This window comes from Fistularia commersonii, chromosome 2 (assembly GCF_037954325.1).
Source record: "Fistularia commersonii isolate RoL2024-O1a breed Wild chromosome 2, RoL_Fcom_v1.0, whole genome shotgun sequence".
Taxonomy (NCBI): domain Eukaryota; kingdom Metazoa; phylum Chordata; class Actinopteri; order Syngnathiformes; family Fistulariidae; genus Fistularia; species Fistularia commersonii.
Window position 1 is genome coordinate 15,145,443 of NC_141285.1, and position 144,179 is coordinate 15,289,621.

A 144,179-nucleotide genomic window follows, 5' to 3' on the forward strand; every position below is an offset into this window, starting at 1 on the left:
AATGTTTGGAAGAATCATACAACAAAATATCGAATAACAAGCTGTTCTCAGTGAATGTTTTGATGGTTACCTAAAAAAAAAAAAAATCTGTATTGTATCAAAATATTCCGCACAGATTGTATGCTTGGCTTTCGCGCAGAGCAGAGAACTCCATAGTAACCTAAATATTTATGTTTCATTTACCTTGCTTTGGTCAAAATGGTCCAGAATGCCACGGGTTCCAAGTATGGGCCAACATCTAATCTGGTCCATCAGTTTTCTGGGAAACTAACATTCATGGAAATCTTATTTAAGCCGACTCCTGTATATACAGTGTAAACATCATGAACTCATCAGTGTTTGCTAACAGGGCAAGGGGGCCTTGCATGTCTCAAAATGGATCATTGAATATAAACAGTGTTAGGCCAGCCTGCGTAACAGTTCCCTCCACTGTGGAGACACAGTCATGACACAGTGTAGCCCTCCATTTTGTCAGAGGAAGTGACGCTCAGCAGTTTTTATCTCAAGGTATGAACCCAAACAAAGCCTTTTCTCCAGATGGGCTTGATAAGGTCCTTCTGCATATGGAGTGACACCCACAATGCCCCATTAGTGGTTGCTTTGCTGTTATCAATTATTGGTATAACTCCTTACCTGCAGGTCAGTGTATCTCATTTTTGTATATAAATGGTTAACAATAAAAATTGTATAGATGATGTTTTGCCTGCACATATGTTTATGCACATTATGTACCAAACATTTCAAGGAGAAACCTTTTCAACTTCCTTTGATGCCTGATTTCAATATTTTGAATGTGCAGTCACTTTAGGTTTCTTTAGTTTTTGGACATCAGCATGTCTGTTCTCAGCAGCCTACTGTGTTTTCCCCATGTCTGCAAGTGCGTTTCAAAACAAAGCATACTAACTCATGGTGGTCTGTGTTTTGATATATGTGAAGTCTTTATAGCATAATGAATAATATTTTTTCTGCCTAAATGGACCAAGAATGAACAAGCCGTGTTTGATTCTTATAAGTCAACAACACCGACCTGTATGAAATGAACCCCAAAGTAAAAGATCATGTCAGCCTTCAATAATTTCTGCTCTCTACATAAAAACATTTCCCAGGATTGTAACTTCATAGAAATATAAATTGTGTTATCGAAAAGTAATTGCCATTTATCAATGTCGAAAATGGCCAGCAGTTATTTTTACTCAGTCATGATACTTCTGTAGTTCAGTTCAAAATAGTGCACTATTCGTCTGCTTTTATGAGAAGGGGAAAGTGGAGTTTGATTTGAATGCGACAACAAAGTGTCATCAATGTGACTCCTAATCTCCCTTTTGCATCATCCTAAGAGGCAGTTGTCATCAAACTCTGAACTGGATCTTACCTAGGTTGTCTGTCTAGGCCGAAGCTAAGGTTTAGGGGATTTCGTTCACCCTGGCTTTATGTTTTCCATCAGCAGCTGCCTCTTGCAAAGACAAGACAGCGCTCTCCCCACTACAAAGCCTTACTTCAGCCTCTCTCACATCTGGCTTGTGCAGATTGTAACAGTTTGTATGTAAGAGTGTATAAGTGAATGGATGGGTGATTGAGTGTGTATATGCACCAACAATAGTAACTTTAATATATTGGTCCTTTCTTTAAAAATGTTCCTCCGATTGGTAGGTTTTAAATTTACAGCTTCATAAGAGGGTATTTTTACCTTCTTTGTGCTCCTGTACACGAATAAATCATCTCAGCTGTTTCTTCTCTTCCACACGACCATGTGCCTGTGCAGATCAACGCCAGAAATCCTGTGGATCTGTTTCAAAGATCATATACGCTTTCCTCAATCATTCATACAGCGTATTAATAGAAACCGTGGTAAGGGAAATTCTCTGAAAGCTTATGTAAATAAATGTAAAAATCCTATAGTTGAGAAATACACAATTCAAAATAAAAGGTATTATTTAAAAAATGCGACTTATCAAAAAATACCAAAGCCTTGTCAGTGGAAAAAATTATCGCTCTAATAATAAATTACTATATCTATACTATACTATAACAAAAAATATATTGATTGTATATGACTGTATGTATATAACATTCATCTGAATATATGTATGTGTGTGTATATGTACATGGAAACATATACTAGTGTATATACATTCATGTTTGTGTTTAATACACTTCACATAAGAAATTAAATGTAGTCAAATTGAAGGAAAATAATTACATTAAATGAATCAGGTACAATTTTTTTTTAACTGAGTCCAAGGACATCACTGGAGTAAATGCACTTACAGTACATCACGGTGCCGGGATCATTCAGCTTGTTTAGAGCTTTCAAAACATGAAAAAAGGCCACTGTAGCTTTAAGAGATTCTTAATCAAAAAAGGATATTAAGAGTAAATGGTATTTAAATTGTTTATTCTTAATGTGTTTTTTTGTTTTTTACAAAAAAATATTATCCATTCATATCACCCATGATTTCACGTAACAAAATAATGCTTTCAAAAAATATGAACACCTCTACATTACACATTCAGGGTACAAGTTTTGACACATTCAGATAATGAAACGGCTTATTTCCATTTATTTTGAGTCATGAGTCAACATTTTTTTTTCCGCAGCACAGCTCAAGCTCCACAGATCTTCAGGCTCTTTTTCAAACCCTGTGTATTGGTGCTGACTTAAAATATAATGGTTAGAATACCCATCATGTTATTACCAATGTAGGACACAGGTTATTTTTAATTACTTCTTCTGTACCAGTGAGGTTTGCTTTTCATTACGGCAACGCTGCTTTGCTATCATTCACAGAGTTAAAATTATTATGTCTTTGTTTTACAATAGAGGCATTGGTACTTCTAAAATGACCAAGCCAGTTAATAATAGAATATTATTCAAAGTATTAATCATATAAATTAAATGCATTCTGTATGTAAGTAAACATATTGAGCTTCCATTACATATTTTCTTCAGTCTCTCTATGTACATACAATTATCTAATACATGACAGTCCGTTTGTACAAAATATGTAAAATATATAAAATACATCTGAAAACAACTAGCAGCATAAGAGTATAAAATGTGAAATTGTAGAGACTATATAATGAAATAGCTTAAAATAAACCTTCAAAATAGAATGGAAACCAAAAATCTAAATTTGAAAGGATGCAAGATAAATATGAAGGTACTCATTGTTGGCTCACAGTTTTCAGCAGCTTTGATTCGCTGCAAAGAGAACCAAAACAGGTGACCGATTCTGCTGTTAAACCTGCAGCAAAAGAGCAAAAACAATACAAAAAGGATTTTCCCTTTAAGCCATTCAATATGGTTGGGAAGGAGACATATCCTGTCAAACAGACTGGGCAAACACATCAGTAGCATCATCAATAAAACACACGCAAAAAACACAAACACATCACACTCAGTTATCCTGTCATGACCTTACAAAACTTTTTTTTTCTCCCTTCTGCGGCATGGATCAAGTAAAACTAAGGGTAAATTGTGTCAGTTTGAAAATGCTGCCTGTTCTGAATTTTAACTCATTCTCTTTTTTTTTCTTTGTTTTTTTTTCAGTCTGTCGGTCAGTCAAAAATTAGAAAAAGGATTGAAAGAAAAGAATTTTCTTGGCAGACAGAAATAGCCTTCGGTTTGATTATCCAAGAAGAAAATATAGCTTAATCAAGTCAAAGAATGTGGACTGCGATGATATTGCATTTCTGTAAATACGAAACACCACCTTGAAAAAAAAAAGGCACGAAATAATAACCGTCTGCTCAAGTCTTGGAGCACTCAAGAAACAGTTGGTGAGAAACTTGTGAGAAGTGTTCAGTGCAGCCCTCATTGTGTGTGTGGGGCGAGTCTGTTGATCCAGAGGGGAGAACAGACGAAGAGCCAGGCTCATCTGGTGGAAGAAGAGGGATTTGGGTGATGTGTATCAGTGGATCAGGGTTTGAATAGTTGTGTAAAAGCCCAGAAACAGCTCAAGTAACAGTTCAAGAAACTGTTGCTAGAAAGGATGGTTTTGCTGTTTCAGAGCCAACTGACAGACCCTTGAGAAAGACACTGAAACCCTGCTGGGACGGGACTGTGGCCTCCCTCTGTTTTGACAGAAAAGTGAAAGAAATAAGATAACCATTCTTTTAAATAAATGACAAACTCGTACTGGAAAATGGGATAATATGTAAATACCAGGGTCAGATGTGTTATCTTCGGCAGGCATACGCATTAATGTTTTTGATGACGTAAAATCCTATTGTCATTGGAGGCATGGCTATTGTCCGTCCAGCTCTCAGTGTCTTAGGTTTCAACTCTGGAAATGTCTCATTGTCCCGCATGAGCAGCTTCTCCCCATTCAGCTGGACATATCTGCAAAAAGAAAAACGTTGAAGAGACTTGCCGCGTTGGCCACTTGAGTTACCGTAACATGGTAACAACTTTTTGTTTGTTTTCCTGAACATGCAATCTTTTCATTAAGACATTCAGTGTATTTATGCTGGTTGACAAACTTCTAACAAAAGTACAGCACAAAAGTTGGTATATAATCATTAACCTGCCGCCTGAACCTTCAAACTTGTGGTCGTGTAATGGAAACTTAAAGAAGCATTTTGAATATTATTAAAGTTGATGACAAAAGAAGAAAATCAGCACGCTTTCACACTTTCAGGCTTCTGAGTCTTTGAGTTGTACACTTGGGGGTGCTGCTGCTACAAAGGTGAAATTCACACATCAACTTTACAGGACTACTTTGTTTATCTATATATCACAAAAAGATTCTATGGTAATTGCAAAAATCCAAAGTAATTTTATCCCAAGTTAACTTTGCTGCAAATCTTTTAGTTTTAACAGCTAATTTTATGCTACTTTATTCCGCTGTGCTTATAAATATCTATTTTATTTACTTATTTGCTCAATATGCATTAATAAAGGTTATTGAAAAGGAATTGTTTATATTTTCCATGTAGGAAGCCCTTGCCTGGTGTACAAGTGATAGCATAAAACCCGGAAACAGTTGAAAATAGTTGAAGTCACACAATACATGTAAACGCAGACCACAGAGCACAGACATGGGGCAGCAAAATACAGCAGAACAAATTGCCATTCTGCACATGAAGCAGTCACAAAGCGTCTTGGATTACGCAAGTGGTTCACAAAAATAGGACATGATCCAAACAAGACATCAGTGAAGCTGTTGAGCAAGACAACAGTAGTGTGCAGCTGTATATTGGCAGATATTTGTCAGAAGACGAGGCATCCAGTGCTGTCACATTTGGTGGCCTCCAACTGCCTAGAGGAGGACTTGCAAATTGGTTAATTCCCTGATGTGAAGTGGTACAGAATTCGACTTTGGCTGCAGTCTCGGGCTGCTTAATTCAATCTCCCGAAACGGCAGTTTTAATTAAGGAACTTGATTTTAAACTGATATGTTTGGAATAACAAATTGAACGAAAGCATCGTGACAAAGCCAACAAATAATAACAACCATGACTGAAAAGTATTTTCTTTACCGTAACCATTAATGTAACAATAGTTTCATTTCCAGAAAGGTAAAGACCGAGATGGGGACTATGATCCAAGCAGACAAATAGATGAGGAAATAATATTGTATCTTCGAATGTGGCCAAACACATATGTTTAAGCTTTGATTCATCTTTTATCGATCATGATACATTTGATAATATTTGATTCTAAACCTTGACATAATATGCAGTTAAGAGTAATTTGATTGCAAAATTGCCCATTAATTAATTACGAAATTCATACTTTTTTTCTTCTTTTTAACTTTAGGTTGGATAGATATTCCTGTTATCATTATTTGATGCTCTGCTTACACTGAAAAGATACTGTTAATGCTATTGACAATCACTTATTTTCATTTAAACATCATGTGAACTTTAGTATACAGGAGTGTATGAATTTTAGAGATAAATGCTGAAGGACACATTTTCATACACATTTATATGAGACTAAATAAATTGAATAAAATTATCAATCAGAAGTTTTAAATCCAGATGAGTTGCAAAAAATTTTGCTACAACAGATATGGATGCAAATGCATGACAATTTTTAAACAGTCCCCCTCCTCAGGCAAATTTACAGACATCTGTTGTTACTGCAGTCTTCATAAAAGTTTGCTGCCTTGCCTGTGGTAAAGCGAACACTTAGGGCTTAAAAAAGGTCTGTTGTTAGATGCTCTGCTATTTATTGCCTTGCAATTCCTGGTCTAACACCTAAAACATCCTCTCTCATTACGCTGTTATTTAGGATCATGGCTGAGCTTATATTAACATCTCATGTAGGTATCGTATAACACAAAAACAAACACACACACACACACATACACAGTTCCGAGTCATTAAACCATTATTTCAGAATTTGAGGCTTAAGTTTGAGTCAGAATAACAGGCTCGGCTTCAAGAGAAAAGGAAGGGACCAAAGTCTTAAACATTAGGAGTGTACAGTATAATGAAGGTATTAACAATTACATCACCTTGCTTCTTTAGTGTAATAGTTCAAATTTGATAAAATTGTCAACAATTTGCAGTGAATGTCACAGTCTTAAAAATTGGAAGAAAAACATATTGTCACACTGTGTACTTTCAAGGGTCCTTACAGGATTATGCTGATATAACTTGAGTAGGTATTCATGTTAAATTAACTGGTGACAAATGTCTGTACCTAAAAGGGAAGATACATATACAGAGAGAGAGAGAACGAGAGAGAGAGTACATGGGCCCTGCAGCTACGATCATGGCAGATATAACCATGACAATCCTGAGACAAAAAGAGTTTTTTAAAAGCACTCAGTGAAATTTGTATAAAAAGCTGGTCAGGTCAAGACTTAATAAAACATGATGACCAAACACACAATGAAGCAGGTGTTTGACGTAGTGTCTGCAGTAGACCCTTGGTTGTTGAAGAAGTTTGAAGCGAAGCAATTACAGCTACCTGTATTTTAACAATCAGGGTCATTCCTCTTCACCTTCAAAAATTGTGCAAGAACTAACTCAATGGTAACTTTCGGTGATTATGATCGACAAAACTGAATTTCGGTATACTGATATCTGGAGTTGGAGGCAAAATCTATATTTTATTTAATTGTTCATACATCTTCATCAGATATCAATCTATCTGTCTGTATGATATAAACACGCACGCACGCACGCACGCACGCACGCACGCACGCACGCACGCACACACACACACACATAGCTATCCATCTATCTATAGATAGATAGAGAGAGTGTCACTTGTAATAATTGTTTTTTTTAGTTTGAATGACATTTATGATGTTTTTTCTAACAATGGTGTTATTCTGCTTTTGGTATAAAAGTGTGGGAAAAACACTAGCAGAATACTTTTCAGTTTTAGTCAAACAGCTGTTGAAAGTTATATTACAGCTGAAAATGGCAATATAATAAAATTGTATCACTTTGATATTAGAAAGTATTGTACTGTGGGCACTCTCATCTGTACTGGGATTTGTTAAAATTGAATTGTCACAGTATAACTTAATAGTTTTTAGTGAAACAAAAGCCACATTTACTGTTGAACCGTTTTATTTTTGTTGCTGTTTCACTGTGATTATGTCTCTAAATCTTGGGCATATCAAGGAAAGGTTAGAGCAGACAGGTTAACATGTCATTTCATGGTGTTTATTTCCAGGAGATGCCAACTCTGTAAAAACATATATAATATACCATAGTTTCGTTCGTTAATGTCCTCTAAAAAACCCGACTGATTGATAAAAAACAAATGCATTCAGAACCTATTAAGTTTGAATGTCAGTGTAAATTATTTTCAAAGTTCCTTTTCATTATATTTATTGCTCATAACAGAACCTTTTGACCTTTTGATCATCTTCATAGAAATCTGTGTATTGTTTCAACTGGCAATGACAGGCCTGGAAGACTTCTGTGGTTAGGTTCTGGTAAATCTGTATCTGCACTTGTCATGTTTGATCAGGATAAACTGAACAGGATACTTTTTCAATGCCAGTGTGTGTATTTGTGCGTACTAACTTGGCTTTAAGTCCTTCAGTGCCATAGGGCTGCAACAGATATTGATGGACAGTCTTGTTCCTTAATGTCCCCGCCAACTTGATTTTCTTCCGTGACCGATGAAGGTTGATGATATAGATTGTTATGGAGCCTCTCATATAGTTTTGGCTGGAACATTAAGAGAATAATGATCATTATTTCAGTTTCTATTTTGTTAAAAATACTTCTCCTCAAATCTGTTAGAATACATTGTATTGTAATTCTTTAAATCATATTGGGAATCATCAGTATATGTCTTGCAATGCAGCATAACACTAAGATAACAGCAACCAAGAGGAGAGACTCATACGTTTATGGCATACAGTAATAGCTTTAAAATGCAATATCTCAGAGAGAAAATGAAGCATGTTCAAGATGGGAATTCCAATGACGGTAGTTTGTCCTTCATCTTGGCCTAAAATCTATTGTCTTTCTATGAAACATGTGTATCTTCTGGAAATTTTAAAGGCCCCCTTATTCCAATTGAGGTTGAAATGCAAATCTGCTCAACATGCACAGCATCCAATATTAAAACCTGTCGCTGTACAGTCAAGGGTCAAATCAAGGGTGTGTACGCAATGGCAACACTTCTTGAGTTACACAGACAACAGTGTTTGAGTCCCTCTCTGGAGAACAAAGCAGTGGGGACACAACTTGATAGGGATACTTGCCAAAGATAAATAACTCGGCAAGACGGATAAGACAAACATGATAAAATCTAATAAGGACCTAAATAGGAGGACAAAGACAACACCGCTCTAGTGAATACCACATGTCGGCCTTGATGTTGAGGGTCAGGACTCTGCTTTGGCTGTATGGTTTGGTAGACCCAGGCAACACCTTTAAAATTTCACACCATTAAAGCCATCCTGACAACTTGATGTTCATTTCTTAATCTTTCGGGTTAAAACAGCCAACTAACAGTCAATACATATTACATGAGAAGTAAAATTGGGTATTGTTGGGATGGGAACGCTGTGTGTCTGGCTCTGCATGAAACTGTTGGAGCCTTGTTTCTTAGAAATGTGGGGCTTGGATCGAAGCGATAAATCAGATGTTAGATGGAAGGAGAGATAATGACCTCTCAGCCTTCTCAAATGATGATGTTCACAGAGATCCAAAGAGATCCAAACCAGGGACATAAGCATCTGTTGATACTGTTTGATGTGATGCATTGCTGGAAAAAAAAAAAAATCTAAGCCACTAAAAAGGCTAAAAGGGAAGCGAAAGTCAAATATTTAATCTGAAAAGACTTCTAAAACCGCTGGCTGCCTGAACACATTTATACTCTCTGCTGCCTTAACACAGTCCAGTCCAACCACTAAGACTACGACGGTTCATCCACTTAAGGGCTGAGTGAAACCACAAAGTGGCAGAAATAATAGCAACTGAACTGTAACCAAGAGGGACTTGTTCAGCGCCTTGAGGTAGACTGGTTTGTTGAGTGCAGTTTAGTGTATGCCAGAGGCATGGGTGTACAAATTTAACCAACAAAGCAGCGGTTTCGAAACTCTCTAGAAATACCACGAAGCGTAACATGGCCGTACACTGTGTATAGAACTCCTGGCCACCTACCATCCATCTACCTGTGTAGCACGCCGACATTTTTCAACTTGTAAGTGAGCCCTACCTTGAGTAAGGCCGTAAGCCTAGCCTGTTGTTGACAGCCCTTGGCCTAGGTTAAATGATAACCTTGAACAGACCAGGGTGGCACTCTTTATGTGCGGCTTGCATAGACTGCCTTATTGTCCGTCCCGACGAATAACCCCCTCCAGCCAATCTGAGACAGGATAAAGGCTTAGCCCACATTTCAGCAGGTCTTTGACGGCAGGGAGACAGAACTCACACACCTGATAAGTGATACCCATTAAGTTTTATAGGCTCTGAGCTGTGAATGTTCGGGTGTCTGAGATCTGCTTATTTATGGGAAGCTGAATGTGCCGGCTGTAGGTTTTGTTCTTCCCTACCAGGGAACCCAGACCCTAACCCAGACTCTGAGCCTCAGGTGTCTGCAGGACGACGCAATGGATAGAAATAAATAAAACTCGCAGAAGTCTGCTTTCAATCCAAATCTTCAAGGACATTCCAAAAGAATTGCTACAAATCCCTAAGAGGCTAAAGGGATGTATGCATTGTCATTTCCTATTTTCAATATATAATGTGCCCCCTCGCTATGTTCAAAATAATATTTTAGTATAATCAGCAGCAGCACTTACTTGTAGAAGCTGGTACAATGAGCATAGATGCGTAGCTTGTCTCGTATGACCCGTCCTGGTTGTGGTTTCCTCTGCAATCCAGCAACTCGCACAGACAATACCCTTGGACCCACCAGACGCTTGAACACCAGCGAGAGCCAGTAATCCTGTGGGTCAAGACAGTACATAAACATGATGACATAGACTTGAACATTACCTTTGGGACTGTATATTACAAGTATTTTCCTTATCCCTCAGAGCAGCATTACACTTCTGCCATATGTAGTCAATATTCTGAATCAGTTAGGTCTGGAAAACGGAGATGATAACTGATAACTGAACTGTAGTTTCACAGGATCGTGTGTCTTAGAAAATTAAGCAACCGAAATTGCAGAGTCTTGATAATGGTGTGATATTTTACTCTTTTTACTGTGAAAATATTACTGTGATTTACATTTCTTATTTATCTAACAATGCAACGGGTCAGTGAATGTAGAAACAGATTAGATTGCGTAAACTATTAGACTTAAAAATGTGCCAACAAAGACATTTGCAGCAACAAAGGAGAGGTGCGCCTGTAACATGTCAAATACAAGTCAGTGATTTGGAACTAGACATTTTGCTTGAGCTCATTGTTCCGGGACGCATTGCATCTAAAACCCATCAAACAATTTAGTATCATCAGTCTTTAAATTTCACACTTTTTACAAACTATTTTGCTATTCATCATGAATGGCTGCTTTCTGTTATAATTGCAGAGGGGTCCACCAAAATGTGTCTCAATCTTTAGACTACACAGACTCAACACCTCTGCAAGAGACCCTGAACAACATGTGTTCCTCAGGAAGTTCCCATGCAATCCTGCATATGGCAACATTTAAGAGCTTCTTTTTTCCATGCAGGCTTTAACTTAATTTGCTGCCAAGGCATCGAAGAAGAAGAGCACAGTATGGAACTGTATTGGCCAAAGGCAGAGGGATGGATGGATGTGCTGAATGGCCAGAACTTTGTTCTATGATTACATAGTGTGTAAAATAAAGAACAGTTATGATTCATAGTTTCCATCTTTCACAGCTTATTTACGCCAAGTTCGTCAGTACGTTACTAAACTTTTCTTTTCTTTTTTTTTAGATGAATCAAAAGATACAAATGTAGAAGTGCGCAAACAAAATATTGACTCAACCCTTGTTCACATCCCTCGTGACTGTAACATCTAGAGGGGCATCACCATGAATAGTTTTTGCAATACGAGGATACAGCTGTTGAGACCCCAAATCCACAGTGGTTTGACAGTGTGCTTGTCTGCCTGCCTGTCTCCATTTGTCTCTTTTAGCCTCAGCTTCCTCTTTAGACAGTCAACTAATAAAATAGTATAGATTGACAGAAGGACAGTCAGACCTAAGTAAACCAGTTACATTTTAACTATGCTGGGAAAGAAGTAATATACACAAGACAGCAATCTTGCTTCCATTTTCAAGCTCAAGGAAGAAAAGGAATATAACAAGAAGAAACAATGAAACGTCTAATTTCTATTTACAGAGCCAAAATGAGTCAGACACCCTTTTTGAGACTGAATTAAATAAGAATATCATTCCCCTCTCATCAAGTCGCAAATTAGTCATTAAAAGTGAAGATATATTGTGGATGAGTGAAAAACACACATATTGTTTGTGCTTATGAATATCAAAGGGCCTGGGTGCTGCAAAAGCAGAAAGGTACAGGGAGGAAATTGGGAAAAAAAATTTGCACAACCACTGTCAAATGGAAGCTGGCCAGAATCTAGCGTCAGAACAAAAAAAAATAAGATAAAAAAATAAAATCATGTAACCATTTATTTTCAAGCTTTAAAATCAAAGGCAGCAAAATTGAAAAATCACAAAGGGACTGTTTCATTATCATATCATCACTGTATAAAAACATCTAGTGATTTTTAAAACGTACATTATATTGAGTGCAGCTAAACTTAAGTTTTATATATATATGTATGTATGTATATTTTTTTTATTTCACTTCCTCGCCCAAATATGTAAGCCATACAGACACTAAACGCTGACTTCTTTGTTCCTTAAATAGCTAATCTCAAGATGATAGATATCACATTTTGCCTTTGGAAGAACAGACAGGTGGGGAGTGTGAAAAAAGAAAAAGAAGACTCTGACCGAGGACAAAAGCCGTTGGAGTAAGAGTTAAAAAGGTGAAGTGGTTGAGTCATTCAGGCTGTTGGGACGGAATATGGCATATACCAATGGGGAGTCTACATATAGGGGAAGAGGCCAAGTCATAAATTTCTCAAGCAGTGGACAGGTTGGCCCTGCAGTGAATTCTCTCAGCAGGTAGGCTGGTGCAACGTTCAGACGTCAAGCCAGGTTAAAAGCATTGTGATCTTAGCGGGAGACTGTCAGTCCAAGAAAAATAATGGAGGTGAAAGGGAAGAAAAATGAAGCCATCGAGATTGTTGAATTTCTTATGGTTGAAGTAAGTCTCAAAAAGGCATATCAGAGGTGCAGAGCAGTAATGAGTATGGCTAGAGAAAAATATCATCATTGAGAATGCTTTCTGAGCCTGATAACTTTAGCCGAAATGAAGTATAGCGCTTCAGTTTGCTAAAGCTGCACTCAGGAGCCTGAGCACTAAAATTGAATGATAAGAAACGTGTGATATCATCATTCGTTTTTAGTGTATAAACAATGATTTATTGGGCACATCTTTAAAATAAACTTTTTCACCCCTGTTTCCCCTCTGCTTTTTTTTTTTTTTTTACATGGCCCTTTAGTATTTTACCACCAACACACTTCACTCGGCTTTACAGCCACACAAAAAAGGTTTCTTTCGAAAATAAGAGTGTTTCAAGAAAAGGCTCTCGAGTTTATTTATATGGTTTATGCATGGAAAGGGTAAAAACACACATTAAGTCACTGCAGTACGCTGACTGGGATCAGCTGTTTTGTTTCATTCCTTATATCTTTATCGGCCCCCTTTACAGTGCCTCGTTAGATTTATTATAAAGACTTCTAAAGAGGTGCGCTGTCATATCTTACATTCAATTTTAGGTATGTAAAAAAAACAGAAGTCAGAAATTATGTTCCAACTGAATAATTATCTGAACCAAATACTAATTAGACCAGAGGAGTGTTTTTCAGTTTGCTTAGACAGATGTGGAGGAAACTTGTCGTTCTCTTCTAGCACATTAGATAACCACAAAGAATCAGGCCCATTTTGCACAGTGTTGGAGGGTCCTTTACCAAGCAAGCTTGTGTATCAGCATCTCATGTTGCATATCTCTCAGCGACAGCCTGTGCTGCACAGAGAGGCACATAGTTGGGATGAGGGTGGAGGGGAGTAGTGACGGTGTCCTGAGCAACTGATAAAGGGCTAAGATTACATGGGATTTCGCCCCCACGTCAAACCACTCATCGCAGCTAAACGCCTTTCATCTCAGCTAATAGCTCCCACGGGAAAGAACTAGAGGTGCTATCCAGTAGGGCAGGCATCACCAGCTCTGCAATATAGATGGTCAAAGGCTTTTCAAGGTTAGAGTTAGGGTCTTGGACTGGATCCAAATAATGGACTTGCCAGACCAAAAGAAGACCGAAGTTTGGCGAGAAATAATGCAGCTCATCTGCTTGATCATGCAAACGGCAGAAAGTAACTTGACAGTATTTGTAAATGAAGTAGCTACAGATTGATCCATCCTGCATTCAATGCATGAACAGCACTAATTTGGTAAATGGTGAGAAACAACATGCCAAATGAATTTCTATGACCAATAAATAACCTGTTAAAATACAAGCGTAGATAACTTACAGGTAAAGGGTTAAAATGCTGGTCCACAAGATGTGTGTATCCATAGTCAAAGAATGAGTGACGTAAGACTACATCAATTCCTTGAACAGCAGCCATTCCCAGGGTGTTCGCCCACCTGGAATATGAAATCATACTAATATGCATGACCAGTTCATGTGAACATAGACAAATATTCCATCTGCAAGGAATTAGTTGTCCTCGGTCTATCAAGTACAGTATTTTATAATCTAGTGTTACTGATTTTTCCATATTGATATTTTGCTTTCTTAAACAGGTTCACGAACATGCTACTTACAAAAATCCAGCACCGTATGTGTCTGAGAGATTACTGATTCCACCAGCCCAGGCTGGGCCCAGTCCACCGAGCCAAATTTTCTTTCCGGGATTATGTGTATTCACTACCTGGGAAAAGTGACAAAACAACATTCAGAACAGCAAATCATCCGAAAATGTACCCTCTCAAGTATCTACTTCAGGGCTTCCTTAACATTTATAACCCCCTGTTGCTTTTTCATTAATATGACTTTCAAAAGGCATCAAATTTTCATTTTATTAAACTTCTCTCTTAAATGTCTCTTCTTTTTATCTGCTACAGCCATTGTGATTTAGAGATTGAACATTGTTTTGACTTGTGGGAAAATGGATTTTAGCTGAATCTATCTATCTATCTATCTATCTATCTATCTATCTATCTATCTATCTATCTATTTGTACGTGTCTGTGTGTGTGTGTGTGTGTGTGTGTGTGTGTGTGTGGTGGAGGGAAATGTATTTCTGGTGCTCATTATTGATTGGGTCAAATGAAAACAAGAGTCATTATAGCAATAAATGGCACACAAGTATAAATGTGAAGTATATACCTGCATATGCCGAAAGTCATGCATTGCAGTTGTACAACTGCATACAGACCAAAAAACACTGATTTTGCCCAAGTAGTGAGGCACAGAAGAATCCCATTCCTGTTATATTTCATTAAATGTTATATATTTTGTTCTTGGAAATGCTTCTGTTTCCCTCAGGTATTTGGCACTGCTGCTCTCTCATAACTCATCAAGTCTGCCACAGCATTTAGTGCTAGTAATATTTCCAAATCTTGAACACAAATCTTTTAGGTGGAAGGCTTGTTCCGGAGGGTTGCACATGTGGCTGTTTCATTGTAAACCAATCTGAGGGCTAAATCAATCCATAGCTTAGCAATCCAAGTAAATGCCAATTAACTTCATTCTCCCTCTCCCTCTCTCTGTCTCATATATGTATATCAATCAAGGATATCAAGGATATTCTCAACTGACTGAAAGGGGAGGGAAATAATTATAAAGCTAAAAATTACTGTAGTTTATTGAATTAAATTATTAACAGCAGACATTTGATTCAAGGATTTAACAGTACCTTTGTGACTTTAGTAAGTTGCTCTGTCAGTGTATCCAACAGACGTGTTTTTAGGAAATCCTCCACTTTGCTCACTCTGCCATCCATGAAATAACTGTAAAAGAAAGATAAATGAATTATGGTGAGATAATCAACTTCTGTTTTCTTTATTATTCCTCCAAATATTCATGGCAAGACCTGAAATTTACGAGCTTCTTTTGATTCTTCACCCTACCATCTATTGTTCCACATGCCGCTTAGTGGGAACATTTGGATCTTAAATTCATATTTGGACAATTTAAAGCTACACTATGAGGTTTTGCTGAGCAATAGAAGTATTTGTTGACAGAGAGATCTGTATTTAAGTGATCTATGAAGAATGAGATCAGCGCCTATATTGCTCTGAATCTCATTGTCACTATTATTTTGTACGCATTTTCCATTTTTTTCTCGGAACAAAACCGTTTCTTGCTTCCCTGTATGAGAATGTTTCTGAAAATGAATGATGTACTGAATATTTCTCTGATGGAGTTTAACTTTTCCTTTTAAGTTTTTATTTCTATATTTGGCTTTGGTGATTCAATTTACCAGAATATTCCAGGGACATTACTGCATGCATGAAAAGATCAAAATGACAGAAAGAAGTCTCACAGATACTTTGCTAGGCCTTGACCCCAAGTGTCTCTGACTTACACATTATCCTCCCTGTTGCTGGAGGTGTTTAATAAACAGCTATTATAAAATTGCTTTCCTCTGCAAGAAGAATATCTGGGTAAGCTGTAAGAGTCTACTCGAGCCAAAAGCACACATGATTCATGTGCAGCTCATGGACAATGCTTTTATATGGTCTTGTATAGCACTTTTTTGACCCGATTAACACAGATTTGGAATAAGGGTAAAAAGTTACCATTTGCTTGCAATCTTTTTTCATTTTTGGTCAATGGACCAGGTTTGTCCACCAACAAGCATCATCTGGTTGTATGCCGACATACACACCCCTAACTGCCCCCCCAGGCGCCACTCAATTGGCTGCAAACTGCTCATGGTTCATCCGTGATGGTTAAAATGTGGAGAATAATTCAAATTCTTATAACATAGGGATTAAGAGATGTCTTTGTTTTTCCTTTCCAAAATAGTGTGTGTGCTTCCCCAGAGAGAATTCCTGGCTGAATTGAAAATCTGTTGTGGAGAGAGCTCTATTAATCCAAAATTATTGTATGAAATGAATCTGATTTTGACAATGTGCGGAAAAATGACAACATGATTGAAATATGATGAAAGCATTTTTGTCCAACTGTTTTATGCAATATAAATATAAATGTGTGTGTGTGTGTATATATATGTATACACACACACACGTGTATATATATATATATATATATATATATACACACACACATGTATATCAGGCTTACAGTTTATATCTTTAATGTAACCATCAACTTGGGCCACTGTCTTTGTTCATGCAGTATTTGGGTGTCTTCATTTGGTCTTTTTTTCCATTCTCCAATACATGTACTTCACTGTTGCATAAATAGAACTGCTGGATAGATTCAAGTATCTCAAAACAGCACTTCATGCAAATAAAATCAGGCCTTTAGCGCTTGGAAGAGGAACAAACCCATCATTGTCCTTCTTGACAAGTCAGTGTACCATCAAAATATTGTTAGTCTAAGCTCAAGATTTGGCTTCGAGTAGTATTAAAGTGATTACATTGAATCAGTTCCTATGTCTTCATGTTGATCAGTGTTGAACCACGAAAAGCTGGGTCTATATTATTTGGTTATTTTTCAGGCACTCCATACTCAGGACAATATTTCCTCCCCTCACATAAAAACTGAAGACTGCAACCATCAAATTGGCAACTGTTTAAAAGTGGCACTTATCGTGATTGCATATTTAAGTATAATCTTTGATGATCACATACGGTGCAATGTTAAATTTCATTAAAACGACTATGATGAACAAGGATTGACAGTCTCAAACAAAGCATTTTGGCAAGCCAATGTTGCGTCAAAAATTTGGATTAAATAAAGGGGAAAATGGAGACAGAGGTTTCAGATTCAAACTGAACAATGCAGACATCCATCAGTGTTGATTTTGTTTTTTGTGTGTAATAAAGACCCACCGGGAAATGGTAATGAAGAATGATGTTAGGAAAGCATGACGAGTGAATATATTGGTACTTAAGAATATCACACCATGTGAAGATTCAAAAAAAAAAAAAAGCATCTCCGAGAATCCAAAAAGGAAAAATGAGAGCAGCACAAACCTGCCCTTCTTACAAAGATAAGGACTCAGCTGGAGACTTGGCTCGTTTCCAGGGCCTCTGTTGATCTAGGCAACATCACACCGTTTTGTTCATGGTTCAGGTGCTATAAATCACATTTATGTCTTATTTTTACTACAGAGGAAAAACGCATTTTTTTTAAGTGAGTCATTAAATCTGTAAATCTGTATCTTGAAACGAATGACAGTCCATCAAACTTTTAGGTCAGTATGAAGCTTGGTTTTTTAGATGAAGTTACTTATGCGTATAAAGATGGGAATTTGTGAATACTGGAACACTACCAGCTACACCGCAACAAAGAAAAACAAAATAACCCAGATATTGTGCCAAAGCCTCATGGCCTTGCGATGATGAATTTCCATGCTTTGAAATCATCAGGAAGGAAATGTGAAAATCTAAGAGCTGTAATAGAAGTTTGTATCCTCGAGCGTTAGCCAAATTTCTTCATGGTCATTTCAGCTCTTAGTGATCTAACTTTTTTGACGATCTGTCATTCAAAATTTTAATCCAAAATGATATCTAACAGTGAAGCTGAAACAGACTAATTCTGTCCAATTTTTCTTATTTTATGAAATGTTACATAGTTGACAACCAGTCCACAGTCTTTGGCACCTTTCAACTTAACAAAAGCACGTAAAAGATTGTTGGCAGTAAAATGATCAGTTTTGGAGAAATATTATACTAAACATTTTAAAAGAAAATAAATGGTGTTCAAAATGAAAATGCCAGCATTTGAATTTATAAACTCCCAACAGCAATACTTTAACAATATCATCACATTGCAAGACAAATGGGCAGCTGCAAAAGCTATCTATTAAAAAAGACTGTCAACGTGCCTTTTCCTTTTTTAGATCCTTTGCAAGAACTACGAATAACAAAATGACCATCTTAAGACTACAGTTGTTGGATACCAAACTATCTATTTTTGTTATTCCCGAGGTTCATACTAAAGATTTAAAAAAATGGCCAAATAAAAAAAATCAGTCATAGAGATTCATAGGTATTGTTTTCTACCTCGCATCTGTCAAAACATCTACCTTTGGTAAAGTCTGTTCACATATATCAGCAAAATTACTTATAGCAGAGCCAAGTTTTGGTCATGTGGGGTGAGGTGGAGTAGTGTTGCATCTGCACACAATACTACTCAAATTTTCCCCACATTATTGGAGAGTCCACAATTCTTGGCCCATAACAGCAAGGCGGAGATTAGGTCATAGATTTACACAAATAGAGATTCTGTATTCTGTCATTTTCAATAATTTTCCATATCACATGCCAAAACCACGACTAAAATGAAATTGTGATTCATATGGGTGAGGGCGGACAGGGTCCACACAACCATTATATTTTGCTATACAGTAGTACAAAAAGCACTACTGGGAATTTTGGTAAAGACCCATGGGGGCATATGGCAATCAAGCAAGGTGAACCTTCTCTATTGTTTTTCAGGTCTGGTGATCAATTTCAGTAGACTTCAAAAATAATTCTAAGCCAATTTAGGCATCATGTCTTTCTCTGGTCCACATTTCTTAAATCAAACCAAAAGTTGTGCCTTAGCTCATCTGTCAGACAGAGTAGGGTTTAATGAAATGCAAAACTGAATGTTTTCTGACCAAAATCCACTTAGTGATCTTGTTTAAAAATATTCTTACAAAGTGCCAGTATCAAATCCAAACGACAATTCGCCAAAAAAAGTATTTTGAACTGTGCCTTAACAGAAATATGAAGCAGACTAAAAAAACAAATGCCACAAACTTTGACAGGGAGTAGTCAAGAGTTGGATAAGTATGAATACTGGAATGGAAAAATACTAGGTCCTGCATGACTTTTCCATAACAAGAATCTAGCGTGTTGGACATGCCTTGTGTTTGGCTGCTTTCCTGCTTCAACAGTTTGCAATCATCCATTGTGGGACTATTTTTTTCATTGGGTTTAAGACACCACTGCAGACCATGTCTTAGCCATGGTTATTAGGGTAAGAACCTGATTAAAATCTAAAACCCGAAAATGTCTCCAAGAGATTGTTTATACATCTTACTTGTAACTGTAGGTAAGTGTCAGTAAACCTTAGCTTCAAACATTCTAAAACCTTAAATAAACTGTTATGCATTAAAGTTAAGCTGTCCTAACATTCACGATTTCTCCACATCGTATGTGTAATATGCTTGACCTATAAAGTCGCACTTTTTCTCTGTTCACAAAATAAAAGAAAAAATACTAAGAATTGGAGTTTACTTACTCACTGAGAGGTTTTTGGCAGACGATAACAAACTGTTTGACTTTAATGACAGCACAATGGTTTTTGTAGAGTCTTGTATACAGTCAGTCCTGCCATTGGCTAAACAGCAGCAGCATTCAGGTAAGGATAAAGATACAGAAGTAATACCATAGCTTGCCTTGCTGGCAGCTGAAACAACAATTTCATAATATTACAAGAGGAACAACTCAAATATTTTATTAAAATTTTGTTATGCAACAAGTGGCTTATAGTGTCTGTGAAAATACATTCAGCACTAAAATAGAGTGGCGTAACATTTTGAGAAGGGACCACAGTAAAAGTGTCACATATTAATATGAGACAATAAATATTTATTTACAAATACTTCTGTGTGAGGGAAATTACTACATACCTATCCACAATCTTTGTTTTTGCAGGATGGTATGTGACTGTAACATTCATTGCTATTGTTTTTCTGTTAGCTTTTTGGGGTTTGCAAAATCTGTTCAGCCTTAATTTGCATATGTCATTATTTTGTAGTTAACCAAACTACTATGATCGCCTCATCAGAGCAGAAAGATACAGATCGATAATTCTTAATTTCTCCATAGGTTTTTATTGCGCACCTTGAACCCAGTGACTCAAAATGAAATCATTATTTGTGCTCGTTGCAGTGAAAACATTTGAAAGAGCTCAGTGAAATGGGATAAGAAAAAATGGGTAGCATGCTATTCAAAAGGTAAATTTTGGACTGATTAAAATAGTATTATTCTAAAATTGTAAAATACGATCACCACAGTGGAATTACTTTGGGCATTACCGCATCCCAGAAGTCTTATTCTGTGCCCAGCTTTAAGATTCAAAACAGGAAATGAATGACTTATTCCTCGTGTCTGTTGTACACAGAGTAGCTGAAGACTATTTGCTGTTGGTAAATTCGTATATGAGGAAAAGTGAAAAGCAAATATTACAAAGTAAAAGGACAATAATGTCAAAGAAAGACTTCCAATAAAAAATATTAATCCAATTTTTTTTCAGGTAAAGTTATTTGGTACATATTTGAACTTAAGATAGAAAATAAAGAGTCAGCTTGCTGTGAGGTTTGGAGTAAACTCGAGGCAGCAGTGTGAAGAGGATTTATGTAGACCAGCAGGTCATTACCAGATCAATCATTTCTGAACAGCTAAAGGTAAGTGAAAAAAAAACTTCCCTTAGGAATGCCATCTGCATATTTACAGTCCCTCTGCGATTTTAAACGAGACAGAAGATCACAAACCATAGATATTCCCTTTTAACTTCCCCAAGCTGTAAATAATCCGCACCTCACGGTCTCTGGCATGCAGTACAACTGCCATTTTGACAATGAACAAGAAAAATAGGCATATTGTGTCACACCTGAACCCTGCTGGTTTACCAAAACTATTGTGTGCCTAATACATAAAAACTTGTCCCTGAGAAAGTCTTTCGAATAAAGTTAGACATGATACTTAATGACTTTGTGTCTGTCAGCCAATTTTGCAGGAGTTGTACAATAAACATTGATTTAATTGCTTGTTTCAAAGATTTGGAGAAACCTTCATATATTTTTCAAGTTTTGATTACAATCAAGCTGCTTCATAAGCAATTTATACTACAGTAATATATACTGATAGCCATTTGGGAGTTTGGGAGTTTTTCAAGAGTATCTTGACAGCAAAATTTTTTATATTTGTGTCATGTATAGAAATTCAGAACTGGCAGCCTTGTGATCACACACATGGTAGTGCATTCTCTCACCAGGCAGCAGCTCCCCGTTGAGAAGGGCTTGACATGTTCGCAAGGTTAGAGGGCGTGTTTGTTAAGGGTGCAGGTATGGGGTCGGGTTCCCAATTTATGTTATACTTTAACAAATTCCACTGATCATAGTCTGTATATTTTCTTCATGTAGCTACAATGTATATGCATTAAATTCTGCATCAAATGACATTTACCGGCAAACGCTGTAACACAGCTAGCTTTACAAAACACATTATTCAGCTGCAATTGCACTGTTTTTTTTTCCACTCCTCATATCATGCTGTCTTTAGTCACAGGGAGCAACATTTTTCAGAGGAAAAAAAATAGACCCATGCGTCTACCTGTGGAGAAATTAGATGGCGTACATCGTGGAGCATTTAACAGGTCGGATGCCAAATATCTCCCTCAGGAGTTGACAGAGTCCAAAACCTGAGCTAAAAGAGGCCTTGTTCTGATTTGGCATAAAGGGTGTTCTCTTGGATGTAATTCCTTTGCTCTGGTCCGAATCATTTGTGAGTCGTAAGCCTGAACAGTTTTCAGCTCATCTGAGACAATGAAAAATTCAAGCGAACAGGAATGTGTCAGAATAAATAATGTTTATTCAACTCTAAATTGCCCGGACGTGTGAATGAGAGAGTGAAAGGTTGTGTCTATGTGGCCCTGTGACAAACTGGCAACCAGTCCAGGGTGGATCCCATCTTTCGCCCAATTACCAACGACAACCAGATTTCACACCGACCCAATACTCTCACCAGGAGGACAGGGCTCCAAGGTAAGTGCAGCCAGGGTCTTGCGAAATCTAATCGCAAGTTACTCTAAGAACCAGCAATTGTGCATGGCGTTCAAAGGTGAAAAATTACTTTTAAAGCAATTTGAAAAAATAAAGCATATTCTTAATATCAACTCAGTTACCTGAGGATAAATTTTACATGTGGCAAAGTCTTGACTATTGTGTTAATATATTGCTAAAGTGGGGAAACTAAAAATGATATCCACTCTTCTTTCTATTGTGGCTGTATGTGTGTGCATGGAGTCTGTCTGTCAATGCATCCATTCATTTAAGACACTAACAATGAAATTCTGGTTTAGGAAATAATATCTTCTTTGAATGATCTGACAGGATAATTAGGTCTTTAGGTCATCCCTTTAGTGAGGGGGATAAATAGGCAAAAAATGAACAAGATTAACTATTCTGACAAGAGCAATTTGGATTTTCAGAGAAAAAGGAAAAAGTTAAAATAGAATATTTTTTGGTCTAATATTCATCTTACTCCCGACCCATTAAGCAACCTGTCATTAACTTACCATCCGGCCAATACGTACTCCAGCCATTACATTACCAACAAAGTGCTAGTGCTCGATTTACCTCAGGGTTAATTCTGACCCTGAATCCATGATTCTACAACTGCCGCCTATGCATTAACGTAACATAGCCGAAATGAATACGTTTGATAGTACACTTCAAGTTTACCCTTTCTCTAATGCTCTTTTCAGCATGATTAGACTTCAGTGTATGCTTGTCCATTATCTAAAAAAAACTTTTTGACAACTGTCATTTAACCACATATTACTATGACAAAAGAGAAGGTTTTAAGTTGTATTTTACCAGATGTACAAGATTTTGCCTACATCAGACCCTTAGGTAGGAATTTCTGAAGCTATGTAGCTCTGACAGAAAACACACAGCGATCCTTAGTGTTGAGCTGGTGCATGTAAGTGTTGTAGGTTAGAGCTATGTGATGGACAACCTTTTAAAGTTATCTGTAGATAAATATTCAAGCATTGAATATGTCGTATTTTGGCCAACTGCTAATTTAAATGCGGGTGATAAACATGGTTTGAAAGAAGAGACAGAAAAAGTTGAGGTGCTGCTCTGTCGTTTTGATTTTCAGTGATTGATTTGACACATGAAGACATACGATCCCACACTATTATGGTCTCACCTGAAAGGTCAGCTATCATTCAGTGAACATCTGCAATCTCACTCTAAAATTACATGCATAGGGAAATAAGTAGCGGTTGTAGGCCCTAAAATGTAATCAGATTTTCTGTCAATACAGCAGGAAAGGATGTTTGTCTTGATTGAAACAATCAGACTAATATTTGAGATATCAGATGCGGGCTACATTTACTAAGCATAATAGCATGAGATTATATGGGGCAAGAAATTCTATTTTGTTGAATTGTCATTTGGTCAAATTTTTGCTGACAGTACCTGGTGTCAAGCATCAGTATACAGGTCGTACGTTTACTGGACAGATTATTTATGTGGGAAAACCTCTCTCCATCAATCAATGTCAAAGTGATGTTGTGCAACAGTTTCATTTTGCTTGCTTGTTTTTGGTGTTAATAATTACACTGAATTAATTTAATGCAAAGAGATCCCATTATCAAGAGGGGGATCCATGACCACTTAATTGGTGAACCCAATTCATCAAGAATTATATTTTTATATCTTTATCACTCTGCCTTACAATATATTTCAATAATAACTGGTCACGTTGAAGCCCTTTTTCTTCCCTGTGCTTAAACCTGGCTCCTTCACAGCGACAAGCACTTCGTGTTGGTTTGCTTTCTCAGTCCCCTATTATGTCAACATTTACACCTGAAGGATTTATTTTAAGGTTTTTGTGTGATTCTAATTGAGAAGTACAGCATTTCCCTCGTCAGTGTCTTTGTAACATTGTAAGTTTAAAACTTTGTTTATAATGGCTGAAAATGCAGATCGTTTTAACAGTTTCACCTCAATTACGGAACTGATTTGGCCTTGAAGGCATTTATTCCGAGCACAGAGAAAAGAAAAAAAACATCAAAAGCTCCAGAAAAAAAACAAAATTATGGTTACATATTGTGCTATTTCATTTAAAAAAACAAATAACAAATAAATAACGTCTTTCTGATCATGCCAACTGTTAATTGCAATATTTTATGATGTAAGAAGAGTGGACCCTCAAGGAAACTCGAAAAATAAACATGATGTCTTAGACATCTGAAAAGTTGAAAAGGTTATTGAGAAATTTGTATCTGGTTTGTTTTATTAACAAAGGAAACCCTTGTCGTGATAATTATGCTTAGATCTATGTCATCCTTGAAAATGGCACTTTCCATAAAGAGGCTGAATAAACCTGATATCAGGGACTCAATGAGCCAAAGTGAAAGAGAAAGAATGACATTCTGATTACATTTTGATGGTGTATCCAAAAATGGATAAACAGTAACTGAGACAAGATGCTCTGAATGTTAAACCACATAGTCAAAACATAATATAAACCATATATCAGTTTCGTGACCTGCTACACACATATTTCAATTCATAATCATCATGTTTCATCACCACATGCTCCAAGACAACGTTTCTGACCACAAGCCACAGACTGAGAACCTCTGTTACGAATGCATATAATTCACAGAACCCAATCGTAATGAATGCTGGGTCTCAAACTCAGCCTGTCTCAAAACAATCAGAGCCAGCTGCAGTCAAGTAAAACTTGTCGGAGACGTGTTGATGAGTGGTCTTCACATTTATTAGTTTGGCTTCTTTTGTAGAGGTCAGAATTTCTGTCACGCAGGCTGGTTAGACTGGAATCTGGACCTCTAGCGTAAAACAGGCTAATTGACAGAGAAAATGAGCCAGAGCATATGGTTTGATTTTAACAGTGTGGGTGGTGTTTTTCTAAGCTTTACTGACAGCCCTTTCTCCTTCCGTTTTGTCTAATTAGACCTAACCTTCACCTTAATGACCTCTCACTTATACAGGTTTTGTCATGACTTTACAACGGTTGTGTCTTTGTACATACACATATTTGTGTGTGTAAAAACATGAAAATAAAAAGGGTGCGGGGGCGATCGATAGGTCTGCATGCATTCCTACAGTACGTGCAAAAGACAAATGGCAGGTGTTACTAATTTAACACACACTTTCTCTCTGGCTCTTTTTCCTGATGTTCCATTTGCAGAATAAACAATTCTATTCATCAGTCTCTCCCAGTGAGAGTGATATTAATGGTTACTTTTGGCTACTGCCAAAAGCATGTACACAGTGTGGTGCAAAAATCAATCGTTGCCAATGCTGTTGGATTTATTCAAGCCGCATTGAAATACTATAGGTATATCCGGCTATTTCCAAGGTGAAAATAATGAGAGAAAAAAAAAGGGTAAAATACCTACTGTTGCCACGTAACTGCATCTACAACTGAGCTGGCATTCTTCATGAACCTGAAAGTGAGAAATATAGATTTAACATTAGCAAACAAATAGCATGATTAGATAAAAAAAAAAAAACAAAAAAAAACAGACTTTCGTTTTCTCTTGGGTTGTTAATTTTGTGGTGGTTGGAGGTAATGTACATCTTAAATCAGTGTAGAAATGTATCTAAGCGTTCAACTGAAAATAATGCAACCTATGATCTGTCCGAATAATCACGTTTAAGCTTCTATCTTCTTTGTCACAGTATCTATGGTTTCCCAAACACTGGTTTCATTTTAAGTTGTGGGAAGAGGAAAGTAGTGAATTGAGGTAATTCTGGATAAAACAATGACAGTATTGTTTATAAAGCAGAGGAGAGGGCAGATGGGGAGGGATGGCCGTCCTTTATCACTGTGGTGATTTTTTTCTACCAAAATTAACTGCCTAAAATCTGTTAGTTGTCTGATACAATTAAACAAGAACCATAAATTGATCATTCAAGTCAATCCCCCCACCATCATTCCTAGCTCATAGGAATTTTATTATTGCTGTTTAACGTAATTTGAAATTACAGTGTGTTAACATATTGCAAGGATCTTAAATATACAGTCTCTTTTTTATTAAAATAAAGAACATTCTTATTAATGCTGTTAAAATTTATATTTAAAAAAATGGCATCACATCAAAGAATCTTAGTGATTGCTCTTAGACATTACAACTGGAATGATTAAAATTACAAAAATTACAGTTTAAATGACGAATTACTTGAGAAATATTTAGAAACCTTTAAACTTGGACACTTTTGCCTGGTTGTTACAAACAGACAGAGCTTAGGATTCTGGAAACAAAACTCCCACATCTTTTAATGGAATACTATGCCTAAATAGAAATAAAACCCATAAAGCTATCCGCTCTCCTCTTCCTGAGCTTTTGCATCTGCTTGTGTTTGCAACTGCCTAATACCTGCACCAAGGCGCTCCATATTTGGAGTTAACTGCTTTGTGGGACATGCCTCAACTGTGCCTCAAAACATCATGTCACAGAAACACAACTTTCATGTGTCTGGGTTGTTTAGTCTCTCTAGCTATGATATTTGACAGTGAATGGCTTAGTGTCTAATTCACTGCATTTCTTTAAAGCAGCAGAGATGTTGGGCTTTCAAACACGAGAGCCACCCCCTCAAAAACGTGTCAAACACACAAGAATCACCTCGTCGTTAAATGTGACACCCGTGACCTAAGGATATTCCAGCACTCTCCCTGTTTATCCTCTCACTCCTACTCTTCTCACCTCTAATCTCCATCCTCCCATTCCTCTCAGTCTACATCTTGCATCTTGTGTTTTAAACAGCTGTAATGCACACATGCACAAGATTGCTCACAAATACACGCATTTTATTTACGAGTAAATTTCAACAGTCAGAAATGTCAGTGAGATCAACAGCAGCTCCTATTAGCTTCAGTGATACAAGTAGCTCAAGTAAATACTGGAGGGAGACCCATATCGAATTCCTCTCTTTCTTCCAAACCCCTGTCAAAGTGGGGGTGGCTGAGAAGAGAGCAGGAGACAGATTGTGGCTTAGATACACAGAGGCATTAAACGGTTTCTGTGTATATATTATTCTGCTCACACATTTGTATACGTGTGAGGAAAAAAAAGCACTGTAATTTTAGCATGCTGTTTATTAGTTTAATATTTAACAAGCTCTAATGTCGCTAATACGATGTTTTCCCTGTTTTTTTAATAACACTAGTTAAAGCCAGAGGAACATATTTCTATTCCTTCAATTCTAATTAGTCTGTTTCCTACATTGAATAAATTCACAAATCATTTGTCAGATGGGACTTTCCAGAGCTGTCCAATTTCATATTATCCACAAAGGTGACATTGTCCTTTTAAGTAAACCTAAAAATCCAATAGTCTGGATAACAAACCAACAGAGAAAAACAACACTAACTTCAAAAACAATTAATTGATCCAAACAGGCAAAACAATTAAGAGTCAAAACACTTTCTATGAAATGTCATCTTTTCATTGGCCTGTTCTGCGGTTAAAGGTTTAAGCAACAACTATGTCCCTACTGTTGTATGTGTGTATGCCTGAAATGGCTGTTAGATAGAGCTGGCGGAGGTTCGGGGTAAAACCAGCAGGTGGGATGCTGTGCCGCCACGTAATCAATCAAGTGACACTTTATTTAGCTTGACATGTAATAACTAAGGCTGATATCTTGAAAACCAAAGAGGAAATCCATAAACATTGAAGTTTGTGTGTGTATGTGTGTGTGTGTGTGTGTGTGTGTGCGTGCACATCTGCACACGTAATAAACACAGAGAAAGTCACAAACTTGTGCAGTGTACATTCCAGTACCTTCCCCCATTTTCCAGCAGCAGAATAGCCTAACATGGAGCGGAATCCCACACATTGCTGACTCACCCATCCAGCAGAAGGATGGCGTTCTTCCGGGGCCGTCCTGCATTGGGGCCATAGAGGTGAGCTCGGTTGTAGAAGCGCACAGACTGTAGCAGAGTCCGCAGCTTGGTGTAATCCTGAGCCAACTGGGTACTGTTAACAGCTCGACCCACCATGCTGCGGTAGGCATTGGGCTCTGGGGAGAAGAGAAAAGATCAAGCCAGAGAGATTACGTTTATACAAGTCTGGGGTTGGATGAGAAAATTGGCGTCGTTGTCGGATCTTGTGCTCCTTAGGAGTATCTAACAGCGGATAAAAAAATGGATAATTGAGCAATTCCATGTAATACAGACAAATGGACTTCATGTCAGGGGAATCATCCAAGCAAACACTGTGGCCTTGCAGAATCACTAAAACGAGGCCAAAAGGGACTGTGTTCTTTGAAGAAGAAAAAACAAAATTTTTTAGGCCCAGTATTGTTTAACTACTCCACTGCAGAGCATTTTAAATTTATCTGAACCAGGCTGTGCATGTATGGGTGGGTGGGTGTGTGCGCGTGCGCGTGCCCGTGCACTCTTCTTAAAGTTATCATGAGAATTTTATTTGCACATATCAAAGGATAACCTTTTCAATCAACCTTTGCAAATTTGCTCTGTGTCTGCCCTGTCCAGATGATTTATTCAAAAAGGTCTTTTTAGTTACGGTTCACTTTTTCACTCAAATTTTTACATGGTCCAATCAATAGATTTTGCATGGTACTTTTAAGCTTATGCTAACATAAAAGTTTCTACGGTGAGTTTTATTGTAGATGAAATTAAATGAAAATATGAAAAAGTGATGTGCAGCATGGAATCACAAGGTTTTTATGTGAGCCACAGATTCCCTGAGGCTGAGATGGTTTGGTCTACGAATGAACTCACCTTAACCCTTAAACAGCTGGGCAAACACTTACAGCTGTCCATCAAAGATGTTATTAACAGTAAATGTCCAACCAACATAATATAGGACTTTCCCCGAAGAAACAAAAAAAATACTTGAATTCAAATTAATAGACCAATAAAATATATGTTTATATGATAATACTTTACCAAATTTTCAACTAGTCTATTAAAAATATCTTCTAAACAGACATACCCAGAGCAGATTAAACACAGAAGAAAACTCAATAGCTATGTGCACTTGCTGCACATACTGTACAATGTGGTGCTTTTGGTAAACACTACGGTGTGTGCTACTGACCATTGCCAAGCTCCCAGGAGATGTTGTATTTCTTGCCAGCGCTGTACTTCAGGAGGCTCAGGGTGGAGGTGGTGTTCCAGGAGTTGTCTGAATTTCTATGCAGTGCGTTAAGCCCCAGAATCAGGTGCAGTCCAGCACAGTCGGCAAAGTTATAGAGTTTGTCTAAAGACCTGGCTGGGAGAAACCCACAAAGCAGTTGTAACTTTCTCCTAGTCATGCATTCATTGTAGGTAACCTCTTTAATGTTACAAAAACGGATTGGATTTTTTTAATTCAAATTCTACTAGTTTTGTAAAGGCCAGCTGTATAGACAATATTACTATGAAGAAATAAAGATCGATTTTTAGTTTGGAAAAGAAACAATAATTGTTATATACTTGGAAACAGGTTTGAATTCATGGTTATTCATCCCTCAAGATATGTAAAACATATGTCATGCAAGGTTGTCACAACTGGACTAATGTGTGTGTTTACAGCTGTCATAAAAAGGTGTCTTAACATGCATCCCAAATAGTCACTAATTAAGAGCATATGAATGTACACTGCTATTTTCTGTGCAATCAAATCAGTCCATTTAATACAGGGTATTTATATTTTCAACTGGCATCTTTTCTGTTTGTATCTACCACAGGTGACACGTATGGGTTTACTGGTCACATAGAGAAATAAAGAAAATGTATCACAAAATCCTCTGAACTAATTTCAAGCAAATGTTCACAGAGTAATTTCAATGTAATCATATAAATCTAAATGGTAGCTCAAAAATAAACCACAACAAGGAAATCTCTCAGCTAATATTGTTCTCTCCTAGCAAACATAAAGACCATCACCAACAATTGACAATTCAATAGTTGGACATAGCAGTTTGGAGTTACTTTATCAAAAAATACAAGACATTTTTGTGTGTATATAAGTTGTATATGAGTTCTTTTTTTGTGTGCTGCCTCCATCAAAACTCATCAGTCTCACACTACGGCAAATAGTGACATTGCAAAGAATGTTTATGTCCTAATGGGACTGTAGGCTGCTTCTGGATTCCTTGGACCATTGTTTTGAAATTCAATCTCTTTTGAGTTATTCCATTAAGATAAATATTTCCTTGACTTTTGACCTTTCCTTCAGAAGGGCAACTGAAAACATGATGACTATGGTGGATTGATCTGGTTCCAGTAACAATATGCCTTCAATTGCGGGTTTAAGACCAGCTGAGCTTGCCAACCAATTGCTTGGCCCAATGTGGAATGCAGTCAAAAGCAAAGCAGATCACAGTGCATGTGAGGTTATCTTTGACACGCTGTTCAGATTGTGTTCTAAAAGTTGCAATCTTCAATAACAAAGGATATCAAAATAAAACTGTCTAGCCTTTTTTTTTAAAATAAATCATAGGAACAAAATACATTTTCTACAAAGTGAAGAGTGGAACTCAAATATTACTTTGCTTTCAGTATTTCAAGTTAACCTTGAGCCTTTCTTTCAAGTAGAGCAATGGTTATGTAAAGTCAATAGGTCAAAAGGAGAAAGCAAAACAATTTCTCATTGCACATGGCTTTAATTCCAGTATCAACAGGTCAATGCCTAAAAATAAAATGCGATACTGGTAGTAACAATGATTGTATTAAGCAGAATGCTCAGACAGTGTAGTAAACTGTCAGATCCCCATCTCATTGTTCACCATCAATATTGCTATCGTCATAACCACTATTATGAAAATACCCTCTGTGGTTAAAGTAGACTGGTGTCTATTTGCAAGAGACGACTGGAGGGCAACAAAATGGAGAAAGTAGCACCAGATGTAGTTTTCAGGATGAGTGATTCCAGACGTTTCCTCACCTGAGATCAGCAGAAGAGACCAGCCTCTATCCATGCAATAGTTAGTAGCCCATCATATTTGGAGTACATCATTTAAGTTAGAAATTTTAATTTGCTATTAGGTGATGTGTAGAATTCAACAATAATGTGAATTGAGGGAAAATGTATTTGCATTGGAAATTACATTTACTTTTCCAATTTTGTTTGACATTTTGCGCCTTGTTTCATTTTATTAAAAGTATATTTCACAGCAGATCTATGCTCTGCATGTCAAGAATTATCGAATCATGCTAAATAACAGACTCAAAAGAAGTTACTAAGAAAATGAATCAAATAACAGAGGAAATTTGAAAAAAGTGAGGGATTCAAATAAATGACCCTCTGTCTAATAATGTCTCTGAAAAGTTTTTTTCTGTAATTGGAAATCTCACAAAAATGTGACATTGGTCAGTTTATTATAGAGGCAAAATATCAGTTCGGGGGGCTGGCACTTCAAAGACTTAACATTGTGATCATTGAAAAATTACATTATAGCTTTCTTGCAAAACCAAGCACAACTGTCACTGTGAAATTGAAATAAATTTTTGCATAGTTGCAATCAAATTTGGCCCCTCAAATTACTGGACCGCAAATAGACAAAGAAATTAAAAGATTATAGCCAGTAACCAAAATTAACCACAAGGGGGCATTGAAAACTCTCTGTTGGCCAAGATATTAATTACTATTTCCATGTTCAGTAAAAGTAAAATGAATAAGTAAAATAAACAAAACACAAAATGTTGAATCAATTGCCAATATTGGCCCAGTTTTATTACTTTATCCCTTTTTTTTAAGTCAAAAGCATGACTATATGTATCTCAGTTCTTACAGGCATGTATGAAAAATATCTAACCTGTATAATTGGAGCTGCCAGGCGGGAGATCTCAAGGAAGACCAAGGAGAAGATTTATGAACGTAGTGAGAGAGGATATGAAAGTAGTAGATACGGATACAGAGAATAGGATGAGATGGAGAAGGTCGATTCGCTGTGAAGACCCCTGAAGGGAAAAGCCGAAAGAAGAAGAAGGAGAAGGAGTAGAAGAATTTTACTAAAATAGTGCACTGTAAATTTAGTGTGCCTGCATCCCTGTGAAATAACTGGAATAACTAATATTATTTGGACTGAAAATATTTTAAAGTCTAGCAGTGCCAAGAATTAAGTAATTATGATCTCACTAAAATTATGCCAAAGCTAAACCCGAAGTTATCTGGCTCAAGAGGAAAGGAAGTCTCTGCTGCACTTGTTTAGTGAGCTGCAATTTTTTTTAATGCTCAGTTGAGAGGGATTCATTGCAATGAAACCTTGACTATAATGGAGTATCTAATACAGTGTCCCATTTATATCTACTATGCTAATATTTGGCACAGGTCAGACTCGGAATTCCAGTAAAAAGGTGGCGCATTTCATGCTTTTTGGGTCAGCCAAAAATCTTTTTTTGACCAATTAAGACCCCTAGTGGTAAACCTCTGGTTGTTACCCAGAGAGTGGTTTATAATGAGGTAAAACAAATCCAAGCATGGCATCCAAATTGAGGCTCTTAAACAAATAAAAATGTAATAAGTTAAATAAAGCCCCCTAGTCTTCCGAAATAAATTTCAGTAGGACTTCCCCCCAAAAATTAGGCATTTTTGAAGAATGATTAGAAATTTTAGGTGGTTTCTTAGGTGATGGCACAGTATTTAGCGCTCCCACCTCACAGCAAAAAGGTGCCTGTTTTGATCCCGTCAGTTGGAGTTTGAATGTTCTCCACGTGTATGCATGGGTTTTCCTTTGGATTCACCAGTTTTCTATCATTGTCCAAAAACACGCAGCAGTACAATTCGGCATGCAGCAGTATAATACGAGACCCTAAATTGTCGAGATTCGTAAAGAGATTTCATGTCATTAGCCCTCTCACCCAATGGCAGTTGGAATAGGCTCCAGCCCCCCGCAGCCCTGAGTGCAGGACAATTGTTAAAGATAATTAATGAATTAAAAAATATCATAGCATATCTATAAATTTAAATCTAAAGTTTACCCTTACACCTAACTAAACAGTTGAGACCAAGAGAGGTAGAAACAGTTTTTTTACATTACCGTCTACATCATGAATGAAATTTCGAGCCAATGCGCAAATTATCCAATATGAGTTTGGTATAGTTGTCCCCCGAGCATGTATATTTCATATATATAGCATTGTATATGTGAAATATTTTGCTTTTATCTTTGCAAGGCAAATACAGAATAGGTGGCTTAACTAACTAATCATTCGGTAGAGAAGAGGGCTCTGTTTATCTATCAAAGATGAGCCTCGACCTATATACCTCTACCCCTTCAATCCGACTGCGTATGGGCACAGACTTATAAATGCAACAGCACATCAAAGTTGATGTCTATGACTCATGGCAAAGCATTATAAAACAGAGTACAGTATTAACCTATTTTCCTCCAGCTTATTTCCAATCTTTTGGAATCCTTCCTAGACTTGATTTCATACCTGTTTGAGGAGAGGAATCATCTCCTCAATTCAAGGCAAAATATAGGGATCATGAAAATAATTTCATAGAGGCAATACTTCTTTGCAGTGATATGTATTTAAAGTATTGTTTGTTTGTTTGTTTGTTCGTTTGCTTGTTTTATTTCAGTTTATGTCTTAAATTACATTCTTCAGCCACACCAGACAAATAGACTGTTTCCTAAAAACAGGAAAATTGATTTCAGTTTGTATAATGCTGATGTTGACTCCATCAATTGCTACAACTTGTGTGCAAAAACATGAAAAACACTGCATTCATCATAATTCATATATACTTTTTTCAGGCCACTCTAAGAGGCTGTTTGGTCATCATGTTGCAGGCTTCTTATGAACGAATCCACCGGTGGTCCAATTTATTGACAGATAGGTCCCAATTGTGTAATTTCCAATTATCCTGATAATTGTTGAAAATTAACACTGCACATGAATGCACATTAACCTGGAAATTAGTCAGACAAAGTTAGACTTACCTTTACAGTTGAGCCGACTCAAAATCAAAAACAATGGTATCATTGCAGTCTTAAAAACAATTCAGGCTCTATATATAAAAATCCCGTCATGGTGCACAATGGTGCAAAAGATTCAGCTCAGATATTTATGTGTGTACTCACACACACACACACACACACACACACACACACACACACACACACACACACACACACAAGTGTGGGTGTATCACTGGGTAACATGAAATAGAACTTATCAAACCTTCATAGAAAACACACATGAAAATCAAACCTATACAATTATAATACTACATTGCTTTTAAACAAGTAATTAAGTATTATTAAACACTATTGAGCATTGGTCTTGGCTCCAAAGAACCTTATGTGGTTGCATCCTCTGACTTGAAAAAACTAAGAACATACCACAAGAAGATTTTACTACAGGGATTATTTTTCTAACAAAGGACCACCGCACATGCCTCTGCCAAAATCCAAATAAGATATGAACAGGTGCATAAGTACTCAGTACATTACGGAGAAGGTTCAGCCCTGATTAGTTTGCGGTCTGCTCTACGAACAGAGAAAGTGCACATCATTTGGTTTCATGTGTGGATATGATCTCCGTGAATATGGTTTTCTTTGTCAAAATCACTTTAAGGATCCATTATATGGAAAATATCACAACAGAGACAAAGGATACTATTTGAAGGGCAGGTGGAGGCATACCCTCCATACAGCGTTCGAAAAAAGGATACAGAAACACAAGTAAAGACAGTGTGGACAAATAGAAACAAATGTTCCACAAGCGAGAAAAAGGATGTGGCAGCTGTGAAGGAAAAAAAATATGCTCTTACTTCAGAAAGAAGAAATTATCATCAGGATCCACTTGAGCTATACATTGTGAGGTTTCCTAAAAGGGACTCAATAGCAGCTGGTCACTGGAAATGTGTTATTATTTTTGTTTGACTTATATTAGTTGTTGGAGCAGAAACTGGTTGATGTTGACTGGAAATCTTAAACTTGATTTAGTAAGTTCTAAAGTTATGCCATACTGTTTCCATGTGCAACTAAATACAAAAAATACCCTTCTGTGACACAATAACATTCACAAAGGTAAATGCAATGACCTAAAGAATAAATTCCAAATTAATTTTGATGAACTTCGTTACACGTGGACTCTTCCTATAACTAGGCATTGTAATTGAATTACTGCCATTTCATTTTCCATGACAATCTTAAAATAAAGCAAGGAGCCTCATGAACACAGCATTGTGGTGAGAAGGAAGTTTTGTAGGTGAATTGAGATTGCTGTCGTCAGACTAACAGGCTCATGAATGTGGGGTTCATTTGACATGAACGCTAACATCAGATAAATTGGATTTACCATAGGAACCCGGCCTTTGGTGACCATGTTTATATACACATACACATACTCTCACACTGTCTCTCTCACAGACTCTCTTACTCACACACACACACACACACACACACAGACACACACACACACTGCTCTGATGAACACAGATATCACTCATATACAGTTGTTATAGAAAGTATTCATCCCTCCAGGTGCAAATCATTATCACCAAACATCAGAGAGCTTTGATACAGACACTAGAAAGCATTGTAGCTATAAATCTAGACCAATTTGAGGACATAACAAAGATAAAGTGAATCTGGATGTATATGAATATGAGTTACTGTCTGCATAAAGTTGAAAGGGAGAAATATAAGAGAACTAAATGAACTAAAGGGATGGGTGGTGATTTCAAGTGAAAAAACAGCATCACTCTTCAAAATGGCAATAATACACATGATCTACTGTTTTACAAACACAGAAACAGACACTTCATCAAGCCAACATAAGCCTGCCTTTACTTTTTTTGGAAGTATCATGCCAGTAACAAATGGTGCTCATCCCATTTAAAATGAACGATGTAAAAAATGTTGTTTTTATTTCTTTTTCTGCGCATAAGACATTCTGCAATAAAGTTCTCTATTATACATGATTGTGATGTAATAAAGACCTACCGAAGAAGTCAGACATCCTTGTAGGCACCCACTTAAAGATCCTTCTTACAAACAGTCCAGCCATAAACAAGTAGAATGACCCCTGAATAAAAGCTGTGCTCAATTTTGTGCACATTTTTGTATTATAGGTGCTTTTTTGTGTGTTGAATGGAAAAAGCAAGGTCTGGATATTGTCAAGCTGTCTATCTGATAGTAGACCCAGTTGTTTGAGGCAGGGAGGCCAGCAGCATCAGTCAGTGTTATGCCTCATTTCTACAGCTATGCATATTCCCCCAATCACTGAGGTAACACATTGGTCTTTGTGCACACAGGGAAACAGGCACAATACTCTTAACTCTGCCTGTGTAATGTGCTAGTTGTTGTGCCAGCCACAAAAACCAGAGAGCCTTCAGCCGTTTTCAATGAAATCACAATTTCTGTGTCTTGTTTCAGCAAATTTAATGAGATATTGTCAGCTGACAAGGCAGGTGTAATTTAATGTGGTGCAGCCTTCAAGTTTGAACTCTTTTGCTGTTAAACTGCCAGACTTACTTTAGTTATTGGACATACCCACATTGAAGGAGGAAAAGCATGTGCTGTTACTTATTATGAGACCAATCCTCTTTGGGGGCCTTCAGAAAGTGTTTGGACTGAAAAACGACTATTAAGTCCTGAAACGAGGATTTAATAAAGTAGGATATAAAAAAGTAGATCCTAGTCTCTCTGTCAAAGTGGGGACAAGAAGAGGAAATTGCCTAATCCGGTTATGATTAATAAAGTAATATAAATTATTCTGCTAATGCAGTATAATTAGTGAAAAAAAGCAATATAAAGTAATTTAAACAACATGACCAAAAATAAAAACAGACACTTTGTTGTGAGCAGAACCTATTTTCTAATATTCTATTCATATTCTTAGAAAACCTTTCACTTTGTAAAAAATGAAGACCACTAACATAACCCAATGCTGCATTTTTTCTCTCTGTTATTATTCTTTATTTGCCAGCATGAGATAAGGTCCTGTTGACTTTCCTGGACATGTCCTCATATTGTAATGTTTGAAAAAAGTAACACTCCTGTCCTCAACAGTGAATCCTTCAAGCGTAAACATGACAGTGCTTGAAAAAGCTATAAATAACATATTGATTCGGTACTTTGAGTTACGTGAAAAATCTTGATAATGTTCTTGACCACAGGTGGCTGAAAATGCCACAACAGTGACAATGCCAACCGGATAATCATGCAAGCCGCCTTATACTTATTTCCAGTAAAAATCAAAATTTAAATAGCTTCCAATCTCAAAACATCTTGCTTCAGACTTCCCAACTTTGCCGTCTTTGTTTTAGGATGCTGATATTTGCCGTATTTCTCCATCAATTATGATTTGAGAGAAACCACAGCAAAACTCTGTTTAGTGTCTCTGGTTTCACTCATTACAAAAACATAATTGCTTGTTGCCAAATATAACTTACTGCCACAGCAAAAGTTAATTTGAATGTTTAGTTAGTCTGGATATGGGTGGAACCTAAGGGTATTATAACACACACACACACACACACACACACACACACACACACACACACACACACACACACACACACACACACACACACACACACACACACAGACACACACAGACACACACACACACACACACACACACACACACAAAAAAGCTGAGTTCTGGCTTACTTTAAAAGCCAAATCAAAACCGAATCCTCAAGAGACATGTGCAGACAGGAGAGAAGGCTGTTTAGCAAAATTAATTCTGAGCCTTTTTTCCTGTTTATACATACAGTGTGTTTTCCATATCAAGAATTGCACATGTTTGACTTAAGCTTGGAGACCCCATAAAATTCACTTTTGCTGTCTGTTCATGAATGTAATTCTCATTGGATATTCACCTTAATAAAAACCATGAAGACGTGACATCTCATAAAGTTAACTACACTGTTCATATGTATAAGGGCAGGGACACTCGTGACTTTTACTTTCAGATGTCACAACTTATATGATATTGGCTTAAAGAGTGCATCAAAGACATAAGGACCTTCACATATGTAGAGTATGATTTACAAACCCAGGTGGAAGAACGGATAGGAAAGTTCTCCAAGTGTACATCCATCACATTGTTTTAATGTGGTGGGAAAAATTTATGATGGTAGTAATTAAGGTTTTACAGGATGAATTGTTTTTTTTTTTTTAATTTATACTTAAAATGCATCAGCCACACTCAAGTTGAATGACCAGTTATGAAAAAAATGGTGGTAAACTGTTAAAATATCCAACAACACCCAAAAGCACCACATTTATCATCAGCTCCTCCATCACGGTTTCACTCTCTTTTCCCCGCCAGCTCCAGTTATGTTTCTAGCAGCTCGCTGCCTTCTGTTTCTCATTGGAACAGAACTTCTACAAACCAGATCCTCTGTCACAGAAAGCACACACTTTCTGAAGCAAGGTCACCCCAATTCACAATTTTCAATAAAAAAAGTAAAAATTAAAGAACAGCTATCAACACATTGTAGTTAGATCAGTCATCCATATAGGTTACAGCCAGATGAGTGTTTTGTTACAGCTATTGTTTCCAAAGCTATTAAATGTAGTTGTGTGCTACGTTCATATGGCGTATCTTGGAATTATCCTGATGTTAACTTGACACTGCATGTTAGGGTTGTACAGAGAGAGAAATGTGGTTCCAATATAGTTTGTGCTCCTCCACCAACATGTTGCACAGAACCCAACGCCTCCATGTTTACACACCGATTTCCACATGGGCTCTTCTTTCATAAAGGGTGGCTCCTCTCCAGTAAAACCATTCAGGTCAAGCCACTTTTGTATTTTGGAAGAATGTGAGATATGTGGTGGGCACGTGTTTTCAATTCTATTAGTAGGGGGACCAATGTGTGTCTGTGTGTGTACATGCGTGTGTGAAACCAAGAGTGTGAGAGGGATTACCTCAGCTTGTGAATTTGCTGTGACTAGACATATGCTCGGCCCTCCTTTGTGTGCCCAAAATAAGGAGATGCAGAGCAAGTCTGGTGAGTAAGATGAGTGGTATTTTAACATACGGTGTTCTCGACAAACAATTCAAAGACAAATAAGTGGACAAATAACACCAATTGCCTTTCAATGGCTTTCAGGCAATGTAACACATACCAGTTGTTGATGGAACAGGTTGTGGGGGAAATACGTTTGGAGTGAGAGTGGTTTTCACATCTGTTTGGCAATCATCACTGTCTATCACTCCCTAAGGGGAAAAGTGCACTCTTTAGTTACTAATGGCCTCACTGTGTTTGGCTTGTAAAGCAACAAGGTGTGTTAAAGTATCCATTTCCGAGGAGAGAAACATCAACTTGTCTCTTCTGTTTTCTTGCCTCATGGATCTAAATACAAAACCACAAACAAATTCAGCTTTAGAAGCAGGAATGCTACAGCTATTTCCATGAGAAATGCTTATGATATACTGTTACTGTTAACTGACTGGCTCTTAAGTAACTCCTAAATCCAATGAATTTCAGATTTATCTAAATCTAAAGCAAGTTCGAAACCAGAAAATAGTCTGCTATAAGTGCCTGATTTACTGTGTGTAGGCCATTTCACAGCCAAAATCCAAACAAATCCTTTGTGGTTTAAAAAAAAAAGTCATTTTCAATTTTGATGTTAACATTATCCAAAACAAATGATATATATTATATCATATATGACAGACATGGGGCTCAGCTCTGCTTTAAACCCTTTTAGTTTGCAGACAGTAAGTGGTTGAATGACCACCGGTAACTGAAACATAACCTCAAACTAAACAACTAATGATGCTTCAGTTCGGCTTAATCAACTGATGCTAGATCCATCTAAATCACCCACACCCCCACAGCCAAACAAAACATTACTAAAACATTTCTCAAAACCAGAGAACACCAGCATGCCCTGGTCCATCAAGTTCCAAGTAAATTAGCTGAGAAAATTAATCAAAATATTGTCTGATAAGACAAATTTATGTGTTAAACGTGATGTACTGTAAACAACTCGGGTAGCAATGTCTTTATATGCAGTCCCACTATGGAGTTACAATTTCAATTATATACAGTATCTGGCTACAAGCAATGAAATATTGAAATACAACAATAAAAAATATAAATATAGGGTTCTTGTTGAAGTCTTTCTGTCGTGGCAACTGAACTTGAATTTCTTCACTTGAAGTTTTACTCATCATCCGAGAGGCTTCTTCCATACTAATGACCTGTGGGGAGTTTCCAAATATAACTGACAGAATTTTAGGTGGGACTAGGTTATGGTGGCTTTTTTGGTAAATGTCAAAACTGATTGACAGAAATTTGGTCTAAGGGGGTTGTCATGCTAATGGGATGTTGTTCGTTGGGACAAAAGAGCAACTTCTGTGGGATTACCTGGGTTGGAATGTGAAAAGGTAAAGCTAAACAAAGGAATAAAACCTGTTGGATCACATGAACTGAGGCTCATGTGGAAGTTACGGGGAGCTGGTTGTGCTGGTGAATTTGTCCTCTTTGGAGGATGCAGATGTGCAAATCATTCTCAGTATTCATCCCACTACGTTGTTACACATTTGTGAAAGGTTGAAAAAGCCTCTCAGATGAGGGGTGAAATCTCTTCAAGTCTAGTTATCACCACAAGAAGATTTTGACAGGAATTCACCATGACCTGCATGACTGAGACCCTCCACAGATCTAAATATAAGGTGAGACTTTTTTCAAAAGCAGATTCAACTAATGGTAAAAGATGCTACACTAATGCAAATGGATTAGTTTGAAATGCAGGACTCAGTCAAACACTTGATTCAAATGGTATTGCTCAAAAACCTTTAACACTTCAGAGATAGGTTGATCCTGAGCATTCATCATTTTTTTGCAATTTTTTTTTTAAGTTAGAAATATGGTATGTTTAAAAATTTGCATTTTCACAAAATGACCTGAATGAAGCATACAGGAGGTTTAACATCTTTGACTTTGGATATGTTGTGAGTATTCTCTTGACAGCTGCAGTCAACAGTTATATTCTGAAGAGTCATCTCAAGTGAAGCCAGGCTATTTCCACCTTACCTGAAAGCTAACTAGGGACAAAGGTCAAATTATCAGAAAATGCAGAGTTAGATCTTATTTGTCCAAAGGTTTTTGATGTGGGGTTCCCCTAAACTTTGATGAGAAATACATCAAGAACTCCTCTGTGACAATTTTCAGGTTAACTGGTATTCAGGCTCTACATGAAGGGGAGCATTTTCCATGGTAAGAGTAGGTAAAGAAATTTGAAATCATTGATCTGATCAGCAAGTTGTTCCTGCAAAGATTGCTGCAGCGTAGCAAAAGCTGTGTACAAATCCTGTCCTCCACTGTTTTTTTTTTGGTTTTCTGGCAGCACACCATCAAAGGCTGAGTATATTGTCTATCTGTTGCAGACAAAAAAAGCTACTCTAAATACAGCTCTAAACAAGGTTGTGCTGAGTATTCAGTACTAAAAATGACCTTTCCATCACATATTAGAGTTTCAGAGCCACAGGTTCTCTCTTTCAACCATTATGAATGATGGTTAGATCAATATGATTGTTAGCAGGAACATACTGTATGTATATATATGTGTGTGTAGTGTGTGTGTGTGTGTGTGTGTATACAGTCTCACCAGTATCCAGAGAGCTCACTTCCTAGTGTGTCGGAGCAAGTTGTAGTGAAAAATCTAACTATCCTTTGTCAAATAACGTTGCAAGATGCTGTAGGGCATTTGTTGCATTATATGGGTGACAGGTGTTACCAATAATGGCGTAGACTCCAGAGGGAGAAGTTGCACCTGATAAAACAGTGTTGACCCAAGGCAGGATGCAAGAAAAAGGAAAGCTGAAGTTGAAGGTGAAAATAACTTTCATGACTGACTCATTGAAAAAATGTAGATCCTTCTGGGTTTTATAAAGTCAGCACTTGCTTGCTTTGAGGAGTGTCATCACAGCAATGGGATGGGCAAGCAGATTGGATATCTGTTCTTTGATCCAGAAAGAAGAGGAGCATTGTTGGACACACCATCAATTGTAACAATCTTCTGTTCCAGTTATTTAAAAGTCGGCATTGATTTTAATAGAATGGATTACCTCCATGCTGTTTTCATTGAGCAGTGTAGCACGTGGTAAGAGAGACTCTGAACACCCTTGCTGTAGCCCTTCTGGCAGAGAAATAAACAATTAAAGAAGACAGCTGATCTCAACTGCTGTATTTTGAAAAAAAAAAAAAAAAAAAGGTCAGTCCTCAAATGGTTCAGTCCCAGTATGTTACAACATCCCTGGGGTTTTCTATGGGCCCAGTACGCAGCAGATGTGCTCGTATAATTTGGTGAACATTATCTGACCTAATTAGGAACACAAGCTTGACCTTGTAAAATTGATATAGTGTAATATCTATCATGTTTACCCATTCAGTGGATTCCCCAGAAGCACAGTGATGCTCTACTAAGTGATGTTGTTATGTAAGCATGATGAGTGCCATGACTCACAATTTTATTTGCTGCTGCAACCCACACTTTTCAGTGACAAGTAAGCTCTCTCCTGCCACACTGTGCAATATCCTCTCAGTCATTTTTGGAATAGAACGTCCGTTCTTTCCGATGATGTGATGACCTGCAGTCGATACTGTGAATTTTCTGGTCTGTTTTTTTTTTTTTTTTTTTTTTTTTTTCAGAAAAAGAATCATAGAATCATATGAGTCTGGTGTGTCATCAAGAGTGAGAATTAATCAGGGCAATGTCTAGGAATAAGCCCTCTGCATAACCGGATAGACCCATGACAACCATTGCAAAAGTTGTACATACAATTAAGATTTGACGGCTGATTTTTGTGAAGGCCACATCCTGAAGGATTAGCTGTTCCACAGAGGTAGAACAGAGCTTCTATGAAGAGCAGTTTTGCGGCTGATATCCTCTGCTACGAATTCTTCTTTATCCTTTTGGCCCTTGCATTGTTTGTGAGCTTAGAAACATCCATATGTGTTGAGGTAGTGCTCTAGCCCATGAAGACAAAAGAGCTTTAGAGCTTTTTCTGACAATACGGAAACTGTTCAGTGTAAAACTGAAGAGGAATATCTCGACGACTACACCATACATATGTTGCTAAGGAAAGACTGAATGTCTCTTGAACCATAAAAATATATGTTGTTTATTTTACTTTTATTGCAGCTGACATTACAGTTAGCATAGGAATAAAAAAAACTAACTGTGAAGCTACTTACACTGCAGACCTTAACAAAACAATTTTTCACCAGTGGATGTTTTTAGATTGTCTTGTCATACATATGTTCACCACCAGATATGCATTTTTTTGCATCAGGCAATCCTCTCTCTCTCACACACACACACCTACACCCACACCCACACACACACACACCTCAAATACTTCCTTTTTATCTACTAAAGCAAATATTCCTCATGAGAATTGATTGTTGCATTCTTCATAATAAAAAGTGGAATTGAGATGATAGTATAAAGATAATATTGTGGCATGTTATATTATGGCCACTAATCAATCATTTTAGTGGGAAGAGAAATATTATGTTCAGATTAAGTTAAAGTGATGGGTAGTAAATGTGACATTCATCAAGCAGTAACACATATAAAATGGGACCGTTAAAACCACACCTGACATTTTGCCGAGCAGGATTACAATTACGATCACCTCAAAAGAGTCTTGTAGTGAATTTGCAACCTTTATCCTGTAAGCAATCTAGTCACACGCCTCTGCTAATGCTGTAATTGAGGAATGATAATAGCAGTAAGATATCTGTTAATAATCCCTCGTGGGGAAATTTGTTGTCTGCAATTAACCCATCATGGATGAACCATGAGCAGGAGGCTGCCGTCCGCCAGCGCTAGGGGAGCAGTCAGGGGTTCAGTGTCTCGCCCCACACTAGGAGGAGACAGGAATCAAACTAGGAAAGTCCGGTTCGAAAGACGAACAAACATGAATGGGAGTAACCCAGGGTTGCTAAACCATTTAAGAGTTAAGCTGTAGAGAAAGGCCTAGGGCTCTTTTTACTTAACACTTGCTTAAGACAAATGACTGACCATCAGTAATAAAAAAGTTTTAGTCAAGAAATGCACCTTTAAATTAACCATTTTAAAAAATATGTTGCAGAGAAAAACATTACTTGTTTGTACTTGATGGTTAGGTGTGATCTTAGCTATCATTGAGGAGGTTGGCAATAGTGAATCCCAACCAGGACAGCAAAGCAAACACATGGAATTCCAGACAACCTCATCTCACTTAAGTAATCAATTTAATCACTGCAATCTTTCTCCACACTAAAACTATGTCCACTTACATTATTTCTTCTGCAGTTAATACAGAGAACATGTCCACTTCCACTGCAAAGGAATGGTCACATGACCAGTTCGCAATAATAGTGTATTAGATTTACATTCACAATTAAGGAAAATATGTTATCCAAACCTATGCAACTATGTAGTAGACTAACCACACTGAATGAGGATGTTATTTGTCATTTGACTAATATACCTAATATTAAGATCTCCGGTGAGATACTTAAAAAAACAACACATCAATTTATATGTTTGCCATAATATTGTATGGTTTTCCCCCACAAAAAGCAAATTAATAAATTAATAAATTAATAAATCAATAAATTAATACATTATGTAATATAAAAAAAATATGTGAAAATATTTATGTATGTATGTTTTTATCTATAAAGTGAATTTGTAATTTAAATTAAAGGTAAATCTGTACCACAAGTGGTATAGATTTGTTAATAACAGAAATAATAAAAAGAAAGGCCCACTATCTGGGAAGTATAGATCACTGCTTCAGCCACTCATTTCAGTCTTTGCTTCCATTTTTATTAAAGTCTAACATCACCCCTTTTCATTTCCATAAGCAAGCCATTCTGATAAAACTGGGACTTTTTCCCAACACTGCAATTTCTATGATAGCTAAATAGTCACCAAGAAAGAGAATGGAACATTTGTCAACCATACAACTCAAGCCACTTTTCCCCCCTCTACTAAATCTTTCTACCGATTTCTGTGGGTTTTTAAACTTTACCAAGCGCCTGAGCCACATTGCAATAAGAAGTTTTTACACTTGTACACAAATATTCATAAACCCTTGTCACTTATTTATTTGCTGTCCTTTGGCCTAACAGCATGATGGCTTTCATTAAATTCAATTGTACTTTGGATAAATGATAGAATACACCTTTGAATCTCATTCAGGTGTAAGATACAGGATAGACAGAGACAATTATTAAATCATGAAAATCACAAAAAGATTTTATAACTACAGCTTTTTTGTCTAAATTGAGTTAAATTACCATAGTTATTGTAGTGACACAACTGAGATGAAAATTTTCCGATGACATTATATTCCACATGGTCTGCTCAAATGAAGAGTTCTTTTGATACCATTGTAGTGTGATTATAATAGAGATTTGAAGAAAAAAATAAAACAACTGAAATTCAATACCTATGCCTCTCAAAGCACAAGATAGCTTAGTTGTAATTTGAGGGTAAACACTCCACCAACATTGGGGTCAATAAACAGACTACAAAACCAGTGTTTTTAAAACCACTTTTAACATAAAAAGGTAGTGTCTGAGATAGTCTGTTGTGTAAAAACAAAGATTAGTTATACTTAAATAGCTTGTCTTTGTCCAGAATTGTGGCTAAACATTACTTTATATAAAATGGTTTAAGAGTCTTTTACCAAAAATGTACACAAACACACACAAACTGTGTTATCAATAAACTGAGTTATGAAAGTATTCATTCATTTTTGCAAAGTACAAGAGTCTGTGAGTCTTTCTCATCCAAAGGACACTGATCAAAAATTTCTTCTGGAGAAATCTAGATATAAAATTTGGAGAAAAAAAGGCCATCCCAGAAATTGTTTTCTACATACAGCAGTAAGGCCTGTCTATATTTCAAACTAGAAATATCAATAGTATCATAGCGTTTCTAGAAGCCTGATCATTGAGAAATAGGCTGTTGGACAGTCAGTAACTTACTCTTATCTGAATTATTGATCTCTCTGCTTCTATTTTCAAATTCCACCTTTCTGTATGAAAGAACAGCCTCCAAGACAATTTCCTTCGGGATATATAAAGTTGTTCTTATTCTTATTTCTTATTAAGGTAGATGGTGAGTACCAACCTACAAAGTGAAAATGTCATGTATTGCTATTGAGGGATTTTACATCAGACAGTAAGACCAGTTCTGTTCTTTTGGTGAGAAGATGTCAAGATTCAGCATCATTAACCACACACAAGTGGGTTACCCTACAAGATTATCCTGAATCATTTTCTACAGTAAAGCCAAATCATTTCTTCTAAAGTGGAATGGTTATGGATTGAGGGAAATAAAACTCAATCCATGCTAATTAGTATAACAGAGGGTTCCCTTAAATTTAAGTAGAACTAATCATGTTAATAATTGGATTATTTTTTGGATGCTGAAGCAGGACTAAAGAAAGAGCATCTTTCAACTAGCAAAATGTCTGTCAGGCATTGGTTCTGGTTCAGGGAATAAAAATAACTATTCAATTCCCATACAGGTTGTGATCCATTGGTGTTCAGATGCAGTGATCTGTTTCCACAAAGGGAGACCTTGTTGTAGCACAAGAACAAATATCTTAGAGAAAAAACCTCACACAAGGCAACCATATTTTCATCTCTATGTCTCACAGCAAATTGATCTAAGAGATAAAATCACAGTAGAATCATTCCAATTAGGGAAGTACCATATATGCATCTTTCAAGTACAACCATATTTAAATCTAGGGCAGATACAAACCAACTATTTGAATTTATATTGTATTGTATTTTGACAGTCTGGTCAAGATAAAACTTTGGCCAACTAAAACTAGTTTTCAATTTTTGGAACTGTCAGCCTGTTCTCACGCTTTCACAAACACACAGAAACTGGCCTGTGATTATTATGTTTCATACTTGATTAACAACATAATTAGTTGATTTATACATTGATTAATCTGTAAGCAAAGCACCACTGTATTATAGCCTAAACAAATTAAATACACTTATTCACACTCTTGCTGGAGGCCCTTAATGCACACAGTTTATATGCAAATCACGTGCTTAATTGTGTCTTCAAAAAAAGAAGTGTGGTACAAGGATCTAAGTAAAAGTTATAATTAGAAATGAGTGGAACAAAACTTACAATCTGAGTAAAGAAAATATTCATTTAAAGTTTATTTATATATTTGCTGTTCATCTAAATAATTGCAATTTGCAATCCTCCCCAGTATTTGTATCGAAGTCAAAACTAAAAACTGTCATTCAAATACAAAGAGAATTTTGAAAAATGGGGGTGGGGGTGGGGTCAATGGTATTCTACAGCACAGGATTTCCTGAAGCATCTTGTTAGTTCTGGGTTAGTAACATAGTAGTGCATTTGGAGCAGTTTTCCTTGGCCCTGCTCCATTCCCACGTCTTGTCTGGACCTACAGTGAAGAATGTTCAAGGCAGTGGGGTTCACCACGCATAGAATAAGCAATGTTGAGCCAGGCTATTACTGTTGCGAGTGGGGCATTCTTGCTACATCAGAACTCTGGTTCCCCAACTCTGCCAGGGGAAATGACCAGGCCAAGCCAAAGCAACCAGACATCTGCTTCTGGTTTGAGGTGTTGGGTCCTGCCATTCACCGTAAGGATTCTGAACCTCAGGGAATGGTTTAACTTGCAGCCTCTTCTTCCCTGGGACTTGTACTTGTCTTGTACACTCCTTCAGGGAACACAGGTCAGAGGAAAATACCACTGAAAATTCAATTTCACTTTGCCTTTCTTTGCTTCACTCATCGGACCGAGGCAAATTTCATTACACACTTATGGACTCATAAAATTCCTTCAATAACATAGTGCTGGATTCTGCCGCATGAAGTTCTTTTGAGAGTAGAAGGACTTGGAGGACAACCAGGTTTAAGAGGTGAAGGGCCCCATCAGATGAGACCAAGTCAGGAGAATCATCCTGTTGTTGATATGCCCTTCCACAATATTTGTAATATTTGCTTTATTTCGTCCATTAAAATAATCCACTTTATGGCATCAAACATATGCTACATGTTTTTGCAATTGTGTCTCACTTTTCAAGTAATTAAAGTCTTTAACATAGTTATCTTGCCCTGCCATCTTGGAACCACACATCAGCCAGTATCCAATAAAATCTTCAAACCAAAAACTCACCAGTTATTGGATAAGTAATGGGTGGAATTAATTAAGAAGTCGATTAACAAGAATAGGGACTTAAAAAAGACACAATTTGGTCACATGTAATTATGCCTCTGTAAATCCTATAATTAAGTCAATAAACTTTGGAGATGACTGATCTCAAGTTGTAACCAAACCAGTATCTGTTGTTGGTCTCAGAAAATGGTGTTACTATCCTTCAAGGCAATACTAAATTGGTGTCCACATGTGTTTCCTTAAAAAAAAAAAAAAAAAAATCCTGCTTCAAGAGAAATAGGATTTCTGACTTACTTAAAGCGCAATATTGGTTTAAAAACACAAATAAAAATTCAGAAAAAAAACACCTCAATGTTGTTCGTGCTATCTTGTCAAAATTATTTTCACATTTAGCCGCTAATAATACAAAATCATCATCATTTGATTATGATTTCAGGGGTAACTGATGTACAATCCTGAAATACTTAAATCATAACACTTCTATACTGAAAATAAGGTGTGTGTCCACAAAACATGAACTTAGCCTTGCTATATTGCAATATCCTATCACTGCTGAAGCAGTAAGCGTGGCAGGTCATTAGTGATAAACTGGTATTTTGAAAAGCAGAGAAAGCAAGGCAAAGGTGTTCAGATTAACTATCAAATCGAGTGACAACACAACACTAAAAATAGTATTTAATATAAGGTCCTCTTCACATGTCAGTCAAGGCAGCAATACAGCCACTGCTGTATTCTTTAAAAGACGTCCACTTGCAATAAATCAAACATGTCACAGAGAAACTCCCCATTGGCAAGGAATGTTAGAATAAGAGGATTTTGCTGGTGAGGCTCGGATACGCACCACTGCATTCAGTCAATTTTTCATCACTCCTGTATGCCTGGATATACTTCCACTGCTCTTAGGAAGCCTGATATTAGATCCATGACTCCCCAAGTAGCTGGACTTCAACTACATTATGAACTTCTGAAGGGCTTCATAGTGTATTTGAGGGGTTCCCTCAAAATGTAAAAAGAACTCTGCGTGAAGTGAGTAATTATTTCTACAAAGTTTTGAATAATTTTAAAAAGGTTAAATCCCAATATGATAGAACTGCAGAGATTTCAAGTAAGTGCGTGAAAAAATAAGAATTAACATACATTTTTGTCATGTTACCAGTCAGAAATGCTGAAACAGCATTTCAGCTGTTTTCCAAAACTTTGGATTCTGCTGCTTGGATACAGTTTTGTTTGTTGTTTGGCTGGTTTTGTGGACAGATGCTAATCCATCCTGTCATTCTGCCCTTGAAGTTGTTGAACAGGAACTTAACCCAGGAGGCGAAGAAAAACCATCCTTGCCAAGATTTTCGGTTTCGTCGCAATGATAAAACACAAATTGAATCTAGATTCTTTTTTCTTCTTGTGAATAGAATTATACACATACCTAATCTACAAAAACATTAACAAAACATTAATAATATAAAAGATAAGATCAAACAGATTGATTAAATTAATTTTGAAACAGACAGGTTTATATTACTTTTGAAGAATTTGCACAATTGTCATTTTAGCTGTGGGTAGAATATATTTTAATCGAAATCCCACGCTTTCTCAGCTTTTTAGAAGTACCCGTACTCTGGAGTAAGCACTTTGTCCCCACTTATCGTAGTCAAAGTTCATACAGGACAGTTATTGTGGGTAGTTGTTTCTTTTGTTTGGTTCATTTCTTCATTTTCAATTTAACCTTTGATGATCCATTTTCACCTCACTCATTTTATTGTTTTGTACAGATAGCATTTTTAATTTATCAATACAAAAAAAATGGACAAGAGTAAATCATTTCCAACTTACTGATGCCACAGACTATTGCTCCCTTTCATTAGATTTTAATGAGCAACAGACATATTTCTAAGGCTTAAAAGACACCATCTTAAGAACAGAATAATTAGGAAGTAGCTTCTCCAAATATCCCCTAGAGGCACAAGCATGTTCTCTTTTTATGAATGTTAGGGTCAGAGGCTAATCACTGCAAGGGGCAATGCCTATGGTGTAGGTAGAGGTTCAGTGTCCTGCAAAACTTGCAAAAGGATGAACATGTTAGTTGAATTTGTTATTTCTTTTGTTGATATTTTCACTGAGAGAAATACAAGGGATGTTATGTTGAACAATTCATGGAAATAGCTGATGTCAGCACAACTTAAAACACAATAATGATCCAAATACACAGGAAAAAAAAAGAAATACTTCTCTATAGAAGTAAAATATGTAGTATATTGCATGCTATAACTAAAGTAGGATCAAAAGGTAGCTTTGGAAAGGGATACTGGAAGGTGCAGTGGGATTCATGAAATTTTTTGATGTGTCACTATGTTCCTATTGACCTGAGAAACCCCATATAGGCAAATCAAACAGGGTTGGCAGAAGTCAGGACATTATTTAATAAAGTATGCCTCAAGCGTTTTGGTGTTCTTTAAATTAATCAGACCCTTTTTTTTTAATCTCTGAATAACAGCAGTTCTTGGATCTTACTATTTCTCTGACTACTTTTGGTAAATGTAGGTGAATCTCTCTCACCTTTGCATGTTTGTAATCTGTCATCGTTGCATTCACATGATACAATTAACATGCTTTGAATTTGTCAAGCTAAGACGGGCTTTATTCACACATGGGCTCAATCTAACATTTTATGGATAAGAACGTTGGCAGGGTAACAAATTCAAACATTTGCTCCCATTTACATTTGCTCAGCTCCTTGGGCTTAACACCTAGATGAGTTCATGGTGTGAAGTTTAAGAAGTCTGAGATAATTGGGTTACATCAACCCTTCAAGTAAAGGTTTACCTTTTGTCGAAGGCCTTTGAGTGGGAGCAGATTTGGAGAGCTACACTGGGCTTGGGATTTTAAATTCTATACTTAAATTAACATTTTTGTCTGACAAAAGAAAAAAAAAAAGAAAACATCTTTGCATTTTCTTCACTGTTTGCTCTTGTTATCCTTGGTCTTCTTTCTCATTGGTATTTTGGTGTTATCACATTTCTCATTCCTTCCACCCCCTCTATTTTCCCCTTTCTCTTAATCTAGCTATGTTCTCACTCACTTGTTTTTCATTTTTAGGGCTAAGAGCTGCGCTCTGAATCTCCAACCCAGCAGGACACCATGGAGTGATAGATAGCCTCTGACAAGGTCCAACTCAGTCCAACCAACCATATGCTCCAAGTGAGGAAAAGAGAATTAAACAGGATTCATAAGTGGCCAGTTGAAAATGAAGCCCAACTCTTATGCAAGCAAAAGTTCTAGTCTTTTGTTTTGGCATCAATCGAATATTATAATTAGAAATATGATGGACAATTTCGAGAACGGTTGTCAGATACGCTCTAGCTCAGAGTGTGCAAGCCGTTTCACACAATGTCTTCAAGACCATCTATGTAAAACTGCACAAAATGACAAAATGGAAGACAGATTGTTCCTCTCTGAATGAGTGTGGTAGTCAGAGTACGGTACTGATGTCTGAGTGAAAGGAACAGCATAAATGGCAGAATAGCTTATTTAAGTAACAGTAGCTGCAGTTGTTTTCACATGACATGTCCCTGTTACTGGAGGCCAGGACATATGCCTTGCACTCCAATTGTTTGGATCTGAGTAAGCAAAGTGTCACAGTATTGGTGTTGATGTTACGGTGAAATACTGTTATATTCACAACTTTGCAGACAGATTTGTTGTATATGTTTCCTCAGTACTTCAAAAAGAACAAAACAAAAATCAGGGTAGTATTAAATTACTCGAAAAACATACATTGCTGTCACATACAAACATATATTAAATCCTAATTTCCTGAAGACAGCGTTATCATCCTGTAATGCAGCTCACAGTTTGTGAATAACCTGTTTTTTGTTACTACAAGAAAAGGAGAATGCCTTCATTGAAAATGCTTCCTCAAATACCTCCCTAGACAATGGTTAAACACATACTTTCTGTTGCTCAGAAACACCAAAGACAGAACAATTTCTGTTCCTTCTCATGGAAAGGTTCAAGCTGCATTGACCCAATATCTACAAATCCAGAAAATTACTATAGTTGTAAGTCCTACACAGGAACATTTCCCTTTAAGCTAAGTAAAACTGTAATGTATTGGCAGCAAGTATTACCTTTGTCATGGATCTACTGGACAGTATTGAGGTACACTTTATAACTGCCATCTAATATTAAACTTATCATGAGATTTTAAATGCTTTTACTTGTTTTTTTTTGCATTGAAGACATTATAAAAAACAAGTGAACATCAAAATACTAATTTCTTTTCTAATACAGTTTCATACGGTTAAGAGATTTGTGACATTCTGGGATGGAAATTAAGAATGTTTTGCTGGTAATATATCCGTATTCAACACGGTGGATACAAAAGCACTAGGTAGCAAAGTTCAATGCTGCAGGTCAATTGTTACAAAGCGTCTCAGTGAACTGCAGCACACTATGCTAGGATATGAAATTTGACACAAACAGTTGGCTTTTAGAGGTCAAAGGAAAAATGAAGAGGTTATATGTCATGACAAGCAATCATAAAAAAGGAATGATTGGTTCACAAGTGGCTAGGACTTGTGTCTAGACATATTGCACACACATGGAATCCCATTATATATCCATTCATGATTAAAAGAATACCTAGATCAAGCACTTAGATACTTGAACAGGCCATGTGGAAAGGAAGAAATAAAGCAAAAATCAAAGTCAAACAAAAATAATCAAATGTTTGTCATGCTGAGTCTTGCATCATTTTTTAAATCTGGCAGGCAAGAGTGAAAAATGCTATAGATTGAGCCAAGTGCATAAAATGGATAAATATCAGGACATTTTATCTGTCTGATGATCTCTATGTAATGTTGTAAAGAGTTGCATGTGGATGACGGTTAAAATGAACTGTGAAGAAAGTTTATGATGAAAGAAAAAAAACAGCTTCTTTCATAATGCCATCAAAAGGTGTCACAAGGGGGATGTAACACAAAGTGTCTGAAACACTAAAACAAGTAACCGCACAACTGTTAAAGCTGATTAACTTTAGTGACGATTGACTTTAGTGATGATATGAGAATTTAAGTTTCCTTGAGTGGTTTTCAGTTGATACTGCTAAGTAGCTGCTGAACAAAAATGACTACAAGTACCAGCAATGTCCCACACAAATAACAAACTGCTACAATTAACATTTTCTTTGTATAAGAATCTTGCCAGCAGCATTGTTGGTGATTTACACTTTACTCCTGGGTCTGGCTTTAATACATCCTGATTGTTGTGTTTTTTTGTTGGGGTTGTCTAGTCTACTGCCAGAATAGTTTCCCCTGAAAGAGTAAGACAAAGCTGGGAAGACTCCAAATCAAGCTTTGATTGCCATGATGCCAGCCTGTACTGTAATTTATCTCTCTCTTCAGAGATAGTAGCATGAAGTGAGTAGTGTGTTCGGTACAAGTTTAATGGAACACTTTTCCATTTCGCTTCACTTTCATCATATTTTGGAACTAGTGTTTATATTTACAAAGGTGCATTTGATGACTCATAGGCATATTTGTATGAAATACAAGCATGTATATCATATGAAATTAAAAGTAATTGTTTTCCAGGTGCTTTTTTAATGGTGCGAAAGTAATGGTTATACCACCACATCCATAGTAACAAGTCTAAAAAATAGCATATGCGTAACATTCCACGTTCTTTGTTTTACCATTATTTTTCATGTCCACAGAGGCTACTTATGTTAATTGACAAAATTTCAGATATCTACAAATCAGAGCAGATTCTATGCTTCTGCTGAAAAGGCAACGATTGCACGCAGACAGAATAAACAGTTAGCAGTTATAGCAGTTATTTAGCAGTTATAACTAGTGGCGTGGGTACTGGGTCAGCTGCACAACCAAAGACTAACTATACAGACATCCATGTTTATTTTACACATTCATATTCACAAGGCAGGGTTTGAACCAAGTGTTAAGCGATCAAAATAATAATTTTATTTCTTACTGGTAAAAATACTTCAGGGAAATGGGAGTAAGAAAACAGTGGATAAAAGGTTAAGATGAGCTATATAGTGGATCCCCACAGTTGAAAGAAAATATGTTTTGATTTTCAAATGAGTAAAAACAGAAAGTTATAACTAGAGGCCCTCTGACTGTGGACAGCTGTGCCAGTTTGTTTTGACGAAAACTTTTTCAAGCCACTCACAGATGTTCAGTAAATTCCCCTTGCCTTGCCTGCTCCTAATGTTTGTTGTTCCAGATTTTTAACCTTCTGTCTTTCTGTAGATTCCATTTAGTGAGTCTTAAAATTGGCTGTTGGAAACAAAAATGTAATTTTGGTCTTCTTTGTCATTAATTTAAGAAATCAATTTCATAGTGAAATACTTGTAGTGTGCCTTTTGTTCATGAAACTTTCCATTTTTTATTGAAATTTCCAAAAAAGCAAGGAGAGTTATATGGACTTCAAACTACTTTCTACACATCATATAGAGCAACTAGGAAAATACAAGTCCAGTCTGTATTTTCGATAACGTTTTCATTAGACCTGACAGCACAAGAGGATACATCTACAACACAAATATTAAAATACACTTGTATTGAATTGAGGAGGCAGTATCAGCAAGTTTGAACAGCCTGCAGGACTTGCCAAAGTTTTTTTATACTATGGCTCAGACTTAGACAGACCTTATTATCATTCTGTACACAGCAGGTGTGTATATATCTCCTCAAACAGTTCACAAAGATTAAAAATACACAGACCCAGAGCACAGTCACAGTTGGTTCTTTTAGGTTTGAATCAATTCCAGTTAGAGATTCATGGTGGCAGAAGTTTTTTGAGTGAATAGTGCTTCACCTTTTTCAAAGAAACACACTGTAACACCTTAGTGAGTATTGCAATCTAAGCATTAACTTACTTTGCTTTATTAACTCTTTTTTTTTTATTCTACTCATTTACTACTTGTTTCTAATTGACTTGCATCATTATGGCCATCATTAATTGGCATCATTATGGTCAAATTAAAAATGTGTCAAAACAGCAGAGATAAAAAAAATTGCCCCTAATGGCTTCATCAAGTTATTTAGCACTCAAAAAATAATGGTATCACCACTAACTATGCTAGTGTATATGTAAACTTTAAAGATAAATATTTTGCATGTAACATGATATCAGTCTATTGTACACTCATACATTGTAGGCACCAGAATCAGAATTAGAATCAAAATGGGAATACACTTTATCTGTCCCTGAGGGTCACATGGGGTAGCAGCATCAAATTATGAGAGATGAGAACAACTTTATTTATCCCGAAGGAAATTGTTGTGCCAGAGTTTCCAGTAAAAAACATAACAGTAATAGATAATAGTAGAAAGGAGGAAGAATGAACATCAAAATAAAGTATAATAAATTACTGTATAGAACTGTTGAAATTGTACCAATGGCAAGAGTCTGCAAGGTAAGCTGCACTCAACATTTAAATATATCATGAGCGGCATTTCACTCTGCGGGGGGTGGAGGGTAGGGGGCTGGTATGGCAATGAAGGGTTTGCAACCTTAGACAAACTAGACACAAATACTAGCCAAAAGCCAAATATACACAGCTCAATATCAGCAAAAGATTCTTGAAATATTATTTTTGACAATCACTAGTCCTTTAAGGTATTAACTACTTGGCTTGAGACGTACATATTCGAATTTCTAAATTTTTTACATTTAACCACTAGCTTTGCTTGCCCTAACCAAAGACTACTGATAGAAGACCACATATCCCTGAAGGCAAAAATAAAGTAAAATATAAAAAATATGAGCAGGATTAACTAATATGGGTAAGATCCTGTCCTTGTTTGAATGGTTGTGATAAAAACTGAATTAGTGGGCCTCTTTTCAAATAATCTCTGTCATTGTAGGTCATCACGGCATCAGTTCACAATGACAAATGCTGTTTTGATATGTATGTTGATGCAGCTTTGAAACTAACGACTTGTGAATGGCACCATGTGTGTACATGCTTTTTTTGTCCAATATATAGAGAGCAAGCCCAAACAAACACAAACCAATAACACCTACAGAAATGAACAGGAGTAAAGTAACAATTCTCCATGTGTGCAGACAGAGATAGCTTGTTAGACATCTCCAGACAATTTCATGTAATTACCTCCCTCCTCCCCTAATTCTGCCCACTGTTATCAGAAGAATTGTAATTTGCAAGGCGACATGGTAACCGTAATGCCAGCATTATTATTTACTTCACTTAGGACCATTACCTATGATCAAGCACTCCAAACAGTTACATTAAAAACACATTTCAACCTAATTTCTCTATGCTGTCATATGAAAGCCCCTTAGCCTGGTTCTTAATATCAGAAAGGACACTCTTGGTTAATTTCTCAGCAAAAAAGGGAAACATGTCAATTTAAAGCCAAACATACCATACTCAAATAAAAAGCTGGACCTTTTTCTATTTTTTTTAATTTCTTTTTGTTCTTCACAAAGATATATATACTTTAAGAGAGGATAAAAGAGATTTTGGCATGCAGAGCGATGGAGTCTCTTTCAAATAACATAAAACATTTACATTTGGGTTGTAGTGAAAAATCAATACAATACAAAGTTACAGTGATTGGCACTGGCAAAACTGCATCCAAACAAAAGTAGTTTTATGGCATAAAATGCTAACAATGACAATATTTCTCCACATTTACATTTTGTTGTAGATTGGCCACACCACCAGTAAACTTCAAGGTGGGTCAGCAACGTCAAGATTTCATTTTGATGAGACTACAGTCCATCTCCCAGATATGTTTATCCACTTGGCCTGACTAGTTTTCTGAAGAAGGCAATACCGCTCACCTTATACATGATCATCAATCTAATACCTCCTCTGTTTTTTGTCTATCACCATTCTCGGGTTTCTTTTCAGCGGAGTACCATAGCTCACAGTGAGAGACATCAAGTGCTGCACCTCTGTCAGTTCAAAGAGAGGGGTGCAGGTATTAGTGTCTGAAGTGCTCTCAGCAGTGTTTATCTAAACTTAACATCTGATTAAACACTGTAAACATTCATGCCACTTGATACTGTGCACATGAGGTCAGACTACGAAAGCAAGCAACAGGCAGACAGACTATTATGTCAGGCTATATACTGTAAATTCTGCCTGCTTGTGATGTGAAATATTTACTTCACTCTACAATGGTAAAAATAATGTTCTTAATTTCGGTGTCCCTGGGCAAAACTTTTCCGCATGGGCGCTGTGTAAGTACAGTCAAGTTGACTTTATTACCTGCACTAAATAGGTTATTATATTGGTGCAGTTTGTTGGTTGGATGGAATTTAAAAAAAAATGAAGCTTGAAGTTCAGATGAAGAGAGAGCTCATTACATTTTGAAGCAGATCCATATCAAAGGCCAGATTCAATATTCTCTATGCAATCTCATTAGTTTTGCTGTTTAGAAGCGTGAATGATATCCCATTTCCGATGTTCAAAAAAAGGAACAACAAATAATAAAATCTTACCCATAACTACATCAGAAATAGTTTGACCAGCACTCAAATTCTGTAGCAGTCCGATGCATTAATATCTGATGCAAACTCAACTGTTTTTCATCTCTCACAAACGGAAACTACCTACGCAAGTATGGCTGTAAAATCATAATTTGGCATTGACTTGAAAATAACAGTCAACACCATAACAGCCTCATACTGCTTTGTATGGTTTACAAGACTTTTTTTAAGGAATATTTATTTCCAGTTCCATGTGTTTGGGGACACTGTGTGATACATCAGGCAAGTAAATTCAAGAATAAACTCTACGTACCTGAAGTCGTAAACAGTTAAGCATCTTTTTTTGACTGGGTTTATCGTTGTTAAAAACCATGTGAACAAAAACACAAATTTTGCTCCATGTACCGTACTCAAAATGTTTTATTTAACAAAAGTAACTCCACTGTGATCTGACTGTTTCTGTAAGTATCTCCAAGCTACATTTACTGCAGTGTTCATGTGAGATCTTCCACTAAGTAGAGTGTACTTAGACCCCCCCCTCCCCATCTCATCCAGATGGGCCCTTTTACCCCCACACACAGCACACAGACATACACGGACAGAAGTTCAGTAGCTGGTTTATGCGTACAAAAATAAAGAGAACAGTTCCAGTTTCATAATGAATAAATATCAATAACTCGAAAATGTCGTATATTTTATATTGTTTGTAGTGGATGACGAATGCTTTTAAAAATGGCCTTCATGCAACTCACAGTCATTCAGTTTTCATTTTACCATTGCCAGAATAATAAATACTGATGCTTATCCACAAAAGAAGGACCTTTTTATGATGCGTGAGCTCCTCATTTGTCTCCGAAAAGTCTTTCCCTTAAACAAAATTGTGGCTGCCCACAGCATACAGGAAGGAAACAAAACTTTCCAAGGATCATGTCGGATAAAAAGCACCATGAAATCACCTCACTGTTATTTCTAGGAAGACCATGACATATTGCTGTATTACTGACAAAAACAATGCTCTCTTGATATGGATGTTATGTGTTGTGTGTTGAACAGAATCCATTCAAAGAAAATGCCAAGAGCGCCACTAAATGTGTTATGTGTTAAATGAGTAAATGTGTTAGGATTTTTCTCAATGTGGTCAGTTTAACATTTGTTAATTTTAGTATGTTTGTTGAGAGTAAACTGGCAGAAAAATCGGGGTATTGGTGCAAAATTATCAATTGCCCCCCTTGACTTGTAAATAATCAACATTTGTATAACAAAAGCATTTTAAAGGAAACCTGTCGGATTGAAGACCGCAAGCTTGTCATTCCATCACACACTCATCTCTATCTCTTGAGGGCTACATAGTTTTTACTTTTTAGTCCTATTGACAGCTGCAGACAAAATAACTGATCACATCCTATGTCTTCTCCTAAGAACACAGGTTACTTCGTTTTGGGAAGAATTTCATTTTGCCTGTTTTTACAGATATTGATGACAAGAACAACACAGCAAAGGCATTCCTAAATAATCTGTGTTTATTATTTTGGCTCTTGAGCATACAGATGGGGCCTTTGAGGTCACAAATGAACAGACTGACAGCCTCATTCTATGAAGGGTCAAATAAACTTGCATAAGTCAAAATATACACTGCTAAGCTAACAGTAAACATGGGGGAGAGGTGTGAAGTGTGGAGAGGGGAAGACCATGAGACAAAATGTATAGAAAGATACCAGATAACACTGACCATGACCTTGTCTGAGCTTGGGGTATTTTTTGAACTTGCTTTGTGTGTGTGTGTGTGTGTGTGTGTGTGTGTGAGTGTGTGTGTGTGATCCTGTTATTGATAGTCCTAACAAGCTGGGGTCAAAGATCAGACAGTGGTGAGAGGAAAAGCACAGAGTAAGACTGTTAAAAAAGACCTTTAAATACCACCTGCCTTCTCTATCTCTCCCTTCTTCCCTCCTTCTCTCTCTTTCACACACACACACACACACACACACACACACACACACACACACACACACACACACACACACACACACACACACACACACACACACACACACACACACACACACACACACACACACACACACACACACACACAGGGCCTGGACTGATTGTTACCAGACGATATTTAAACACCTCTCTTGTGCCTCTATACTCTTGTTACTCTTTCTTCCACTAAGATATTAGGATCTATTTCACACAACAGGCAGAGTTGAGGTTAGTGTAATAATCTGGTTTCGATGATAACATGTTCAATCTGCACATCTATGATTTTTTTTTGAATATGTCATGCACATTCTGACTATTCATACATCCACTGAATAGAGAATGTGTTTAGAATTCTTTGACGAAAAAAAAAAATTACATTTTGCACATTAGAAAGAAAACCATTTTCTCAAACAGCAAAGATTTTCAAACAGAATTTCTGAGTGGCAAACATGCTGCTCAGAAATGTTTGGGGGAACGAGAGTTTCTGTGAAAACAATTCTCAGCAAACTGGCCCTGGGTTCATAAAAAACAACAACATAAAAAAACATTTCTCCTGATCAAAACTGTGGCACCTGCTCAAAAACAGAGCAGCTTTACTCCATGTCTTTTAGCTCTACCATAACCCCTGGAGCGTTCATGTTGGAACGAGAAAAACCTAATTAATCATCAAAAATCACACTGAATTCTTTGGTGTGTACTAAGATAATATTCAATGATAATTTATTGCTATTACTGCTTCAATATTTCAAAAAGGGCGCTCATCATTATTCCCACTTGCAAAAATCCTTTTTCATAATTGCATTCAATTTACAGCAATTTAACCCAAGTAATTCCCGTCTGCATAATGTTGCATCGACAATAAAGGAACTATGCTTATTGTATCAACAGTAAAAGATGGCTATGACTGTTTTAACTTAACAATCACCCAGAAACAGACGTTTGGACTGAAACAAAGTAAGCAAGCGGCAAAAGCCTCTCTGTTAAAGGAACCAGCCGGGTTTATGGGTGATGTGGTAAGAAAATACGCAATGTGAGACAGAGTCAAGATGTCTCAGCCATGTCATTTTATATTTACTTTTTTTCCCCCCAGCAAAATTTAACCCATTAATGTGGCAACTCTTTAGAATTAGTGCTGGTAAAATAAGTGTTGTCTGGAGTAACTGCCAGTAACAGCTTGTGCATTTATAAAAGTCCTTGATTTCTATAAGCCTTAAAACACAATTCTGTTGTTTTAGAATTATCAGGATATGAACTCTCTTTTTTCCATCATTAATGAAGCAGGTGGGATCTAATTTCATGCTATGCAGAGTCTTGAACCTGAAATAAACGAAAGTAGTTTGTTTCCTCACTTCAACAGTGCACCCTGCAGCTTTACTGTATATCAGATCGTTCTACCTACGACGCATGTTGTAATAATTCCTGTAATGTTTTGAGCTGAACTGCTATAGAAAAAAGTCAAATATTACTTTGCAATTACATTTTCGGTTAAAGGACAACAGTCCCCGCTGAGTTCCCCGGATAAATGTTCAGCTTTTTTCACAAAAAAGGTTACAGTACAAGTCAGCTTATCTTTCACCCACTGAATGCTTTTAGTGAGACCCTAAGGCAGGAGAAAATCTGCGGTTTGCATCAGCAGTAATTCAATAAAGTGCTTTTTGCAAAAATGTTACCACTGACATCCAGCTTGCTTAGTCCATAATAACTTACAGAAAAGGGACTTTCATCTGCGAGCCATAAATGCAATCATCTGTCATGAAGATACTTAACTTAAAAGGCATTTACTCAGCTAAAAATCTTTAAGATTATTACATTATATGGAACACTGTCATACTCTTCTGGTGCCAAAATTAAATAATGCAAGGGGCTTTCATAAAACTGAACTAGTATAAGAGTAACTTCACCTCCTGGGCCAGCCTCCACCACTTGTTAATTTGGAAAAATGCTGAAAGAGGCAATGTTTTGCAAGTGGCTGGGCGAGGTGCGGGGTCAGGTGGGGTGTCTGTCGACCGATTAGTGCAGCCCCACTAATGTGACGTATTCACTTATTGCTTTACATGCCTAGTGGAAATCTATTCACCAGCATTGTTCCCAGTACTTGCATTAATTGTGACTTTTTCAAATTTATTTACCATCTGAAAATTTGAAAACCATGACCAATGCTTAAACTGTACTTGCTGATGTAGATAAATGCAAGTCATAAATTCTACCTCCATGAAGTTATGCAGACCGTGTTTACACGGCTGCATTGGAGACTATAAGAAAATATACCACTGACAAATGCCGTTCCCATCCGCCTCAATCACTCAAAGAGAAACACGCCAAGAGACATTTTGTCCCGCAAGAACCAGACCTTCTAAAAACATGGAAACCCACAGTAGAGCTGCTCATGCGAGTCCACTAGGTTTGTGTGTTTCATAACCAAACATAATAGCAACGTATTCCCCTGGGTTTACTTGAAGAGGATCAATTGCTCAGCATAATTTATCATTGTCTTCTCAAAAGACATCAGCATATTTCATTTTCTGACTCCATAAAAGCATATGGTTGTGTACCTTACCATACCTTGTCAGAACTTTCAACCATTTTATGGCTTTGTCGTGATTATTTCTACTTTCACAAAGCACTTCTTTTCTTCATTTTTTTTTTTTTTTTAATAGAGGTCAGAGTTTCTTCTCCATGTGGTCTTGGGTTTGCAAAAACACCGATGAGATCCCATTATTTTTTGAGATGCAATACGAAGTGTGTCCGTGCATGTGTGCGCGTGCAACTGTGACTGCGTGTATGTAAGTAAGAGGCCTTGAATCACTGCCCGGAATTACGAAGTCAAATTATAGTTGTAATGCAATTGTACTCTATCTCTTGCATTTATGACCAACTCAGAAGTGCCTTAAACACACACTGACAAACTAAAAGACTTTCATTTGGGACTTGTTTGATGCAATCCACTGCCTCCCTCCCCGATTCCATCTATCCAAATTTCTTATTTACTGCCTTTTTTTGCAGTCGCTTTTTTTTCCATTCCAGTCAATCACTGGAGCCGATTAGTCAGGCCGCTCACTTAAAATCAGGTATTCCGAGTTCTCCCTGTGGTCTTAGTTGACTGTAAGTAAAAATTTCAGAGCTCCGTTTACCAGCCTCTGCTGCTGCGGCGTTTGCAATCCATCCCCACATTCCTCCTCTACAAATTACATTTGTCATTCTGAAAGCTGATGGTTTACATTGGCATGCTTTGAACCTTGTGTGTGTGCGAGCATTCAGGTGGATGTATGCATGAGTGTGCCTCCTGCATGACCCAGAGTCCAGACTATGTCATGTCGAATAAGGCAATGTTTTTTTTTCTGTGTGTGCATGAGGAAAATATACATATTTCATATGACTCTGTGTGTGATCTCCTACCTGTTATTGTGATGTTACTGTAGATGTTGGAGAGTTGTTCTTTTATCAGGACGAGCTGTGTGGTGGCAGCTTTCTCTCTTTGCAGCTCCAGCATGATATCTGGGTGGTTTGCCAGCTTGCAGCCATTCTGATTGTCTAGTGCAATGTCACTGTGCACTATATCTGGCATGGAAAAAAGAAGTTATATTTCTGCATTAAATAACATTAAAGTGGCGAGTGTCCACCTAAAAATATGACATGGCTACTTTTGCTAAAACCTAATCGAGATCAGTGCTTATACGTCTTTGTGTTAAGACTGTGTGGGTGGTAACGGAAAAATTTGACTTTTTTTTTTTTTTTCAAATACACGTTGAAAAATCAGCAAAAAACTAATTCTACATTCAGACTTGTAGTTTTCTTTATCATTTTTTGCGGATAAGTGTTTTCGAGAGGCAATTCAACTCAAAGTAATTCCGGAGACGGTACGCCCGTAGATATATTGGGCGTGAGCTATTTAATGGTTGACGAGGTTGAGTTAAGTGTTTTCGGAAATAAAATAAAATAAAATAAAATGAACTGGGAATCAAGCCACAGAATTAAAATAAAAAATAGAAAAAACTGTAATTTAACGTTTAAACGAGTGTGTGCATGGGTCTTGAGTCACTCGAGGTGAAAAGAGAAGAGGAAAAGGCTAGCAGGCGAGGCCCGGGGCTGCCGTAGGAGAAGCGAGTAGACGACGGGGGAACCATTGTGTATTATCACCATCTTCGTAGATGTTCAGGTAGTAGTCGGGACCCGGTCCTCTGAATTTAGCAAGGTTCTTTTGGTTGTTGAACTGCAGAAAGTCGCTACGTTTGCCTCCGAAGCGCAAATAGGCGGGGGACAGTCCGCGGGCCAGGGTCACTAGGCGCTTGGAGCTGCAAACACACACACACACACACAGACATAATGAACACACTCCTCGGAAAACACTAGCTTGTTGACGTGTGTCTCTCTCCAGCGCCCCGAGAGAAACGCAAAGCGCCCTTTCTTCCTCTAAAAAAAAAATAAAATAAAATAATACAAAATAAAACAAAATAAAATAACTATGTTCGTTAATAGTAGCGTGTTCAGCTGCTTTAAAATACTTCGCTACGGAGGAAGTGTTTTGGTCTAAGACCGGATTTTGAAAGACCACTGTCCTGTTTTCATGTCAGCTGGTGGAAAACGCATTAAAAAGGCGGCAAACGATCAAACATCAATATGGCTGCATTACGCAGCTGCAGGGTTTAAAGGTGTCTGCTGGTGTGTGTGTGTGTGTGTGTGTGTGTGTGTGTGTGTGTGTGTGTGTGTGAGCGTTTTTTTTCCTCCAATGATCAAACCAGATAGGAAAATAAAGCCCGCAGCCTGCAGCTTTGAGACAAAAAGTGCTTTTATTTTTCAGCCGCTCTGGTTTTCCTTTTACTTTAAATGGATTATTTCAATTTGTCAAATTTAGCAATGTAATCTCTCATCTCTGAGTCAAGGAGTGGCTACTTTACTGTCAAACTATCAAGTAACTATACAGATGAAGGTGAACATTAATGTACAATAAGCGTGTGATTATATTTTGTTGTGATTCAGACAGCATCTCACCGCTGTCTGCGCGCTACTGTGTTTAATCCCGGGGAATCAAACAAATTACGGAAGGGGGTTGAAGCAGCGGCCCGCAGACCAAAAAAGGGAATCCACAATGTTATTATTTTATTTAAATTAATCCAGCTATTTCTGTCGTTTACAAGGGTTCAACCTACAACATTTTGCAGATTACAACAAGCAAATATATATGCTGCTTTTAAATCTTGGCCAAATTTGCGCAGGCAGGATATTCAAAAGACTTCGTGGCTATGTTGAATTTAATAAATAAAGAGAGACAATGAAAACCCGTGTTTGGTTGTAAGATAAATTTTGTTTCAAAAAAGTCTTCTCTTTTGTAAGAATAACGGAAGGCGGACATCCTTTGAGCGTCTCTGTGGAGGATTTTCCAGCATGTCATCTTTTGACTACGCACCTTGACGTGAACGTTTTATGCTTATAAAAGTTTTTAAATCACATTTATCCGACCTCACGTGAAAAAGAGGTTAGAAATCGACGTGCTCCCATCCGATGACTTGCTGGAGCTCCACCGTTTTAGATTGCTTTCCATGAAATAGCTCTTACGACTCCCGACGTGTAACTATTGGGGTGCCTTTAGGTCGTCGGTTGAATTTGACCTTAAATGCTCGTATCGAGATCAGATGTGTAAACATTGGGGAAATTTAGTCTACATCTGGGGGGCAGCGGGGAATATATGACTGATGTTGGAGCCTGCTCTGAAATCGCTGGATTTTCGGATAACTGAATTCAGAAATGATCATCAATCGATCTGTCTGCGGGTCACACGCCTCAGAAAAAAAGTCCACGATGACAAAATCGACCTCAACCATTATCAATGTCTCGATAGATTAGGGTTCGACACACCGGACGAGGCTCCGTGACGCGGCGGTTCGCTCCCGCGGTGACAACAACGACAAAGTGACAGCGCGCGTAAAGAACGGGGAGAACCGACGGCGCTGCTGGAAGTCAAAAAAAAAAAAAAAAAACACCACAGAGCTCGATCTTGTGTTGGCAGGGGAGGGAGGGGAAGGTGGATGGGGTTTTTTTTAGGGGGGTGGGGGGGGATACCTCAGAAAGTCCAGCCAGCCGTCCTTGATGATCGAGGGGTCCAGCTGCAGGGAGAGGAAGTTGTCGTTGAGGACCCTGATCGGACTGCGGGTGTTGACGTCCAGGAGGATAAGCGTCCTTTCCATGAAGCTCGATCGCTTCGCAGCCCCTGGTCTGTGGTGCGCGGAGAGAGCGGGAGAGGGGTAGGAGGAGGAAAACACCGACTGCACGACCAACGTAGCCAAAGATGCCAACCATAAAGAGGAGCACGGGAATACTCGCATCTTCTGGGACAGCAGAAGGATCAGTGCGCGCACCGAGGCTCTGGGGAGAAGAAAAGTACTAAAGGCGACTTTCTGGTGTATGAATGCAAACCTCTCATGAAGAACCTCGATGGTCTCATCGATCTAGATCTGTCTTCCTGTGTCTCACCCCTCTGCCCCCCGCCCCTTCAATATTTCTGGGAGCTGCGCACAAGAACGCACGCCCCGAGCCGAGCCAGCCTTCCCGGTTGTGAGAGCCAGAGGCTGGGGGGAGGAGAGGAGACAGCACTGCCCCTCTAAGGTTCTCTGAGGTATGGATGCAAACTGCTCTTGAGGTATGATCCCGGCTCTCACGCTGAAAAAATATATATTAGGGGTGAGTGTTTCCGAACACAAGATGATGTCATCTCGACGGGGATAGTTGACTTTTCTTAAATCAAGGTGTGTAACAACTAACGCTTTCTGCAGAGGAAATTCGGGTTCAGTATTCGAACCCACACCCATACTATTGGGACAACTTAGCACGCTATTTTGTCCATCTCTGGTGGATTTGGGCTTGACTCACCAGTGTGTTCGAGGATGCACTGTTGTCCACATATCCTATCCATTCATAAACGTGCTGCCAGCAATGGTCAAAGAATTCAATGCATATTCTCTTAACTTGTCTTAAACTTGAGTTTTTTTTTCCCCAAAGAAAGAAAAAACGAACAGATAATTGATGTCGCAAGACCCATCTGTAGCTATAAGAGAACCAAAGAAATATTTTATTGTTGACACTTTGGACTTTCTTATCCCCACCCCCATGCACATTTGTTTATTCTGATTTTCATTTGGACATCGCAGCATGATATTTTGGCTCTTTATCAGAATCATTCGGAGATTTTAATTGCATTCATACACATGGAATTTACCTATACACTCTTTTAACTCAATAACTTTTCGCAAGAATAACAGCAGATGTTCTTCTGGCACCGGACGCGGACTAAAAGCGAAGTCTATTGTGATTTCAGCAGGACGCGAAGAGCCAAAGTCTCCTCAGGCGGTCAGTGGTCTTTTAATGTCACTTCTGTCTCACAGATGAGCAGAAACTACGTAGCCAACGCGTATTCACAGATTTAATTTATTTTTTGGGGGTGGGTGGGGGGTCTTTTTCTTTCATTTTTCTTTTTCTTTTCATTCCATCCTGCAACACCTTCTCACGAAAGTCCCATACCTCGTGGGAGAATAATCCAAGATGGTCATGTTTGGGGTTTTACGCACTAAAGTCTCCATCAGGCGCAGTCAAATAATGTAAAAACAATTAAGTCTGTTTCCAAGAGGGTAAAAATCGTTTTTCATTTTTTGCTTAGTGTGAAATTGAAATGTTTCAGTGTATTAAGGTCCCTTCTCATGGCCACAAACACCGTGTATTACATTTTGTTTTCCTCCACTGTGATAAATTGATGTAACAATATGTAACTATATTTTTTCCCTCTTGATTTTGGACTGCCTCCGGTTCCTGCATCGAGAATTTTCTTCCAAACGCAAAAGGGAACATCATTTTAGCCCAGCACCATGCGTTTTTAATTACTTTCCAACGTTCTCCTGCATTTAATTGTTTCTATTCTATTTTCAATCGGTATGACCACGTATATAGCACGAATAATATACATAGAAAAATAAACAAAAATTAGCTTGTCCAAAATAGCAGGGATCAACTTTGTTCATGGAAGCCTATTGATTTATCGCAATCTTTATGTTGTGTATACAACTTTAACACACACACACACACATACACACACACACACACATACACACACACACACGCACACACACACAAGCACAGAAGGGAGAGAGAGAAAGAAAGAGAGAGAAACTGACGTTTTTGAAGTTGTCAGACACCTATTGATCTGAGATCAATTGGTTGCTGATAATTACAACGTTTTTAGTTTGTTGATGTAATGAAAAATCTTTTCAATTACAGGCGGTAAATGGTGAATTTATACATTCTGATATGAAATCTGTTATTGCTCGAACTTCCGGGCCCGCCTATGTTATGTTTTCCTCTTGGGCCTGTTTTTGTTCGTTGAGATTGTTTTTGAATTTGATGATTTGTCACTGACTTTATCGGATCTCTCGAGAACAGAGATTATATTCGGATTAATGAGAGAATTACTCAACGTTTATGGGAAATCATCGACGTATTGGAAAGACGGTTTTTGTTCGAGTGACGTTATTGCGCATACTATCTTGCTGTGGGAAATTAAAATTATGTTTATTCTCTTGCAGTAAAGTTTATATTATTCTAGGACGCCGCTTCTTTCATCGAAAAGTTCCAGTTTGTCAGAAAGGACGGTTGAACATAAAATAATATGCAAATGTCCCTAAAAATAAAAGTCCGACGCTTACGGTGGCTCCGCTGAAACTTCAGGCAAAATTTGACACAGATTTGTTTGGACTCAAATGAATTTCGCCCCGAAGGAGAGCGAGGGGAAAACGGATGCTGAGCGGTTTCAAAGCGCCGATAGAAAGAAAGTTAACTCGGTCTGACTCCAGTCTGGAAGGACCTGCGGTTCTGCCGCTGCCGGCGGACGTGTGAGTGATGAAGACCAGGGTGCGTTCAGGTGTTTAAGATTTTCCCGCCGTTGTTCTCACCTTCGGTTTCCTGCCTTGTAAATGCGAAACAACGTGTTCATCACTCACTCACTCGCGGCTGTTTTTTTTTTTTTTTTTTTTTTTTTTTTGTGGAAAGAACAGGCCCCAGTTTTTTTTTTTGTTTTTTTTTTTGCGGCATTTTGTATAACGGGCCCAAAATAATCCAGTTAATCCGGATCATAAAAATAGTTTTGATAAACCAAGCGGGAGTTTGCAGAGGGGAGCCTGAACGCCCCGCGGGGTTCAAGAGTAAAACAAAATAAGTGCGGCGCTTCAGCTCTCATCCCGGCCAGTGAAGAGAAACCCCTCACTTTTCGTCTAGTTCATTTTTCCTTTCTTTTCTTTTTCCTTTTTCTTCCCATCCTCTGACTCCTGGAGTGCACCTGATGGGGACGAAGAACAGCCACCGATGACTTCGATTTATCTCAAACGTAAGATACAACTAGAACTGGATTGTGTCCACCTATACTTTCTTTGGAGTAATTTGAGGACTTGAAAAATATGCGTCAAACCATCCAAACAAATCTTATCAAGTAAATGATTCAGTGAACCCCTTCTGTGTATTTTTTTGTTTTTTTACTTTTCACTTTCCCGGAAAAGGGATGCAACTGCAGACAGTCGCCACTTTACAATTTTACCATGCACCATGACCCTGAAAAAAATGCAAAGGGAGCCCAATTAAAAAGAAAAATCTTTATCCACCTCAAAAAACCTGCAACATATTAATGAAATGGCCCAGAAAGCCGTTTGACACGTTTTAATAACAGCCTGGCGGAAAAAAACAAGAACAACTGCCAGGCTGGATTTACCACAACATCACACGGACAGCTTCAGCAGAATTTCTAAAAGCAGCAATCTGGGCATTCTGGTTAAGTCTCTTTGCTCTGTTATGAAACCTTGCAGCTGCACTGGATGTTGCTGTCACGATATATTCACTGCTTTTTCCTCTATTGTGGATTGATACTGCGAACGGAGAATATGTTGTATTATATCCTACTGTCTCCTGAACATGCATGGAGTCCCACTAAGACTAATTCTCAGCCCCTGGGAGCTTCATTTTGACATGCTTCCATTACAGGGTGTCGATTTCAAATGTTGATGTTTGATAAAACATGTACCGGTGATGCTGATGGTGACTTCCAGTCTGTGTCAAGGGTATTGAAGTAAATGAACTTAACCTAAGCGGCAATGTTTTCATGTCAAGTATCTGACATTTATGTAACTTACATATACAGTATTTGTATATATATTTGATCCAAAACCAAGATTGAAAAAACTTTTTAGAGCCTGTCTACCGTTGCGTTGCAAATGAGCCTCGGCTAGAAATCTGTATGCATGACATCTGTTTTGTATTTTATATGAAGTAATGTTTCATGCATTTGCCCCGCTCAACAAATTAGAGTGAGTGATCTGAATGATAGAACAGCATTTCTGGACTCCTAATTTTCCCACACATTTTACCGCTTCAAGTGACTGTTTGTTAAGATGGATAATTAAAAGGAGACAAATAATATTACCATTAGATTTCAGCAGCCCAACAAAGAACTCATACATCGCAGAAGATGTTCCAAAGCTATTTAAATAAAGGAAACTTACATTTTCTACAGCTCCGTTTAACCATTGAATGAATGAGGGATCCATGAGAACCCAAGCAATTTGACAAAAATGGCTCATATTCACAATATCAGGTTTTGATAATACATGCTGTGAGTAAAAATGGACCCTGTATATTTGAGCTGTCCTGGGTGACATTGGACTGGAACATTTCAGTTTTACTGAACGCTCAACCAGATGAGGGTTTTAAAATGGGGGTTATACTGCCATCTGGTGGTGGAAATCTGGTTGCATAACATCCACAACTTAACATTGCGCACACACACACACACACACACAGAATCACGCATAAAAAAATAGGTGTTTTCGAGAGCGTCTGAGTGTATTTTTTTTGTTCGCTTTATTTTAAATTCGCAGACTGTGCATGTAAATGATGACGGTGGGTGCGTGTGAGAGCTTCGTAAGAGTGTGTAACATAAACCATTCACGACGGGCAATTCTCGCCTTCTATTTTTAGAAAGTGATAGAAAGCAAAAAAATAGAAATATAAAATAAAAAACAAAAACAGGACGCGGCGACGTCACGGCGCATCGTGTATGTTTAAGGACTCTGCCCCCCCCCTCCCCCTCCCTCTCAGTCTCTCGCTGTTCACTTGAAAATTGCATCCACGCACGGGAACATACCCATCCTCAGTTCCGTGGATATGGCCACCCAGCTGCTCCATCCATCCCATCCGCAAACCACGTGACCCAGATCTCCCGTGTCCTTTTTTTAGTTCATTCAGCATGATGGCTGCGGATGCTGCGGATGCTGCTCGCTCCCGCATCCCGCATCCTCGCCGGCTCTCCCTCCTCCTTCTAACCATCACCCTCTCCTCTCTTCCGGCTCCTTCGGCAGCGCTGCTCGGTGTCCGGCCGGAAGACACCCGCAGCGGGGAGCTGTCCGTGCAGGATGGGATACTGAAGGCGACCGAGGGGACCCGCTTCATACTGAGGGTTTACTACTCTTCCTACCCGGCGACGGAGCATCACAATAGTGTCAATAACAGCGGCGGAGCCCACGGAGCTCCCGCCGCGCCGTGGATCGCTTTCATAGAGGAACGAGGCGGGGACGGCGGGGACGCGGACCAGCGGCTTCTCTCCGGCGGGAACCCTTGCGAGGAGGAGAGCGCCCGGAGTTCCGACATCGAGCTGCTCGGTTCCTTCAGATCCATCTCCAGTCGCAACTCCGTTTTGTTGGAGCTGGTTGCTAAAAAACTGCGCAGAGGCGAGGCGATCAAATATTATTCCCTGTGCGCATTTGACGGGGCGAAATGGGAACATTTCAACAGCAGAGACTTCTGGCTGGCGGTGGTGGAGAGACCTCCGGAAGCAGACGCCTGGCTGCAGGCGGGTGTATCCGTGCTGTTGCTCGGACTGTCAGCGCTCTGCAGCGGGTTGAACATCAGCATGCTCGCGCTGGACCCCGTGGAGCTGCGGGTCTTGCAGAACAGCGGCACGGAGAAGGAGCAAAAATACGCACGGAAGATCGAGTCCGTGCGCAAACACGGCAACTACATCCTCTGCACCGTAGTGCTGGGCAACGTGCTCACCAATACGTGCTTCGTGGTCTGGATGTGCCAGATTTTGGGAATGACCGCTCTCTCCACTACCTCCTGCACGTTAGGGATATTCTTTATCGGCGAGATTCTTCCCCACTCGGTTGCGTCACGGCACAGTCTCGCCATCGCCTCCAAGACCCTCTGCGCCACCCGCCTGTTGATGCTGCTGTTCTTCCCGATCGCCTATCCGGTGTCCAAAATCCTGGACATCATGCTGCACCAGGAGATCAGCAACTTCTACACCAGGGAGAAGCTGGTGGCCATGCTGCGCGTCACGGATCCGTACCACGATCTCGTCAAAGAGGAGCTCAACATCATCCAAGGAGCTCTGGAGCTGAGGACCAAAACGGTGGAGGACGTGCTGACCCCGCTGTCCGACTGCTACATGCTGTCGTCGGACGCGGTGCTGGACTTCTGCACAATGTCCGACGTGATGCAAAGTGGCTTCACGAGGATCCCGGTGTACGAGAACGAACGATCCAACATCGTGGACATCCTGTTCGTCAAAGATCTGGCCTTCGTGGATCCGGATGACTGCACGCCGCTGAAAACAATCACTCAGTTTTACAAGCATCCCATGCACTGCGTGTTCAACGACACCAAACTGGATGTGATGCTGGAGGAATTCAAGAGAGGTAATTACGTTTTAAAAAGTCAGACCTAGCCTAGACCTGGCGAAAAGGATGTGCATCTGTTGTCTTCAGAACTTGTGATTTACCTCTAGCTGAGGATGCAGACTGCATCTGAAGCCACCATATGCTTTAAGGCACATTCTAAGCGCTGTAGCTTCTGGCACCTAGATGGGGGGAAAAGGGGGCCTTTGAAGTGACTGTGCACATAAAACCAAGTAATCATAGCATAAGTCAAGAGTATACATCAGTTCATTGGATCACGCTGGGTCAGCCAATAAGACCCTTTGATCCCTACAGTAGTGATAGCCATCTGTGAAATCTGAAGCAATGTCATACAGAGCGGTTCAACCACCGGTTACAGGCTACACGGGGTTATCTTAAGTTTAGGCGGTGCAAGTAATTGACAACAGCTCTGGGAGTTTTTATCTTCCCCTGAAAACCATTTTTTATCATGCCATGTATTGTCATCAAATATATTGACTTCTCTCGGTTCATCACCACAAATACGATTAACCAAGAGAAAAGTCAGTTTTCATCCGCTACAAGTGATCCGGGGTTGATAAATATTACATTTCTTTTAATATACTTGTTCCTTGTCTGATAGACATCTTTGCTGCAAAGTATGTCTGCAGCCAATCCTTCACACAGAGAGAGCATTTGTTCGCTACCCAGCAAAACTCTGTCGCCTAGCTCCAGGGACTTTGCTCATTCGTGATAATAAACACAAGAGTCAGACTTTGAATTGATGCTCTGTGGAGTCCGCCTAAAACCGCTCCCTTGAGCGCATTATATGGTAAAACAGAGACATATGGGGGTGTTTCTCGAAGGGCCATTACATAAGGATTTCATTGGCATTGGCTTATGCTCAGGAGATGAAGCTATAAATCTGTTTCATTGACACAGCAAGTTCAATAGACGTCAGTAGGGAGGGTTTGGCTGTCTGGTTATAATGTAAGAGGAGTGACTTTGGTAGGGTCATGAATTGGATTGCCACTTATATGTCAGGAGGCCAATTGCCTCATCTTGTTCATGATTATGAAAGATATGTGTTGTCTGTTTTAAGTAATCGCATTGTGACCACATGCTGTCATTTATCATTGTTTGGAAAGGTGAAGTCAGGCATCACCTTCAGTGTGTTGCCCTACAACTAATTGCCGCCATGCTGTGACTTTGAACCTTCTTCCACTCAGTAGGTTGGTGCAATCCAAGCCTGCAGAGCAATCATTAAAAATTCAGCTTCAACCTTTCCCTCCCCTTTCCCCTTCAATCTACTTTGCTCTCTTGTGAATTAAAAGCTTCTACTGCTTGGAAGTAGTAATAATGATGTCTTACTGAGGTGGGTGATGGTCAGGGGTCTCTGTTTACATAAGCAAAATGAAATGTCATCTATAACTCAAGTGAAATAAACCAGGACTGCAAAGGTACTTTGGATAGTGAAAGATAGCCCAAGAGGAACACTTGATTACTGTGTGGTCTAAATGAAGTCACACTTTTACACAAGTAGCTGGTTTTCTATGTTCCTTGTAATAAAACATGAAGATGGTTTTCCGTTCCGTGTGTGTGTGTGTATGTGTGTTGTGCGCAACAAATTGCCTAATGCAAGTGACCTTAATTTATTGAATGATAGGTGTGGAGTCAGGAAATCATAATATAATATAATATAATATAATATAATATAATATAATATAATATAATATAATATAATATAATATAATATAATATCATTCTGAAGCACTCATTGTATCTCATGCATTCAATAAGCTGAAATAATGATGTTTGAAACAAGTATTTTGCCTTTAGACATAACAATGCAGGAAGTCAACCTTGAATGACAGAGGCAGAGGAGGCAATCTCTTTGCTCATTGGTTTTGTTGATCCAGGAAACCTTTTGTCTTCAGAAATAACAACTACAAACTATACAAATATCTTTATTATTACTACTACTATTACTACAACTACTACTATTATTGTTGTAATGTAAAAAATATGTAAAACAGGATATGTGCAAAATAATTTTGGATTTGGTTGAATGACTTTCTATGGAGGTAGGCTACCAACAACCAGAAATGGTCCTAAACTAAGTAGTACCCTGCTGCAACAGAAAAAGAAAAGAAGAGCATCTATCCCTCCTCTTGGGGGATTGTGAAATTAGGAACATTCCCCCAAAGGGTAGCATATTCTATCAGGTAACGTTATACTTTGTGGCTTTAAATCAAATTCGCACAAGAAAAATATACTTTTGTGTCACACACACACAGATCCAATTCACAATATCATTTTTTTCAGTCTACAGTCTGTTTTTCCCTAACAAATAAAGATACTATTCAACAGTTATTGTCAGGAAAAGTTATATGACAGTGTATTTTCTGTAGTTAGACAGAAATGCAATGCTGGAAAACTGGTAGGGCAGGAACATTTGCAAAGGGGGCATCAACAGTAATTAGTTTCATTCCGGGTATGTATGTGTATTAGTCTGGTAAGTGTGCGTGTGTTGTTCTGCAAGAGTATTATATAATCTGTGAATGATGTAATGCACTGCCCAGGCACATCAGCGGCTGAGGGCACATCCACAACTGACTCACCTGAGCTCTTTAGACAGGCTGACCCCAAAACAGGGGCAAGTCTCATCATCAGCCAATCTTGTGCAGTGACTTGTTTCATGGTGGCCTGTCAGTCAATCTTTTTTTTATTTTTTTTCTGGTTGTTGTTCCAGTAGATTAAAACAGTTGATCCATTTTATCCTCTGGCAGTGATCCCCTAAATCGTCCAATCCCGAATGAGCCAGTGATTTGGTTCACAGTAAGGTCGGTGATGTTTGTGTGTGAATTTCTGATCTGTGGTCCTTTGTCATTAGTAGAAAAATAAAATCAGTCGTGGAGCTGTGCAAGTTTCAAGGTCAGTTTGTGCTCTCTCTCCTTGTGTCTCTGGAATTTTTGCAGCAGTGTCAACTTGTCACATTGGTTCAATGACTGGATCCAGAGATGCTGTTGGGGATTGTATCTGGCATGCTGATCCTTGCTAAGCCAAACACCTGCTGACCCTGAGTGGGGTTTGCTCATGTATGTGTTTGCGTGTGTTTGCATTTATGTGCTGCTACAAAGGTGGCAGCAGTATGGGCAGTTTCGTCAGCAGATGTGCACATCTCCAGACTGATTGCATAATAGCAGTGTTTATGTAAGGCCTATGTCTTCCAATGTCTTCCTATGTCTCCAGACTAATCCTCCAAAACCAACTCATTTCTCAACTGAGTCTAACACACACACATGGGCTGTCCTGTCATAAAAGAGATTTTATATCCAGGCTCCAACATATGCATATTTCTCCAATATTTATGGCCCCTCACACTGATTTTCATCTTGAGTGCACCAATCTAGTTGGAGGCTGTTCACTTGTGCTATTTTTATTCAGTGTGTCCAAATTTATCACAATTGCAGTTTTGCTCGCAAGACTTCAGCCTCGACCTTGCAGCACTTTTTACTTTATGAACCCCCTTTTTTGTCTTATTGTAGGCAAATCTCACCTGGCTGTGGTTCAGAGGGTGAACAGTGAGGGGGAGGGAGACCCTTTCTATGAGGTGATGGGCATCGTCACCCTGGAGGACGTTATAGAAGAGATCATCAAATCCGAGATTGTGGATGAAACAGATCTTTACAGTATGTATAATAGCTTGCTTCATTTGCTTCAAATTAACATATTATTACGTTCATTGGTAAATAGATTATTTCATTTAAGACAGATAAAAAAGAATATTCATCAGAAATGAAATAAGCAGAAAGACTCAAAATAACAACATAGCAATAATTAGGTGTAATAACGATGACGTTGAAAATGATAATAATAACAATAATAATAATAATAATAATAATAATAATAATGATAATAATAATAATACCACTACATCCACCTAATTTGCCGTCTTCTCATTTAACTTTTGATCAATTGATCCCACACTCCTTCCTGCTATTCCCCAGCTGCCTGCTGATGCATAATTAAATTGTGCGAATTAATGGCCCACTGTCACAGATAATCACTATAATCCGTTCATCTTTAATTGGCTGAGAAGATTCTCCACACAGAGGAATTAAAATGTCAAACAGATTTTTTTTTCATATCTAATTTGGTCTCACTCCCCTGATAATGATTTTGAAGCCACACTTATATTTATATACACATGCATAGGGCTGATATTTCTGTTTCGCAAATGCATATTAAAAATGTAATTACAAGCAGTAAATACACAAGGGGTGGACATTCTTGCTACTTTGTTTTTGTTGGCATTTTATTCCTTGCAAATATGAATATTGCACAGGGGAACTAATCTCACACGTGTACTACAGGTATTTAAAGCGCAAGCTGTTAATACTGCAGATATGATTTATTTTGAGAAATATTACTTGTTTAGCAGTCTTCACATCCACAAAGTTTGAATAATTATCAGTCAAATGTGTATCTGCTCAGCTCTGGATATTCAGAAGGAATCTAAGGTGGAATAAAAATTGACAGAAATAGATTTATTGTCTTTCTTAGCATGTGACATATAAATCCCTGTCAATTTTAAACAGTAGAACTATATTTCCCTCTTAATCTGACTTGCAGTCAAAAACTGAGTAAATTGACAAGCTTACAAAGGAAATTGTAAAGTCTTTGTCTCTGTATGTTATGTATGTTATGTGAATGAGCACTTTGCATTTCTGCTGGTATAATTTGTTTTCTAGCTGATAATCGGACCAAGAGGCGAGTATCAAACCACGAAAGGAAACAGCAGGACTTTTCTATCTTCAAACTGTCAGAAAATGAGCTGAAGGTGAAAATGTCACCCCAGCTATTGCTTGCAACACATCGCTTCTTGGCAACAGGTAGCGTTTGTTTTGTTTTTTTATGTGTTTGTGCAACTTAACAATGCAACTGCAAAAAAATGACAATGAAAACCCGTTACACTGAGCCAATATGGGGCTCATTTGCTTATTTTGTGTGTTTTTGTGTGCATTTCAATGCTCGTGCAGAGGTGGAACCATTCAGGCCTTGTTACTTGTCAGAGAAGATCCTGCTTCGTCTGATCAAACATCCCAGTGTTGTTCAGGAACTCAAGTTCAATCCTAAGAACAAACACGATCCTCAACACTACCTCTTCCAAAGAAACAAACCTGTTGACTACTTTGTCCTCATTCTCCAGGTAGCTTGAACATTATTTTGTTTACCCTCGCTATTTATATAAATGCAATTTCTTTCTCTTCTGTGCGGGAGGCTCCCTTCGATGACTTATCAGTTTACATGTCTCACATTGTATGTAGAGTTTATGCAACTGTATGGCTGTTGTTGCAGGGTAGGGTGGAGGTAGAGATAGGAAAGGAGGCCCTTCGCTTTGAAAATGGAGCATTTTCCTACTATGGCATGCCGGCTCTCATCCCACCAGTGCCTACTGGTATGTACTCTAATTACTATGATTATGTTGTTTCTGGAAATAAAGTGGGAACAGTTATGGTTTTAGTGGTGAGGATAATGGTGATAGGAAGAGTCTAGCGATAATAGAAAAAAAATGAAGGTAGAAGGACACAAAGTAAATCCCACCCAGTCTCTGTAAGGAAAGAGCACCAGCAGCTGAGGGAAGTAATTAAAAAGCAAGATTCTAGAGAATTTCCCAGTGGAAGACCATAGCCTGCCCAGGATTATGACAACCAGCTAATCTGCAGTGTAGGCAGAAAGACAGTCTCTTCTCTCTTGCTTTCTCTCTGTGTCTTTCTCTACACTTTTCACATTTTTCCTTGGTGGACAGCTACGAATTAACTACGAAATCTCAGTTTCATCTCTGGTTTGCTAATTTGGATATTAAATGTCAGAAATTAAGTAAGTTAAGTAACAACATATGTATTATATCTAAGATGAACACAACTCTGAAGTAGGATGCAATACAGAAAAAATGACCTGTGATATATAATACATATTTATATATATTATTGTTATTATTATTATTAATAGTAGTATCCCCTCTTTTGCTTGTTAAAAAGGTCAAGTTGCTGTTAAAAGTTTAAATAATAAGTAGCATGATCTGGATGACTCTGAATCGTTGCAAATGCCAAAGTTTCATTTGACAGTTAAACTCTAGAGTGGAATAAAAGGTTTCGAGGGAGGGAGAAATGAAGGTTGAAGAAAAAAATGAATAAATAAAAAGATTCCAAGATTCAAGGATGAAATGATTTTGAAACAAATGTGCATGCATGATACCACCTGCCTCTCCTCATTCCCCGAATAGACACATTAAGAGCAGATTTAAAGATCGGTTTACCTTTACTGATATGACTCAAAATTGCAACTTAAAATGTTCTCTTGCTCTCTTCAACACAGGTCATAGGTACAGTTCTCGTGGCAGTGGCCTGAACCAATTGGATTCTTTGTGGAGTGGCGGCAGTGTAAACCAGCTCACATCAGGGGGAGGGGTCTACTTTCCAGACTACTCGGTCCGGCAGCTCTCAGATCTGCAGATCATCAAGGTTACATGCTTAAATGCATACAAACAATACAGGAAGGGCTAAACATTAAGGACTAAGAAAAAAAGGCTTGGTCGAACCATGTGCAATTGCACTCCAAAGTTCACCCATTAAATCTTCAAATATTCTGCAAATCCAAACTCTTCCTGTGCTGCCGCATTTTCCTTTTAATATGTCTTAATCCCTGATTCTGACTGAACACAGACATCCTGCCTCTTTGCTTTCCCCTCTACGCGCCCTCTTCCCTTTAATCATCTGGGATAATTAAGCTCCATTTCGACCGTTTAGCTTTGAAAGAATGGATTCGGTTCACTTCAACCTCTCCTCCCGTTTACAGGTCATGTTCCCTCCATACATGCAGAGTGAACTTAGAGGCTGGCAGCTCAAGTGAAGAAGAAATATCTTTAAGAGGATATTAGATGAAATTATTTTTCTCTTAAAATGCAGAAAATTAGCTACTAACATTTACTTATCTACTGTATATTCAAAAAATGTTTGTTTCTTCCTCACTGACAGTACTCTTAAGTGTTACAATGACAATACAAAGTATACCATTCATAAATAATTTATATGTTCTGCATTAGGTATAAATACTAGATCACTAGTGGGTTCATTCAGTCTGAACCATTTCAAGGTGCACTTCTACCTGTGTATGTTCTCTGCCTTGGGGCTCCAAACCTATGAAAGTAGTCACAAATGCAAAGACAGATCCAGCTTTTATTTGTTATGAGTATTGATTCATATAATGCAGTGATATCTTTTGCAAATATATGATACCAAGATGATATAGAGTAAGTGCTGATAATAGTTGCTGGATGTTGGACACCTTCAGATCACCAGAAATCACTACCAGAATGCCCTCACAGCCACAAGAATGGACAGTTCCCCTCAGACTCCAGACCCCATCGAGCCAGAGACCAAAGGGAGGCCTCCTGTCCCAGAAGCCCGCTCACACAGCATTGCCCTCCCCTTGACACACACACACACTCGTCTGGGGCTGGCACGCCTTGCACATCTCCATCCCCACGGTGGCCTTCGCAACACGTCCAAGCTTAATGAAAGAAATCGAATTGTTCGTAAGTAGTGAAGCTTTTACTATTATCATAAGTGTCGTTACTTAAATACCACATCATTGTACACACCCATTATAGATATTGAATAAAAAACAAAAATCAAGCATGAATTTTAATAGGTATTTCCAATTACCCTTGGTTTTCCACACAGATGTGAAATATAACTGCTAGGCCGCCTAAAATTAGGTTAGTCTGTTACTGGCCACCTCAAGGGTGAAGCATTAAAGCACCAGCACAGATAGGTATATACAATTTTTTTTTTTTTAAATTAACTGCTATTTAGCAATAATATGTGACTTACTCTTGTCTTCTTCCTCCTTCCATTTTAAAATTATGGCTATATTTCAAATGTCACAAAGCACTCTTTGACTTGTTCTAAATGCTCTACTTTGGAGCATAAATATTTTAGTATCTCTCGCCGGTATCTTTTTCGTAAGCAATACAGTTCATCTACTGCTTCCCCAAAACGTTTCCATATTTCACTTCTTGGGATTAATATTTAATCTCTCCATTCAGTACTTTGGTCTGACATAACAATGTTATCAGAGTACTATAACATTTCTTCTGCCGTCTCTTACAAACACAATTGTAATGAGTCTCATTTTCCACTCCATGTTAGTCTCACAGGATTCAAGACACCAAATTTGCAATCACGTGGCTCACACTCAATGGCTCAGGAGAGGTTTCATTTGAAGAGAAGGTTCAAAGGCTCAAACAGTCTGAGTGTTTTGTGAGCTAACAACGAATAAAAAAACAAAGATTGACAGGACAGAACAAGATCAATATTATTTTTCATACATCAAGGTGACTTGGTCACTTCTAGCCTCATGAACAATCAATACACAAATGGGTCTGAAAGGTAAATATAACCAATAATGGTGTCACAAATGAATTTGAAGAAATAATTGAGGATATTTTAGAAATTGAAAGGAAAAAAAGATAAAATACCTTTGCTGTAACTATCACTTTGAGAAATTAATATGAAAATCATATGTTGAGAATTAATCCTGCAAAATCACAATCAGAGGATGCCTCGCAAGACCAATGAAAATGTGGCATCAACCAATCTGGTGTGGCCTCAAAGCTTAAAGGATTTTCCACCAACCATCTGCCTTGTGCCCTGGGTGACACGTCACCTAGTTTGAGTGAGTTGGTGCGTTTTGCTCAGACAAAAAATTACCAGATGGTCAATAAAGTGGTGGAATCCATTGAAATGTGAGATCACTAGCTTAAGTGTCAGCACTTTAAATTTCTTCAGTGACACAAACTCTCACCTGCTTGCATTGAAAATAAAATGAAAAGAATATTGCTTTTTTACCTAGTTGCTAAAAGGGCTAGTTATTTCTGTCTGCAGGCAGTAAGTCGGACGGCCAGAGAAGTCCTAATGACACAGTGTTTCTCCGCATGGACGAGATTCCATACATCCACGAGGATCGACCGGAGAGTTATGGGGAGAAAGGTGAGTGCCGTTTGAGCATGTGGAGAACAGGTGACTGCATCCCTCAACTCTCGAACTCTCCCTTCTTTTGTTCATATGAAGATAATCAGAATTAGGATTGCCTGACAGTGACATTTCCAATCTATCATAAAAAATCCAGTGGCATAATTTCTTAGTGACAATAAAGAAATGAAATACAAAATATTTTCTCCCATAGTGGTGATAAATCAAAGTTCACAAAATCCCGAAAAAGCACTTGAGAAATTTTAGGCAGTTATAAACCCCATTCTACAAACAAGATTGTTGTTATTAAATCATCCAAGGGAGAGGATTTTTCAAAACTGTTTAGCATTCTCTATTTTCACCTGTGAGCTTATTTCAATGGAAACGGGTGATTCTTTTATTTCCAGTTGTAATATTCTATTTGACCACAAGGGCGCACCCTATAATTAACACTCATTTGTCATTTTTCCTTTATTTTAAAGCCAATGATAGTTTGTATCTCTGGCAGATGTGATAATTGTAATTTCTTTCTTTTGGTTGGACTTTTAGTTGTCATTTCTTCTTTACGTCTTTACTGCTGCTCCCTTCTCCACAGGGAATCATATGCTAATTTGCTGTCAGTATTAAAATAACTGTAAAGGGAGGAATAAGTGCAAATGAAAAAGAGAAGACATGAGAGTAGATTTTATGAGCAAATGAACTAAAACCAAAAAACACTCCTTTCCGAGGATTTTCATTTTAATCAGAGCAATCCAAAGAATATCAATTCAAGAACCCTTAAGGAATTATAATGTCTTCTATCAATGACACATATTTATTTCAAAGAAACTAAACACCTTGAAGGATAATTTTGTGGATGCTGTTATGTTAAGCACTTACATCTTCATTACACACATATCATCTGTTTATCTTGTCATTTCTACAGCATCCCATCTATTTCCTGTAATTTCCTGCTCTTTCAGATGTGCCTCCTGAATCACAGCCATTCACCTCTCCTGTCATCAGCTCGCCATCTCTATCCAGCTCAGAGGAGAACATTGGAAAGAAGCTATTGCGTAAATTAAGTGAGTGAGCCATGTGTCATGAAAGGTGACATTGCGCCCACACATAACATCAGATGTTCTAAAGTTTTCAGGCATGGATAGAAACAGTGCTTTGTGTATCTTAGCAACAGATGATAGGTTAAGTCCTTCGCTACAACCTACTTTCTGCTGCTACTGTTCCTTCAGCCATCTAGTCATCTTTCCCCGCTTATTTGAAGTTGGGTAACTGGAGCAGTGAAGCCCAGACCTCCCTCTCCCCGACCACATGGTCCAGCTCCTCTGGAGGGACCCCAAGGCGTTCCTAAGCCAGCCAGGAGACAGTCTCTCCAGCATGTCCTGGGTCTTCCCCGTGGTCTCCTCCCAGATGGAAATGCCTGGAACATCTCCCCCGAGAGGCATCCAGGAGGCACCCTGACCAGATGTTTGAGCCACCTATGCGGAGGAGCAGTGACCATATTCCGGGCTCCCCCCAGATGGCCTAACTTCTCACCCTATCTTTAAGGGAGAATCCGGCCGACCTGTGAAGGAAACTTATTTCAACCGCTTGTATCCGCGATCTCGTTCTTTTGGTCATTACTCACAGCTTGTGACCATGGGTGAGGGTGGGAACATAGATCGACCACCTAATTGAGAGCTTCGCCTTTTGGCTCGGCTCCCTCTTCATCACGACAGACCGATACAGAGTCCGCATCGCTGCAGATTCCGCACCAATGTGCCTGTCAATCTCCCACGCCATCCTTCCCTCACTTGTAAACAAGGGGAAACTCAAGAGTAAAAAAAAAAAAAAAAAAGAGTCCTGCCCCTCTCGAGAGGCCTGGTTCCAGACTCCACGCTGTGAGTCGAGGTGAGTCCGACTATATCTAGTCGGAATCTCTCAGCCTCAGGCACCAGCTTGGGCTCCTTCCCCACCAGAGAGGTTACATTCCATGTTTCAAGAGCCAGCTTCTGCAGCCGAGTTGACCGCCATTGTCCCCCGCTCTGACTACTGCCTGGCTCACACTACAACCGCCCCCCTTGGCCCTTCCTTTGGGTGGTGAGCCCAGGGGAAGAGGGACCCATGTCATTCCTTCAGGCTGTGCCTGGCCAAGCTTCATGGGTGAAGGCCCTGCCACCAGGCACTCGCCAGTGAGCCCCACCTCCTGGCTCCTGGAGGGGGGCCCAGGTGACCCCTGTCCAGGCAAGGGACAACTGGGTCCAATGATTGTCTTCCTCATGGGGTCTTCTGAGCCATACTTTGTCTGGTCCCTCACCAAGGACCTGATTGCCTTGGGTCACCCTTCCAGGGGCATAAAGCCCCTGACAACATAGCTCCCAGGATCACTGGGATGCGCAAACCCCTCCACCACGGTAAGGTGGCAGCTCACGGAGGGGTGCTACTGTTTCTGTTGACATAATGTATTTATTCATTTGAGCCAGAGGATGCACCGTTACAAATGACTAACACTTTTTTCTTTTTTTATATAGGAAGGAATGATAGAGAATGCAATCAACTAGGTGATTTTTAATGACTAATTAATTTTTTTTTCTAAATTCTGTCTCACTATCCTGCTCCCAGGTAATAAAAGAAGGAAAAGGTCCCAGGACGGAGATAGGAGTTTGGAGGAAGGAGTGGACAATCTACCTGTGACAAGCTAGCACAGTGAGACTGAGGAAGAGCACTGACACACCATGTCTCTTCCTCACTGACAGTTCGACAGTTTTTTCCTCACTTAATCTCATTACAGACGCTCTCACAGGAAACTGAGCCATCTTATCTGTTGAACAAAGGTACCGGTGACTCAGGTCTCCAGGGAAACAGTTTGTGCTGCTTTTGACTGACTTCTTGTCCTCATCGATTGATGATAGTGGATAGGGCAGACAAAAATAATAAACATAATAATTTGAAGACTGCTGACGATAAGACTGTTGGATTTATCCAGCCTCACACTGGACAGATTTGATTTTAGCAGGTTTTCATCACATTTTATTGTATAAGGATGTCATTTTGGTGGCTCCATCCATATTCATCTCAAATGGGCCATTTAATTCATAACATAATGTTTCAAAGACTAATCATCCTGTTTCTACATTAGCTATATTTCTGATATTTTACTTACTTTTATACCTGTTAATAGAGAAGGAATGCTTCAAATTCCCCATATAATATCTGAGCCAGTTTCTTTTTATCAAACAATAACGAACCAGGACTAATTCATATGTAATTATAGGGCTGTTCCCATGTACTGATAATTATAATAGCACAGGTCCATGATGATCCTCAGTCATCTAGGTCATGTCCATTCGTAAATCTTGTTTTGGCAACTGGACTTACTTAATGTTTCAAAAACTTTAAGGCCTCTACTCTCCTTTTCTAGCTAGAGTATTTTAAAGTTAAGTCTAATGGCCACGATAAGGTTTAGCGGTGGCTATTTGCACAGGGAAATGCCCAGTCATTCCCATATGGGTGCCAGCTACTGATGAGACACCAAGAGGAAAAAGCCACAAAACCAGAGCACAATTTTTTCAAAAGATATATTGAAAATAAAATAGAGCAATCCATTATTACTCTAAGCTATACTTTAGAGGGACTTGCAGACATCTGAAAACACCTGTGCCGGGATATGAGAGTTTCTCAGCTGTTTTTTTTATGTGAAGGGGAACTTCTTAAACCAAATGCAATTTGAAAACAGCAATATCAATCATCTTGTGGAAAAGGCTTTGTGTTGACAGTGGACAACCACATTTTCACTAAATGTTTCTTCTTCACATTGTAAATGGATGCACGTTTTCAATGACAGGTTTCATGTGTTTTCTTTAAGGACACACTGTTCTCTGCATACGTAGCTGCACTGACAATTTCTGAGCTGTCATCCAATGTAACACCCTTATTTTTTGCCATAATATTTCCAAACACATTTGCCTATTTTCTGGTTGTATTTAGCAGAACAAAAAGAAGGGTCATTATACTGATGGTGATTTTCATCTCAGTTCTACAACAGCTGGATACACACCAATTAACAATAAGCTACAGTTTTGCTCCTCATGTATGTTTTGAGTATTAATAAGGGACATTAGTTACTATTTGCATGTGTTTTTATGCTGCTTTACTGTGACGTTATCCCCATTAGAAAGCTCTGCTTTCCATATGCATGCTTAGGCAAACGGATGCATGAATTGAATTATGGCAGTCTGCAACTCTGCCTCCTGTAAGAGGTGCAGTGTGTGAGTTAATGAAGTCTTTTGCTTCTGTCAATCATATATGAAGATAGAGGAGATGCTTATAGATATTTACAGAAGAAAAAAAGGTTTTATTTCAGATAAAGATAATTTTTAAATATATAATGAGTGACACAAGGGGACCGAGACATGTGGAAGTGGTAGAAGTTCACTTTATTGACTGGGGAGGATATAGGCGTTTCTAGACTGCTGCTTGCTTACGGAAATTGTTAAGCCATTGTTCTCACAATTTACTAAGTACTGTAGTAAAAGAATAATGACTTTTTTTTAATGTGTGTGCAGCTGTAGCTTTTGCGAGCTTACTTTCAAAGAAGCTGCTGGTAAAACACTGGTCGGGGGCACTGCTGAATAATAGAGAAAGAGAGATATAGGAGGAAACCAATGTGACGCAAACGTGACGTCCGTACTCTCCTCAACCATACATTGGGTTCAACACTCAATCTGCCTGGTAAGGTTATGGAAGTACAAAGGATACTGCACTGCTAAGCTTTTCACATTGACCCCTCTATATACACAAACCACAAAGTGGAAGTCTTTTGATCTGACAACTGGCTCGTGCAAGGGGATGAGCTTGAATCAGAAAAGGTCTCTCAGCAATATGCTTTCAGAGAAGTTGCCTTTGGTTTTAACTAATTTATGTTCACAGGGGTTGACAGTGGGATAAAGAAGAAAGTTACCTTTTGTAATTCAGAAGATTATTGTGCAAGTTACCCAAAGACGTTACAAAAACAGACCTATGTAATACTAAAAGTAAACTAAATTATTAATAAACTTGATGAACTACGAGTCTGGTCCATCTCTTTTCCATTCATATTGTTATTGTGTTAACCCTTTCCTGGCGATACAAAGTATGAATATTGTGACACTCATTATAATTGCTGAAGCATAAATCTAAGCATGAATGACAACTGAGCAATTGGACGAAAGTTTTTTATTAGATTAGTGAGTTTATCTCTTGTGTAATGTTCACAGTGATAACAAATTGGTTGATCATTACTGTTTATGTCACTGACACAAAGTGCCTTGCACAATAGTGCAATAGTTCTTCAAACAGACAAATGTTGTTCAGCCACTTGGCAGGTACTGGTCAAAACCAGAAACATCTGACCTTTCAACTAGAAGCATGTAATTACAAATTAAGGACTACCATTGGGACGGCTCCAGAAATGCAACTCAAAAGTGAGGTAATCTTTAAAACCCAGTTAGGAATAAGACATTTTTCTTATTATTAAGTTGTAAAGTTCAAGTTTAAACATCTTTTTTCAAAAATCTCTTTCACATTACATTCAGCAATCATTTCCTGAAATAGCTGTGGACCTAACAAATTTCAAGTCTTCTTAAAATACAATATTATGTTCATTTTGTGAGTTACAGTTCCATTTAGAGTTGAGTGGATGGCTGAGTAGATCTTGTTGAGTGTTATTTCCAAGACATTACCCTGGTGGCAGTCAATCCAAATCTAGGTGCCTCACCCGGTCATCCAGATGTAATCACATCCATTTGTAAAGTCAAACTCAAGGCTTTAAGACAGGACTCCTTAAATAGCAGCTTACTTAAATAAAGCAGTATATGTTCATCCTTATGCTTACACTAGTTCTAGTGGGGATGAAATTAAAAGAACACAATAATCATTAAGCTAAAAACCCAAAATGTGTCAGCGACAGATGGAATGGATGAGTGTATGAGTCTGATATTAAATTTAAATATCAAAATCAGTACTGCAGAGAAAACTGAATCACAGCCATAGGAATTCATCAAGTAGTAGTTCTACCTTTTTTCAGATCCTTGTTAGGATGGTCCAAGTAAATATAATTAAACTGAGGTAATCTCGATATACTGTACACTGTGTATGACACACACAAGACCAAAACTGAATGAAAATTAATTAAAAAGAGAGCTATATAAATTAATATTCAGCTAATATATTATTTTTGGTGGAGTTGTATATCAAGAATATTCCTTCTTTGTCAATTACATAATGAAACAGCTCTACAATATGTTCAGCCGTGTTTAGTAAGGACAACTATCTGAATGAATATCAGAATCAAAAAAGTCTAATGAGACTTATCTGCTGGATACCAACAGTATCCCTGGGATGAGGATGACCAATTGTGTTGCAGGAGGACCTACTGAGGAACAGTGGACTTCAGTCTTCTACTGGACATGAGTGACAGCTGCGTGGATGGATTCGGCCACGTAGTCGATGTTCTTGCTGGTCAAACCACACATGTTGATACGACCACTGGCCATTAAGTAGATGTGCCTCTCCTTCACCATATACTCCACTTGCTTGGCTGCATGAAATACAGTAGAATTGGGTTATGTTTACAAATAGATTATCTTTACACACATGCAGGTATAATTAAGTGCATGAAAGACAGACACCAGAAAACTTTGCTTCAAGAGATGCAGCTGAGGTGTGGACTATACATGGGGACTTTGTCGTTGATTCTGTGTGTGTGTGTGTGTGTGGGTACTCACGGTTGAGGCCTGTGAAGCTAAACATGCCGATTTGCTCTGTGATGTGGTCCCAGGTCCCTGGTGTTCCCAAAGCCTGCAGCTTAGCCTTCAGTTGAGCCCTCATCAGCAGCACCCTGTCAGCCATAGTTTTCACATTCTCCTCCCTGATGTCAAAAGAAAAGAAGTCTGTCACATGTTATTTTGTAAAATGGTTAAACCTCTGCCAATTCTATAGATGCTGACCATTCAGAGAAGAGCTGAGGGGAGTTGAGAGTGACAGCAACAATCCGAGCGCCTTGAGAAGGTGGATTAGACCAGGTGGTCCTCACAATCTTCTCCATCTGAGACAGAATTCGCTTCAGGTTGTCAGCATCACGGGCCACAATGGTCAGGTTACCCACACGCTCATCTGGAGAGACAAACAGATGGCATGAAACATCCCTGTAGTGATTGCCATCTTAACTGAAGACAGTGTCAATGAAATCATTTAAAGCTATATATGGAGTATTAACATGACATTTTAAATAAGCTTCCTTTTTTGAAGTCTACGATTGACGTGAACCTCAAGTTTGACTGCTTTCTTTTACATTTCTCGCAGATTTCAGGGGAACCTTCGGCCGATTAGTAGATGACTAATATCTTCATTACAAAAGACATTCAGATGTGTATGACATAAGGCAGAATAAAGCACTTTTTACATTGAAGTCCGACACCTAATTCCATGGAAAAAATCTTTGTGATTAATGAAGCATCCAGATTGTTTGGATTAATTTTCTTAACATAAATCCAAGACTTGGAAATGAAAGCATTGTGAAAACAATAGGCTGCATACATGTGCAGAATATGGCAAATAGTAAATATCTTGGTGACTAACTTGCTCATTTTGTACAGTCATGGTTTGCAAAGTAACTCAAACATTTGGTGGGAATTTCTTGTGTGGGATATACCACAGTTTGGAAAAAAATTATTTTGTTCCTTATCACAGATGAGTTAATAGGGATATGGGCCGATGATAGTGCCTTAATCAGCCTGTGGGCTCATGTGCTAGATACAACTTGTACTTACTGTAGAGGCCAAAATTTTTCGAGAAGGACTGGGCACAGAACATTTCAAATCCCATGGAGACAAAGAAGCGAATTGCCCAGGCATCTTTGTTCAGGCTGCCTGAGGCAAATCCTTGATAGGCTGAGTCAAAGAACACAAAGAGCTTCCTTCGCTGGTATAGGACATGGGAAAAAATTTAATATTGTTAAAAACAATTTATTTGCGTCCAAACTGAAGATGGTTGAGAAAGAACGATGAAATATTTAGGTGTGTGATTTTGTAATACCATCATAACTTCTGCAATTTGCTTCCATTGCTCCTGTGTAGGGTCTGTGCCTGTCGGATTATGGGCACAGGCATGCAGGACAAAAATTGAGTATTCGGGACAACTCTGAGGAAAAGATGAGGCAGTGCTAAATCACTAACGAAAATGAAAAATACCACCTAGAGTCAGTCATATCTCTCAGTCCTCACCTCCAAGTCGCCAAGGAAACCTGCCAAGTCAAGGCCCCTTTTCGCTGAATCCCAGTACTTGTATGGACGGACATCCTCAAAGCCAGCATTGTTAAATACAGCATTGTGATTTTCTGTGAAGAATAATGAATGAACAGACTATGGTAAAACGTTTCCTTACAATACATTTTCAGAAACTGCTTTAAAATATCAATGCATTATCAAGTGCTTTGCATTGGATGCAAAAATAGAATGAGAGGCAATATTTGGCCATGTGAGTGCATGCGTGCATGCATATACCCCAGGTAGGTGCAGACACATAGATGGGTGTTTTAGTGTTGTTACTTCCATTGTAGAACCGTCTTAGGAATTCTGCCCCTATTTTCAATGCACCCGTTCCTCCAAGGCATTGAACTGCCCCAACCTGACAATACAGAAATTAGTAGGTATAAAATTTAGCAGAAGTTGAAAAACATAGGTGCAGTTTACAACAACAATAATGCAGGTTTTCGCCCATCTGTACACACCCTGTTCTCCTGGATAGCAGGGCTGTCATCCCCCAGTGCTATCTTGGAAGCTGAGGATCTGAACTCGGCTAAACCCAGGATGGGCAAGTATTCATGGTTAAGAGAGTCGTCATGCACAATAATCTTTTCCACCTTCTTCACCACAGGCAACACCCAGGGTTTGCCATCATCTGTGCGGTAGGCTGTGTAAGGGGAAAAACAGAACCAATAGTGATAAATGCATAGTAATGAAAAGGATCTTCATCATATCCACAGCAAGCATTTTTAGCATACTTCAAAATAGTCTCCTTTTTCATTCAACAGCCTTGTAGCTACAGACTGTAACTACGATTTGTGTTTATCTTACTGGCATGGAACCTATAAAGGATAGAGAAAATTGATAATTGATCTTATTTTGAGAGAAATGAGACTGTCTGTAGCAGAAGATCCATTGGCCTACATTTGCAAGCTGTCCAGCAACTGATTGCTGTGTGCTGAGCTCACAGAGAGAAGGGGATTATGAGGCCTTAGCTCCCTGAACTAATCATGGGACTCAGGTAGCAAAGTCCCGTTCAACACCACCAGCATTTCTCACAGGGCAGTTCCTTCGCAATGTGAATACACAAGGAAAACCAGTTTTATAATGATTAACATTGAAAATTGTCGCACAGAGGACTGCATGGCTTAAGTGAAATGCACAGTGCAAATTTTGACATCTGAGAGAAGCTTGCTCCACTGAGAGAGTACATATAATCTAATCCATGCAGTCTACTGTCAGAGGTCAGGCAGAAGAGGGGAGACCAAAATTGTTCACACAGTAGTGCAGGAAAGTTGCTTAATAACATTATCCTAAGTATGGACGGATAAAGCAGCAGGCTTGGTCACCGAAATCTACCACACACTACACTATTTCATATTGTGTCGACAGGGGCAGACCTGCCATTCAAATGTAATTTCCATCTTGGCAGAACTAATGTGAACATGCTTATTCTAAATACAACCTTAGTGAACCTAATCTTGAAAAAAAAGTAATCTACATAAAATGCAATCAATATATTACATGATATTATAACATGTTTTTTTAATAAAGCAAATTCCCATGAAGGATTTTATAAAACCCATAGTGTCTTAACCGTTAATCAATGTGGGGGATCGGTCTGGTCAAATAAAAATTTAAGAATAATCGTGTTGGCAGATTATTACTTCACACACAACAAGCCACACTAACGCCACATTTTTTTAATGTCGATATTGACTTCTGCTTTCACCCCGATGCCCGGTAGTTGGGCAAAAATGTCTTTTTACCTCCGACTCCAAGGTTCACCTTTTTAGGAAACTGGTCGTTGTTAAAATCCTGTGTTAGCTTGAAGACGGCTACAGGAACTGCTTGAGGGACTTCAGAAAACACCGACATCTCCGGGACGGGCGATGACAAAAAAGACCTGCGTAGATTTGAGGCTGTCAGCTTGGCGAGGAGACCGATTGTCACCTTCAGCTTCAAGTCGGGAAATTATGGAGGGGGCGTGAGAGTATAAACCAATAGGAATAGAGCTCAGTCTCCTAAACCAATCCCGGGAACTATTTCAGGCAGGGCAAAGTTCAAGGAAACGAAGGCGTAGAGCGTAGTAACCAATGAATACCTCTGTTCAAGAACTGACACATGTCCCACCCAATAGCTGACGCTGAAAGGGGGCGGGATGTAAATGTGCGCTGCAATCTAGTGATTTAGTCACAAGATGGCGCTAAATGCCTTGTTATTGTTATGAGCGTCTACGCTAGTCGAAAATGTCACATCATCCACGCACATATACGTTTATGGGAAATGTTTCCAAGGTACCATATAGTAGAGCAGTGTTGGCACAGTTTTAGCACCAGGTGCATGCGCCCCACCACAATTTCAAATTAAAGTTAGCATATTAAGGCTACACTCAGTTTGAGTAAGTACATATGGTCTGTCTTCTTCATCTGCAAGCCTCTTCATTTTTTCAGTCCTGAGGGCCAGGGCTGAGCTATGGTGTAAACAAGCCAGCTCCTCTGTGCTCTCCCACCAGCTGTCTGCAGAATCTGAAGTGGTTGATAAATGAAGGCCACTCGGGCCTACTCTGCCACACCATGAGCTTGACTTTTTTTGCTATGTTTTCCCGTTATACTTGAGGCAGAACTGTATCCAGTATAGTTGAGGCAGTTGCAATGTCAAATTACATTTTTTAGTTAACCAGTACCATTTAACTCAAAAAGTTGTATTCTTTTGCTGAGGCTATGCTGTTGTCCCAGCAAAATTGTGAGTTCACATAGGCCAATATCTGGTTAGAAAAGGTAATGGGTTCAAAATACTAAACTGCGGAATCACATAAGTTGTTGAAAGGGTCTGCATCTTAACCAGCTGTATTATTAAAATGCTTTGCGGTTATACCACAATATACAATTATCTAAACTTCTTAAAGAAGCAGGTATGTATAATCTTTTATCCTGGTGCTTAATATTTCCTCACCGCATGACTGCAATCTTAATTTTAAATATTGTTAAATATTAAGCCATTGTAGGATCAGGGTTTAGATGGGTTTGATATTTTATTTTTTTTTGAACATTTATTAGAACAAGTTCCTTAACAGAGTTTTACACATTCTTACAAAACCTCATAACAAGATATACATTATACAATAATCTTTATAGGTCACTTATTTCCTCAATAGCACGTGAAAAAATAAAAAATAAAATAAAATAAAATAAAATAAAACTTAAAAAAAAAAAAAAAAAAAAAAACACAGAGAAAAACAAATTAAAAAAAATTAGCAGGTTTGATATTTTATGCAAGAATACAAATTGCATCACAAGCATGAATACAGTATATCTGCCAATGGCAGCTGGTCATTGGCAATAGCAGGGAGGCTGAAGGCTAATCTAATGCTTTGGAAATTAGGTTGTTCTTATTTTGATAATAGAAGACTAATTAACCTCATTAATCATAAAAATGACAATACTGTGAACTTGAATGAACAGTTCCTCAACATGACTGTTCCTGTCTTTATTTTTGCCTTCTTAATGTGCACTCCTTTTTGCAGTTTACTGACTTACAAAGTTGTAGTGAGCAATCTTTACCAAAGTAATTTGATTCTGCTTTGCTTACCTGAATATAAACAAATTACACTTTAGTTTTTTGTCTACTGATCTTAGCAACAATATAAAAGGAAAACATGTCATAATGATTTTAGAGAAAATCATTTTTGTTCTTTTTCTTGTTCAAAATTTTTGAGAAGTAAAATGAATCCACTCTTTTAACCCTACAGCTCTTTTCTAGATGCGGTCCAACAGATCATTGAAAGGACCTTCCTAAAGTCCTTCAGATACTGTTAAGAATCTACACATGAAAAAAATCTCCTTATAACTGGAAGATGCATTAATAGTTTAACCCCTCATAAAGCACAGTTTAAGAAAAAGCAGTTCAATTATTCTGGAAAGAGGTTATCAGAGAACACTGAGTTATTCTTTTCCCAGATGTTACTCACTCTCCCCATACTTCATACCAGCCCCAGTCATCTCCTCGCTTCACTTTGACAGTAGATGTTTTCATTCTTTCCAACCAGGTGAGGGTGTCTCGCATGTTACCTATCACTGTCAGCCCTGCAATTATGGGATTTGAGTTCCTAGAACAAGGCTTGGGGGCCCCGGACAGGGTGTGATGTGTACGTACTGACGAGGCCCCGAGGCCATAGTGTGGGCTGTGATGAGAAGCATGAGTCACAGCAAGGAGAGACAGGAGTAGCCTTCGGCAAGAAAGTGCCCACAGGGAGAGTTTGTCACATCCAGATCAACGTGTTACATTCACAGAAAACTCCTCTGCATTTCCTTGACAATTGATAGATGGAACATTTATTTTGGCATCTAAATGTGTAATCCAAATACAACAAAAAATGTATCTTTTGCCCAAGTGTTTTCATTTACATGCAGGTTATCAATGTTTCTGTGGTACTCTGACACTAAAAACACACAAAGGCAAGACAGACACATTCCAGCAGTCGTATCAATGAAACACAAACAGGAGTGTGTGCACACTCTGCAGCACATTCCAAGGGGGACATTGCACTGTTGCTCACATGTCGTGATGGCCTCTGTGTCTTTGGGTCAGGGAGGTTTGGTGAGTGACCACCTTTTTAGCTCTCCGCCTTGTTTGTTTTCTGAAGACAGTGTCATCAATTCTCTAACAAGAGACTAGACACAGCAACAACAAAGTGCACAGGGCCTCCCTGCTTCATCTTGTGTAGTCCAGTGACTGACGGATCGTGCCTATGCTACTAGACATCAGTGCTTTGTGCAAACGACTCCATCCTGGCAACTGTATTTTGGTGTATGCCTCTGCAAATATGTGTGTCAGCATGTCTTTGTCTGCTTCATTTGAAATTGTAACATTAATGCTGCTCATTCTTGAAAATAGAAGATATTGTGCCTGCAAGCACACTGTATAAACACTTGAGAGAGGACCAAAACATATTGTATAAACATGAACAGCTGGGCTGTTACTGCTTGTTTTAATGTGCGTAGGAATCACAGACCTAACCACAATAACCAAAACATTTCTCTGCAAAATAATTCATTTAGAATAAATTTGAAAAATGCTTCTATACGGGACAATGCAGGATTCATTTTGCCTGTTTTTTCATAACTGAAATAATCATTACCATAATTTTGTCTCCATAACACATTTAATAAATAAAAAACATGGTAAGAGAGAAATATTCATAGCAACAGCAGTTTTGAAAAAATATTTTGGTGCTGATGTATAAAGTATTATCTGGTAGAGATGATCGAGATACATTACTATATCACAAAATCAGCTATGTATTAATACGGGTATTATTGACAACACTAAGTAGGATTAGTGAAATCATAATGTAAAATCCTGAATAACATAATATTTAAATACATGATATCCACTTAGAAAAACAACCATGTCTATCGTTGCTGTACTTAATCAGCTTATAATTTTGTACAAAGTGTGTGTGTGTGTGTGTGCACGCGCACGCACACACACAGCGATAAGTATATATGTGTGTTAGTATGTAGAGACGCACAAACACACAGACACACACACACACATGCTGGTGACCATTAGGGGTAAATGGATTTATAATGGTCCCAATTAATCATCAAAACCACCTATTTTTAAGGGTCCTTTTGATTGTGAGCCATAAGAATCATTCAGTTTCCTAGTCTATGACTTCCCCAAGCATTTATGAAAGCCAACATGGTCAACCTAGCAACTGCAGCTCAAGACTCAATGCCAGTTCTGATTTGCTAATTAAAGTTGCAGGTTTCACATTTAACAATGTCCTTGAGGAAAACACCTATAATTGAGGAAGAATGGTTTCAAGCCAACACCACATTCTTTTCCGTACATCTAAGTGTTTTTGTGCCTAACCCTAACCACGAGTTGGTGAGGCCTGACAATTACGGTGGTTTTTCTTTTTTTTTCCTACGCTTTTTGTGATGAGCATATATCATGAACCTTGAAAAAACAGAGGGTTTGAGTGTACACATTTTATCTTCATGCAAAAATTATTTTTTATTTAAGAACTGCATACAATTTGAGCATGTACCAAAATGAAGATTTGTACTCGGATTGTTGAGGTTGAATTGAACATAACTTCATTTGGAGTAAATCACTTGAAATTGACACAGAGCTCTGTAAAGGTGTTGTAAGGACTGATGTAAAATGAAGCAGCCATTCACCTAACATCTTCACATTAGGCAAAGAATTGGGTGTCAAATAGCAAACAGAGTTTACACTGAGTTTTCAGCCAAAGGTATTTACTTCAGTGATTCTGGGGCAAAACAATTGGTCATAATCTACTCTGGTTCCCTTCTTCCATTCCATTCCTCCTGGACCTAAACAGACAGGACATATCTATAACCAATAAAAAAACAGATATGGGAAATTACTCTTCAGTGCACCATTTAAATTTGGAACCTTCTCTTGTCTCTGATAGAGCCACAAACACAAAATTGGATATACACTATTCTAACCGATTGATGCTGTCTTGGCTGCTTCTCCAGACTGCTGACTTATACCAAAATATAGAAACAAAGACAGGAAGTGGAAGACTCCTGTATAAATTGGACAGCACATTTCTGTGGTTAAACAAACTGTAACAATGGTAAGTGATGACAGGAAATGTTACTATATATAAGGGAATTTCTAATTATGTAATATTTTAGAAGTTCTATGAGGATATTCTTGCTTAAGTCCATCTAAAAATGAAGTAAAAGGGCAAAGTCAGCAACCTGTGAGAGATAAACATCATTGTTCAGTACAGTTTCTCTGCGAACATTAGGAGGATAAAAGTCCACTGAAAAGGCATGACTTGATTTTTCTCCCAGGATTAATAACGAAAAAGAAATTCTATTGATTCAGGTTTTTGTCACTTTGATAAAGGCATCAATTTGGTTGCTGCAGAAATGATAGGATTTTCTCACAAGCCAAGGTTCTTGCTTGCGTTCTTATTTCACAGCAACGCTGTCTTTCCCAGGAGAATTGTTACTGACATAAGCAAGAGACTATTTCACCAGTAGCAAACTGAACTTAATTCAACCTTTTGATATTTTCAAGATTATTTTAAACAGTGCTGGCCAAGTTGGGCGGAGCATGTACTGAAGGTCAACACATCCTCTTCAGTGAAAGCCTGCCTCTCTATATGGCCTGCATGGCAGCAGAGGATAAGCATATTTAGGCTGCATGCTTCCTCTTAAACTGTGTTCCCAACACTGTAGATCACAGACACTACAACCCTTAAATCTCCCTGTTAACGCTCATATATACAAACACACACCTGCTTGGGCAAGGACGTCTGGGAGAGAATTACAGCCAGCTAATTTATGAGACCCAAGGGAGGGCAAAGGGCAAGGGACCCAGACTGGCCTGACCTCACTTCCTCCTCTCATGGCCTCAGAGTTTGGCAGAATCCCTTTGACACACAGAATAGACATTTGCTTTTAACTCATGATCTTTCAGAACTGAAAGATCTGATTTCAAATCTGGTTAACACAATGAGCCCTGAGGAACTGTTACAATTTGCAAGTAAGGCTTGGAACTTTCAAAGCAAAAGGTGAATGGGTGACAACAGGGTGTTTCTAATATGCTGGTCTCCAGCATATCCAGCCTTCTCATTTCCTCCAGTGAGAAGGCGCTGTCATCCGTCACTCCACCGCAGGCAGGGGTACAATAGCACATTCTCGGTTCTGGCTACCGGCACCATCATATGGGATGCTGATAAGACTCACCTTCCGGGACTCAAAACTGAGCCAATACTGACAACACAACAGTTTGGTCCTTTGCCATACTGATGACCATGAAATAAAAGGAAAAAGGAAAGTACTGTACATTTTTGACATGAAACATTCTGCGTATAACCAAATATTTCAAGGTACTTTCCACTCAACTGTTCCGTAACACAAGCGTGGCAAAAGTTGCGCACCAAATGGCTACATCCCATTTTTACATTTAAGAAAAAACAATTCGGATCTACTTGTAGGTTAATCTTTTTTGCAAGTATGTGAGAGATTCAGCCCTTCATCACACAATTAGGCTGTTTTAATAGCACCTGTAAACAACAAGATCCTTTGCAGAAAGATTTTAAGTGCTGCTCTTCAATTCTCTGTCAAGAAATAATGACACACACGACAGACAATGGGTGGTGCTAATTCTTTTTCTAGGCAGAGTTTACTACTGCTGGAAAAACCATCAGATGCAAAAATCCGCTCCACTCCTTCACTTTAAAGCAGCAGAGACCGCAATGGAAATGAAGCTAGTCCAGTCATCTACCCTCGATGAGGTGTTCAGAGATACCCATCTGAGCGTGCAGCTCCAAGTGAAGGGCTTTACTATCTGCAACCACTGACACAACTATCCACCTGCCAGGCAGTCGCTCTGCTCTAAACACACTGATTCGACTGGTTTTCCTTCTCAAGATAGGAGAGAGGTAGGAAACAAGAAGAAACTTGTTCAGCAGCGCCTGGCAAGCCACCAGTCTTAAAGTACTCACCAGAAAGTGAATTAAGGGAATGATTGAAATGTGACTGCTGAATAGGTGGAAAGTATCAATATCCAATAAATAGAACCGCGTGTTTATCTTTTTTTAAGTGCTGCGGCCGCGCTGACCTCTAGGCGGGCCTGACCTCCACGGGCTCGGCTTATCATGGCGGTTCTGAGATGAAGATGATGTATAGGCGAGTCGCCTTCAACGCCGAGCAGCTCCTTGACACTCTCTGGGAGTCTGGGTTTTGTTACAGGCAGGAAACAGACTCTTCCGCTCCCTAAACACGCTCCCCCGTTTGGCCACATTCGGGCTGCCGGTGGCACGCGAAGACGCGGGGGACAGTGATCACATGAGAGTTCCTGCCCGGGGCTCGGCCGCCGGAGCGCCAGGCTAGCTAATTGGCTACTGGGCTAAATCATCATCATCGCCGTCATCGGTCACAACGGCCATGGGATGCTGCTAGCTTAACAAGCTAAATTATCGAACTAACATTCGCTAATAAATGTTCTTCCCACCCCTCACGTCAAATGAATTAAACACATTTTGTCTTCTTTCCACATTTTAGACATCCGTTTAGAATAAAGTGTGTGAAGTTTACCAGTAAAGGGCTACTTTCGACGACACGGATGGAATTCAGAGGAGGCCTTGCCAGCATTACAACTAAAAACTACAAATATTCAATTATTCAGTAATCGCCTAGCATTCCTTGGGAAGTGTGTACAAGTGGGAAAAAAATAGTCGTGAGTAAACGTAAACATAAACAATTCTGAAATTTGTAGATGGCATTTTACTGACCTTATTTGTTCCCCGAAAAGGCGCGCATCATTTTTTCCTATGCGGTAGGGATCTTGAAACCAAACAATTCGGCAACGAATACAATGTTTGCAGTTGTTTGGTTCTCTCTCCTTACGATCAACACACCGCTGAATAAATATTTGGGAATGGGGGTGATGTCGGGGACATTAGGAACCATCAAATTCTACTTCAGCACTTTCAACTTGTGCGAGTCGCGCCATCGTCAACCCCGTAAACCAAAGAAACGTTTATAATCCCTGTTTATTTCTCGCGGTAGTGTTAGCAAGAACATTCAGAGTTACTGAACCCCGCCTGGGTGTACAACACCGTCGTTTTTTTTCCCCTCGCAGTCCTATTTCCATGGCCAGGCTTTGCAGCTCCACTTAAACGGTCCATTTTAAAAGACAGGGATCTCCAGGGAAGAGGGAGGGGTGGGTGGGGGTCGCTGTTTTAATCCAAACAGCTCCTTGTTGATGGCGAGCGGATGAGACTTTGTCGGCGTGCTCTCCTCCTCCAGGCCGTGTAGCTGGCGCCGGCACTGCGACTGTCAGATGGAGGAGTCAAGACAGGTAGGTAACCCCGTCAGACAGGTGGGTGCACCCAGTGACTGCAGCCACGCTTGCCTTTTAAACGTATAAATTGTCTATAAAATAAATCTTGTTAATCGGTAGACTGGAGGCGAACTAGATCTATGGCGTAATTGACTTCTGTTAATGGTGCCTAATAATTTAACGTTAGTATTTTTTTATAGTTTCAAGCTAATTTTAAGAATTTAAATGACTTTTTTAAAATTATACTCCTGGCAAATTTTCCCTGAGACACTCACTCTTGAATTTAAAAACAAATGAAAATAAATAGATTGGAAAAAAATTAATTACCTGTTTTGTGTACCTTTTTAATTTTCTTTTTACTATTTGGGGTGGAGTTTAAGACCCGATAATTATAAAAACTAGGCGTCATTGCGAGATAACGGGTCAGCATGATGTACTTTTATTTTTCAGGAACTACACTCCACCCGCTCTTAATTTCCATAAATCACAATAATGTGTCCCATGTCCTAAGAGGTTAATTTAAAACAAATAGTCATGAATATAGAAACTGCCTCTAAAATTGTCTTTATTTGTTTATTCGAGGTGTCATCTCTCCCTATCTTATCAATTGATTGCCGAAAGAGGAAAAGGAGATACGACTAATCTTGAATTCGGGTGATAATGGAAGTAAAATCTTGGGACGCTCCCGATAAAATCCCATAATCTGGTTTGTATAATTTTATTATTTATATCGGCTTTGTATTTGCCGTCACCTTGAGGATTATAGGGTACGTTGTTGAAATCGGTTGTTTCCTCACCTTCGCGGTGATTTCTGTCTTTGTATGAACAGTCTAAAAGTTTTTTTTTCGTTTATCAACTTGTAAACAAGGAGGGAATTAAGTTTATAATCATTGTTTGCTTCATAAATTAATCCTAAATTGTCTTCTTGACACACACACACACACACACACACACACACACACACACACACACACACACACACACACACACACACACACACACACACACACACACAGAGTTATGAGAAAGACGAGGAGGCTGGATCTATCAATCCCTGCGGGACGTCACAGAGAGGAAGAGGAGCGCATCTTGGCTGACCCAGCTCTTTCTCTAGATAACTGCCTCCAGCCAACTAAACAGGATCGACCTCCCTCTGCTTCACCCCCCAGCCCTCCAGTCACAGACCCACAGCCGGAGGAGAGGGATGTCTCAGCAGCCAGTCCTCGGCCTGCGTGGAAAACAGGCAATGCGCGGCCATTCTACGCCGCTTACGCACACGGATTTCTAACCTGCTTTGTTCAATTTTCTCTTTTTTTCCTCGGACAAACGGATCCATATTTGGAGCAAGCTAAAAATAACATACCATCTTTCGTCTCCAGTGGTGGGAATAATGCTTCCTAGTCCGGTCATAACGTCTTCCACCACACCTTTCTCCGTGAAGGACATTCTCAAGTTAGAGTTGCAGCAGCAGTCCCAGCAGCACCAGCTCCAGCTGATCTCCCGCCTCGGTCTTTCCGGTGCGCTTTCCGGACCCCTGACCGGGAAACCGTTCCGGACCCGTTCGCCGCCCTCCTGCATGCTGGCCGGGAGAGACAGCCCAAGTCCGATCAGCTCCGGCCTGTCGGAGAGCGAGGAGAGGATGTCCTACCTCAGCTCCCTGACCGTACAGGACCGGGCGGGTCTGCAGGTGGAGATGTTCGGTAACCCGGTGCAGATGCACCCCGAGGATCCACGCTTGGAGACCGAGCAGGACGACCAAGACAGTGAGTATCCTTGATTGTGCATTCACAGACGTTTAATCCCGATAAATTATTTCCTATTCCCATATAATCTGCTTTCGTTTTACCCCAGTACACCGAGATGCAGTTTTATTACTGACTTCACATAGGCCTATAAATATACTGTAATGGATTTGCACCTAAAATGTCTGACGGGAGCAGATTTAAAAAAAAAAACGTATTTTCGTACATTAACTACATTTTTAAATACAGCTGAGTGTTTGTGCTTAGCTTGCTTTGGAAGAATTGAATATCTTAGACACAAATCTGATAAACCCATCGAGATAAGTGCCACACCTCATACACACCAACAATACACTCCATATCAAAAGATCTCGCTTACCACAGCTGTCGACAACAATTCCTGAAAAGGAAATATCCATGTTCTTATTCTTTTATAACAACTGTCCGTGTTTATGTTGAGAAAATGTGCATTATTAACACATTAGCGTGAAATGCATTTTCAGGAACGGTCCGTGGTACCGACGTGCACTCGTATGAGGTTTATTAAAATTACTCCGTCAACATTTTTTTGTTTCTGTTTAATATGGTTTGATATAAATAAAGCATATTTAATTGCAAAATTAAAAATGAATAAATAAAGGACGAGCACCTGATGTAAAGACGTTAATTTGATAAATAATGTGTTTACCTAGGCAAAAAAAATAGATTTAACATTAAATAACTCTTTTGTTTTTATTTTTTTACAACAAAGAGTGTTACATAAACATTAAAATGCAGAAATCGGCGCGAGATAATCTTTGTAATTTTATAACAAAATTCTCCCCTCCGGCCTTCACTCAGAGAGCTGCGGCGCGCTGCGGGCGCAGGGTGAGGACGCTGACCCGGAGAAGCCCGCCGGCAAGCAGCAGAGGACCAGGAGGAAACCCCGCGTCCTCTTCTCCCAGGCCCAGGTGTTCGAGCTGGAGAGGCGGTTCAAGCAGCAACGCTACCTGTCAGCCCCGGAGAGGGAGCACCTGGCCAGCTCACTGAAGCTCACCTCCACACAGGTCAAGATCTGGTTCCAGAACAGGAGGTACAAGTGCAAGAGGCAGCGGCAGGACAAGACTCTGGAGATGGCAGGTCACCACCATCACCATCACCACCACCATCACCATCCACCGCCGCCGCCGCCCAGGAGGGTGGCGGTCCCGGTGCTGGTCCGGGACGGGAGGCCTTGTCTGACCGGATCCCCAAATTATAACACTTCTTACGCAGTCGGTGCCCCAAGCCCGTATAGCTACAACGGTTACCCAGCTTACAGCTACAACAACTCGGTTTATACTAACACCTACTCGTGTACTTATTCGAGTTTACCCGCCCTGCCGCCCGGTAACACACCCGCAGGAGCATTCATGAACGTCAACTTGGGGAACCTGGGCACCCAGACGCAAAGCCAGGCTCCACAAGGACCCGTCGCGCCCTGTCAGGGATCTCTGCAGGGCATCAGGGCCTGGTAGCGCGGCTTTTACGCACGACACCGGCTCGGAGAGAACGACAGCATGGACTTGCCCGGCCAGTGCCATGAGAGCACATCTCGACAACTTTGTAAATGTTGAAAATAAAGCCAGTGTGTGTAATCCAGCGGGGGGGCTATAAGAAAAACCCTGAACCATCGTTTTTATTTTAAAAACCCTGTTCTTTGAATGTGTGTGTGGGTTGGGGGGAGGGGGGGGCGACTGAATATTTTCGACTGAATATTGCAGAAATGCAAACACTATAACGATTCGCCCGTTGATGAACTAAATATCGAAAATAAAGCAGTATTATATAAAATGTTGATGAATAAATACAAGCTCTGCAGATGTAAACACTTTCATTTTTTCCCCTCATGACATATTCTAGTTCCATCAACAACGAGGGTCAGCATCCATATTAATCAGACAATATGTACAGATCAATTGTTGTCTTTGAACAGGTAATGAAACCAACAGTTTTATATCTAAGGTGGCAATTTTATTGAGCGATTCATTTTTACACCCACATGACAAAAATAGCAATTGCGACAATGAAATGAATAAGAATACCCAATGACAAAAAAATATTTTTTATTATAATTTACTGTGTGTCTTCTTGCGTGCTTCCACCCGTCTGTGTGTGTGTGTGCGTGTGTGTTTGTGTGCGTATACCCACTTCTGGTCATTAATACATATAAAAAAAAAAAAACATATTAATGGAAATAAAGAGCAATATCGTCCTGCCTCCGCCTAGATGTTCTTAATTGTATGTAACTGTTTTTGCGCCCATTTGACATGTAGACGTTACTGATACAGATATTTAATCCACCCCCACCCCCTACACGCACACTCGCTCACTATTTCTCAAGCGAGAATACTTTTAGTAACCATACAATTTCTTTCCTGTGAGAAAGCCTCGGTAAGCGACTTGAGTCCAAGACAAGAACCAGAAACATGGAGAATGTAGAGGCGAGCTAATGTCCGGCCAGGATTTAGAAACGGACATTAACCAGACAGTCCGCATCCTCAGGACCCACAGAGCGTATATACACAAAGATATTAGGCCTATTTTTTACGCTTGGAGCTGATTTATTTTCCGAGAGGAACTTAACAGGCGCGTAATAAATGTTTTTTTAGACTCATCCTAATAACATCTAGGCAGGAATAATACTAGAACATCGATCTTTCACTCTCTCTCTCTCTTTCCCGTCTCTGTCTCTCACACACTCACACACAAAGAGAGAGAGACACACACACACACACGCCTTTCATTAGTAGACTAATGAAGTGATTCCAAATACGCATTCCGGTCACACGCACGCTCCAGTACGCAGCCTCTATCACGTGGAATGGAGATGAATGGCAACATAAACAGAGCGTTTGTCTCCGCTGATCGTCTCGCAGGACACTTCCCCTGGCTACTGAGCTGCCGGTGTGGGACATACCTGGTGTCAGGCCTAAGTGCTGCAGAGCCACTAGTGTAAATAGACCTGGCGACAGGACGGCGATGCCTGAGGACGCGGTCGCGGCTGCTCTGACAGGCGCTGCGATCACTATCTTTCTGCTTCCAAAGATAGCAGCGCCAGCCGCCGAGAACCACCAACCCCTCCACCCAACCCCAGCTCCCCGACCCCCCTTCAAAACAACAAACTCACAAAGGAGTAAATCCGAGGGAGAAAAGATGCTCTTAATAGTTTGTTGGTCAGGTAAACGCTGGAAAGAGAGAGGAATCTATCGATCCCGCTTTGTTCAAAACTAAGAGTCAACACAATGTGACGTAGATCTTTTCAGTCATATTTCACATCACACTATAAAATACAATCTCACTATTCCCGTGTAATTTTGTTGAATGATCTTTGTATTCTGCATTTTCTCCGTTTGGATGGAGGAAGAAAACAAAAATAACAATGAGGGGGAGGATCATCGCGTCTGTCATCACAGTCTCTTCATAGAAAAAAAGACATGCCGATTGTGTAATGAGTGTGTGTGTGTGTGTGTGCGTGTGTGTGTGTGTGGGAGACAAAGTGTATCGCTTCATTTTGATACACTGAACACAATATTTTGTGTGCATGTACTTGCATGTGTGTGTGAGGGAGACAAAGTGGCACAGAGGTGTGTGTTGCCGGTGTAGAAGCGAGACTGTCTTCACCACACGGCGGCGCTACTCGCCTGTCTGAGCAGAAAACCATCCCATTGATAAAAATGGACATCTAAAAGGCATCCTGCGTGGACCGCCTTCGTTTTCCTCTCGCGTTTCCGTCGTTGATTTTCCATAATCTTGGTTATTCACGGAAGATTTTTGAAGATTTTTCAGCAAAAACCTTAAACCTCGACCACCCGTTTGATCTGAAGATTGACTTTATTCTATTTTGATGACTCATTTAAGTTATGAATTAATTCAGCTCAAATAATGATGCTTTAAAGAATATTTGAAAAATAATGAATTAGATTAAAATGTTTGATAAAAATGTATTAACTCTTGACATCCACCCAGCGCAAAACAACCCATTGTAAAACCACACTGTACAAGCAGGCACTCAAGGAGTGATGTTTTTGGGATTATTAGGGGATTAAACCGCAATCACACGTGATCTCATCCCCATTTATTTTGCCTATTTACTATCCGAGTTTCTAATAAAAAAAAAAAAACGTGGATTCAGGCTGCGCCCTCGTCTGAGTGCGTGGAGATCTCCATCCAAAGGCGGCCTCGCCAAGCAAAGGGTGCGGGAGAATCAGTCACCATCCTGTGACCGCTGGGCGGTGCGGAGGAGGATACCAGACAGAGAAACACCCCTGTCAAGCTGAGATTGTTGAAATGGACTCATGATATAAGCCGCTCCGAGCAGCGTGGACTCACTTTGGCTACGTGAAATCCAAACAGTTCCAAGTGGAATCGGTGAGGGATTTGTTTTTTTTTTTTTCTTCTTCGTTCCCCGCCTTCCCGTGCTGGATGTCTTCATGCCTGCAAACAGATCACACGTGGGTTTGAGCCTGTGAGGAAAGAGCAGTGGATTTTTTTTCCTCTCTTATTTTTTTTTTTATTTTTATAATCATGACATTAAGCTTCTCGTCGTTTTCCATCGAGGACATCCTCACAACAGGACGAGACACCCGGGTCACCCGAGTGGGTGAGACCCCGTTCCAGACGGAGGAGCCTCCGGTTGAACGCAGCTCGTCTGCGGGGGACGTTCAGTGTGACGGCGAGCAGAGCTTGCACGAAAAGGGTTTGACACTTTTCGATTACATTTCTTTTTTTCCCTCTCGAAAATTTGGATTTAATAACCAGTCCTCAACGAGGGTAGGGTTTATTTTCTTGCATTTAATTGGTTTAGCAACACGAACAATGCAGTTTAATAATAACAATAATTATCATTATTATTATAGTACAATGCAGGAATATAATAAAGTGAAAATCATATCGCGGCATCGATAATAAACACAACAACTACATTATTATATTATTCAGTACGTGATTTTTTTTCCATCTTGATTTGATTTTATTCAATAAACGACAAGATCAGGTATTTAAATTAATGGCGTAGCTTCCTGCAGCTCCCTCTATATGGCTTTAATTCAAGGTTATGTGATGATAGTAGGTCACTGTATGGGTTTACCTATCATGAAAAAAAAATCATAAACAACACTTGTGGGGGGTGGAAGTCACTTTCATGCAGAGGGGCGGCGTGGCGCAGGAGGTAGAGCAGTCGTATTTGAACCCCTAACTGCTCCCCTGGCGCTGGTGGATGGCAGCCGACTGCTTATGGTTCATCCATGATGGGTTAATTGCAGAGAACGAATTGCCCCACCTTGAATTAATAAAATATAACTTTTCTTCTTATTATTATTATTAAATACAAATGTCCCCTTATTGCGTGACTTTCACCTTGATAAACATCATGCGTCGCAATTCCTCCTTGAAATCCCACAGACGCTGCGAACCAACGAGTCGCCGCTGAGGAGGGAGGCGAGGGTCCAGACGGGACGCGGAGGAAGGGGAGAGGAAGTCCCGGATCGGACACCGTCAGCTGCTCCTCCGTTGAGCGACTCTTCAGACCCGACGCCAAGAAGCGCTCCAGGGCGGCCTTTTCGCACTCCCAGCTCCACGAGTTGGAGCGCCGCTTCAGCGCCCAGCGGTACCTGTCGGGCCCCGAGCGCGCCGATCTGGCTGGTACTCTCAACCTCACCGAGACCCAGGTGAAGATCTGGTTCCAGAACCGCAGGTATAAAACCAAACGGCGACAGATGGCGTCGACGGCGTGCGTCTCACCGAGGAAAGCGGCGGTGAAAGTGCTGGTGAGGGACCCTTCCGGGTTGCAGGGTACGGGTAAGGGACAGCTCCGGACCCTTGCGCTCCACCAGGCCTTCCACTGGCCCCCCCACCTGCACTGCTGCTGCATCCCCTGGGGAATGGCCGGCCTCTGTCGAGGGGGGGTACCACTCTGAGGAACTTCACTCCATAAACAAAAAAATCATCCGCGGATCATGGACATAGAAACACAAAAGATCCCCAGGCACCATAAACTACAACGTCTCCTATCTATTAATGTCGTGGGTGTTGCATATTGTCTGTTTATTATCTCCCCCCCTCTACATTATATCCAAAACTGTCTTGCAGTTTAAGGTGGATAAAATGCCAATTCCTTCATCAAACTACTGACTCATCTCCCTTTGTAAGAGTTGTAATGATTTTAACTGTCACTTTCAGCATGAATTTATATATGTGCTCTATTCAGAAACAGGCATCTAGTGCAAATGGCTCATTTGAAATGGGCTAATAGCGTTTGGAGCAAGTTCAGTAAAATAGTTTAAAATCTCCCAAATTCCCATTCAAATAAACTACAAGAAATACATGACAACTCCTTCAGGTTCTGCCCTGGCTTGTAGGAGTGTGCTAAAAGTGTAAATACATTTGAATAATACGTGACTTCCTAAATATCCACATCTACCATCTATTCTCCTAGTTTTTGTCTTGATGTTGTCATCACACATGGTATTGAAACAATGAGATCATACTCAGGAAATATGTTAAAGAAATACAGTTTTTTGTTGCATGTCTAAATTTTAACACTCTTACCAACCAAAGAGTTTGGATCTCCTGTAAGGGGGTTATTTCATCCCTGTAATCTTTGAGAACACAGGTTAATCTTTCAGAAACTGCCGCTTTTGCTGATTTTAAAGCTCCAAGTTAAACAGAAAACATTAAAAAATGATTTTTTTTCCAATGTATTTCAAATATCTAATTGACACATGGTTCAATATGACAACAGAAACATATTGTATATGAGAGGTCAGAGACTGCTTTAAGTGCTAGTCCTTGTGTGATTTTTCTGGATGTATTTACCTCTAACTAAAACAATCAATAAAGTATATCGGTTGGAAAGTATGATAATTTATCTTACTAAGGAATCCTGTGGAGTCTCAGCAAGTAATATGTATAATATTTTCCCAAATGTACTGTCAATACAATACAGTCAGTACAAAAACATGCAAGTGATCGTGGATGCACGGTAAATAACTATGACTTTAAAAGTTAAATTATGTGTGTAGACGTACCACAACAAGCTGCATGAGTCAGAGAGAGTCACTAGACCGCAAAGAGTTTCCTTATCCAGACTGGCTGCTCAAGCCAAAATATATTAATCATCACTTACTAAAACAATCACACCCTCATCTTACAGTAAAAACACACAGCATAAACAAAACTCATTTGTAATTCAGAAAAAAACTAAATATGGAGCTCACTCAGGGCCAATTTTAATAAGCAGATAATATGGCAGTAAATAAAAGCTTAAATTGCTACAACAAGAGCTGTTTTCCTATAATAAGCTCCTTTGGCATAAATGACCATCTTGTGCCAGTCTGGCACCAGTTAACACTTTATTCATCTCTCATATCTAAGCACCACTTTAAGCTAAGTGTTTGGTATTATGCATGACACATTTTCTTTGAGGGAGAAATATTGTTTCTTCTGACTGCCCAACTGGCCAAGTTGGAAGCAAGTTTCCAGGGTTTCTCTGTTATTTAGTAACTGAAAGTGTGCTTTTGTTCTTTTTTTTGATGTAAGACTTGGTTTAAGACGATTCTGCGGGGAGGTCACGGCATTGCTATGTGCATTTGAGGTATGACACTTTCTATGTGCTCTGATTAATCACATTGTGCTTTGGAATTGTTGCTTTTGTCAATTCTGTCTTCCGTGACAAGCACTGTGATTTTTTTTTGTAGTTGTTTTCTTTTAGTTGTTTTTCTGCAACCAGTCTGGGATCTCATGCCAGTGCTCGTTTGCATAAAGAAGCTTAGAGTACTGAAACATGACCGTGTTTGATTTTAGAAAAAAATAAACTTTCATTTTTTTTAACTAAGTGGCTTATTCAAGTTTCAATACTATACTGCTTTGACAATTTCGCTTGATTTCCTTGCTCATGATGTGCTTCCCTGGTATTCTCCTCAGGATTAAAACACACTTCGTTTGCTGTCATTTAGTTCACCATTTTTGCAAAATCAGTTATGAGACTATTGTCCTCAGCAAGGCAGCGCTGAGACAAATTCATTTGTTTGGAGGGCAAACCAAATACTGGCGTACCTGTAGATGCCCCTCTTTACTTTAATGGAACATATAATTCATGTGATGAAGATTCATCCAGAATCATCACCATATGGAGATCATAATCTTTCCACAAAGTTTGATGGATGATCAAATGCTTGGCCTCACATGCAAAATGAACTGTGTCAGATGGCATTACCCAGGAGGATTGCCTGTCATTGGACCTATAGGTATATAACATTTGTCAGTATGGTAAAACCCCAGGGGTTAGTAAATATTCACTGTCTGCATATACAGTACTTGAATACCTGACTTCAATGTGAAACATTTTATCATAAAGCACCAACCAGATTATAATATGATATTTTATTGAAAAGTACAGGAGCACATCACTGCTGTAAATTAGTTACTAAAAATTCAGTTTTTTTGGTCACTGTAAATTAATATATTGTCTTTTACAAAGGGAATGTACTGTGTAATGAGAGTATGATTTAAACCACTACTTGTTTCTTTAAGTTTGGTCCCAATGGAACAGGACTGATCACTGTGCTCCATTTATCAGAAGGACAAGCATACCAAAATATGAAACCCGTTTTCTTTCCCTATCTCTAAAACATCCCTAAATCACTCTTCAGTCCCAACAGAAAGAATGTCTCAACTGCTTTTCTGGTGGGGAATGTGCTCCGGACAGTAGGCCATTCAGTCATCGGGTATTACTTGTCTAAATACCTAATACTCGAGTATGTAAATATTTTGAGTTGTGCTTTATTTATGTGCTGAGAGAGAGAGAATGAAATGACACAGACAGCAGACTAGCGAAATATGGTTCTCAACCTTTTTGGACAATCAGCAACACCATCTCTACAGCTTAACAAGGCATTAATGAGATATTACAAAAGGATTTACTCTTGGTGGTGGAAACAGGTAATTTCTTGTTGTCTTATGATTTCTCAGACCAGAGGAACAGACTGGGGACGCAGCTGTGCTGGAGTGAACTATAACCTCGGAATGATGGCCCCTGCCTTATTTAAGCCCAACTATACTGTTAAAAATACATATCTACTGGATGAAAATTCCCTTTAACGCTCAAAACACTAATTACGCAAGTATTATAGAGTTTCTTGTTAAAGCTTGTCTTTTCTCAAGGACCTTGTGGCTCCAAACAATATCGTTCTCCCATAATGGCCGAGACTGCTGTGTATTATAAACAGATTTAGAGCTTACACAGCACTGAGATGTGGAGGGGCTTTCCTGCCATTAATCCCTCAAAAATGATTCCAGCCACTAACTGCGTGGAGCAGCAGTGTGTGCTAATGTATTGGCCCTCTGCAAATAGGGGGCAGGACTCAGGAAGGAGAGTGGTCATGTTAATACCTTTGTTTAAAGTAACATCTGCCTCACTTTGACCCAGTCCCTGTTTCTACACATACTCACACACACACACACACACACACACACACACACACACACACGTGTGCGTGTGCGCGCACAAACACGCATCATTTCAGACTTTTAAAAACTATAAGCAGATAACTTCAGTGTATAATTTGTAATTTAGGAATGTAAACAATGGAGTAAGGCAACGAGAAATGATTCAGAAGACCTTTCCTTTCACAAAGGGGCTATTTCAGTCTATTCCTATTATCATCACATGTGTTTTTCTACTGGTATATTTTTGGAGAAATTCAGTTGGAGTCAAATATCACCAGTCAGTTTATTCCAGGAGATTCACCAATCTTGGAAAGCGGTATCTAAGCGTTGTCTTGCAATATGTCACTTCTGTAGAGAATTATTGCAACCGGCAGCCCCCAGCAGCTATTAGGAGCCAGTGGTTAAAGTATTTTGTGTGCAAAGATCCCAGCTCCGAGTCATTGCAGTAGCCGAAGTCGTGAAAGGATTAGAGCAGGCAGACAGATTAGCCCACCCACAGCCTTTGACCAGGTTTACTTTAAGAAGCAGAACGGTTGTACCCTCTATTGTGTGCGAATGTGTACACACACGTGCATGTGTGACCTTGTTCTGCTATATTTGAAGGGCTCAAAGGCAGCAGCATACAATAGTTTAGGGGTCCGGTTTACTCTTTAGGAGCCTAATGCAGTTTGAGATTTACTGGTTGGTTTTAGCATGAGTATTTTGCTCAGTAAGACACTGAGTTGTGTTGTTAACTTTGGGGTAAGGTGGATGCAATATGCAAGTTATTACCAATGTGAAGATCAAGCAGAACTACTTCCTGACTTAGATGACAGATCACCTGGCCAGTAGCGAACAACATCATACTGAGGTTACCTCCAGGTGACCATGCAGCTTTCATTTGGTTTTCAAATCCCAAGAAGATGGCAGTATCTCCCCTGGATGGATCGGGGATAGTATTGATGTTACACATATAGTGTATATGCTCCAAAAGAGTTGACAATATATGTATAATAAAGGAATGGCATGTTCTCTTTGATCATATAATTGATAACGTGATACGTGAAGCAGTTATCTCAGGGTTGATCATTATGCACAAGAGATTGAGATTCGTCTATTTAGCTTTAATATGGTGATACTTAGGCAAAAAATAATATACAGGGAATAAAACTGGAAGAAAGTCTAAAAGTGTGGAGCCGTCTGTTTATCACTTGATAAGGCTAAGTATTTTTAGTTCTTCTGTCCATAGATGGACAGGACATTTTCCAAACTACTACAGTTTGTTCATCTTACTCCTCTCTGCTCTCAAGGCTCCCACACATACTCTCAGACAGACACACACTCATCCAGAGCAGAGCTGGAGAATCCAAAATGTTTTAATTTGTAGTGATAAGCACAGACAAGTAGAACACTGAGCAACTCCACCACACAAAGAGACAACCCGTATCAGTTGGATGATAAAGGAACTACTCAGGGCCCACTTACAGCTTTTCAAAGCTCCCTCCTCATGCTGCTTACCTCCAGTTAGGAAAATTCATCTTATGTCAAAAAAAAAGAGTCTTGAACTTTTCATAACCAAGCTCATCATCTCCCAATATTTGCCATCTCTCTGTCTCTAAAAAGTTAAGGCTTTTATTACATAGAATCCATTAAACTGGTCATGGTTATGCCTCCCCCCCACTATAATGAAAATTCTTCAACAATAAAAAGTACATTTTCAGTATAAATGACTACTTGTGGTGAATACCGTAGGCATTAATGCATTAAAAAACTGACAAATGTTTAGTTTAAACTTAAAAGTGTTTTTCTTTGTCAGCATGTTATGGCTCAGAGTATGTGGCAGACCAGGTTGCACTGACTGAAGCTTGAAGGCAAACCAGTTAAGCTTATTTGACAGAAAGGGAAGACAGCTTTCTTTTAAAGATCAAGTTCAAAGGGCAGGAGGCATTTTTTTTCCTTCAGTGTCCCTGACTGCACCTGCGTTGCTTTAATGCACACACACATACACACTTCAGGGAGCGGTTTTCATGAAATGCGAGTGTGTATTTCTTCCCGCACACATGTCGGGTGTGCACAGGAGGTGTATGATTTCGTCCTCGGTTGTGATGGTGGCTGTCTGAAGTGTTCCTGAGAAGATTTAATGACCCCGTTTACCTTCTAAAAGAATTTGTCACAACATCTCAGAAAGAGGGAAGGGTACGACGAAGAAAGTGCTGGACACCTGCATTCATCCATTACAATGTGTGGTTCAGCACACCCAGCCAGAACTCACTTTCCAAAAGGCCCACAAGATAAGTGTTTTGTGTACACGGATGTGCATGAGTCTTGCTTTGATCGTTTGTGGCAGAGTAAGTTTTCAGCTGAGGATGCCTTGTTAGGCATGTGCTGAGCACATGCAATGCCACAAAACTGAAAATATCAGTTTCCATGTACTGTAGTAGCCCCCCCCCCATCACCCTATTCTGCCCCATTAGCAATGGCATTTTACCATAAACACTTGGATTTATAGAGGGGCCCTCTATTCACTGCAAGTCTTGCATGATATTCTTTTATTGTACAAGAAGTGAGATGGCTCCTGTTTCTCACACATGCTGCAGTCACAAACACAACAATGCCATGTAGTCTGGCAGCTTTTGCCCACTCTCAAAGAGCGATTGTTGTCTGTCTTCTAGTATATGTACGTGTGTGTGTGTGTGTGTGCCCACGCGTGTGCATATTTGTGCTTGTACTAATGATCATCATGTATCCTTGACGGTGGTGGGAAGAATTTCTCCTCCCTAATTTGTTCTCATAAGTGATGACAGCAGCTTCGTCTCCCCTACTTCCCAGTTTTCCAGCACGCCGCAGACTGAGCACTTGGATGATAACCTTTCTTTTATTATGGAAAATTGGCTAAATCCTCGGTTCACATTTTGCTATGCTTCATAATTCAAAGTGGTCCGATTCAATTGCCATGGACATGAATAAACAAAATCTTGAGAACATTCTTGAAATTGAAACATCTCCAACATTTAACTCATATTATTCATGAAAAACAATAGCTACAGTATTTCAGTCATTTAATTTAAGTGGCAGTGTTGACACATGCTTGTGTTTTTCTAATTACTATTAAAAAGGGGTTTTATGTATCCTCATATCGAGACCATTGCATAGTTGATTCATCTTTATTTTCGAGGAAAGATTAATCATGTTTGGAATGCAGTACATTTTCCAAAACTAAAAGTGATTCCAGCAATAGGTTATCAATGATTTTTAGAGATCATAATAAATATTGAGCCAACTGGTTGCTGAAGTACGCCCAAAGCCAATCGCAAACTTTCAACAGACTTCAGTACAGACTAATAATGGCAATTTCATTTATTTGAAACCAATGCTTATACTTGAATCTGGGATGAAGTGTGAGGTATTTGTTGAAATGACACCTAATAATAAAAATAACAAGTATCACTTGAAGCAAGGTCCAATGTACTTGGAAAAATATTTGACATTGCATCATGAACATTCATTTCCCACATGTAATGAATGAGATATGGTCAAAATGAGACAACACCTAAATTCATACTTTCATTCATACGATTTCCAATAACATAACTTTTATAAGGAATAGTTTCCAAAACTTTCTTCTTTTTAGCTCAAGTCTCATGGAGTATGTGTGCATTACACTTTGTCTGTCCTTCCCTTGACTTGTTTCCTCTCCTCCCCTCAAAAGTGCCCATAGTTGGAGAGACAGCAGAAGCCAATGGGATCACAACAGCTCCTTTATCCAGCAGCACCCTGAGAAGCAGTGCATGTGTCTGTGTGTATCCAAGTGAGTCAGACCAAGAGCCTGTAATCACACCTCATTCATCAGATGCTGGGAGGGTCTGACGCAATGAAGGACATTATGGTGTAATCCTGTATCACTCTGTAATTCATGGTGAGTCTCCCAGTCATCATTTTAATATATTGAGAGATATCTGACAAGATAGGCAACAAAAGAGCCATAAATATGTAGAAAGGGAAAAGGGTGAGCAACTACAAGAAAGTTGATGTGGGGGACCAAGGTCCTTCGGGCATTCACATTCCTAAGTACACTGTGAGAATACATGTGTGTGTGTGTGAAATTCACCCTTCCACAGGTGCTTGCTCTAAGGGGCTTTGACCGACAGCTTGAGTTTCCAAAACATGGGCTTATACCAATACACAGGGGAGTGCATGCATGTGTCTATCTACTAGTCCTTCATCATTTTATATAAGGTCTTTTTCAGCTATGATGGTCATAAGGTGTTCGTGTATGTGGGTCTGTGTTATTATTCAGTTAAGTCAGATGTGATGGCTTGGAAAAATTTGTTAGATTTGAGGGGAGGGTTTCATATTTGTTTACACACAAACACGAAACGCACAATTGTAAGCACACACCTCTGGATCCCAATACTGACCTACTGTGTAAACAACTTCATGACTGACAGTGACTATACCTCAATGGTGTGTGTGTGTGCGCGCGTTTACTAAATAAACTGTGAAAATGACTTTGTGTTGAAGGTTTCATTGTTAAAATGAAATGATCCAAGTAGCGATACTATTGAGTAGCAAAGATCCATGGCTGTTGGTAACAATCAGATACAATTATAAACAGAAGGTTTTAAAAGCTGTTGAATACTTTTAAAATAGGAATACAGTAGAATATGGAACTTACTTTTATCTTGAAAAATAACAACATCCATAACTAATATATGTCCTTGAAAGACTTCTGGTGTTCTGTGTACTCAGCAGATGCAACCAAGTTACCTGCCTGTAATACAGGACACTAAGAAAAAATAAGTAGGTAATCGGAAGGCCAGCAAATATCTGGTGACAACTGTTACACTGGTGATATAAAACAGTAATGTGTTAATAAATGACGATGATGCAAGGGTGAGGAAGTAATGTTTTGGATCAGACCACAGTGCAGTCCTTGCACTGGTTTTCTGTTAGTCAAAGGAAATAATTACAAATCCTTTTACTGTTCTACAGGGCACATAATGCTCACAGCTGTTGGATACATTTTATTTGTACGTTACAATGGCACTGATAAACTTATTTTTTCTTGGATGACAAGAGCAGCTTTTATTTTCCTCAACTTTAAAATCTATACTGGATTGTCTAAAGTTGCTTTAAGAATCTACTTGTTTTTGTTTATATGGAATTCTAACTTCAATATGCTTTGTTTTATGATAGTCTTTTTAGTTTGGTTTGTGATTAAAGTTGAACATATACCACATGAAGCCCAGAGAATGACTTGTATCTGAATAGGCTCTATAAATAAACATGACTTACCTTACCCACACACATCATGGTTGTATAGATAGCATGGGGATCCCACAGTCAGCCTGGGCGCCCTTAGCTTATTTTTTTTTTTTTTTACGATTAACAATAAGAATCCCAGGCAAAACATGGATTCTCCGTCAAAGCATAACACTGATAACAGATTTCTGGCAGCTGGTAACAGTGCATACATTCCCTGAACTGCACAGCTCCTACAGCAACATGTTCACCCGACACATAACATAACATCAGCCCACATTAAAAAAGGGACAAGGGGGGCACAGAGAGCTGCCATTGCTTAATGGGAACGAAAAGACTTCCATATATTTATCTCCCCAAAATAATAACTTAATTTGAAATGCAACAATTGCTCTTCCACCACATGTGACACTCCTTTTACACTGATGATAAGGTAGATTTGCACTCTGGGCCCAAAGTACAGGACTTCTGCTAAAGACCAGGACAAACTCCTTTAAAATAGCAGAAGAGCAGAGATTACAAGAATGAGACCCCCTTGGGTTTTCAGAGCGTTGGTACAATGTAGTCAAATCCCATGGATCAAAAACATTCAACATCAGGTGATCTCTGGAACTCAAGACTAACACTCCTCCAGGGTGAAAGCCTAAAGAGATGTAATCACACTGGATGGAATATTTAGTTGATTAAAACAACCAATTTCTCTTAGTGTTGGTGCTGATAAAGACCTTGAGATACTGTTGAGAAAATCTAGAATATGCCATTTAGAATGATGATTCAATCAGTTTCCACTGACTGGATTAATTTTCAGTTTTCAGAGAAAGCTTATACAAATGAGTGACGATTTTACATCCCACTGCAATATAATATTCCAGCTAAAGATAGATGAATTCATGCCCACTCACACAGTGAAAAAGCGTGAGAAAGAGAGTGATAATTGACCTACTAGAACAGTTTACGCGTCTTAAACTGATAAGATTTAGATAAAGCAGTCTATGACTTTTTTTCAAAAAGCATACATTTCCCACTCATGTAAAAGTCTGTCATTCATACTCTCATGCGCAACATCATGGGAGAGGTTGGGCAGACTTAAGTTGGCAGAGGGGCACACAAAAACACTAGCACACCATTCTGACACTATGACAACCAACACATACCGGTACTTACACACAGTGGTAGTGAGAGAGAGAGAGATGGTTCATTAACACTCCATGTTTCTATGTTTGAACAGGTGTTTCTCTGTCAAACTTAAGTGCAAGTTTTTTTTTTTTCTGATTCTGATTCTCAAGTAGGGCCATCTCTTACTGTGAAGCTTTATGGTGGTTATATCCAAGAAGTTGCATTTAGCAGAGAGGCTGACATTCCTCTCCAAAATGTCTCAAGTTAACCCCCCCCCTTCCAACTGCTCGCAAAAGCAAACAAAATTTTGTGCTGTTTATGTGGAGTGGATTTAACAGTTCTCCAAGAAACAGAAATGCCCCCACTAATGATGTGATGTCATGAGGCCCTATTCCAAACCACAGGAATAAACTAAATCTTTCATTTTATATATATATATATGTGGAAAAATATGTTCTCCACATACACTTGAAGCAGAACATTAGACAAAACCATGCCAATTTTTCACGCAACCCTTATTGTGCGTTTGTGGACAATTCAATCATGAAGAAAATTCAAACTTTGATTAAGAAAATTAGATTGGATGTAAACTTTCTGTGCGATTAGTTGTTTTTACTCTTAAGTAGGAAGCAATGCAGGTGAAATGTAAATGTGATTTTGCATGTCTCTTGTCTGTTTACTTTACAGGTGCATACATACCTCTCAAATCCTCTTTGGCTCTGGGAAGAGGCTGTCAAGTTTTAATGACAATTTATTGACATGGATGCCTTCCAAGACGGGACATTATTTAATTATTGGAAACTTTCAATTCTTGCAGACAGACGCCTATTATTGTTGCACCATTAATAATGCTGTGGGAAAGTCCTATCAACGACTTACATATTCATACAGATACTGTATGTACCTGTCAAGAAACAAGTAATTTTCGTTCTGTAAGTCAATATATATACACACCATGTGATTATGATTTTGACTGTGACTAGGTTAATCTACTTTGTGATTTCCTGAAATGGGAAATGAGTATGTATAAAAAAAAGATAGAAAATTATACAAGTTTTCTCTATCAAAGGCAATACTAACTTTCTGGTCAAATCAACAAAGAAGTACATAAAAGGCAGCTGACATTATTTATGAGCAGTGAATAGTTGTCATTGCTCAGTGTTTATTCATTGAGTGCAATTCAGTGTCAAAACAATCAGACATCAATTATTAAGAATAAAAGCTTCCATTGATGTGTAGCCAACTGAGTTACATTATCAAACTCTTTGGGGTACTGAACTTCTCATAGGTTATACTTTCAATTTTTGGGCATGTTTCTTACACTACCTTTGCATTAAATGACAGACTTTGACAAGTTCACAAGATGAAACCATGCTGAAAGCTACAGTTAATGCAAAGGAATAGTCACCAAAATTCTGCCCAGGAGAGCTTTGCCAGACTATTGACCAAGACAGTAAAGGCAAATGAAAATTATTTGAAAGCAGAAAAGGGGGAAGCAAATCTAGGGACAGGATTCTTTTGCAGGACTTACTTTAACATTTGAAGAATCAATCGAAATGGTAATAATTTCATGAATAAATTCCCTCTATCATGACAGGAAAGGGGAAAAAATTCCTTCAGTAGTCTGTAAGGCAAACACTCTGATATGATCTTTGTAGTTCAACATATAGAAATAAGGGGCTTTGCTATGCTTACATATAGTTAAATGACTATACTTGGAGAGTTCAGTTTCATTTCTTTTAAACAAAACGAACCCAAATTGAATGATTATATGATGAATTAGTAATAGACTGTTCACACCCATGGTCAATGTGAATGCAGAAGTAGCTGACAGAAACACCTTTAAATTGGATTCATACAAATGCTTCAGATTCAAGACAGAAACCAAGCATATGTTTCTGTTATACAAAACGTTTACCATGGAACATGGGGGGAATTGGTATTCGAAGCAGGTTACCCTTTTCATTCACAAATTCAAAACTAGGTAGGGTTGAAACCAAGGCGATCCCAGGAAAGCTAGGTTTATGAAACCATAGGGTTCACCAAGTTGCGCTACTGCCCTCTGCTGTTTCCTTTTTCCCAAGCGCATACACCTTCTTCACATTTCATGTGGCGGTCACGAGGACACTTCGCCCTATATCTCCAGTTAAACTAATTTCCTTTCTCATGGAAGAAAGTAAAAAAAAAAAAAAAAAAAATCAAGTGTGCCCAGACTTGAAATGATGTGGCACAACCAACTACATGAAATGCTATGTCAGAAAGGGGAAGGGATGGGAGAACTGAGGTGGATTTTAGTCTGATTCTATGTGCGTATCGACTTCAGCTTTTGAAAGAAGACTAATATAAAATGAGATAGATCCAAGGAAATATCTACATCTTAGCATCAATCTGCTGCGCTCTTCTCTTGTTGTGCTGGTGCTTAGTGAGCCCATATTTGAAGAACTCGTAAACTGACCAGCTGATGGCTGTAGAGGGCATCTGATAAATGATCCTTGCCTGAACTCCTTTGAAGAAGCCCTGCAGGCCACCAAGCCTATAAACTGTCCGGAAGGCATGGGCCAGGCCTGAGATGTGTCTGTGGGCTCCTTGGCCTTGGCTCTGACCTGGGCCTTGGCCCTGACCAGGGCCTTGGCCCTGACCTGGGCCTTGGCAAGAGCAAATAGAGTGAAGGGCAAGTGACTCTTGAGTGTTGAGCAGGGTTTTACAGACATCCAGGGGTGTGGTGGCAGCAGCGGCAATGGCTCCTGCCAAAGCTCCAGACAACATGTGGGATGAAGGATTGTACTGTCTTTGGGAGTTGAGCATCTCCTGGAGGTACTCGTACGTCATGAAGTGGATTGCTTGGAATGGCACGTTCATGGTGAGCTGGGTGGTGTAGCTGCGGTAGAATGCTGCAAGTCCCTCTTTCTGCCACACAGCGCGTATACAGTCCAACACGCGACAGTAGGGGGAATTATACATCTGCATTCGCTGCTTCACAACTTAAGTTGGATTGGGTGATGTGATGGAGAAAGTGAAATAGATCCACATACAAAAGAAAAGAAAATAGTAGAGTTAAAACATTACAGAGCAATCGCACAGAAACTCTCTAAGGCACATTCAAATCCTTTACAAACAAACATACAGTAAGATGGAGTAAGTTGTGTCATTGCTAGCAGCTGCATCCAGTCCAACAGCTACAAGAGGAATTTTGAGGTGCCCTTCAAGTGACATGTTTGAGCAAGTGTAACAGTAAGATTTAAGACTATGGGGATAAGACCCCTGTGTATTGGTGGTGTGCCAAAGTGTGGCACCTGTACATTTTGGCCTGAAAAATATCTTCAAACATGTTAGATTTCCAATAATTGTTACCCTTACCTTCAGCTGGATTCATGACGGCATCATGAAGCAATGTGGCCACGCAGCCGGCTGCTCCTGAAATTAACATATCTCAGAAATTACTACCCAATGAGATCAATAAGAGAAGCTGCACATGGCTGAAAACGCTCTACTGCAGGCTAAAAGGGTAGAGAAAGAAAAGAAAAAAAAACTATCATGAAGAATTTGCAGCAAAGAGATCTTTTAGCATGTAAAAGCTCATACTGTGACGCTTAAACTATGAGTATTTTAACAGAACTCTGCAAGTGTGGTTTAGCACCAGGCCAATTTCAAAAGGCCAACCCTGTAAAACAAGACCCCTAGTGGACAATATAGAGCATTACTTTTTTTGATTTTGATTAATCAAACATGAACTTGAAAAGACCAGAATAACTAATGAGAGGAGTTTGGGTGGGAGAAACGGGACTTACCCTACCTCCCACTATACTGGAAAAGAGGGAAGAGAAAGAGTGGGGAGAGCATGGAAAAAACATGTAGGCATTTTAGAGCATGGATTCCCAAATATGTTGTTAACAGAATTTCCCATTTTGAAGCTGAAGTTACATGGCACAAGCACAACTCAAGCACAACTCAAAAGAATCAGCTGCAGATCTAGAAATGGCCTGTCACAATTACAGCTATGAGATCAAAATGGATGAGCCATCAGAGGATTGTGGGATTGGGCCACATCTGTATATGGATTTGGGATATAGCAGGTCACATTGACAGGGTGTGGCATTCAGTTATAATGCCACGCTGCTTGGTAACAGAATCTTAAGGTGATCTCAAACTTAGACTTTCTGTACAAACTCTATACAACAGAGTCATCATGCCTATTGTACATGTATGTATATTTATGGTACCATTAGCCAAATGACTGTTAGCCCCTGGGTGGATGACATCACTTAATGTCTTTTTGAGTTTCTCATAGCTGGCAAAATAGAGAGCATGGGCTGGTCCTGCCCCAACAGCCGTCACATTTAACCCCCGCATCGGGCGCCAGACTCCCTCTGTTGCTACAATTCGGCGGAGGGCATCCATCACGTTCCTGTAGCGGGCTGCGGGGTCAGGCTGGAGGCTCTGCATTCTTGTCTGGAAATGAGGAAGTGGTTGAGAAAGTGGTAAGAGTTCAAAGTCAACAGTGTTTATATCCCACCCACTACGTTTTTATAGCAACACCAATTTAATTACTTGTAAATGTTTAGTTCAAGGACAAAAAAAAAGCTAGAGCATGATATTAAAAAAGTAATTTGCATTGAATAGTGCAGATGACTTCAGGTTAAAAAAGTGAACTAATCATTTTACAATTTGAAAGTAATAAAGAGAATGGAAATTATTAAATGTTGATCTCATAACCTTGGTAAACTATTCTGAACAGGTCCAAATAAAGGAAAAGTGATGCTTTACATTGAGTTTAGGATATTTGTTTACAAACATTACTGAATACAGGGAAGCATAGAGTTACAAGCCTCAAGGTCAAAAGAGGACATTGCTTGTTTCCTCTGGACTGTTGAGACTACCCACCCTTCTCCGGTACGCTTAACACACACAATCTCCAATAGACAAAGGTGAAGAATCAAATTTTTTCCCATTTGGTATTTAGTGAGGGTTGGCAGAGGGCTGAGAGAGCGAGATAATCCCAGAATACCAAACTTCCAGCTGAATGGACAAACTTGTTCCCCACTGTGAGTGCATGTCGCACTCTCACAAAGAACAAACACGGCCTCAAATTGCTCTATGCTATAGCTATGGAACTTGGTGAACTAGGGAGGAAGTTAGCAGTGACATTTGTATGTCTACAGTTACTACAAGGCTGGCAAACAAAGTGGTAACTCTTCTCTTTGCATAGGGCTTTAAAAATCTACCTCTGGCTTTCATTGAATTAAAGCGGTTTCAGTAATGCAGATGCATAGGGTGTTACAGCAATGCACAGCCCTGTGATCGTAAACGTTTGTTCTTAATGTCAACACAGCGCCCACTATTTTTTGTTTGTTATAAAAGACAAGAAACCATTTTGGTTTCCTTTCGTAGGTCAAAATTACATTTATGTGTACTTTAGGAACACTCATGACAGACTAGCAAATGCAACAGCTTTTTTTAAATCCACAGCTAATTACTGGGATTTACTAAATATCAAGTTAGCGTACCAAGCTGTTCTAAACTGTAATTACACGAAAATCTCTCAAGTTCAATGCCTCAGTAGTCAAAGAGAAGCAAACAAGAGGAAAGATGCAATTTGTTCATCATGTAAAAATACTCTTGGCACGATTACATTTTGTAAGCATATTTGGAGAAGACTTCCTTTCGATAAATAGCTAAGGCAAAGATTTCCTATAGCTTGCATTGAGAGATGCTGTTTCCAAAGATCCATGATCTTGTAGATAGTGTATTTTGCAGGCTACATAGGAAGTCTACAGGTGAAAGAGACATGGATGAAGTGTGGACACATGATCAGCCTTTCTGTCTGACATAGACAGCTGTCCGTGCAAACCTCCTTATTGTTTTTCATACTTCTTTGACACTCAGGTTACTTTTTGTAAAAAATATATAACTAGTGAGGGGAACAGCCAGTTGACCTCAAAGGCCAAAGGTCACCCATCCTCTCCCATGTAAAACAACAGTCAAATAGAGCAAACAAGGGCACATGATAAGAAGGGGCCCAGTGTAGGTGCATGACTCACATGTGACGGGAAGAACTTTGTAGAAAATAGTTCTGATCAATTTGGAAGAGGCACTGATTCCCAAAAGCAATTCTTTACATTGTATTTTGACAGAGGCTGTTTCAAAACTCCTGTGCTACTTCTTTCTGTACATAATAGTGACAGCACCATTCAGTTACAGTAAATGAGCGTCAACCAGCCAATTAATAATAAAAATGGCACCAAAAAATAAGATTCCTGAGCAGAGGTTTCATTTCAATAATACACTTTTCCACGTATTACCAACTTCGGATGGTGCCCCTAACTTTACGATTTCTTTTACAAAAAATGATACATCAGTTGGAAATTAAAAATATCGATACTTTACAACTGACGCACTTACGTGTTTAGGTTAAAGATAGAATGATCAGCTGGGTAAATGTTTTTTCAAATGGGTGAATGGTTAGCATATAACCAACGTTAAGAGCAAGGTTTGTCTGTATTATGATAGCATGCTAAGAATTTAGCTTCAGAGCTAAGCGAAACGCTAATGACTGACCTTGTCCACGGCAGTTAGCTATGAAGTGTTTGGGTTAGCCAAAAGGCTACTTAGCTATGCTAGCACGCAAGGTTGTCACAACAATAATACCAAAGTTGCCGCACATATATGTAATACATACACAAAACGTTAAATATGTGCTAACTGTGGTATCTGCTGGGCTACGCTACCTTAACACAATCGATGGGGAACATGAGGCAGTGCTCCATGATTCCGGCCACCGCACCAGCCAACATGTGGGTGCTAGTGGAAGCTCCGTGTGGCAAACCCTCATAGTCTGGCTCAGAGAAGTCCGTTTGATCGTGTGTGTTACAAATTAAGTCAACAGTCTGCAGTTCAGGCTCGCCTCCAATTCGGGGTGCCAGGCTTCCGACAATACTTTCCGAAACTCCCAAAAATCTGCCTCCCAGCCATCGAACTTCTGCACCGGCAGATGCACCAGCAACACCGGGATCATTGCCTGCAGTCTCCGCTGTCATCCGACGCCTCCTCACAAATCCATCAGCTTCCATGAGAAACCGGGTGATAAACAGCCAGACACGCAGACAAGGCGTCTAGTGCTAAATTTCCACAGGAAACTTTCGCATTCCCTCAAGGTGGTTTTGCAGCTCCTCGCCTGTCACTCCATTCCCTCCCCGCTTCTTTTAATTCCTTCTACGGCCACGCAGGGGAGGCCGGGGAGTACAGTACACATCAAGCAACAGCGAAGGCCGCAACGAGGAAACACGCGTTGATTGGTCGTACCAGCCAAGTCTTTCGCACGCTATTGGACACGACAGATGCCACTCATTTCAGTTCGATGAAGAAGACCTTGGTTGACGAAGCTAAAGTGACGTCACCGATCAGTGACGTCGCCTAGTTTTAAGCCTCCTCCAAGATGGGTCACTCGTGTTTCCTCAGTTCTCCTCCTGTTTGCTCACATTCATCACGTTATCGTCCATGATATAATCATCTTATGGATTCGACACAATCAAAATAGCAAACAGGCCTTCTATCTGACATGCACGACTTCAAACCCAGCTGTTGGTCCAAACAAAGAATCACTCTCACGATACTGGCAAAAAATAGTGGACTATTATCACCATTTTGCACCATGAGGATCTATGCCAGGGGTCCCCAAACTTTACCCTCCGAGGGCCAAATAACTTTTCCCTTCTCTGACGGGGGGTCGGGCAAGTTTGCAACAAAAAGTATGACGATCGCAAAGGTGTCTAAACGTAAACATTTATTGTTTTCCAGAAGGCCACACATAAGCAAAAATTAACCCTTTCTGGAATCCCGACAGGAAAAAAAATCAGAAAATAAATAATAGCATTATTAATGAAATACATAACACAATTTATGAAATAAATAATAACCAAATAAACCTTTTCAAGTTTTTCAGGGAAATAAATACCAAGGAACATTAACTTTCTTGTAGACACAACTGCAGCTCTCTCATATCAAATTCAGTGTGAAAACCAGAAAGCAAGCAGGCTATGAAACCGAACTGATACCAACATCTACCAACACAACATTTCACTATCAGCATTGTTGTTATCCCAGTAGATTTCATTAAATTATATTATATTTGTATTATTATTTCCATTATGATTACAAAATCATGATGCATCTCTGATTTGGTTCAGGGGCCGGGAAAAATATGGAGGCGGGCAGTATCCGGCCCCCGGGCCGTAGTTCGGGGACCACTGATCTATGCAATCAAAAAACACATGAGTTAAAACTTAACATTTAACCATTTAACAAAGACAATGAAAGGCATAACCTCCCTCCCCCCATTATTATACAGTATAACGTAGATGAAGAATCCATAGTTTTAGAGTTATTTTTTGAGAGCGCTATTTTGCTTTGATTTCTCACCTACTAAACAATGGAAAACTGTTGTACATCATATTGACGACTCTGTGTTTATGCAATGGATTTATAGCCAACTCTGACAAGGGATTTAATTTTCCCGGAAACATATTTGTAGTCTCATGCTGCCTATGAAGGTACTTTTTTTTTCTTCTGAAATTCCAGGCTCTGGTTCCTACTTAGCTGTCCTGTATCTGGACATAGTATTTGTGTTCATCCTAACGGTAGTTGCCAGAGGCTGGAAATTGGTTTAACTTGGCAACAATCTGCTTTATGTGGTCAACAGTCATTCTGACTGCCATCTTACCAAGTTCCTGACTCTCAGCATCATATCTTGTAGCATGTCAACTTGATTCCTTTCCTCCCCTTCTTGTGTCTCAGAGCAAAATATTGTAAAAAGTGAGAAATCTGAGCTATGAAAGGCCTATCCAAGCCTGCTCTGTTTGGTATCATTATCTTTATGCTATACATTTAAAATAAAAAAATCAAGACTCTTGTTTCATCATTGATTTGCATCTTAGATGTTTTACCTACCTATGTAGTTACTAACTGTCCAAAGTCTGTGTAGGGGAAAAAATAAACATAAGGAATTGTTTAATCACATTGTGTATATTTGTCACACACACACACACACACACACACACACACACACACACACACACACACACACACACACACACACACACACACACACACACAAACACACACACAAACACAAACCCACGCAAATATATGCACACAAAATATTGTGTTCAATGTATCAAAATGAAGTGAAATATGCTGATTCAGCGTAGCCATGCCCAGTGTCTTTGTGGTGAGCCTTCCAGGCTGAAGGAGTTTTTTTTTCTTCAGAAAATGAAGTAATTGTGTTTTGGTGTGTGGCACTGTCAGAACATAATTGGATTTTCTCCCATTATTGCCTAGGAGAGCCTTCAAGGGCTCCAGTGTTGAATTTCTGCAGACAAAGGGGAATTAAGTGTTAATTTCTGCTTACAAGAACAAAATCTCATGCTTCTGATCTTGTTATGGTTGATTGACTGTTGTCCACAGACATTCCTTAAAGGAAAACCAAGCATGCAGCATATTAGATTCATTCCTCCCTGAAACCGATGCTGCTTTAATACACAAAGGGAGAAGCATGTTGGGTCTGAAGGGAAATCCTAGATAACTTTAACACCTCATTTTATTCCCTCAGCTGAGAGTGCACAGTCTGCATGGAGCAGAGGAATTATTTTACACTGCCTAAGTAAAAATTCACATTAGAAGGAAAACATGAGAATATAATTTGCTTATACACCGTTGTTTTGGTAGCAATTAACACAGTATCTTCCCAAAACCCCAGGGGACAATCTCTGCTGCGATCAACTCTGGACTACTGCTTATGCACAATGATCTCAGCCTCTTATTTTATTAACGCATCATGAGTGAGCCACTAGCAATAACTCTAACAGCAATACTCCAAAACCTTTTGTCTTAAGAGGTCATCTTAAAACTCTTTGGGAGGCTCTTACTACAAGATAACTTAGACCAAACCTCAAATTAGCCATGAGTTAAGAGGGATTGTTTATATATGCAGTTTGATAGTCCCATAAAAGTGGAATTTATATTAACAAAGTCAATGTATAAACAACACATAGTACACATGTAAGCCAACACGTGTTACTTGTGCCCAATTTTTTTTCCCCTACTTTGTACCAATGACTTGCAAGTGACTTTATATCCTGCATCTATGCTTTATTTTCCAAACACTGTTGGCCGAGTTGTTGTTTTCTCAAAACAACGCTGGTTGTACTGTGTATCTCTTGAGCACCTCCAGAGGCAACACAACTGTGAAATTCTCAGAGCTACTAGTAGATTTAAACGGAACATGTGTGCTACCTAGTGGTCATTTGTGCAACGACAAGCATTGTTGTGGCAGCATGGACAATTTGAGGGCCTTGGTCACGTTTACTACCTTAGGACCACAACATCAACAAAAACGTTTGGATGGAAATCAATGCAACCAGTGTTACTCACACACATCCATGGATATACATATTGTATTCTTTGCCTATTAGATCAGATGATGGACTCTTCCCTTTGCAGATTTTCATATTGCACACTGATCCAAACATCTCTCCTGCTGTGATCACAAGAATTGACCAATGCACATAATATACTCAATATATAATGTATTTTTATTCACGTTGCACTTGAAATAAACTGAGAGCCTTCCTTTGATATGGAAAGTTTCTAAGTACTGCAAACTTTACATAACGTGGCCACCATAAACTTCACAGATGGGGTAATCACCAGCAGACGGACTCTCGTCTTTTGCGCCCCTGTGTCCAGAGGTTGTGGGTGGCGATTCCTATCTTTACTACAGTATGTGCTTGAGTAAAAAGGGGGAGGGAACGATTCGGATTTGCATTCTTCCAGCATGGCTGCAGTTGTGTGGAATGGTCGAGGGCGAGGGGCTCTGAGATTTTGGGGAAAACTGACCGTATGCAGATCCAAACATACTGCGTTAAAAAGCCAGTATGACGCACTGGTCATCGGCGGAGGTGAGGCGGACAACGTACAACTCAACACAAGCGTCTTGCACGCTCTGGGCTTTTTGCAAGTCCTAAAACGACGAGTTAGCTTCATCTGCAAAAATGATCATAAGTGTTATTAGACATGAGCATTTATTTTCAATGGAAGTGGAATGTTGCTTTTGTTATGGGTTTGCGTTTTGCAACTAATCCCTACTCTACTAAGCACTTTTCAACTTTGGACTCTTCGCATGACTGTCATGAATGGTTGCAGATCAGGCTGCATAAAATGGCTGGGTGATATGAAGTAACTAAATTTTACTCAAGTTTGCCTACATCAATAGAAACACATTTTCTCTGTCGTTGCAGGACACAATGGGCTGGTGGCAGTGAGTTCAACGCAAAATTTTTCCATTATCTGTCCAGTCAGACTTGATTGATGATACCCCACACTCAGTTTGTGTGTGTGTCTGTGTGAAGGCTGCCTATCTGCAGAAGGGAGGACTGAAGACAGCAGTGTTGGAGCGCAGACATGTACTCGGAGGAGCTGCTGTGTCAGAGGAGATCTTCCCTGGTACAGTGGCCCTATCAACCAATCTGACCCAAAGCTTGAGTAAAATGCATGTCCATCACATCATGCATATGTAATTTTTTTTAAAAGATTAACCTAAACCCATACATGAATACATTTCTCTGTTAGGTCAGTTGATATTTGCTCACTTTCACAAACAAACATGCCAGAACAGGTTTTATACCAAACATTTTAGGAACGTGGTAGCACTGTTTGGTAATATATAACTTCATAAATGTTGTTTCATTTATGAAGCCCAACAGGAAAACCATGTGCAGTATCTCACCCTTGTAGGAATAATGATACTCTCATGTGCAGGTTTCCACTTCTCCAGATGTTCCTATTTGCTCAGTTTGTTACGGCCCCATATATACGCAGACTTAGAGCTCAAGGTAAACTGCCATTTCCCTGCTTAAAATTAAACATCTTGCGGCATCGTTGCCAACAAACATCGATGGAACATGAGTCATTGCTTTGTTTTCTGTCACGTTTATGTTTTGAAATTTTATCTCTTTACATTTTTCATCAGAAACACGGGTTAAAGGTATACATGAGGGACCCCCATGCTTTCACTCCAATGTTGGAGGAGGGGGTAAATGGCGCTCCCCCAAGGTCTCTCACCCTGGGCTCAGATCTCACTATGAACCAGAAAGAGATTGGCAAATTTTCCCAGAATGATGCCAAGGTGATTGTTATGTTTATGGATTTATGCTCCGGTCACATGAAAGAGATTGTCCTTGTTTGTTTCCAAAAGGGATTTTTCTTCACATTTTTACTAATATTTAACTCTAGGCTTTTTCAGGTTTTGTATCACACCTTGAGAAGCTTGCAGGAGCCATCCACCCACTTCTAGATGCCCCTCCTGTAGATATTCCAGGTGTTTCATCTGGGTCTTTGAGGAAGAGGATGGCTGCAGCCAAAACACTGATGCCTATTGTTAAATGCGGTGTGTTTGCAGATGCATGGCTTGGAGAATTTTTAACCTAATTTAGATTTTAGTTAAAGATGTACTTGCATCATACTTTTTATGTCATACATGAATTGAATCATGGTATCCTTTGTGTCAAAAGGTATGAAACTTGGCAGGAATATTCCAGACTTTTATGAGATTGTAACTGCACCAATAACAAAGGTTCGTTATTGATTGGACATAATTAGACACTGATCTTATCTATGAATGGCTTCATCCCCAAGTCATAGTCCTTCTCATTTTAGGTCCTTAATCAGTGGTTTGAATCAGAGCCACTGAGAGCAACTCTAGCCACTGATGCTGTGATTGGTGCCATGACCAGTCCTAGTAATCCTGGCAGTGGGTGAGGAAAATTTGAAAGAGACCCTGTAAAGAACAGGCATGTTGGAGTAACATTTTGCAGCTCAAAATGTAAAACATGTTTTCAAGGTATGTGCTCTTGCACCATGTGATGGGAGAATTGGAGAAGGAAAAGGGGGCATGGGGTTATGTTGAAGGTGGCATGGGAGGTGTGTCCAAGGCTATTGCTAGTGCTGCTCAGTCCTATGGTGTGGATGTATTCACTGAAAAGGTAAGAAAAGGTAACTTAAAGATGTGGATTTGTGAATGTTTTTGTTGCTGAAATGCATTCCTTTGTAATGTCTTGATTTTGGTCTTTGCTCTTAAAACATTCCTTGATGGTAGGAAGTAGACCAAGTTCTGGTCAGTTCTAATGGTGCTACCAATGGAGTGGTGTTGAAGGATGGCACCAAAATCCATAGTAAAATTGTACTATCAAATGCTACTCCATATGTCACCTTTAAACATCTCATTCCAGAGGTAACAACAAATCCCATGCATGATGACAGGACCACAAAATATACACACAATCAATGGACCAGATTTGTTCTAACCTTTTTTGTTTGTAGGATGCTCTCCCTTCAGAGGTCTTCAAAGCTGTAGATCAGATAGATTACACCTCCCCTGTGACCAAGATCAATGGTAAATGGTTTATAGCATCAGCCATTCTCAAATCCAGTTTCCAGTCGTTTTAAAATCCTGTAGTCATTGTGATAATATCAATTAACAAAAGTTAAATATTTTTTATGAATAGTTAATGACCCTTTTTGGGGCATTTCACCTTGAAAATACACTATTACCTTTAAGACACACAACTGTGTGGTCCAGTACCTGGACCACACAGTAGATAGTGATACCTGGTAGGGTGATCTCACTGTTTCATCTATTTCCACATCTGTGCCGTGGATGGGATCATTTTCTGAAAAAAGGACTCAGCTTGTTCTTCTTACCACTGTAAACTGAAAAAGGGAGCAGTTAGGCCCAGCTGGGAATATTTTGTATTTTGGCACCTTCGTTGTCCCTGTCCTGTAGAGCCATCTGTTTTAGGCCTACTGCCATTTTACAATTTAAACGGGCCCTCAAAGTTTTTGTGCCACTCCTGACATTGTGAAAAATAAAAAATGTAAAGTAACCTGTCTCTCCACCCTCGTAGAGGACTAATAGAATGTATTCAAGGATATGGTAGTGTTATGTTTTGCATCAGATCTTGAAAGACACGTTATACCTGTTTTTTTTTTTTGTTTTTTTTTTGGCAAGACAGGAGGTTCATTCCATCTTAGTGCAACCAGCAGTAATCCCTTTACTATTATTCACATGAATGCCAACTAATTCAAACCTCTATTACAGCCTCCACACCTAAAACATGACATGGTTGTACAATGGATTAAAGGCATAAAGGCATAAACATATGTCATGTATCAAGCTGGATTAGCTTCTTTTGAGAAAGCTGTTCATTAGTAAAGGGTAAACTTAAGTTATGGTATGTGCTTCATTTTCAAAACGTAGGTTTTAATGTTAGGAATATTACAGTATGTGACTATGCATAGCACAGATTTTAACTGTTACTGATATGAGTCCTGTTTTTCCCATTTCCAGAAATTTACTCCCTAATTATACTCTTGCTGCTATAAGGTTATTAATTACTCAGGAAGTCTATTCTCCAGTTTTGATGATGTTGTCACACCACATTTATTATTGTTTTCATGGTTTTTACAAGATAATTGATCACACTTCAACAAAGACAAAATGTTCTTGTGCCCAATGTGCAGTTTCACTCAAAATAATTATTTAATAAGAGGTCAGATAAAGTTTAGCATTGTAAACATCACTATATGAAATACATCAATATCAAAGATCATGTCCTGGTTTCATTTGTAATTTTCTCTTGTTGTCTTTTTAACAGTGGCAGTGGATAAACTACCAAACTTTCTAGCAGCTCCGACACCAAATGATAAACCTGGACCCCACCATCAGTGTTCCATTCATCTTAATTGTGAAAATGTGGATGTACTTGAGACTGCTTATAAAGAGGCCATGAATGGACTTCCCTCATCAAGGCACGTACTTACACGTCTACTCAGCTCCTCATATATATTAATTGTGCTTTAAAACACAGTGCTCTCTGTTTGCCTGTCCTGAAGCCGAACAAAGGCAGAGGGTTGTGTCAGGAAGAGCATGCAATGTAAAATCTGCCAAACTAAATATGCTAATTAAATCTATATGAATTATGTCCAACCGTATGTTCTTGACAGTTTTGCAACTACTTTCTTGTAAACATTGATGAAGAACACCAAAGTAACAGATTAAGACATTTTCTTAGCAACAGCTAATATTTGCCAATCATGCAAAAATACAGAAAGAGAATATTGTAGGCCAGCGCAGTCCATGTATTAGATATCCACTTGCCATACCTTCAAGATAGGCGTACTTTCGTTAGTGTAGAAAAGAGTAGCGCAAACTTAATCTTTTTTTGCCTGTACTGGATGCTGAAAAAGTACATTTTTTTAGCTCAACATGTCAATGTAAATTGTCCTCTATTTCTTCAGGCCTATGCTTGAGATGACCATACCCTCTGTCTTGGATCCAACCCTGGCTCCTCCTGGCTGCCACGTGGTGTCACTGTTCACCCAGTTCACTCCCTACCACATAGAGGGCCGGGAGTGGACTGATCAGGACAGAGAAGCTTTTGCTGACAATGGTGAGGAATAATAGTCCAACATAGGCCAAGATTTTTCAAAAGCAAAAATAGCCTTTTTTTTCCAGCCCTGTTTAATTTTCATGAAATAAACCAACTAATAGTTTCCTTTCATTACTGTGATCAACTGATGATGGGCAAAGTGATGCATAACAGCCTCTGCTTTGTCCATCATTTCTCAACATAACAATACAAATCACCGATATACAGTTAGTTAACTCACTGTGATTGCTAGATTAACTGACGTCTAAGGGCATCTACAGTATGACGCCAGTTCTACTGTGCCGGCTTCAAAATGTCTTGTGATGATGGACACATTTCTGTTGGGAGTAACTAATTCAGGGGATGAAGACTTTCAGTGGAAAACAATTTGTTAATGTTTATATATAAAAGATCATCTTTTAAAGAAACTTTACTCATGACTATCACCTTTATATGTGGAATTTGTTTGTCCCAAATGTTTCTGCCTGGGTTCTCCAGGTTCTCTTGAGTTCCTTCCACAGACCTTAGCTAAAGAGTATAATATCCATAGGTTTAAATGAGAAAGCGAATTGTGTGTCTATCTATGTAGCCTGGTGATCTCATGGTGACTGTTAGAGGATGCACCCAAACCTCATACCTACTATTAGCCAGAACTAACCCAAGAGGCTAAGCAGAAACTTCAACTCAACTTTATTTTACACGGTTAGCTTTCTGAACCGGTTGGATGGGTAGGCTTGGCATTCAGTTATTATGTATTTTGAAGTGATAAGTCTGTGATAATAAAAGTATGTTCTTTATGACTTGCAACCAAAGTTCATTTGACTTCATGGAAGTCTCTTGCTTTTCTTCTTTGATATCCACAAAATTGCTCTTGTTTATAATTACTGTATAAGCCTCTTGAAGGAAGATTGTTTTTTGACATTATGGAAGTTGAATCTTGGCAAAGCTTGTCAATTTGAATGTTAATTCCAAAATGAGACCCAAAACATAACAAAAAAAAAACACTTTAAACTAATGAAATTTAGAATATTTATTAAAGCTACTTAATTTTAATGCTTCTACTTCTTTATCTCAAGTGTTTGACTGGGTAGAGAAATACGCTCCTGGCTTCAAAACATCTGTGGTGGGGAGGGACATCCTGGCTCCGCCTGACCTGGAGAGGATCTTCGGGCTCACTGGAGGGGTAAACACTGTAGACATTTGAATCAATTTGAATTTTGAAACATGACTGGTTTATCTAATACAATCAACCGTTCAAAGGACAAGGGAAATCATTTGCATAAATTGGCCCTTCACCTTCCTTCATTGTCAATTGTTGGCCAAAGCACTTCCAAAAAATAAATTAACAATTGCAAAGAGTTTTACAACAACCAACAAAATGGGGTTCAGATCAGCTATGTAAAGTGACACCATATGTTGGTTTAAATTCTAACAACAACATTTGGGTCCCTCTTCCTCACAGAATATCTTCCATGGATCAATGTCATTGGACCAACTTTACCTTGCACGACCTTTGCCGTCTCTGTCAGACTACCGTACACCAATTAAAGGGTTGTATCTTTGCGGTAGCGGATGTCATCCTGGTATGTTTCAATATTAAACATATTTGCTGTTGAGAATAGTCATGTGTTCTGAGAACAATCACCCATGTAAAGTGAAGTAACATTGTAAAAAAAAAAGGCAAATCTCGCATTAACTGTTGACCATGTCTTTCATTGACGGAAAATACGGTTTGTTTCTGTCAAAATCTTTTCGTGGTAACTAGACTTAAATTTATTCCCTTGAAAACATTTCAACCAGTCATTTGAGCGGCTTCAATTCATTGGGAAAGTGTTTTTTTGACTGATCCCCTTAACGACACCCCCATTAACGCAACAGCCCCCTAGTTTCTCCAAAACTACTCCCCCAACGAGCCATTGCAGCTTAGACTGGCCCCGAACCCTGATAGATACATATGGAAAACTACTCATAGGCTATTGAACTGAATGACTGAAATGTTTCCCAGAGAAGACATTCATATCCAGTTGCCACGAAAAGATTTCGCCAAGAATTAACCATGACAAGATGACTCTGAAGCTCCATATACAGATACTGTTACCCTCTTCCAAAAAGAGTTTGTTTTTTTTCTCTAAGGTGGAGGTGTAATGGGTTCTCCTGGCTGGAACGCTGCAGTTATTGTCATGGCTGACCAGAGAAGAAACTAAAAATTGTGGATGACTCCTTCTCCTTTGCTACATATATATTATTTCTGGCAGATATGATGCCCTCAACTCTTTGGCCAGATGACATTATGTAATTTTAAATGGTGTACCATAGGCAAAGAAAATCTATATGAATTAATAAAATGAATGAATTGTTAGATCAGTCATTTACATTTTTACGAAATAAATTGAAACAATGCTAAAGGTTGGTATCTACTACATTCTATACACACTGACTGATTTTTATGTCATTCATTCTTCTATTAAGACATTTGAGGTAGTATTGGTTTATATTCTAGAAAGCACAAGAGTCTGTCACATTGGTCAGTTTTATTTACAAACACTTTTCAGACATATTAGGAATTATCATGTAGTTAGCTTTTATTTGTCATTTGCAGGTCTTCAGAAGTTGTAGAATGTTGAAATAAACAAGAATCTGATGGACCACGCAGATTTCTCTCTAATCCTTCCGTATGAAATTAAAATAAATGGTACACCTGAATGAAAACAGAGCAGAACTTTTTTCCTTTTTGTTTGGATTCAGGTATGTGTTTTAAATGTTTGAGAGATGACAACCACCTTGTAGCACTTTGGGAAATCCCTTATGAATTTATAATTTCCCTTTCTGCCTAATGGTGTAAAGTTGCTGTGTTGGCACTGATGGTTACGGTAAAATATCCAGAGTTTACGGGCCAAGGCTGGTCAAGACTGTATTTTCCTTGTCTTAAAGTCTAACTGTAATGGCAATGCTGGCAGATTATTTTGCTGGAAAAAGGCAGAAACTTTTCTAGCCTGCTCCTGGGTGAATTTCTTTACCTATCCCCATGTTGTAGTTGAGAGTGTAGTATTTCCAACTGTGATTTCTTATCTACTCAAATAGCTACCAGGTATCTCTATTTACTTAATTGCATTTCTATCTGTCCAGACCCTTTTAACCTTCATATCTCATGGTGGTGGTCTATACAGAGCCATGGAAAGAAGGGTTGTGAATCTCTACTCTGAGGCAAAATGATATCTATCTGAATACATCAATCGTGGTATACATTCAAGGTACACATGGAATATCTAGCTGAAGGACATACGAGATAAGGTATATAGCGGCTTAAAAAAACTGAACTGAACAACACTGATGACTTCCCACAGATAAGCATCTCATTGTACTTTGTGCTCTATTCTTTAAGGCCTGTTCTTGAAATGATGTACCACCAGTATGACATGCAATGCTGGTTCTCTCTGGTTGCTACAGGATGTCAGTGTTCTTCCAGTTCACAATCTACTTGAATGAGGGCTTGGAATGAATGGACCAGGACAGCAAGCACCTTTGCAAACACTGGTAAGTCCCATAAGCACTGGATCCAGGATTTCTAAGGAGATAAAAAAAGTCTTCTTTATGCACAATCTATACTCTTACATCAGCTCTGTAGTGTTCTTACATACAAATCAAGCAATAATTAGTCCGATTCTTTTCCTTTTGGATACTCTCTTCAAGGCTCACCACAGTGAATCAACATCCTCCGTCTGACCATATTCTCTGTATCTTCTGCTCTCACACCAACTAACTTCATGTCTTCTTTCACTACATCCATAAATCTTTCCTTTGGTATTCCTCTAGTTCTCCTGCCTTGTCGTTCCAACCTCAGCCTTCTACCAATATTTTTACTATCCCTGTCCAAACAAGGAATCGTTAGTACTTTCTATTTAATGTTGTTTGTACTCCAGGATGATATTTGAGCAAATAATAAAGGCCTAATTAAAAGCATATAGATTTACATGTTATAGTTAAGTCAAAATCAAATTTACATTTGCATTCATAACAAACGCTTTAGGGAATGACACAGTTTAATTGAGTGCATTTGCAAATTATTCAATATAAAAATTTTAAGTGATGCCTTGCCCCTTTTTTTAACTTTTCAAAAATTAAAGAATACATCGACAAACGTGAGAACCAGACCTATTCTGTACGATTGCATTGTGCCAGTTATTTCCAAACTCAGGGAATTAAAAAACATAATCTTAAGACAACATTTTACAAACAGCTTATGTCAAAATAAATGAATAATATTTTCAAAAAACCTTTCTGCTTGTCATTAATGAAAATTCCAACAGTGGAGGGTGCTTATCCAAAATTACAAAGAAAATTCATCCTATGCCATCTTCATTCCTCACCATTTGCTGTTTATTTGTTTTTTTTCAGCATCTATGCATATCTGGCAAGCAGCTACTTTATTTATTCCAGCGTGAGTTTAATCTTTCTGGGTAATAGTTAAGTTAGTTGTTTAGGACCCACCATTCAGAAAGACTGCTTTTTTTCTTATATACACCTAGGACACAATTGTATGATCTCTTCACCTTGGAATCATGAATTTATTTTTTTGTTTCTTCTCTTCAACTTTTTTCCCTATAGACATTTTTGCTAGTGTATTTCCTTTCATACTCTTGAGATGTGGGTGTGTGGTAAAATGTAGACGGCAAAAGGACAATAGATTCCTGACTAATCAGAAATATACTTATTTAATATCACACAGAAGTAGGTGGGAACAAAATTAAGAAACTGCAAAGTTTTAAATGATTTGAAGGTAAATTTATTAGGACACTTTTCCTTAAGAGTTTGTGGAGGGATATACACTGTAGAATATAAACTTGAGCATCAGCTTAAATTTCTAATAATGTTTTTTTTTCCCGACACTGTTTAAATTTCAGTGGATTAGGAAGTCATTTGTTTCCTCTGCATTGTCTGTTAATTTACTGTCCACCCCAAACACTGTATTTTTGTAATCATTAATATTTCCTGACAGTTTTACTCCTTCTGAGTCAGACTCCAAGTTAAGAGAAGTTATGCAAAGTCAGACCAAATGACTGTGATTTGCTCAGGTTATGACAACATTAGGAGGCTGGCTTTTCTGACCACTACTAGCTAAGAGAAGAATAAAACATTTTGGTTTCATCTTTACAGATAACCTTCAACAGATGACAATAAATTATGTTTCATAAGTTCCATATGTTACAGATCTTTGTCCCCCTCTCAAGCTACCATACAACAGTCAAATATCTTTAAATTTATCGCAGTGGATGGGAGGTGTTGTTTTAATGGGGAACCCTCCACGAACCAACAAAATCATTGAGTTCCGTGTCATATGATTAGAATCCAGGGGTAAATGGTGTAGGGCTACTGTTGATAATGGAAGTGATATTTTGGAGGAGAGGGTAGTTTTTGGATTAATTTTGTCCTAAACGCCTATGATGTTAGATGATGATGTCATTGATGATTTTGCCTCGACAAATGTCTTTGAAAACGATGACACATAATGGTGAAAATATTTGTGAGTAATGTTGTAAAACCTTACAGAGCAGGAAATGGAAGAACAAAATGAGGAGTTCTTTTGTTCTTTCTTTTCACCAAAGGTATTATGTAATGGGCTGTCCTGGCTGCACCTTATCTGCTTATCTGATATAAAATATGCCACAAGCAGTAATAGCACTTGTGTGATGGGCTCTCGCTGCACCTTATTACACTGCACTGCACATGAGCATGTATAAAATAACAAAAAACCATGAATGTTTATCAATTCATTGCACATTAGATATAGGCTAATGGAAGGACCATCTTGATAGCACATACCTCATTGAGTTTAAAAAAAAAAAGTGAGAAAAGGACAACATCATTATAACATGAGTGCAACACACTTAAACTACTTCTCAAGTTGTTTAGCAGAATCTTAATGATTTTGCAAAATAGATGGACTTCAATAAAAATGACGATTGTCTCTGTAACCCTCATGAATTTAGGTTACACCTCTCCAACTGTGCGTGAATATACTCGCACACACACATGCAACTTCAATGATAGGACGCCAGCAAAACAATGTTGCTATTTCCTTTAGGATAGGTGATTCACAAGCATTTGTAGATGTTGTAAGTATGAGACATTTCAGTGCAATATAAGCTTAACAGGTGGACTGTGGACAATGCTTGTATAAATGTCAAGTGCACAGGACTGTCTCAAATGAATAGATCCAATCCATTGAGTGACCGATAGGGGGGCTCTGTGCCTTTAAGACGTTGCCCAGGATAGACACAACGTCGGCGCCTGACGCTCAGGAAGTGGACGAAACCACCTAAGAATTCTCGTAGATTCGATACCCAGTCCCAATGTTGCAAACGTGCCCACACCGACCTTAAATTTTCGTTTCAATATCTTCGCTGGGATATTTGAGAGGATAATGCTGGATGGTTGCGCTCATGAACTTCACCAGAGACATATGCCGGCTGCTGGGACTCGGGAGCGGTAAGAAGCGTCCCGCTACACCCAAACTTTCTGAACTCCGGATAAATCAATCCCTTCCTCTGATTACAAACCGTGTACATCGGTAGGAGATGAAGATACAGTCTTACACGTCGTCTGGGAGACGTCTTACGTGAAAAAATGTCGCAAAATACCGTTCGCTTAATTGGTGTTCCTGCTCGGACAATGAAGTCCCCCCTCCTGCCCGTTACAGCCCGACTTACACAGCTTCCAAGTTTAGCGCAGTCGGAACCACAGAATACATTTTATCCGTCGAACCGTTGGGCGCCGTCGAAGCCCCGGGGGCTTCTGGGTGCTCTTTGTGTAGCCCCACGTACAGACGCTGCCGCCTCTCTCCTTCGGTGGGCTGTTCCCCCTGTGCGTGATATGACAACAATGTCTAAAATAGGTGTCGAAAAGCCTTCTAGCGCCGCGGCCAAATCGTCATCTCCTTCAATAGTGAATTGTCTTTGTTTGACAACTGTTCAAATACATGTACCAACGGATCATGTGGTCAAACTTTGTTCCTCTTCACCGCGGTTTTACCGGTTGTAGTACTTAACTAGTATGGCTAAAAACTTACCGTATCAGAGCCATACGATAAGATGACAACACACGTGAAAGGACCGCTGGAATAAACTAATATTTCAGTCATGACTGGATCTGAAACTGGTGATGTAAATAATCGCCAAAAAAATACTGTTTCGAGGTTGGGTCAGTCTATGGATTGTTATGGAAACCTCAAGCGTAAGACTATAGTTGTCCAGTATCAACCGCCTTAACCCTTAAAGGAACTTTTACTACAACAGCATCAAATGTTGTCATTTTTGATAGAGCAATGGCCCAAAATAAGGATCAAATTCTAAAACTTCATGCTTGTGGTTGACTTATCAAATAAGAATTGCCTCCGCAATACTAGATACTTACAGTACAGTATTTCTTTTCATTTTATATTATGCAGATTTTATATCCAACTGTCAGAGATGTGTGCATATTACTGGGCAGACTTAAAAACGTTTTTCCTTTTGAATGTTACAAATACGTTCATGCTATCTTACAGTTGTAATGGTCACACTAGCTAGCCTTGATATTTTTTGGAATTGTAGTGATATTTAGATTGTCTACATGAACTGAATATTCCTTGAGGCTGACAGTGATTGTTGTTCTTTCTTTTAGTTATGTTGAAACTGTGATTAGGGACTGTAAAAAAAGAGCCGCAAAGTAAATTTGTAGCTTAAATTCCAGTTTGTAATGATACATGGGTGTATTTTGCATTCCTGTGAAAGGAGCTCACCTTTCAGCTGAACACTAATTTAGATGCCTTCAAGCAGAAGAACAGAGACTCTTTTGTTACATTTGCCTACCCATCTTGGATACATTTATTTGTAAAAAGAGCATTCTATTATTCCATTAGAATAACGATTTCACAAAGTACATTACTCAATTAATAGGATAGTACTGAGCTTTTCTGGTGGCTTTCTACTTTCAGAATGTCAGGAGACCTAAAACACAGTAAAACATCTTCCTTTGAACATTTCATACAGCAGATCTGAAACATAGTCTAGGCCAGCAACAGAGCTCTTGCAAATGCGAAAAATGTCTTGAGTCATAGACCAAGTATGAGTTTGTCACTATATGGCAAATCTTTGTTGCACAAATGGAAATCTGACACCATGTCAGTTCCCACATGGAACTGTTTTTCTTTGTCTTGTCTTGTCATTGGTCTATTTCCACTGGGTTTAAATCAGCTGCAGAGTTGTGGTTGGATCTGATCTCGTCCCCCTAGACACATACACACACCCAAGCTCAGAGCTGATTCCTTTTTTTTCAAAGTCATTTTCAACCATGTCCTTGAGAAAATGATTCATTTTCTTATAAGAGAAATGCTTGAGGCTACTGTTTCTAGCATGTGAGGCTTGCAGCAATGAAAAACAGCTTTAAGAATTCCACCTAGAACTGAAGATTAACAACATGTATCTGTATCTCACTGTATAATTTTATGTTTTATGAATGTTTTTTTCTAAGCTTTCCTTGCTTTTTCATTAAATTAGAAACCATTATACAATTTTTGCGCTTGCCATCCAAAGTCATTGAGATTTTTACTTGTGGCCAATAATTGTAGTAATGTCAAAGAAGGCAACATATTTGTATTTGCTATCTACATAAACAGTATTTGCTTTAGTTCTTGATTACAGATAAAGCCTTTTGATTGAATTCTATACGGGATGCTTGCTGACGATGGTTTTTCTATGTCACTGCCAGCAATGAAAAGATACGGAAGTGAAGAAATACATCCACTTGCAGGCCTGGATCTTACTGTGTCAGTAATGCTGCCTAGCTCACATTTCTTTGGAAACGAGATTTACTTGCTTGGAAAGTTATCTGCCTGATTGGGGATTTTGATGTGACATACTGTGGTTACAACGAAACCAAAAAAAACCCCATAACAGTACTTGATTTTCCAGTTGTAGAGCTTTACTGCATGATTATAATGACAGAAGCCTTACTTAATCTACCTTGTCTGTTCTTGATAAGAGTTCTTTCAACTGATCTCATGACGTAGGTGCTCCCAATTTTCTCGGGTTCTTGTGAATTGCATTACTCTTTGTATAGTGAGCTGTTGGCATTGTTCAATAATATCGAACTAAAAAAAAAAAACATTCAAAATAGAAAAAAGGCCGTGTGGCACTTAAAGCAAAATAATTTCCCCTGCAGGCCCTCCTGTCCAGCAACAGGAGGAGCATATGGACTGTGGTGCTGCAGCCCCTAACCCGAGTGATGATCCATCTTTGTCACAGGTAAAAATGTGTTGTTAGTCTGATCGGGCATTGCCAGCTCCATAAAGATTATCATCCAGAGTGCTCTGATCGTCTTTCTGTGTGTGCGTGTGTGCGTGTGTGCGCGTGTGCGCGTGTGCGCGTGTGCGCGTGTGCGCGTGTGTGTGTGTGTGTATATGTGTGTGTAGGATGCATTAAATGGAGAGGAGGATCTGAGTGAGGATGAGAAAGTCAGGCAGAGGGCAGAACGACGCAAAGCTAAGAGGAAGGTGCATAACACACATTCTACTCTTAAAAATCATTTATCCCATTAACTGGGATAAACCCAGTTAATTACTGCATGTATGGCCATTTACGTAATGGAATGTCTGATATTTATATATTTTTTCTTTTTTTTTTTTTCTTTTTTAGCGTCGTCGAAAACGGAAGAAACAGGAACAGGTCAAACAAAATGAGAATGCTGAACGGGTAAGTGACAATTTTTTGGATGTGTATCTTACCTTTCGTTTCTGTTTTAAATAGATGGATCTCAATTATATTCCATACATTAGGATGATGAAGATGGAGGTGTGGACTCTGAGTTGGATGAGAGTGAGTCAGATGCAGAAGGCGAGAAGCAGTTGCAAAAGGAGGACAGCAAAAATACAAAATCAGCTGCCTCGCACAAGTATGCTACCTCAGCTGTCATGGCTTCGCTGAATGAACATCAAAAAAACAGATCAACTGAAGAGGTGGGAAAATCCTCTTTTGCTTGGTTCATTTATGATCAACTATGAAATTTGATGCACATCATCAACCATCTGTAGAATCTAGCTCCCTTCAATTAATGTGCCCATCAGTGGCAAAGGAAACCCATGATAAAATTAACAAATATCAACTATGAAAATACAGTTCTTCATTGCAGTGCAATATGTCAGACTGTAATAGTTTATTATACATTGTTCAGTATCTATAGAGCAATTTCATGGCATTAACTGAAGAATGTTATTAGTTGCGATTAGATGCTGAAATCTCTTGATTTTCACAAACCACTATTTTTGATGTAGAAGAGAAGCTATTAGTACATTACAGAAAGAGAACAGGGTCACAGTAGCAACTCTAGTTGGAAGAATACACATTTTTAAGGGAGCCAAGAACCTTCCAGGCTAAAGAGTTGTGTGTAATTGGATACAGATCATGAACCTCATACACTGTAAATCCTTCCATTGGTATCCCATTTGGTATCCCACAGCTGCCTCTTATCTCACAACCTCCCAGGCTCAAATATTATAAATTATTCACAAATGAAGATACATTTTGAAATGCATACTGTTGGGTCATTTAGAACAAATTAATTTTGTATTCAGATTCAAGATTTAAGGTCAGTGTCAGTGTATTGTAACATTCAGTATGAAGCCTTTTTTTAAAAACAACTCTTCGCATGTACATAATACTTCTATTACAATCCTAGAAATCTTACATGGCCAACTGACTAGCACAAGTGCCTGTCTTGTGTTGCACAGGAGCCAGAGTGGGATGTGAGCAGTGCCTTCTTTGCCAATGCTGCTAGCCATATAAAACCCAAAGGATCATGTCGCAAGTCCAAAGAGAACAAGGAGAATGAAGCCAGAAGAGAGGTTAATTGAATTTTGATATCTTTTGTATACTTTCAGACCAGTAGGTTTTTAATGGCTGTTGTCTTGAATGATTTTTCTTGTAACAGTAGCGTGCGTGTGTGCGTGTGTGCGTGTGTGCGTGTGTGCGCGTGTGCGCGTGTGCGCGTGTGTGTCAATAGTAGCTTGATAGAAGCTAATGCAAATTAACTGACTAAAATGTCAACATTACTATAGGTATAGGTCAGTTTAAATATATGCACACATCTCTTTAAAATTGTAACTTATGCATTTATTTATGCACTCACTCGTGTTTATGTGTATTAACATATGAATTTACATTACATTACATTACATTGCATTTCGCAGACACTTTTATCCAAAGCGACTTACAATAGAGGACATAGGGACTGCAAATACACCTGCAAATACACGATGCACAGGAAATATACAGAACAGTAAGCTTGGGTTA

The 144,179-nt window shown here is 38.9% G+C and overlaps 8 protein-coding genes across 10 annotated transcripts in view; 5 read left to right on the forward strand and 3 right to left on the reverse strand.

Annotated features, from left to right (window-relative positions):
* Positions 1–2,388: 2,388 nt before the first annotated feature.
* On the reverse strand, positions 2,389–66,480 carry hpse2 (heparanase 2). 2 transcript variants are annotated; one of them, XM_086161879.1, is made up of 14 exons: positions 66,408–66,480; positions 66,054–66,206; positions 64,134–64,288; positions 63,393–63,554; positions 29,497–29,670; positions 28,282–28,453; positions 25,831–25,878; positions 15,401–15,494; positions 14,308–14,414; positions 14,013–14,127; positions 10,230–10,375; positions 7,996–8,142; positions 4,166–4,342; positions 2,389–4,074 (listed from the first exon to the last, which is right to left on the reverse strand). In XM_086161879.1, exons 2-13 carry the CDS (start codon positions 66,176–66,178, stop codon positions 4,180–4,182), a joined length of 1,608 nt encoding a protein of 535 aa, XP_086018005.1. In that variant the 5' UTR covers positions 66,179–66,206; positions 66,408–66,480; the 3' UTR covers positions 2,389–4,074; positions 4,166–4,179. The 2 variants fall into 2 exon arrangements, with proteins under 2 accessions (XP_086018005.1, XP_086017997.1); XM_086161871.1 differs by lacking the exon at positions 66,408–66,480 and having other exon boundaries at positions 66,054–66,379.
* A 4,650-nt stretch (positions 66,481–71,130) lies between these two features.
* cnnm1 (cyclin and CBS domain divalent metal cation transport mediator 1) lies at positions 71,131–87,163 on the forward strand. Its single transcript, XM_086169824.1, has 10 exons — positions 71,131–72,718; positions 76,225–76,368; positions 77,431–77,571; positions 77,719–77,888; positions 78,038–78,137; positions 79,058–79,203; positions 80,033–80,276; positions 81,628–81,732; positions 82,677–82,778; positions 84,313–87,163. The coding sequence occupies exons 1-10, from the start codon at positions 71,269–71,271 to the stop codon at positions 84,390–84,392; spliced, it is 2,682 nt and encodes an 893-aa protein (XP_086025950.1). The 5' UTR covers positions 71,131–71,268; the 3' UTR covers positions 84,393–87,163.
* Positions 86,890–91,924, reverse strand: got1 (glutamic-oxaloacetic transaminase 1, soluble). Its single transcript, XM_086169836.1, has 9 exons — positions 91,742–91,924; positions 90,458–90,639; positions 90,231–90,354; positions 89,952–90,064; positions 89,764–89,868; positions 89,499–89,649; positions 88,677–88,842; positions 88,455–88,597; positions 86,890–88,267 (listed from the first exon to the last, which is right to left on the reverse strand). Exons 1-9 carry the CDS (start codon positions 91,848–91,850, stop codon positions 88,128–88,130), a joined length of 1,233 nt encoding a protein of 410 aa, XP_086025962.1. The 5' UTR covers positions 91,851–91,924; the 3' UTR covers positions 86,890–88,127.
* An 8,967-nt stretch (positions 91,925–100,891) lies between these two features.
* Positions 100,892–103,220, forward strand: nkx2-3 (NK2 homeobox 3). The gene is made up of 2 exons (XM_086161891.1): positions 100,892–101,575; positions 102,395–103,220. Exons 1-2 carry the CDS (start codon positions 101,203–101,205, stop codon positions 103,048–103,050), a joined length of 1,029 nt encoding a protein of 342 aa, XP_086018017.1. The 5' UTR covers positions 100,892–101,202; the 3' UTR covers positions 103,051–103,220.
* A 2,594-nt stretch (positions 103,221–105,814) lies between these two features.
* Positions 105,815–108,205, forward strand: nkx3.3 (NK3 homeobox 3). The gene is made up of 2 exons (XM_086161904.1): positions 105,815–106,271; positions 106,976–108,205. The coding sequence occupies exons 1-2, from the start codon at positions 106,100–106,102 to the stop codon at positions 107,488–107,490; spliced, it is 687 nt and encodes a 228-aa protein (XP_086018030.1). The 5' UTR covers positions 105,815–106,099; the 3' UTR covers positions 107,491–108,205.
* Positions 108,206–118,495: 10,290 nt separating this feature from the next.
* Positions 118,496–124,649, reverse strand: slc25a28 (solute carrier family 25 member 28). The gene is made up of 4 exons (XM_086169850.1): positions 124,102–124,649; positions 121,597–121,825; positions 120,734–120,790; positions 118,496–120,357 (listed from the first exon to the last, which is right to left on the reverse strand). The coding sequence occupies exons 1-4, from the start codon at positions 124,441–124,443 to the stop codon at positions 119,747–119,749; spliced, it is 1,239 nt and encodes a 412-aa protein (XP_086025976.1). The 5' UTR covers positions 124,444–124,649; the 3' UTR covers positions 118,496–119,746.
* A 3,555-nt stretch (positions 124,650–128,204) lies between these two features.
* pyroxd2 (pyridine nucleotide-disulphide oxidoreductase domain 2) lies at positions 128,205–135,545 on the forward strand. The gene is made up of 16 exons (XM_086169863.1): positions 128,205–128,328; positions 128,668–128,687; positions 128,779–128,872; positions 129,188–129,261; positions 129,399–129,554; positions 129,662–129,815; positions 129,940–130,001; positions 130,085–130,182; positions 130,269–130,410; positions 130,524–130,658; positions 130,748–130,820; positions 132,082–132,235; positions 132,725–132,876; positions 133,932–134,038; positions 134,318–134,438; positions 134,989–135,545. Exons 1-16 carry the CDS (start codon positions 128,205–128,207, stop codon positions 135,057–135,059), a joined length of 1,737 nt encoding a protein of 578 aa, XP_086025989.1. The 3' UTR covers positions 135,060–135,545.
* Positions 135,546–139,145: 3,600 nt separating this feature from the next.
* The window catches only part of LOC147236506 (uncharacterized), a 14,302-nt gene continuing 9,268 nt past the window's right edge, over positions 139,146–144,179 (forward strand). For both annotated transcript variants that reach the window (XM_086169875.1, XM_086169883.1), the window contains exons 1-6: positions 139,146–139,341; positions 142,054–142,136; positions 142,304–142,384; positions 142,527–142,583; positions 142,667–142,846; positions 143,618–143,731. In XM_086169875.1, coding sequence (XP_086026001.1) covers positions 139,284–139,341; positions 142,054–142,136; positions 142,304–142,384; positions 142,527–142,583; positions 142,667–142,846; positions 143,618–143,731 — 573 coding nt within the window. In that variant the 5' untranslated portion in view covers positions 139,146–139,283. The remainder of the gene's footprint in view (positions 139,342–142,053; positions 142,137–142,303; positions 142,385–142,526; positions 142,584–142,666; positions 142,847–143,617; positions 143,732–144,179) is intronic.

Excerpts from the sequence above, each read along its gene's own strand:
- pyroxd2 (XM_086169863.1), top strand. The coding sequence starts at position 128,205 with ATGGCTGCAGTTGTGTGGAATGGTCGAGGGCGAGGGGCTCTGAGATTT. Across the intron at positions 130,002-130,084 it reads TAACTGCACCAATAACAAAG|GTCCTTAATCAGTGGTTTGA; the intron begins GTTCGTTATTGA and ends TTCTCATTTTAG. Across the intron at positions 130,821-132,081 it reads CCCTGTGACCAAGATCAATG|TGGCAGTGGATAAACTACCA; the intron begins GTAAATGGTTTA and ends TCTTTTTAACAG.
- nkx3.3 (XM_086161904.1), top strand. The coding sequence starts at position 106,100 with ATGACATTAAGCTTCTCGTCGTTTTCCATCGAGGACATCCTCACAACA. Across the intron at positions 106,272-106,975 it reads GCAGAGCTTGCACGAAAAGG|ACGCTGCGAACCAACGAGTC; the intron begins GTTTGACACTTT and ends GAAATCCCACAG.
- nkx2-3 (XM_086161891.1), top strand. The coding sequence starts at position 101,203 with ATGCTTCCTAGTCCGGTCATAACGTCTTCCACCACACCTTTCTCCGTG. Across the intron at positions 101,576-102,394 it reads CGAGCAGGACGACCAAGACA|AGAGCTGCGGCGCGCTGCGG; the intron begins GTGAGTATCCTT and ends GCCTTCACTCAG.
- slc25a28 (XM_086169850.1), bottom strand. The coding sequence starts at position 124,443 with ATGGAAGCTGATGGATTTGTGAGGAGGCGTCGGATGACAGCGGAGACT. Across the intron at positions 120,791-121,596 it reads TAACAGTCATTTGGCTAATG|GAGCAGCCGGCTGCGTGGCC; the intron begins GTACCATAAATA and ends TGTTAATTTCAG. Across the intron at positions 120,358-120,733 it reads CGTCATGAATCCAGCTGAAG|TTGTGAAGCAGCGAATGCAG; the intron begins GTAAGGGTAACA and ends ATCCAACTTAAG.
- got1 (XM_086169836.1), bottom strand. The coding sequence starts at position 91,850 with ATGTCGGTGTTTTCTGAAGTCCCTCAAGCAGTTCCTGTAGCCGTCTTC. Across the intron at positions 89,869-89,951 it reads GTTTCCTTGGCGACTTGGAG|AGTTGTCCCGAATACTCAAT; the intron begins GTGAGGACTGAG and ends TCTTTTCCTCAG. Across the intron at positions 88,598-88,676 it reads CCTCAGCTCTTCTCTGAATG|GGAGGAGAATGTGAAAACTA; the intron begins GTCAGCATCTAT and ends TTTTGACATCAG.
- cnnm1 (XM_086169824.1), top strand. The coding sequence starts at position 71,269 with ATGATGGCTGCGGATGCTGCGGATGCTGCTCGCTCCCGCATCCCGCAT. Across the intron at positions 78,138-79,057 it reads CATCCCACCAGTGCCTACTG|GTCATAGGTACAGTTCTCGT; the intron begins GTATGTACTCTA and ends TCTTCAACACAG. Across the intron at positions 79,204-80,032 it reads CAGATCTGCAGATCATCAAG|ATCACCAGAAATCACTACCA; the intron begins GTTACATGCTTA and ends GGACACCTTCAG.
- hpse2 (XM_086161871.1), bottom strand. The coding sequence starts at position 66,316 with ATGCGAGTATTCCCGTGCTCCTCTTTATGGTTGGCATCTTTGGCTACG. Across the intron at positions 28,454-29,496 it reads CTCCTGGGAGCTTGGCAATG|AGCCCAATGCCTACCGCAGC; the intron begins GTCAGTAGCACA and ends TCTTCTCCCCAG. Across the intron at positions 10,376-14,012 it reads AGCATTTTAACCCTTTACCT|GATTACTGGCTCTCGCTGGT; the intron begins GTAAGTTATCTA and ends CTTGACCCACAG.